The following is a 144,179-nucleotide window of genomic DNA, read 5'->3' on the forward strand; positions in this document are numbered from 1 at the left end:
ACTTCCCACCCGATCCATTCTGTGGTTCTGTGTCATTCTGGGTCTGGAAAGCACAAGTGACTGGCCTGAAGGAAAAAAACCACAATTACTGTGTTTTAGAAACACCCTTGTATGTAGAACAAGGGGAAATTATAACAAGAAAGAAGTGTGAAAGATGCAGGAAATCTCTCCATATGAAGACTTTTTGTCTTGGATATGGAAATCGCTCCTTCCCCTAAGCCTTAAACAAGTACAGAAAAATATTACATTTTGTATTCTTTTAAAGAAAAAAATAAAATAATTGAATATTATTTCATAGAATCATAGAATACGCTGTATTTTAAGGGACACACCTGGATCCTCAAGTCCACCTCATGGCCCTGTGCAGAACACCCCAAGGGTCACACCATGTACCTGAGAGCATTGTCCAAACACTCCTTGAACTCTGTCAGGCTTGGTTCCTTGGCCATTTTCCTGGGGAGCCCATTTCAGTATTCAACCATGCTCTGGGTGAAAAACTTTTTCCTGGTATCCACCCTAAATGTCCCCTGACACAACTTCAGGCCATTCCCTTGGGTCCTCTCACTGGACATGAGGGTGAAGAGGTTGTTACCTGTCCCTCCTCTTTCCTTCTTCTTTCCTCACTGAACTTCAGATTGCTGGTGATTGCCCAGGCCTCTAATTTATCTAGGTCTCTCTGAAGAGCCTCTCTGCCCTGAAGGAGTTGACAGCTCCTCCCAGTTTGCTGTTGACAGAAAATTTATTAGATAATGACAAATTAAGAAGACTTTCTTTTCAAAGAGAAAGAAGTGTAAACCAAAGTTAACAATATAATATTTCTTCTATTGATAGTGAATTTTTCTTCTCTTCTGAAACACCTCAATAATTTAATACAGTAAACCTGCAACATAAATATATCCATTGATGCCAGCATGCTTTGATCCCCTTAATACTGGCAGGCCTCTGTTGCCTCCCACTCTTGATTTTGTTAACAGTAATTTAAGCAGCAATCCTTTCAAGATAAAAGGATTACAACTATATGAAAATTTTCTCTTACAGAATTCAAACAGCCATTCATAAAGCTTGTCAGGCAGCTTTACTTGCCTTGTATTTCCGTAGCACAAGACCCTGAAATCCTTAGTCTATGCTGAGCAGTTTCCTCCTACAAGCTAGTAATCTTCAATTTTATTTTAATTTATGGTTCAAGTTGACAAAGTTTTCTTTACTGCTCCAAACACCTGAAAAACATTCATCTTAAATGAATGAGAAATGAAATTTTGGCTACTTGAATCACCATTCTGCTTTTGCGTCAGTTGGCATCTTACTTGGTGAATGTGCAGTGGCCGTTTAGGGGAAAGGATGTCAGCTGAAGTAATTGCAATCTATAATTGGAACACAAATATGGAGGAAATTTGGGACTTCTGAAAAAATCCTTCTGTTAATTTTCAAGAGAAACTAACAACCTTGAATGTGTTTAGCAAGGTCTATACACCATTGACAACAAATTGGAAAAACACTTCCTTCTTCCAAATTTGTTTTGACTAATTCCTAAATTTATAGTCGCAATAATGCCACTGAAGTATAAATTTACACACAACAGAAAAACTGATATTTGTGTTAGTTGCAACACAACTGCAGCAATGGCATCACTCATGGTAAATTTATATTATGTCTTTCTAGAATAAATAGCTCCAACTTCTAATAAAGTTAGTGACATTGAGCCATAGAGAATGTGTCTAAAATTAGCTTTGAATTATTTATATACAGGTATGAAAATCTTGTAAACACTGAACATTCAAAATAAAAGTGTTGAAAAACAATATTTAGTGCATTATTACACTTGTTAGTTCTGTACAATTAGTACCCCTAAATATTCAGATATCAAAGAAAATATTTAAGATATTAATAAGGGGTTTATCATTTACTTTGTTTTGCCTGTGATTAATTTCATAGCTGCTGGTAGGGACAGTTCTCCTTTACATGTTTAAATTAGTAGAACTCCCATTTGCAAGCCTTTTCCTTTCTTTGCTCTTAAGACTAGTGTACTAATAATGAACAAAATGTGACAATCAGTGCATTTCTTTTAGAAGATCTTGTGGTGTTTCTTCTCACAAGATTTGTGCCATGAGCAAGGAACTGAATGTGGTGCTTAGTGCCTTCTTTGAGAAGATCTTATGGTGTTTCTTCTCACAAGATTTGTGTCATGAGCATGAATTTTTTCCCTCAAGCAACCAAGTTATCTCATACTTGGAAATTTCAATTTTTCAATCTCTCGAAGATGTCCTAGCCATGTGTTTGCTGGAAACAGGAGCACAATCTCATGCAAATCATATAAATGGATATTTGTGTTTTAAGAGACAAAAACATCCAACTAAGACAAAGAAAACTAGCATAAGAAGTGCACATTTCACATGGAGTAATATTGTCATTAAAAGAAAAAAAGAAAAACAAAAAACTTTAACAGCAGCACGTTCAATTTCAGGTCAATTGTGTAATTTCTACCGTATTTTCTCAGTGGGATAGTAATGTTAGCTTATTTGTTGCCAATAGATGGCAGTGATCACTCAGTTTCCTGCAGGAATAAAAATTCTGTTACAAATTAAGCGTTGGGAGATGGGTAGGTATTCAGGCAGATCCTTCTATAAATCCTGAAGTTATTACTGTTGGGAGTTTAACCAGAACACTTCCTTACTTTCATGTCTTCCAACATCAGGTAGTCCTTGGATTGAGGAAACCTCTTTTGGTGCTTCCTTTGAAGCCAATTTCATGGCCTGGTGTCAGGCTGAGCTGAAGCCCTCCCAGTACACTGCTCCTCCCTCCTCAGGAGGCACCTGGGCAGGCGTTCTTCCTTTGCTAGCTCATACCCTATGGTTTTTAGGCACCTCTTCCCTGCAGTCTTCCCTTTCTGCTTTCTGACATGTCCTTCTTGCTTAATGGGCAGCTGCCAAGGGCAGCTCAGCAGCCACTGGCCACTCTCTTTGGAAAGGTACAGTCAAGAGCAGACTTGATGGACAGCAAGCTTTGGGGTTTGAGGATAGTGAATTGCCTGAATTGTTTGTGTCACTGGTGGTGCAAAGGATCTCCTCACCTGGCATATGAAATAGATTCAAAATTTCCCCTTTCACTCACTTCCTGTATGCAAAACAGAAATCAGCTGGGATTCCTATGACATCAGCATGCAAGCAAGAGAAGAGAACAGCAAATCCTCACCAATTCACTGGTGGGGTTTTTTCTGATCCAGATGGTACCTACTGTGCTTGAATCCTGTGTAGGTCTCAGCAGTATGGATGTGTTTTCTTTGTGTGACTCAGAGCACACAAATATTCACTCTTTTACAAAGTTCAGACAGCCTCCTGAAGGGTCTGAGTATGCAAATGGTGAAATATGCAGCACATTCAAAATTTTCTGTTTCAGCAGTTGCACAGCTTGCCAAGACACAAGGTGACTTCAGCTCAAATATTATCTCTGACAGATGCGTCTTCTCACAGCTTATTTCAGTCCACATCAAAACATCTCATAGCTTTGGTAAAGGCGTTAACTGCTTTCTTTGTTTTAACTACTTCCACTCTCAGCTGGTTTTTTTTCCACTGCGTTAGAGGAAAATGAACCCTTCCCAAACATTTCTTGAGACTTCAGGAGCCTTTGCATAGACTAATCACCACAGATCCATTAAGGGACTTAGACATTTTACTTCTCCTTTAAATACCTAAGTCAAATCTCTAGATCCTCAAAGTGCCACACTTATCTATCACCTAATCATGGTTCCATCTGTAGTCTGAAGCCACTTTTGGTTTTACAGAGTCTTTATATATTTGATGATCAGCCAGACATTTCCACTGCACCAGAGTTCCAGCAAAATTAACAAATTAAGAGCTTCACTTCCAAGTTGGATGAGGCTGTCCTCAGAACAGTATTTGTACACACATCAGCAAAACAGAAGCAACAATAAGCAGCATACTTTTGCTTATTAATACTGTGGTTAAAAATTTACTTGGAATGAAGAAAATCAAAGCTAGCTTCCTTTCCTGCTTGAAAATAAAAAGCTTTGAAATTTGACAGCTGCTCTAATCTGTACAGCTGCAAATTCACAGGAATTCACAGGAGGTGAGCACACTTTTCCTCCTTTCTAAAAATTACCCAAGCCATTCACTCATCATTTCAATACCCCTTTTCTCTTCCCTACCACCATTTGTACTGCATTACTGTTTTCGTAACTACAGGACAAACGTCATGGATATGAACATCATAAAAAGAAATACCTATTTTCCAGCCTTGAGATAAATGTCAGACTTCCTAGAGGAAGTAGTGGTGGCTGAATATCCATGTCCAAGACTTACAGAAATAAAAAAGGGATGTGTACCTATAGTACTGCAAGTACCAACTTGAGTTTCTGTTTAATTTCTAGTACACCTGACTGAATTTGGATCCAGCACACATTCCCTAGTCACAAAGGTCTCTTCTAATCAAAGAAATAGCTTCTCCAGGTCTCATCTGTAGTACTGATTAGCATGAACCAGTATGCACATGAGGAGAACTACTTACCACATTTGGTGTCTTAGAGTGGGAATATCTCGGGGATTTAAGATGGATCATGGTAGGGATGAACAGGCATTTCTCATCTACCAAGCTTCTAATACATTAATGCAAACACATATATGGTAATTTTCTCTCTGTGACTCAGTAATGACTCAGCTGATACAGTAGGTTTTTCATTTAGATCTGATATATCACCAAAACCAAACTATTTCAATATTTGCAGTCACATGCTCATCTGGTCTGCTAGAAACAGATGTGTTCCGATACTACTTCCCATGTAAAATAATCCAGTCTCAGTATGCCCAGGAAAACTAATAACTATCATGGTACAAGCAGCTCATGAAAGACAAAAGGAAAATAAAAAATAATCCACTGTATTTTCAGGATGTCTCCAACATAACAGGTTCAGCAGAATTGGACAAAATTGGAACCCAAACCACAGAACTTGTATCTAATGTCCTTTATAACATCTCATTCCTTTATTGCACCTGTTTCATAGTTGATACCAATAATATTCAGCATCATTCCCCTTTCAACACTATTCAAAAGAAGAGAATAGAAAAGAAGGGAGAGAATCTGAAACAGAAAACAAAGAAAATTAGTTGAATTTTCTCTGCCCTTCTGCCTTAGCTTTCAAAACTAATTAGCCATGAAGCTTTTAATGAGTGTACATATATTGCCTAATTTCTCTTCATATACATCTGCGTTTAATTTCTCAGTACACTTCTTCTCTGCATTGAGTCTGAAGAATCAGCCAGAATCATAGATCATAGTTTTGACATGTGTTTTACTGGACTTTATTCCAGTGTAAAATTTTAACTTATCTGTGGCCCAGACTTTCACAGCTGACTCAGTGTATGACATCCATAAATAATGTAATTTATGACACAGAGCTTAAACCATCAAGACAAGATGCCAGGAAGTTTTCTCAGTTCAGAATCCTTTTTTCTCATTTGAGCCTTGATTGGTGTCAACAATTTTTCTTTGACCTTTTTAGAAAGGAATTCAGACTTCTCACTCCTAAAGTCCAGCTAAAGATTGCCTTGATGATATTTTGAGTCTCCAGACTGTGCCAGAAGAGTTGCCAGAACAGCAGTACTTCTGTTTATTTATGAATTCCATTGGTTTCTCATTCACCTCTGAATAATTCCAGAGTCGCTATTGCATGCTTTAAATCCGCCTGAGGGTTTTTTGCTTTGTTTTGTTTAGGCAGAAACCTAAGGATCTACCTCATTTTTTGATCTGATACAGTAGCTCTGAAACATACATGTTCTTCATCTAATTGGCTTCAGAAGAACTGTTATGGTTTTACTGACTTCAAGATCCAAGTGCCAGATTTGTTGTTGTGATCTAAGATAAATCTGAATGGAAAAGAAGTCATTAAGAATCTGAAAAAACATTTTTAAAATTTTGAATTCTTGGAAAAGTAGGAACACATTATTAGATATTTAATTCTATATTGAGTTCTATAAAAATCATATATCATAATGCACTTAATATATTAGAACCTAACCATTCATAATAAAGATTAGTAAACTAAGATTGGTAATTGAGAACAGATGTCAAACAATCTGTTGCTCTAACCATACAGTCCTTGATTCAGTGAAGAGAGAACACAACAGCAGCCCAGCAATATATATATATGATCTATATTTGGGTGAGGAACAGCTCCTATTTGATGAGGTCCCATGCATAACACACAGGCTTTTAAAAGGGAAAATCAACCCAGAATAGTTAGTCACTGACAGAAATGTATTTTGGTCATTGGTTGGTATCTCTTTAGAAAAGCGAACCATTTCAAGGTTTTCAAAAATCAGAGCTCCTCTGTTCATCCCTGGTTTACAACAGAGGTTGTACTTGAATTGGAAAAATACTTAATTGTAACATTAGTCGAGTTAATATAGAAGAGTCTTTTACCAAATGCACCAGGACGGGAGGGAAGGCAAAGTGATACAACCTGGGACTGATGCTATCACAGCTTGACAGTCAGGATCACTTCCAGGTCACTCAGAGAAGTTCCAGTGGATGCTCACCCTGTTAACTGTAGGTGGTTTAGCTCCTTCAGTAGCTTTTTAAAGATTCCTTTCCTCTTGTGCGTTCTAAGTTAGAATAAAGTTTACAAAAGACTTGGGGCTAGGTTTAAATCTACTCATTTCAATGGAATGGCTATGTTAAAATAGAACATCAAATTCAACACACCATAAAACAAAAAATGCACTTTAATATTTCACCCAAAATTTGTAACTGTTATATTAAATCTGTTCTAGAACAATTATCTTGGTGATGATGACATAGATTTGTTTGATCATTACAGATATGTATGTTATTATTTCTCTCTTGGTTTCTGACCAACTTGCTATGGCTCTGATTATAAAAATCTCATTTGTGAACTGCAAACATTTCATATTAACCCATTAATATTAAAACACAACACAACATCTTCATAAACAGCAATTAAATCTTAGAATAAACACATTCTCATGCATATAAATAGAGGCTGAAATCTCACAATACCTTCTATTAAAACACTATGCACAGTTCTAACCTACAAAGTTTAGTAAGGGTAAATGCAATAAAGATCACACTACTAAAACAAAATTATCATCTGGGAAAAATAAGTAGTTGAAATCTCTAAATAAATTTTGAAAATATTAGATCTAGAGTTGACCAAGTTATTGAGAGTACAAGCGGCTGCAAATGGAAAAAAGGTAATCAAAACAGTAATATTACAGCCACAGACCGTAGGGATATACAACTGGATGACAAAAAAAAAAAAGGTTTACATGGCTTACATACCAACATTCACTTGAGAATCCAAATGCCCTAAATAGGACTCTGGGAGAAAAAGTAATTCCCTAGTAGGCAATACATCTATTGCCTTTGAGACAAAACCTCCCTGATCTACTTCCTTTTGAGCTCTGATCAAGTCTGCTCAAGAGGATGATCGAGTCAGATGGTCTTTATTTCAGAAAAGAGATGGTAGGAAGATAACTTTCACATCCATCCCCTCTGACTCACTTCTCTTGCCACTTTTCTTTCAAAGGGGCCTGTGACAGATCTTCTCTGCAGTCACCCATCATAGTTAGTAGAATTGTAAATTCAGGATCAGGAAAGGCTTCACAAACATTTAACTACTTGCTGTCCTGACTGTGAGGCACAGAGATAGCACAAGCAGCAGGTACTTAAAGAAACAAAGGTTCATTCATCTCATAAAGGAAGGGATCAGCAGTAACATCCAAGGGAAAAATGGGAATTGTGCCAATTGAACTTCAGACTGGGTTTGCAGAGTGAACTTTCCAGTAGGCTTCTTAGTTTTCAATTTCACCAAAATTTTAATGTAGCTCTAGTTTAAATTTGACATGTTTTACTGGAGTCCACCACAGGGAATGTAAACCCCAAGGCACTGATGGGATATACAAGGGGAAAAGCCTGGTTTTGAAATATTTTTGCACAAATTTAGTCTCTCAAAATTATAGCAACATCACTACCATCAGTAAAATGTACTTAAAATCATCCATTTTATTTAATTTTTGTTGTACCTCCATTGCTGTTTTAAACATGTTAAAAGAATCCTCCTAGTTTGGCATTATGTTTAGTCATAGAGACTCATGGAACTGTAAGGGTTGGAAAATACCTCTGAGATAATTGGGTTGAGCCTTTAACTCAGCACCACCATGATCATCACTAAACCATGTTCTCAATTGACACATCCACAAGTCTTTTAAAGACCTCTGGGGAGAAGACATTATTTCACTGTTCTGCATTTATTGAGGCTGGAATTAATCAACACATGTAAGGAAGGCTTAAACTTGAAGAAGTCTCAACAAATTTCTTTGAGGGTCCTCTGGGTATACACGCTGGTTCCTTCACCAACAGGGCTTCATTCAGGTAAAAACTGCAGAGCAAATTCCTGTGTTTTACCCAAGGCTGACAGGCAGTGAGCACCTGCCTGCTTTTGTGTGGTTTTGAGCTGTCACTCAGGCACTCCATGAGCCACTTCCTTTCTCTGTAAATTGGGGTGAAATTGCTTGAGTAGCACCCTGAGCTCCTGAGCAGAGACTTTGTGTAAATGTGGCTGTGCCGTGCTCGGCTGAGCCACAACTGCTGGGGGCCAGAAGCAGCAGCTGAGCTCTCAGAGCCTGGTGCCTGCAGGGATGGCACAGGAATTGTGTCAGTGCCTCCTCTGGAGACAGCCTGCAGCTGGCAAATGCTTCCTCTTCCATTAGCACAGATGAAAGCAGAGGGAGCTTAGTGCTTGCAGGCACAATAGAGAAATGGCACTGCCTTCCTCGTCCTCATCCTCATCCTTCCATTATGGATCATAATGCTGCTCTCCCACTTGCCTTACGTATGGGTTGATGGTCTAGCACTGGCACCATGGGAAGCACACTCTCCACTCTCCTCTTCTAGAAGAGTGTTACTCTTTCTACGTGCAGCTCTTGAGCTCCCGCTTCCCACAGCAAAGTAGGGCTGGAAGTGCTTATCACATTATATCTGGTCTCAGCCTTCTCCAAAACACAGCACTGGCATTTTTGATGGATTCTTGCACAGTCTACTCTGAAGAGCCTACTGTGCTGGGAGACTCTCTCATCTCTAAAAGCAAACTACTTCAATGTTGTAAGAAAGTTTTACTCTATATAATTTATTGTCACTTATTATCATTTTAATCTTTTATTACTATTCCCAATTAAAACAGGGTGAGTACTTACTCTTCTACATCTACCTTTAACAAAACTGAAGGCTATTATCAAATCTTCCTCGAGTCTTCTCTTCCCTTAAGTAACAGTCATCCTTGTGGAGGAAAAGTGACCGTGATTTTTTTTCTTTTTTCTGACATAATAAGAATCCAGGAAAATCTTTCTGCCTTTTTATTGTTTGGGGGTTTTTTATGCAAAAAAATTCCCATGAATATTGCTGCAGGCTTGGCTCTTGTTGTGGCTAGTAAAACAACAAAGTCTGCATCAACTCCCAAAATATAAAAATATTTTAGATTTTAAAGGCAAATATTACTGTCTAGAAATATTAAATCATATCACTAAGAATTACCTAACCCTTGAACCAGGTTTTAAACTGTGATTCACTGAAGACATCAATCAATGATAGAAATAAGCATTTTTCCAGGAAGGCAGAAACCCCTTAATAGAAGACTAAGGCAAATAAAAAAATATCTGTCTCTTAAATCATTGTCCACCTTACAGAAAAGCCAAGAATCTATAACATTGCTGTATTACTGAAATTGCCACTTAGAGTCCTTTGAGAATTTCCCTTAAGACTTGGAACATTGAGACTGAGAAAAGAACAGGAATAAAAGTGCTCTTGATTTTGGTCTTGCATTATTTAACTTGAAAGCAAATATAAAGCAAGGCAGAGAATTCAGCTGGAGGCATTATTTTTGGAAGATGTATTTACTTGGAATATTCTGACAGTAGCAGTTAGAAGAGAAAGGGAATTTAATGTAAAAGTATCAGCATTTTCACAGATCTGGGGCACTTGCTAGTGTTGCTTTGCCTCAGCTTAGCAAATATGACTCTAGCTGCACAAAGAGCCTTATTGAAAGGGTTCCTCCAAAACTTAGTTTCCTCAAAATCCCATTTTTTCTCCTTCGCTTTTCTGTCCAAGATGTATTAGATGTTTATCCAAAGCACGACTTTCATTACATGTCCATCTACAAACAGTGTACTTGAGTAGCAAACAGACATGGAGGAAAAGATCATTACTTAGTGGCCAAAACACTATTCTGCTTCATGGTATGTGACTGGTAAAAACAAACTAAAACACAGTGTTTGCTCTAGAAAGCTCCAAATGATGACTCCACCTGATAGAGATTTTCCCATAGCAATGCTATCCCCCTGTTCATTCAAGACAAAGTAAAATGAAAGATTGTCACCTCTGTGGAGATTATATACTACCCATGAAATATTGATTTTCTCTCTTTTACTTACTAAATACTCAGAAGTCCACCGAGAAAGGTGATATGATCACAATCATAAATTTTGTAGCTCTAGTGCTCTGATTTTCTGTCTAGGAATTGTAAATCACTTTTAAAATAGAAGCTTAGCACAGAAGAAAAGGCAGTCCCCATTGGTACCTCTCTGTGATCTGACAGACTATGAAATAGACTCACAGAACCAATGTGTAATCTGTCTAGAAAAGACATTTTGTAGCATGGTATAAATTTCTGCTGAAGAAACTGCAGGAAAGGCTAAAGCTACCTAATTCCTCAGAGAACTTCTTAAAGCCACTCAAGAAAAAGCACTGGGCAGGAACAAGAAAGATGCAGATTCCCTCCCCACCATCTTAAACTACTTATGAAACAGCCCAAACTTTTTCAAAAGAACACCTTGATCCACTGAGCTTTTTCGTCTTTTTCAGTTTTAATTTTCCTCTTATTAATCAGCTAAGAATTAGAAATATGTTTTTTTCTTACAAGCTTGTTTGTATCTCAGAGTACTAACAGGGAAAATCTGGAGACTACTTGAATAATAAAAAACAATGGTTGAACAGTTCTTTTCCTTCTAGTCTAACCTTTCCAAAACCTGATGCCAATACCTAAAGCCAAATTTTTCATGAATGGCTTTGTAAAAGTGGAAAACAAAATCTGTGTTTAAGTCCCTGAAATCAAGCAAAATATTAAAAAAATCTACAAAAAGGAAAATAATTTAAGTCAGTATTTACATAAGAAAGTTTAAAAATTTGAGGTTTTAAAAATTGCATCCAATGGTCAGAAAAAAGCTCCAATAACACACAGAACAGATTTTTGTTAAAATAAATGATGCATCTTCATTCATTAGAAGTTTTGTAACTTCTGATATTCAGTATTTGGCAAATAATACCCAACACATAAAAAATAAGGATAATATTTTATTTTTTTAATTAATAAGGCACCAACTATAAGAGTGAGAAAGAGGTATTGCAGGCATTTTATAGATACCTGTAATGTGTCATCCCCTTCCTTAAAAAGCTCAAGTGCTCCGTTTATACGACACAAATATATACAATTTATAATTCGCAATATAATTTCCCTCCCCAAAAAAGTGAAACCATTTTAATTCACATTAATAAAAAAGTTTAGTAGTGCAAGAATAAAAGTGTAAATACAACTAAAATCTATAAAGCAGGGTATATCTTCATAATATACATTAGTTTTGTACACCAGCTCCAATATATCAATAATCTCTGCACAAGCACGGCCTTGTTACAACTTTTTCAAAAGAACACTTCACTCTGAGCATCGAGGTTCCCTTTGTGTGGCAGGTTCTATTTTCTGTGAGTAACAGTTTAATTCAATCACAAAGACTCATTCAGCAGCACTAAATATTGTAACTCCAGTGGCAGTATGAGCTGTTAAGAAACACTTCAATTGTGACAGCCATAAGTTTTAAGCCCATCATCAAAAATTTAATTGCATAACATAGGGACAGGAGCTGGTTGCAGATGTAGCTCTCTCACTTGATGACTCACATTATTGACTCATTTTAATGATCTTAATGACTCATTGTGATGATTTCAGCAACATAAATTCAGTTTGTTTTGTCAGCAACATACAGATATCAGTGACACACTTCAGAAAGAACAACATAAGCAGCTGAAATTAAATAGAAAAAATGGAAAACCTTTTTTGAGTATTAGCATTGATGTCAAACACATAAACCCAGGGTTGTTTACAATACCCCTAATTTGCTTGTGGCATTCTTCCCAGAAGAAAGTGGCTGCTCACTTGTTGAAGGGCGTTTCTGTTGTCCTTGATTGATGAGGGCCATGCTCTGAAAGGTGTAGGCCACCACAGGTTAGCCTCTGTGACTCTAAGCATGTAATTAATTTGTGACAGCTGACATGTCCATATCTGTACATGTTTGCTCACTTGAATAGTGATAGGAAGAAGAAATCACCGCCCATCTCCTCCCTTGTCCCCATGGAAGCTGCCAGACTGACACCTGCTCTTCCTGAGCTGACTGAGCCTGCAGCACCCAGCTCCCCTAAGGGGTCAGTGAAACCCCAGAGCAGTCTGCATCACCATTTCCTCACGGAGCTGAGAACTGCAAGATGGGAATATCTCAGTCACTCCCCAGTTTTCTCTGGGTTACTGAGAGCCTGGGCAGGAGGACACCGACTTCATTCCCCGGGTCCTGGTGATCACAGACGTCCCCAGCAATGGGGGTGCCAGAGGAGAGGAGATTTCCACAGCTATGACAAAGAGAAGTGTTGCCTAAATCACACATGGGCTGCCAGGCATCTTGGGTATCTACACATAGATTCAGCCATAACTGCTAATAAGTTTAAAAACTGCGAAAAAAAGTTGTGAACCGAATTAAAACCATGAATTGTTTGGCTCAGCAGCAAACAAGGACTGGGGACAGAGTGCCCCCAGCTATGCCATAGGCCAGTCGTCTCTTAAATTTTCAGTACCCACATTCTCAATTAGGCTCATCTTTGAATTCACCTTTGAAGACATAGCCTAATATGTGTGTAAAGCATGCTCAGATACTTTACACAGTAAAGTATCTGAGGATACTTTACACTTTACACTACCAGAGATTAACTGTCATCCACTTCACTAAAATCACAAAAAGTGATACTTTTCTGATAACAAGTCTAATCTATTTTTTATCATTATAATCTTTATATGCAAAATCTTGATCGTAGCAAAGTAGCATTTTGTTTCCAGTGCTGATAAATAAAACGGAGATCTTTAAATACATCAACCTTTTTACACAGCTTTTAACAGTCCTAGAGTACCTATCTTGTTAAGGTAAAATACTTAAATTTTTCAAATTCTTCTTTTGTAACAATATAGCAAATTTTGTTGTGAGGAATACACTGATTACTGAGCTAACTATTCAAGTACTGATGCTTTGGTCTGATCTCTTTTAATTCACATGGAACCTTTTACATAGCAGTTTTACCCAGATCTGTGGATAACATGTCTGAATGGCATCCTCTGAGAAATGGTCTCATTCTTTCTGTGGCAGACACCTGCAAATGAACAGATAGAAAATCTCCTCAGAGTTCATCACACTGCAAACTTCCTTGCAAAATGCTCTGTTGGACAGAAAGTTATGGCAAAATAGCTCAAAATGTGTGATCTTTTCATTGTTGAAACCACATCACTTTGATTAAAAAATAATAGTTAGTCAGATTAGAAGCTACTGAAAATAAATGTAACAAAACACATGTGGCTCTGAAAGTTGTGGAAGAGGCATTTTTTTCCGGGTATGAATCTCATAAAATACCATGGAATCTTCACAGATTCAAAATTTATAGAAATTCTAGTTGTTTCTCATACCTAGGTTAAACTACCTTTTCCTTCTCTTCTTTACCTCCTTCTATTTCCATGTCAGATGAATGACAGTAAATGCTTCCTTTCATCAAGCAAATACACCAAATGGCCCAGCCCTATTACAGAAAGCATCCCAGCAGCTCCTCCTGACTCCACTGAGAGTGACGCTACGAAGAAATTCTCCAAAAAAAAGTGCACAGCCTGTCACAGTTAGAAGTCCCATCAGTTTCTTTAAGACTCTTCAGCTGGGCCCACTTTTCTCCTCTTCAGTGCAGGGCTCAGATCAACAGAAAATTTTCTTCAGAAATTCATCAGAAATTTTTCTAATGATAAGTAGAGAAGATAGCATCCTATTCTGTTCCAGTTTTTGCAACAATAAAAGCAAAATAAAGCATCAACATTTGTTCTTTCTGACCATGATTGGTCTTACAAATGGAGAGCTACTAATAGCTTCATTTGGGTTTTGTTTCTCTAATAGACTTTTTTTTTTTTCTAGAAAATAAGTTTTCTAAAGGATTTATCATTCCCTGTGGCCACAGCTCTCTTCACAGAGAGTAACAGGCACAAATTCTCCAAGGATTTTTCTGGGGAAAGCAGTGAGAACCTCAGAGAACAAGAGAAAACAATTCTTATCTCTATTCACTGCACCTGTTGTTTTGCACATGTGGAATGTGTTATGGAGATTGTTTACCCAAAGCAATTTGTTAATTTGTGAAGGTTGTTTTCATTCCTTGGCCAATTGGGTCAAAGCTGTGTCCTGGCCGTCTCAGACAGTCCCGGGTTTTTCTTTAGTAGCATTTTAGTATCTCTTTAATATAATACAGTATCAGTGTAACATAACATAGCTCAATAAAGCAATTGTTCAGCCTTCTGAATCATGGAGTCAGAGCACATTATTCCCTGGCTGGGGGCTCCCTGCATCGATAATTCCCCAGAAACTGACTTTGTTTACTTTTACCACAGTGTCAGTATGGAGTAAAAAGCCAATAAAAGATAGCTAAACTTTAAAAACAAAGCTTTCATTTACCTTGGAAGAGCAGTCTTTGTCAGTGAGCATCCAAATCACTACCCCTTATTAACTTTAACAATCATGTCCTTTGAAATAAAAGAATTTTTGTTTGTTCTGCAATGCTGTTTATTGAGTTAGTGTGAAAAAGATGAGTCCAGCAGCAACTGAATTCAGGAGGGAAGGACTTGCTCCCTTACAAAAATACAAAGCAGGACCAACTCAGGCCTGCCTGGTGAGTTGACAGCAACCCATTCTGGTCTAAGACAATTGGGGGACAAGGAATCAGCACAATCGAATAGAGGAGAGAAAACAGCTTTAGGAACCTTAAACTTCCTCTACCTCACTGGTCAAATGGAACTGTAAAATCTTTAAAGTCAGACATATTAATGTGCATTAGTGCCAGCAAATCACTCCAGCCTTCAAAGCACAAAATGCCCTGAAAATTCACAGTCCTGCTGCCTGTGCTGGAGCTACTCATGCTCTTTACAGTCACCAAAAGCTTTGGCTTAATGGAGGCCTTCAGGAACAAGGCACCAGTATAAATTTTAGAGCTTCTTTGAGAGGAAGTTTGAGCTTCAAACAAAAGTACCTCTAAAGGGGTGTCATCAGATAGAGTTTTGAAAAAGACTTTTGGAAATGGCATAATCAGTTCAAACCAGCATATGAGGCTGTATGGGTACAGACAGAGTTAATTAAATCCATATTTTTAATGGCCAAAACCCATAAAAGTGGGGGGAATTTGGTGATCAGTTAAATTTTCAAGTGATAAGGCAGAACAGTGACATAGTTTTTGCCCCACAGGATGGACTGTCTAAGAGGAAATGGAACCCCTGAATGCTTTGAGGCCAAGCACCGACTGCATCGCACAGGGCATGAGCCACCCTCTGAAGATAACCTGGAGGAAGTCTGCAAAACTCTTCCCTGTTATACCTGCTCCCTAAATAGACAGCAGCTTCCAGAAATCAGAAGTTCCTTTCTGTTATTTTTCCAGCAGGACTAATGTATGTCTTTACATTGGAAACGGGGAGCAGGGCGGGCTGCGGACTCTTTCCAGAACAGATTGGGTTGCCTTCAATAAACTGAAATTCAGACATTTGGCTACATCCCAATAGCAAAGAGAAAAAAAGGTCATCAGCCTGTAAACAGTTTCCTATAGAATTTAGAGCTCTCAGGGCAAGCAAAAAATTACCATTTTACCATATTTGTAATTAAGGCAGAATGTAACCTCCAAATACCTCTGATTTATATACTAAATACCTCAAATGGTAAACTTTGCAGTCCCTTAATTCCAAACTCACACTATCCAACATACTCATCCAAAAGGTGACAAAATGTTAAAATAAAAGTGGTGTGAATAAAATCTAATTTCCTGATGAAGATGCCAAAACAGAAGTTTCACCAAAATTTTTTGCTTGTCAAAGAATATTTGAATTTTTAATTGAATATGGTAGTTTTAGAATATGAGTACCCTTAGAGACAGTAAACAGATTTCTGTAGTACCAAGCCAAATAACACTATGGACAGCAAAGAAGAACGTTCCTGTTAATTTGTATGTGGAAAGTGACATTTTTTCCTATACTGAAAAGTACAGTGATTTCTATTTCTCTGTTCTTGCAATATTTTAAATGTCCTCAAAGAAACACAAATTTAAGAACATCCTTGCGATAAATCATTATGAAAAGACAGACTTATTTTCTACATGTCAATTTAGCCAGTTCAGTCATTAATTTTAAGTGTGTGATTGCTTCAGTTAACAGTCAGAGAACTCAGAAGCTTTTACCATAAGACCATGGCAGGAAATTACCTAGTTCATTATGATTTATAAGACACATAAAAGAATTTAATAGTGAAGGATTGCCTAGGAAAGGATGTCTTTTTAATGAAGTACAAGAGCACAAAGCTCAGCAGGAATCACTCCTACTAAATCTGCTTTAATCATTCACAATTTACTATTTTTTCTCTAAATTATAAGTTTCTGTTTGAATGTTTTTATAACTTGTACATAAAATACCCAATATTTTGAAGAATTTTGCTCCTCCCAATTTAATTATAGCAATTTCTGTTAAAAATATCAATGAATATTTGAATTGTCTTAGAACCGTTAAGAGGTGGTTAGAAGGAGGTAATTTCTACAGCAGCAAAATATCTATTGAAACTGGAAAAGTGATTTTTATTCAATTCAGATTAAGCAGCTGTGTTTTAACCTGTACTGCCTATTTCTATTACAGTTGAAAAACACTTCAAAGTTTTGAACTAGCAGAAGTTTAATTTTTACTTCTGTATAAAGTCTAAAGTCACCACTTAAGGTGAGCACCAAGCCCAGAAGCTTCTGAAACCCCAGCTGCAGTGCCCAGAAGGCAATATGTTTCTACTCCTTGTTTCACCACTCCATCCATAAACCTTAAGGCTTAAGAACTGGATCTAAACTGTATTTATTAGAATTAGATTTAGAACTGTGTGTAGGACTAGAATTGAGATTTAGAGCTTTAACAGCCCCACAGAAGATGCAGTATCACAGCAAGTAAACAGGAAATCAGCTAAGGAAGGATATTAAACACTTTATCAAACAGGCTGTATTTCAGATCTCACACAATTACAGTTACTTCCATTTGTGTTGATCTTTAAAAAAAGTTGGGCTCGCTCATGGGAACATTTTGCTCTGTGTTAAAGCCTGGAGGTGAAAAGACAGAGCTTGGTTTTATCAAGTTATCACAAAATTTGGGTTTATAATACTGGCAACACAGTATAAAAATGTGAGCATTCTTACAGATATTGCTAACTCCCTGAGATTTTAATAGTCTCTGGCACATATTGATTTCTCAATTTATTTTATTTGCATAAACTGGTCCATAATCTAGATAGAAATACACACATAGACCAAAGCTAGGAAAGCCTATTCAAATGCCTTTTCCTCGTGGGCCCCTTTTGGTCCAGAATTAAGTTCAGTAGAACCTGCAGAGAAACCAGAAGGTCACTAACACAGACCCATCTCCTAACAGGGCTGATGATGTTTTAGTCATCGCTTGTGTGACTGTCTTTCCTTAAAGATTTATGGAAAATGGTCACATGCAATGGGAACTTCAAGGATTCCTCAGGTGATGTCTGAGAACCTTTGACTTAGACTGGTTTCACCAGATAGACATAAACCCAGCCTATCTCATTGCCCCAGGAGTGACACTGAAGACAGAGCAAGACATTTGATAAGTATATGGATATAGTAATTTTCACACTGAGAATGATCTGAAAAAAGCTGTGAGAGCAATAAATCAGAGAAAAAACCCACAATGCTTCATTTTAATTTAGTGTTTTTAAAATTTCTCCTTTTTTCCTTTCTTTTTTTAAAAGTATACTGAAGTGAGAAAAAGTTTCCTCTTTAAAATACTTGTTACTGAGTTGCTTCCAGATAAAGCATGGCACCTCACCGGGTAACTAGAAAAAATACAAAATTTATGTAGGCACTTTTCACCTTTATTATTTGCAGGTGCTTTGACACTTTGAAAACACTGTTGGATCCTGAACTGTCAGGTGAGAAGCTGCTTCTCTGCCCATAGCATCACTACAATGCAAGTGAGAAGATATTTAATGTAAAGTTGCAACCCCAGGTTGGTTTGGAGGTACTTTGGGGAAGGGGATTAGTAGGTTGGTTTCTTTGGCTTCATTTAACTTACTTTACATGGAATCACAAGCATTTGTCTGGTGAAACACTTGTGGAAAAAACAAAGAAGCCAATAATAATTCTTAAATGATTGCATGTGAAACAATTAAACTCCTGCAAAGCTCATCAAGCTAAGCAACTAGGAGTGACCATAAGGTCCAGACAAAGGTCCTTAGCTCAGGTGCTTTGCCCCAGTTAGTTCTCATGATGGTCAGTAGCAAAAGAGAAGAGAAGGAATTTAAGTATGAGCACAGTCTGTGCCCAATTTCCAGCACCCCAAGGAGCAGTTGTGTTGACACCTTTATGTACAGACATATCTCACTGTATTAACCAACACAATTTTACTAGGCTTTATTTAAAAAAATCATACTTGCTTTCACTTTACATTTGCTGCCTACTAATTGCATTTGGTTACCCCACTTTTTTATCAAGAAACCCAGTGAATAATTGTTGCTTTAATGTAGCTTTATGGCAGCCTCACAGAAAGGTTTCTGCCACCCTCAGGTGTACCACGGCATCACAAGAGTGGCCAGCAAGGTCACCCACCTGGCTGGTTACAGTGGTTTGCAAAGCAAGGAGAATTGCAGTGACCCTCATGTGACAGGCCTGACAAGTATTTTGGGCACAGCACATGGACTGCTGAGAACTGCATTTTCCTACTGTGAAAGAGTAAAGAAATTATTCAAACAACTGTACATGGTCTGAAAACCAATTTCAGATACCCCAGGTGCCCACATGTGATTCTTTGAAAGAGGCTGAAATATTGTTACAGACAAAACCAGCCCTCAGCTGCAGCTACTATACAAAAAGTAGGCAACAGAGGTTTGACTGTGGTTGGAAATGGTTTCAGTCTTTACTGCTGTTTGTATTTTAATGCAAAGCCCTTTAGGCAATTTAGCATAGATAAGCTCAACAGGCCAAAAATACCCTAAAAACAAGAGGAAAATTTGGTGCCATTATAACAGCATACACAATGACTATCACAGAAATAACCAGTGCTCTAGAGCATGTAGTCAGGAAATTTCTCTGCTCCTTCACAGTTAAGACAGGACAAAGCAGACTTCCAAAACTGCTTTCACCCCAAGTGCAATTGGGGTATGGATGAAATGAAAAACTGTTGGGGTCAAGACATCAACAAAGTTTGAGGAGAGAGTGGTCATTTCTGCAGATGACAGGAACTTCCACAGCATCACTCATTACAACTGATTCAGGACAAGTGACATTAAACCACAGCCTTCAGGATTTAAGCAAATTTCAAATGATTACAACTCAGAATAAGCCTTCAAATGTCTGTGTATTAGCCAAGACCATGTAATCCCATTTTCTACTGACGTATATGACACTAATCATTGCTGGAGACATGGTATGGGATTAGGTGAGGTCTGGACCTAATGCAAGATGTATTTCCTCTATGCCAGCTCAATTCTACTTTTAGCTTTTCTGCCGAGCCCCTCCAGGGTGCCCAGAAGCAGAGAAACTATTGCCAGCATTTGTTTTAACTTGCAGCCTTGAGACTAAACTGCCTTGAAGACACACAAAGAACCAGTGCATCATGTAAGAGTCAGGAATCCTCACCCCAAGGAAAAAAATGTATCAAAATATCTCCCAGTTTTCATATTTTTAAGAACTGCAAAGGGAGAAGGAAATATTCAGGAAAAACAGAGAACAGATCAAAACTTTTAGAAGTTCAAATGTGCTGTCTGAACTATACTTACTGATTTAATATTTTTTTCTGAACTCTGAGTTTTTCATGCTGGATTTGGGTAGAAATGGCAAAGACCTCTAGCCAACTTTTGCACCACCAAGAAGGCTGTTTTGAAAGACATCTGGGTTTGAGAAGCCTGGGGAGATCCAAGACTGTCTTTTCCAAGCATTCCAGTACTATGGGTCAGCATCCCTTCATACACTTAAAAGCGTAATAATTTCTTCTCAATAATTAAATTTCAATCTACTAATCTGAAATTAAAAAACTTGGTCAAGCTAATTTTCCAGGTTTACAAATGCCCATAAAGCATTAAATTCCATTGTAAAAGGTTTTGGGATTTTTTTTTTAAGTCATCACAAAATGACAAGGGCTGGCAGTTCTCAGTTCTAATGACACTATAAACATTCAGCATACCTGCACTTTTTTCTTTTTTTCCTCTTCTCTGTCAAGCTGTGAAAAAAACAAAAAAACAGAGCAAAGTCCTGATAGCAAATAAAACTATCAAGCTACTATTTGATCTCCTGGAGCCAGACTTTCATCTCATGGACTGTTATAACATGGCCAAGAATTATACTTAGCTATTGTTCAACTAATCCAATATCCCCTTCATAGCAAACCCTTGAGATTCAGCACAAATCAGCAGCCAGAACTATGAAAGAATTCCTGGGAAACCTCTAAGTCATCAACTCTGTTAAAAACATCAAATGTGATTGAAGATAAAACATAAGCAAGGCCTCACAATGTTGTGCTTTTCTTCCTAGAACTTTCCTTTCTCATTCAAAATTAACCAATTCACACAGTATTTTTTTCTCTTCTTCATGCCTTGTTCATCTGCCCCGGTTTCTTTGCTGCTTCTGAAGCTGCTGAAGCCTTATCTTCACCTTTTTTGATACTTTCCAACTGCTAATATACTTCACACATCTGTTTTCCCGGAGTAACAGATGTTGTTGCTCAGCAAAGACAACAGTCTGTGTGTGTTTAGGCTATGAAGTGCAGAAAAAGCATTCAGAGCTAGTTTCTGCTTTTTCTCAGTAGATGCTTCAAAACTATAGATTCTGCAAAGAAAAGTGTACTTCCAGTGCATGTGCCCAGGGTTTACAAAGCCAACCAAACTGAAATGGATCTAGAAAATTGCTGCTCGAGAGGGCAAAGAGCAGCATCTTTCTCATATATATTTAAAAAAAAATCAATGTTTTAGGCCTCAAGTGGCCATTAATTGCATGCAATTAAATCCACTACAATTATTTTACTTTGAGCAAGATAATAATGTATGATGTATTAATGCATGCTAATTGTATTGATGTGATTCTGCTCTATTCCTTCACACTCTGGTTTTGGGTCTTGCTGCTCAACATTTAGCAACAAAATACTTCCAAACTGAGACAGAGAAAATAGTTTTCAACTGGTGTCCAGCAACCCAGCCAGCAGAGCCCAGAGATTGTCATTCTGCTCATGGTTGTTATTCCCCATCATGACTGTTATTTTCATGAATTTTTGGGAATCCTGTGCCAAAAGGCAGGAGAAATTGGTAGGGCGGATGTTCAGTGGGCATCAGGGGCAGGAGTGCCCAGGCACAGTGCAGTGCACAGAGTGCACATACCTGGGACCGTGGGCTCGCCTGTGACTCGGTGCAGGAGCTGCCCCCAAGTGTCCCCTCAGCACGGAGCAGCAGCAGGGGAGCCCAGAGACCCCCTGCTTTTTCTGGATGCACCACTCCTGATCCCACTCCAGATACATCCTGGCTGCTTCTGGGACCACACTCTCTGTGGAACAGAATAGTAACAGACTGTGTATCAACATGGTCTGCAGACACAGGCCAGCTGTCTCTTCAGTAGAGATGTTGAAATACAAACAATGGAAATGTAGCACAATGCTCTATAAGACTTCCTTAGAACTAAATGTCTGTGATCCTGTAACTTAATTATCTAATTTTCTTAGAATTTTGGTTTTTGCAGAGAGCTTACATGTATTTGGAAAAAAGTAAGTGTTTGCCCATTTGGGTTTGCTCAGCAGTTATAATAAGAACTTCCTCAATTTCTATACTCCTTCTGTGGAAAAGATGTCACAGCACTCAACTGAAAATAAAAATATTTCTAGGTGGTTGTGGATGTTTTCCCTTTACAGAAACTTGATATTTTCTCATCACATTTTGAAGGCTGCCAGCCTTTTCCCATAATACATTTTGTAAAACTGTTCTCCTCACCTGTGTCATCTCTAACTCATTCTGCTAAACATCCACTTTTAAGAATATTGTTCCAACTTTACCCTCGCCTTTCTCCTTCATTTACTATTAAGGCTGCTGTCACTTATGGGCTAGTTTCTGCAGATCAACTACAGCACTATTTATTACCCATATTTGGATAAATTCTTTCCAATTTTATTTGCCTATCCCTTCCAGTTTCAAGAGGAAGAGATAAAACATCTAGCGACAAAATATTTCCAAGAAATATTTTGAGAAAAATATTTCTGAGAAAAATACACAAGAATGATCAAAATAATACACAGGTATAGTTTTGGCAGAAGCTAACAGAGCACCAAATACTTGATAATGTTATTTCAAACCAGCTCAGTGCATAAACTGTTTCCACAAGGCTTCAAAGTCAGATAGTAATTAACTAATTCATATTTACTTATGAGAACTATCATTATTCTAGGAGAGAATTACTTTAAACTACTAAACCAGATCAATTATTTTTACGACAGCCAAAACCAAAATGTATGTATGTTGCACCTACATATTATATACTCTCTTACAATTGAATCTCTTACATTTATGAAAAAACCTAAATGTCAGACAATAAATGCATGAAATTTCATTATGCCTTCCTCTGAAAATATATCCTCACACTTGTAGCAGTGTAGAAGCAGCACCTTTCACAGGAAAATGGTAACAAAATGCAAACAAAATACTGCCCCCACCTACAAACTCTCATTGCTCTCAGTAGCACAGGAGCACAGCTCAGATTTCCAGTATAATAAAATGCTGTATTAGCCTAAGGTTTTCATAAATACAGGTCAAGGCTGTGCTATGAAGCACTTCACGGCTGAGATGCACTTGTCTCTAATGAGGTAAAACTATCAAAGCTGGAAGTTTCTTACAGACAGTTTACATTTTGTGATGACATTCCCTTGAATCACAAATGCAGCAGCCTTTCTTGTTTGTGGGCCTAGAGCTCTCCTCTGGGAATGGAAACATTAGCTACTGATGAAAATATTCATGAACTCTTTGTCATGCTGTTTTTATGGAAGGAAATTCCATCTATATCATGATCACAAACTGAGAAGTAAACTAATCTTTGCTCCTATGTATTAGTCATATTTTCCCTTATGCTCTTTGTAGAGCTAGTGGCACATGCGTATTTAATTTAATTCTGTATAAATATTCAACAGGGCCTTTATCTTATCACCTTGATAGCTCATTTGGCCTAATAGCAATTAGCCTTAGAGCCAGAAAAACAATCAATTTTTTACACTTAATACAACAACATGTGACGCTTATCAGCAGCCAGCCTTGCAGAAAGTGCACTGCTGATTTAAGAGTAACTAATCCTAACTCTGCACGTCTTAAGGAGCTGGCCAATGACAACCAGGATCTCTGCTTTTTTTGTTCACTTTCAGTCACAGTATTCATTGATTTATTTACTCATTATTGTGTTCAAGCATTATTCAACTAAGCATTCAAGCAATGATGATGCACTTGAATTCTGCAGATAGGAAATGAGGTGATTAAATAAATTTAAGGTGGCTAAATGGTTAATTGTGAAGAGTGTAGAGTCTGAATATATTCTGTGTATGGCATTGACTATCGTTTAATACTCAGAACAACTTTGTGACACAAGACAAATAAACAAAATCTATCTAACATGCCCTCAGAACAGTGCCTGCAGCTTTCTGGAGATTTGTGTTTCCAGCTCACCAAACACCTCTGAGAGTGCATAGAGAACTTCTCACTTTCATCTTCCCCAACAGGACACATTTCTGCACCACTGTGAACATTACATTTGCCATTTGCCATTTCAGGGCAGGCACTTTCACTACAGGCAGCTGCACAGTTTACTTAGGAAGTGTTGAAGAGAATCCTCCCACCTATTCTGCCTCTTCTTTGGAGGATACACCATGCACTGCTCTAGCCCTTCAAAATGCCACAGCTAACAGGGATGGAAGGGGAGAGAGCCACAACCTCCTGCTGCAGTGACTGTGCATGGGATGGGGCACAGGGAAGCAGCCTTGGAGCTCTGTGCACTACCTTGAAATCTCTGGCTCTGCTCCTGCTTGCCATTGCCAATGTTACATCACTGCACTAGGCCAGCCAGACCAGTTTTCAAGCTGCCATTGAACTAGAGGACAACTGAGTTCATCTTTCCCACCTGTGCTATTTATATGCAGGATGTTCAGGAAGTGTATGTTGCACACTGCTCTATTTCTGACCAAAACATATGCTTTCAAGGCAGCCTACAACCAGACACAGCTTAGAAATACAGTGTGATAGGGGGGAAAAAATTTCTTACATAAGCTCCAGCATCACCTCCTGTAATGCCAATTGAATTTGTCCTGAAAGCTAGTGACAGTGAGCTCAGAGGTACCAAAAGTGAGTTCAACAATCCAAGGAATGTGTCTGAGCAGTCTATTTCCATGATGACCCATTCTGGGGGAAGATGCTCTAACTGTTTAACTTCATCTCACTGGAATGTGTTTTGCAAATGTTTTAATAAGTTATGACCCTACTTGTCTATGCAATGCAGTTCCTCAAATACCTCAGCTGCTCCTTTCAGCTGTTTAAGCTGCAAATTCCATAATGCCTGTGATGTTTAGGAAAAAGGGAAGTTTATATCTTGCTAAATAGGGCTGTTGCTATCCCAGTGACAAATTCTCTGGATGGACTAATATCTGAGAAAACCTTTTTTCCTTTTCTTTTCTTTTTTAAAAGTGTACTTATTATCTTTCATGGCTTCTAAGAACCTTTCACACTGTACTGCATGTTTTCCACCTCCCACAGCATGAGTGTCACAGGAGATGCAGCCTGTTTGGAGATCTCAGCACATCTGGAATCTACAGCAGCAGCAACAAAGATGCTCACAGAGGAGGAGCACACTACCTCCCACTCAACTGCTCCTTCCCAGAACCGGCACTGTGTTCCTCAAAGACTCAAATCCCAAGGTGTAGGAACCTTTGCCATTCATTTGCTGTCAAGAAGCCCATCATCTCTATTTAAATGATTCCTGAATGTTACCTATACTATCACAATCATTAGGCAACCATTTTACTTAACAAAACCAATCAGAGAAATATCAAAAGGCTAAATATAGCTTCAAATATAGTTAAGGGGAGGGAAACCCAAACAATAAACCCAGCTTATCATGTTCATCATGTTTCAAGAAGGCCAGCATGAGGAGACTGAAACATTATTTTGCCACCACATCTAATGGGACTTGGGGGGGAATCATCTCTTGGGAGGTTTGTCGGTCATGTGAGCACTGACAGAGTCACTTTTTGTCAGTACACTCAACTTGCTCTCAACACATCAGTTATTGCTTTTGAATTTAACAGAGACTAATTGTAAACATATCCTAATTTCTAAAATTTCTAACTAAGTACTTCAGTATGATGGCTACACATTGAACATAATGAGAACACATCCAGCTATTTTCTCCCCTGGCAACAGAGCACTGAGCCAATGAAGATCTGCCCTAGAGATTGTTTGAAATCCACCATCAGAACTGGCAGTCAGCTCTGGGGCTTCTAGTGACAGAGCTGGAGACTGTACGAGCACTGAAGGAGCACGGGCAAAGACACACAGAGCAGACACAGGAACTGCACCACTTGTCCCTCCTGAGAGATGGGGCATCTCTGCCCTTGGAGGTGCATCTGGCTAGAGGAATAATCAGGCTGGTAGATTTTTGTGAATGGACCTTAGATTTCCAGACAGAAAAAAAAAAAAAACCAAACAAACACAAACCACCAACATCTTACATACTTCTAGAGATCAATCTATGCAAGCCAGTCAAAAAACAGGAATATGACACAAAGACCTTCTGGAAGAGAAGATGCTCTCCTGCTCTACATAGGCCAGCAGACACAGGCTCACTCAACCATTTTCTGAGCACAACACACCCTCCAGGCCCTCTCTGAAGTATCCTGGGCCAGCAACCAGCAAAACTAGAACATGAGCTGGAAAACAAGCCACATGCATTGGATTTAGAAGCCAGGCCCATTTTTTTTTTTTCCTTATTTTTAGAAGGTAAGATTAACCACTGTTACAAATACTTATGAATTAGTGGGAGCCTTGACATCAAGACCAAGTGTCCTTGTGGAAGACAGACTCATGTTTTAAGCTATTTTTATTTTGGCAAGTTGAGTTCAGTTCTGTCCTGAACTGAATAGAGAAAAAAATATAATGGCCTGTAGAGTGCCAAACTAAAGCCAAATTAAGTGATCTAATCAGTTTTCTGACTTACATGCTATAAAATTAAAAAAAAAAAAACATAATTAATTATGAAATAACTCATTAGAGCAGCAGCAAAAGAAGCTATCCCATTCTTTTCTGGCAGATGGAAGAATTCCTCATGCTAGCTGAAGACAGTTACTCTAAAACCTTTCTTTAACACCATAGAAATAGATCCATCTAAAGAAAAAACTATTATTAATGTTTTTCATTATTTACTTTTTAACACAAGGTCTTCTATTGAATTTCTAAAAATTGATTCGTATTTATCCATAATTGAGACACTTCATCACCCCAAAGATTAATCTAAGAACATAAATTCTAGCTAATGTTCACTGCTCAATGGCTGTTTTTGTCTCTGAAGGCACTTCATCTAATTATCTTGTAGTGGAAGACTGCTCTAAAGGGTCAGCTTCCAAAATAGTTATCTAGATGTTTAAGATCATCATAATGAATGCACATTTGTTTAGTCTCAGAACATAATGCCAAGATTTTTACATGACTGTTTTATTTTTCCCAAGATAAATTATCATCAGCTTTTTTCCCCTCTTCTGTTTTTTTTTTTTTTTTCCTCTTTCAATACCTTTCTTCAAGTATCAGATGTGCAGGATGATTTCTAAGAACGTATTTGGAGCAAATTTAAAATTCTTTTTCAGAGATGAGATTAGATTTTTTTCTTACTTTTGAAAACCCAAACATTAAATTAGGTAAAACAGATAGACAGCTTTAGTAGAATTCTGAAAGGCAGCCTTTCTTAACAAGAGTATTTTTATTTTGGTGCATCTATTTCATTGTAGAAGGTTGTTGATTTCCTCATTATTTTAAAGATGTTGGAGAAAGGTTGCTGCACCATTTTTCTGACCAAGCTTCATGATCTTGCAACATCTTCCATGGTGTGTTTAATATCCAGGAGTGCTTGAATTCGTGCAGAACACTCCATGGCAGTTAACAGACAACCTTGTCCATGGCATTACAGATGTTAGAGCAGTCAAAGGTTCATCTCAGCAAGACAGTAATAGAAACCATTCTTACTAAAGATAAGGCTTCTCATGAATTATGAAAAAAAGAAATCAAAGTCAATTTAATCAGTTGTCTCTTGGCTCATATTTCCTGTCACAGGCAACTTTTTCCTAATTTGGAAAACAGTATTTCAAAGGAACAGCAGTTTTTTATTAGTTTCCTAATGGGAAAATTCATGGGAATTTTCATGGGAATTTCCCACTATGGTGGTTGCAATATTCAGACCTATAAAGCAACAAAAAAACCTTGTTTTTCTCACAGATGTCCATCCAGTTGTGACTGCTTTCCCAAAGAACAATCTCTATCCCTTTCCTCCACTAATAAAGAAAGAGTTGTGCAAACTTACAAATTCCTACTATAGGCAAAGAAAAAAAAAAAAAGATAAATCCACGTCCCCTAAAAATTGACAAAAAACATTCCAAACTTAGGATTGTTAGGATCATTCTTCTAAATTCAGTTTATAGCTGATGTTTTGCTGTTGCCTGGATTTGTGGGTCTTTCTTTAAATAGTACTGCTCTGCCATCAGGAGACATTACATTAATTTCATTTGGCATCACTGGGCCTCAAAGCAAGAGAGATGCTTTCCTTCAGCAGGACAGAAAGATCTGGCATTTTTAATTCACTTTCTTGTGTGTCTTGAAGTAATTTAATTCTCTATTTGCCCTTCTCAGAAGATAATCTTGTAAGGAAATGAAGGTAACTTTTTTGTAAACATTGTTATCAGAAAGCACCACCTTTCTCTCTGCATCTCTCATGCTGCTGCCACAGTGTCAGCTCCTGGCATCCTAAATAACAAAGGATTGATTGATCCATTTTTTTTAATTTTTAAGCACTGCATGCTTTGACACTTCAGTGTGAGATGAATGGCAGATGGGTTTCTAACATTTTTACTCGGGGTTTCTCTTTTAAGAAATCAGAAAATGGCAAAAAAAAAAAAAAAAAACAACAACTCGAGGGTACAGATCCTAGATCTTTGAATGCTATGGAAATTTTCTTCCCTCCCATTGCTTTGGGATGAGGAATCCTAAAGGAATCATGTATCTAAGCCTGAACTTCTCTGCAAAGTCCTGCACTTCATGCTCAAACTGTGACTCATTGCAAACATTAGACTATCCTTCATCTGAATTCCTTGTGAGGTTTTTCTGTAGTAGGTACTCACTGCACCAAAGGCTAAACAAGGGTAATGGTGCAAGAACTCAAAGGTCAATGGTAAGGCAAGGGTCTATTTTTTCCCCACAAACCAGTCAGCATAACATTGATCTTTCCTTCTTTCCTAAGCCACCAGCCTGGGGTTTTCTTGCTTGTCTTGATCTTTATTTTTAACATGTGCAGCAGAACCTTGAGCATTTCTTCAGGATTTCTAGCCAAAGCTGTATTTGGAAAGGGCGCCTCAAACTCTGAAATGGTCAGTGACTTCCACATATTATTTTAATGTGTTTTTCTGTAACACGTGAGGAAATGTCACTCTGCTCTGGAAATACCACCCCATGCAGGATCAGATGTCTTTATGAACTACTCCATGTATTTGCATCTTAGGAACAGGGAGGATTATGGGAACCTTCTTCCATGCCAGAAAACCAGAGACACTGGGAAAATGAGGACCTGTTGAAATACTCAGTGAAGCACCTGGGAGCCTTCAGAAAAAATTTCCTTCCTCCTTCAAAGTGAAAGCTATTTCTGTCACAGAAATATCTAATCTGTGAAATTCCAGGACCATTCTAGAATCTGTATCACATTGCTAACGTTTACCTCAAACCTGAACAGCATCATTTCCATTTTGGTATTCCTTAAAAATACTGCAGCTTTTTCAAGTAGCTAATGCCACAAATAATCTATTTTCACTTTTACTCTGAAGAAAACAATTTTTTTCTTGCCTCTTCATAGCTTCAAAACCTTCCTGAAATGCAAGCAGGCCTTTTCTCTTTTAATTTGCCATCAAAGAGTCACTCAAAGTGTGTAGTCTTCAGATCAGAAGCAAACCATCAGCAAGATGACCTTAGCTGCCTGCCAGGGCACTGATTGTTTTTCTTCTTTCACAGTTCAGCACTTCAGGGTAGCAAGGGATACAATTCCTCAAGGTAAAAGAAAAAAAAATCAATATATATTCTCTCACAGAATCAAATAATAGTGATTAGAAATCACGAGATAAGGAAAAAAAATGAAGGCTAAGAAGGTGGGAAAAAATCTCAAACTGGAGAATAGGAAAAATATGCCAAGTTGTTCCAGACTTTTAAGGCCTGATTTATATGAGACAGGGACCTGGACAAACAACTTAATTGAGACCCTTATTTCCACCTACCAAAAAGTGATACAGAGGAGTGACTGAAATTATGAGTAACAGCTCTTAAGGAGTGAAACTACAGTATAGTAAATCAGTGTTACTTATCCTAAAGAAATTATCCTCTATATTAAAATATTGTTACTTATTCTTAGGAAAGTATTTTCTTGTGGCTAGTCAGCACATTACTTTATCCATTATCTGTAGTTCTCTCCTTGGGATTTGCTCCAAAATTCATATTTCTCAAAAAGCTGTGGGTTTTGTTTCTTACAAAGCACAAAGATTGTGTAAACCCATTCCTACCTTACAATTCATTTCATGTAACTTTTTAAGTAGAATATATTTTCACTTACGAGTCAAAATTAGAACTTGGTGGAAAGAGAGGAAACAGAGGCTAAACTAATTCCTTGCAGGAAATTACTCTTTTTTCATGTCCATCTCCAACACATGCAACTTTTAAAAGCAGGCCTAGAGGAAGTTGGTCTAATGAAAGGACTAATCTCAAGTCAGACAGAAACAGACAAAGGGAATTATCAGCGTTACATTAAGCACATTCAAAACATCACAGAGTCACACAGCTTTTCATCAGTATCACAGAGTAACAGCAATGCTGTTTCTATGCTACACAACCTATATAGAAATATATGTTGAAGTCACAGCTCAGGCATATTGCCTTAGTGAAAGGATGAAGCACAGAAGGAAGAAAGCAGGCAATTCCATTGAAGGGATTTTCACATTTATTCTCTACTTTTACTGATCACCAAAAACAACCAGAAATTGTCTCAAACCCACAAAATAACTCCTTAACTACCCTGCATACATAATTGGATGCAGTTCAATAAAAGAGAATTTTATTTTTTAATATGGTTTTAAAATAAGAAAGCACCTAATTCTATAAACTTAAACATTACTTATGTCAAAGAATTGCATGAGAATAATAGTGTGCTTTTATTTTTTTGCTTTTCATTGAAGTAACCCACAGATTTTGTGTTATATAAAGAATTCTGGATTCTTGGGACACATTTAAAATAGTAACTTACCACAATTCATTTTATGCATTCAAAAATTTAATAATAGACCATCCCTGAGTTGGAATTTCCTTTTTTTTTTTCCACATCTAGAAAGCCTTTCAAATGAAAATAATTACTAAATCAACCCCTTCCACTTTCATGTGGAAGCATAATCACATGCTTGTTTAAAAAGGAGTAACTAAGCATGCTACTATTGCTCTGTCATTTATCTAATAACTGTGCTCATAGACTTAAAAAAATATTCTCTCGGAAAGAACTCAACAGAGGTTATGCAACAGTGACAGACATCATCCTGTTGAAATTATCCATCTATTTCAGGAAGGTAAAAATGTGGAGACTGTACCTTCTGGAGGTGTGTTAAGGATGGAAATGCCACAACCACAAGTCACTGGAACTGAATATTTGTGATTGGGAAACGTCAGAGCTTGTAGAGCAGCCAACTGCATTTTTGAGGGGACCCATAAGTCTCTACCTCTTGCAGCATCACACTTTATAAAAGGGAGTGAGCTTTAAACAGTGTCCTGGGATTCCTTTCTTTCAGAACAACATGTGCAGAATTACTTTACCAGCGATCCTGCAGAGGACATGCTTCAGGGTTAAACTTCAAGAACAGTTTCAGAAATTACTTTTAGTTCCCCTGGTCAAGACTCTAAAACTTGTGCTAAAATGGCTTTTCTATGTTAGTACCAATTTCTGGGATTAATGTTAAGAGGAATCACAGGATGCCTCTGGCACAGCTCTTTCAACCCCCTCCTCTTCCTGATGTCATTTTCCTCACCCCTACACCCAGGGTCAGAACAGCCACAGAAGCTTGGATCAATGCAAGAAGAGACCTGCAGCAAATCAGCATCCTACAGAACCTGCCTGTGACCCTGTGCTGTATGACCACAGGCCACTGCCAGCATCAGAGCTCTGATCCCACTGGGGTCCACTGCTCCTGAGCACACATCCAACATCCACTCCCTCCCTTGTGCCACATTTCCTGAACGTGTGTCATACAGCAAAACAACATCCAGCCCATTGCAAAGAAACTCAAGTTTCTGCAGAAATCCCACAAGGGAAAAAGAGATTAAAATCCCACCAACCCAGGGAAACAATTCAACAAGTTAAACATAAACAAATTTGGAGCAACTAAAATCATGACGGGCAGGTGAGGAGTATTTATGGAAGATGATCTAAACTCTGTGCAAGGAGAAGGCAAAATGTCAACAGTGAAGATGGTTATCACAAACTCTTAAGGATATTCTTCTCTCAATGGTCAACGTGCAAAGTTCAGCAAATGAGAAATGCAGCCATCAGCACAACAGCAGCAGATTTATCATTTTTCTCACCTAAATCAAGTGTCCAAGAAATCTACTGGGTAATGACTAAACAACTCCCTCATTACATTTCCTTCTTATTTATATTAATTTATGCTTAGAAGTACAAGACATACTTTACATATTTATTTTCCTCACAATAAAAAAATAATTCCTAGTATAATTTTAGTTCTCTATATCAATATTGAGGATGCTTGAACAAAAAATTCTGTATTTAGGAAAAAATCAAATTATGCACTGAACACCTGAATAGGTTTATGACTTCATCTTCTATAGCTGTCATAGGAAGCAAGAAGGGAATAGACATTGCCATCTCTAAAATGTTGGTTTTTGTCTCAAAATTTGACTGCCAGTGAAATTACAGAATTATCTAAGCTAGGCTGAGAGTCTGTGGCATCCTAAGATGTTCCTGCAGAATAAACTGTTGTAGCCTGCTGTTTAAAACAAAAGATAAGTTAACAGATGTATTGATTTCAGTTGCTTGCGAAACACAAAACCAATAAATAAGTCACTGTGAGATGGATAAAGGAACACAACATAACAAAATAAGGAAAAAAGTATGAAAATACACTTATGGTAAAAAAGTTGAAAAAATTTAAAATACACTTATTTTTTTAATAGCTACAGAAAATAAAATCATTTTAATATCTACCCTTCTAATTGTTTCTTAATGTATCCATTAGAACACTTGATTATAAGACTGTTTTGTAGTCAGGAGACTGGTGCTACCAATGCATACTAAACAGCTATTCCTCTTTACAGAAAGCATTGCAGTTTTGATGCTTAGCTCTTGGAGTTAAAGAGGAAAAAAAACCAAAGAAACCCAACCAAACCCCAAACACCAAGCCTCCTTGGAGAAAGCTATTTGATCATTGGCCCAGCAGTTAGAAGTGAGGTGTCTTCCCTCAAGAGCCACATGGCCCCTTTCATGCCAGACCACACTGTGGCATCTCTACTCACAGCAGCTTCCATTTCCATCCATGGAACTTTTCAAGATCCTAAGAGTGCAGATTTTCCAAAAAAGATCTTTGTACTATACCCTAACCAATCAGCTCCAGCACATCAAAGTTTCTGCCCAACTTGGTTTTTTGTCACCAATGAGTAGGTTAAATTACCTGTGTGCAATGGAAAATGTGATTCATCTATTCAATGAGACAAACATTTGCTTCATTTAACCATATAGGGATATAGGGAATGGACTTGAGTTGCCAATGTTAAGTTCCTGATTCTGAGCTCACTGAAGAACTGGGAAGAGGACATGTGACACTAAAAAGGTTTAGGAAGAAACATTAAAATAGACAGTCCAAAGGCACCATGTAAGAATCACGGCTCATCCTGTTTCCTGTGCAGTACTGGGTCATAACTTAAACAAAATTTCTCAAGATGATTTCTAGGTGACTATATGAACAAAAAGTCTGAAAGTTCAAGATGACACTTGTAGCTTGGCAAAGAAATAATTTGGCAGATGGAGAAATGCCAAGATTGATTTTTTCTTCCTTTTTTGAATAAATTAAGGAAGTCTAATATAAAGCTGAAAAATCCAGAAGATCGCTAGACAGAAATTGAAACCTATAGAAGTCCACTAAAAATAAATTAACATTTTCAAGTAAAAAATTGTAAAAAATTGATTTTTTGCTGTATTAGGTCTCAAAGAAAAGCAATAAGTATGTGATTTAACACACACGCCACACTACAACAGTGCATCTTGCATTAATATGGAGAACTGGTTTACAGAGTAAGAACTGACCCACACAGATACCAACAGTTTCCAGAGGTGCCTGAGAATCACAAGTATCAGAGCACAGAACAAGGCTGTAAGTTTTACTTGAAGCGTCACATGCCTTTGAGCACACTGCTTTACCTACTTTCTTACATAATGGAGAGAACAAAATGGTGAGAGCACAGGATTTGAAGATATAAAACTGCTATGGTATGAAAGAGCAGCCCAAGTATCTGAAATTGGTCACCCTGGTTGTCAGGTACCAAAAATAAGTAAATTATCTGGAGAAACTCAGGTCTTACGTAAGAGATACATAGCAAGCATTCTGCTCAGAAATTGCCACCATAAAAAGGACAAGAATGTAATCATATGTTCAAGGCAAGGTTTTTATGCATAACTGGGAACAGATGTGGAAGCACAAGCACAGGAAAAGAGCACCTAATTAGCTAATTGAAAAGCGCATCCTCAGGCATATAAAATCCCAGTTTGACAAGCAGTCATAAGCTGACATTTCTCAATTTTTCAGTGCTTTAAAACTGCCAAAATAGAAGCATATGCCATCACAGTATATAAACACATTCTGTAATCATACACAGAATTGGGGAACATTCTGGATTGGCAGGGCTTTTCTAAAGAATGTCTAGTCCAACTCCCACTAATCTGAATGGACATCTTCAACTAGATCAAGTTGCTTAGAGCCCCATCCAGTCTGACACTGAATGTTTCCAGGGATTAAGCACACACCACCTCCCTGGGCAACCTATCCCAGTGTTCCACCACCCTCATAGTAAAGAATTGTTTTTATCTGGTTTGAATCTACCCTCTTTTCATTTAAAACCATTACCAATCGCCCTATCCTATACCTACGTTCAAAAGCTCTAGTGGAACTCTGGTGTTCCAGAGTAGCAACAACACTGAATATATGCTTACATTCTACTGGTAATATGGAAATATTTTTTCAAACTCTACAATGCCGTTAGAAGGTCAACAGAAGCATATTTAACTGCATGTATCATAGCTGCGGCAAATTATTTGAGCTTCCAAAAATATACTTATAAGTAAGAGCAACAAACATAAGGAATAGAAATATTATTAGTATTACATGGCCTAAAATTAAAATAAAAAATATTTTACTTCTTAGCTGTTTTGTTGATTTTAAAAAATACCTCTGAAAAATTACTTCAGCCTAATTTAAGAAATCTTAGTATATACCAAAAAAGGCTATTTCTATTTTACAGCCTTTTAAAAGCAGACAGTTGGTTTTAATCAGCTGATTTGAACTGAAAATAAATACCTGTTTTTTTTCTCTATAGTTACATAAAATAAATGTCTCTTCTGACGCTTAAAAAGCTATCAATTGTCTACAAAACTATCACTTGTTATTTGCAGTATTCTGCACTGTATTCAATATAAGTACAACCTTTTTCTACCATTTCAATCACTATTAAATCATTGCTAAAAATATACCCCACCATTCACAAGAGACATGGCAGACAATTAATGCTGACCAGCACCCCACAAGAAGCATAACTTAGCAGTCTCCTCGTGAGTATTTTGATTATATTAGACATTAAGAGCTGACATTTCAGCTGCTTAAATTAACTGGCTCAGAGATGGACTGGTACTTAAAACTGACTGCTACCCTTAAGGATCCAGCATCTTCAGGCCATTTTTTTGGTCCCTCCTTGATAACTGACATATAAACATTTTTATGTCCTTGATAATGACTATAAAATGTGTAAACTCATAACTGTAAAATTCCAACACAGAATATTTTGGTTATATGTAACTCATAGCTCTGTACCTAATCTTCATTAAAAAATAAAAATGAGACATTACTTATCAATCTTTTCTGCACCTTTAATGCAACCAACACAGGAGCTTGTGTTGTGTGCACAAGCATGCAGCCCTGTGTTCAGAACAGATAGAGCTCATGTAGAGATCTGGGGCAGAAACAGGACTTACTGTTCTGAGCATGGTTCTTCATTAACACCCTTTTGCAAACAGTACCAATTTTTGACTAGGAGGTAAGAAAATAGCTCTTCTCAGTGCAGAAAAAAAATCTGCTACTTACTAAATAATTTTGCCTAAAAAGTCAAATCCACAGTGAATTTAAGTCCAAAGAAGCAAAAGTCAAGAAAAGGAAAGCAAGGATGCCAGCGATGATTAATTTCAGAAAATTGAGCCAGAAATAAGGGAGAATTTAAAAATTACTCAAATTACAACAGCAGTTTCAATCCAGGCTTCAAAACAAAGGACTAAATTCAATGTTGAAAACATTCAATTGCCAAATCAGTTGCAAACTGAAGACCCTTACTAAAAACATTACAGGATTTCAGTCCCAGCAGAGAGTTGGGCAATACAACCTCAGGAGGTTCTTTACAACCTCAACTGTTCTCTAAATCTGATGCTGCTTGAGAGCACCAATACTGAACTCAATTCTTAGCCAGTATTTGGAGTCTGGGGACTAGACTTTCCCATGCTCCTCAGTATTTTATGTGGATGTTGTTAATATGAGTGATTGTTAAAAGAGCTAGTGCTAAAGGAAGTAACTGTTTACCCTTTCCCATTTATCATCACTGCTTCAGGACTGCAGAATGGCTGTAAAGTGAGATAAAGAAATCAGCGACCTTAAAATGCAGCACTGAGATAGATCACTGAAGTTTAAAAGGCTTGAGGAGGAAAAGGAGCTCTTATATGGAGAATGCTCTATTTCTGAATTATTAATTTGACACTAAGCAGTAATTGCCTGCACTTATTGATTTAAAAATTATTAATTAATAATAATTTATTATAATATTAACTATAATAATAAGCTATAATTAAAATAATAATTAAATGACAATTTATTAATTAAAAAATATAGAAACTATACAGCACTCCAAAGTACTAACCAATTTTTGCTGTACCTGCTCACAGCCAATCTGCCTTCTAGCTAAACTCCACAAAATAAGGCTGCAATGTAGGTCACAAAGAAAACTAGTGCTGCAAAAAGGCACAGAATAATTTTGCAGAGGGCAGATTTCCCAGTTCCACTATATAACATAAGTAACTTAGGGAAAAGTGTATACTTCAGTAAAAATGGTCCTACTCAGATCATCTTAAGATTCAAATGCAACACAGCTGAATTGTAAACAGCACAAGCTCCTGACAAGAAACTGACTGCAGAGCAGTGCAAAAACTAATATGCTTCTCATAGTATTCAAATGGATATAGCTTTCCAAGAACACTGGAAAAAATCCCTTTTAAATTATTACATCCCTTCTGTGTTAAGTCTGCAGGAGAGCATTTGCTTTCAATCAACTTTTTCTACCATTCATTTTCCCTTCTGCAGTTCAGAAAAATAAATTTCCTCTCTCTAAAGCCAGACTTTGGAATAAACATGTATTAGCAGTAGCACAAGAGGCTTTTATTTTTAGTATCTGTTATGTTTCCAACATGCTGCTCCAGAAAAGTATTAGAGAAATTTGAGATCATCAAATTTATCCTCCCACTTCTCTCCCATCTCTTCTGACCATGCTCCTCTTCCAAATCATATAGCTATATACAAATTTTTATTATGGTGCAAGACGAAGCACATAGGTGGTACATAACGAACATACTTTCAAGAACTAGTAGGGCTGTGACATACAAAAATATGTAAACTACATTTTTCTCAATGACTGTTCAGAATCATTACTGAATATGTTGGGAGTTTGTTTGACAGAATTTCCATTTTGAATATACATAAAGATTACAAAATGAAACACATGACAAATATTCCTAAAACCCAAAGGCACTGCTGTTTATTTATATTTTTAAAATATTATGTCATGTAACAATAACAGATACATCCTGGCATTCTATTAAGTGGCAGATATCAGCAGGGAAGAAGTTTTTCTTCCCTCATAGTTTGCATTACAGCACTTTATTTTAATCAATTTATTTAGGTGCTTCCCAAGTTCACTTTCATATATTGCTCATGTGTTTCTGAGTTATATAAACCTCCGTCATGCCTTTTTATCTTAAAGTAGAAATCAAGCCAACTTTCATAGTATCATAAATCATTGCTGCTACTGTCCATATATAAGCTTAAAAGTATGTATTTTTAATCTAAGCAACAGTAAAACAAGACTAAAAAGTTTAGATGTTTTTATAGACAAAAATAAGGAATTTCTGAGGTTTTTTGGATTTTTTGGTGAGGAAGTTAATTTTCAGCACGAGTTCTGTACTCACCTCACTTCAGCACTCAGGGCACCACCTCAGAGCCTACAACAAATGAACTTCACGGTATGTCATCAACACAAAGCAGAAAGACACACAAACCTTAGTGATTAATGATTCACAGTGTAAGAAAAATCTGTATTTTTGTATGCCCTAAAAGGAGGAGTGCCCCTTGTAGGTGCTCTGTCATGCAGGGCCATCATCAAATCAGCAATTTTATCCAACTTGGAAGGACTTGATTGACAACACATCCTTTCCTCCACTGAGAAATTTCTAGGCAACATTTTATTTACCTTTGAAGTAGATTATTCAATAACAAGAGTGGGGCCTTATGTTATAGTACTGGATTGCCCCTTGCCACACAGATTCACTGCTGCTACTCAAGGAATAACTGCCCTCCCAGAAATGGACGGAGATTCACTGCCTCTTAGCAAAGCCTGATGGCTTCCAACTAATCCCTGCAAGACTTACAATATTCACAGCAGTAGTATCTGAGGCTGGGAAAGTTTTGTCAATGGGTAAAAGACATCAAGGCTTCTAAACATTTGGCATAATTAAAGAAATGAGTTACACTATGTGTGCAACTTAAACCACTTGTGACTAAGTTGACTTAAGGAACAAGACTGCACTAAATTGCAGACAGAACTGAATTCCAATTTAGCTGAAGGTGAAAAATTCAATGATTAAAAAAATTGCATCATGGGTTGTTTCTCTGCATTAAACCTATCCTATAGATCTATGTTATTTACATATTTGACACTGGGCAGTACTCAACTATGGTAATACTATTCTTGACGAACAAGGCACATTAGAAAACTAATTTTAAAAAGTCAGTACGTCAACTAGTAAATTTAACAACCAGGTAAGAAGGCAACTTGACGAAATGACATTCTGTTTTCCACAGATCAATTGTCTTAGATTTATTTAATCAAAGATATGATACAGTTACAAGCCCATGCATTTAATAAAAATCTGAACTTAAAAATTTTATGGAATAAAATTTTAAATAAAGCATATACAGATGTTCCTGGGTATTCAACTGGACTGGTTAGTATAGAGAAATATTATTTGAAACATATGACCAGAAGCATTGAGATTTTCATGTGATCATTTCTTTACCTCTTCCTCTTCCACTCCACACCTGAAGATAAATCACAGCTGAATAACTCCATGGACTGAATCCTAGGCATGAGCTCATAGCTGAACTCATAAATTCCCTTCCCATTGGTTACATATTTATAGTATATCCCTTTTATACTGTTATTAAAAATAAAATAAATAAGACTACATTTAAAAAATGTAGGCAGTATAACTACTAAAAATGTCATTTATGCATTTAATATGCTGGCAAAATTAAAATTTCTGTCTACTTAAATTCATTTTTATGATTACAAGGTAATTCTTGTAATTCCCAAATGCTTTTGAAAATTACTACCTCTCAGAAAATTTGGGTATTTCTATGTAATGAAACTGCCGGAGAAACCACAGAGAAGATGCAACAGATTAACATGAAATAAATACTAGAGATAGTATTTAAAAGGCACACAAATACTTCAAACACATACAGTTTCAAATCTTTATTGTTTTAAAATTCTACATGTCTTTTACAATTACAATAATTTGTTACTTAAATGACTCTTGTATGGTTAATGTACAATGAGTTTTTTCCTGAAACTCAACCATGAAATACAATTTCATCAATATGATTTTTCTAAATAGATTAATACAAGACTTCTGTTTTGTTGGGAAGAACAAGTGCTTCACCTTGAATAAGCAGCACAGGTGTCTTCCCTTCAGAATCTGTGTGATCAATCCATCGAAAGTGCTTTTGAAGATTGCAGATCTAACTGTGACTGATTTTCAAAATCAGTGCATCAAATTACAAGGGTTTTTTAACATTAAAGAGCATTTTCATGTAATGAAACAAGCTGCAGTAGTTATTTTTATTCATCTACTGAGGCAAACTCATGTTGAAGAAAAATTATATGATTATCTGCATGCAATGAACACCCTCTTTAAATAGTTGATGAATTTTACACATATAAAGAATCTGTTAAAGAGTGCAAGTACTTTGATAATGATTTCACAAAAGGACATATGCTGGTAATAATGGTAACTAACATTTAACATCTAAATACAAGCTAATGTATATTTAACAGGCAATTAACATGGCAAACAAACCATGTTTCATGTGGTTGCCCTTAGAGAAAATGAACTCATTTGGTCCACACTCTTAAAGTTATCTGGGTAAAAAAATCGAAGCAGTTAGGGCCAGAGTTTTTGATGAATTTCTAAAATGCCACCTGTTAAAAAGTAAAAGCAGTACATCAATGACGTATCTTGTCACATGACCTCAGTATAAAAAGATGGCCTGGTATTTGGAGCGATGAACGAGCACTGAAGGACAAGTCAAAAAAGAATGGAGACAGAATGAACTAAAACTTTGTTGTGTTATACTTTCTTGTTCCATGGTACTGCTTTCACTCTGTAGAATTTTGTACCCAAAGGAACTTTGAATCTGTTTTGTGCCTACAAAAAAAGAATAAAAAAATTAAAATGTGGAATTATTCTACTGGTTTTTGTACTTGTAAGCTCAAACTGATTCCTACAACTCAGTATTCAGGAGACCCTTAGGAGTCTGGCAAGGCTCTGGACAGTGTGGATGCCAATATCCAACCCACTGCTCACTCAACTCTTCTGGTTCCCCTACTCTTGCTATTCACTGACTCAAAAGAAAAGCAGGAATAGCAGAACTTAGGACAATTTTCATCCAACTTCTTATGCAGAGAGAATCTGTCATAACTGTTAAAAATACTAAAATATACTTTTTTCTCTATTAATCACAGATGATTTCCCATTACTATTTTCTTACCTTTTTTGCCTGGCAATACTCCTTTTCCATCACTTTTCCTAGCACCCACGGTCTCCTAGATGCACCCGATGCTAAAGAGAAAATGTATGCAATATTTTGGATAAGCAACTACAGGTACCAGGATATTACATTATCTTTTCATTAAAAGCAGATTTTTTTAACAGTTTAAATAAATAAACAAACATTAAGTAAGATCAGATTTAAATGCAACATTTTGGTGGCCCTTAGAAGAATAACTTGCAGTACCTAGGCCAACACCAATTTTAACCTATCACAAGTGTTCTGATATTTCACTTGCCCACTTCCCTGATGCAGGAATAGAATCAAGACAGTTTCCTGAAGCAATGAGACAGAGACAAATGTGTCCCTCAGGCAGTTGTTAGGTCTTGATATTTGTTTTATCTGCAGTTTTCTTAGATTTGTGATTAACTCTATTCAGCAACTGGTAAGGACCAGAGCAAGCGAAGTCCATTTGAAAACAGGTCAGTGAATTAAGTACTCACAGTAACATACAAACTGACATGGCTTTTATCTTATGCATGTCAAAACCCAGTAAGAAAAGTCTACCATATTTCACACAGCTATATATGCACTACTAATGCCGTGGGTCAGAATGTCTGGAAGTAAGACAGGCATTTTCCCCTCAGGTTTCACAGATGACAGCAGACTCACAATCCAGTTAGCGCTTAGTGGTCTTCTGGACAATACACAGCTATTCAAGATCTATCATCTTTCATCATAACTGCAATCTACAGAGAGTCTGCTCAGGGAAATTATTTCACAGCTTGTGACATGCAATAACACAGAAACTTTCACTGGTAAGTTGGGATTAATACAAATTTTCTTTTGATGCATATTCTAAGATGTTTTTACAAAGCTGGGAGCACAGGTGGGTTTGCAAAAAAACATGACTGTTTAAAGACATTTCCATTAATTCATTGGAGCCCATGGTTTAGTGCAAAGCATTGTTATTTTTCCTCATTTAAAAAGATTTCAATTTTGCTAAGTTTAGATAGCTGACAAAAAAAAGCGAACAAAAATCCTTCAAAATTATGGGACAAAAAAAGTAAATGTGTCATCAACTTGAACATAAAGAAATACTTGAAGTCTTCTCTGAAAATATTATAATAAATACCACTTTAATTTGGTAATATGAGCAAAAATACTGATTGCAAACTCCCATGTACTGTTGCCTACATGTTTTTATTTATTATTTATGCTGAGTAGGTAAAGCAGCCTGATGGGAATGTTAACATACTCTGTGTGTGTACCAAATAGGCACATTCTCCCTGTTTTTTTTTTCCCACAGCTTACTTTGAAGATGCAGATATTTTTTCCCAATTTTCCAAGATATTAACATCTATACAAATTTTTAATTTAAAATGTTCTGCTTTGAAAAATACTTTGCACCAGAACAAGTAGCAAAAGCTATAAAGATAGCGGACAACTATTACATGCTTCTTGTATTTATCACATACATATAAAAATCACTTAGTGTTAGAAAGTTAAGACTGTTAGTTGTAAGAGGAGATAATAATTAGAAAAAAATCTGACACTTACCACACTCACCTGGTTTGAGATCCAGTGCAGCAAGGGACTCTGAGTGCAAGAAATACAAGGTTGGACTAACAGTAAACAACACGTAGTTGTCATGCCTTTCATCCAAGATAATGAGTACCAAATCGCCAACCTGAAAACTAGGGAAAAAAAGAAAATCACAGAAACTTAACTAAACAAACAGCACAGAAGCCTAAAGCTACATTTATTCCCCATGTATTGCATGAGACCAACTAGGTTGAAGAGCAGCAGACATTTCCACGTGCTATGCCAACTTATATACATTTCCTATTTTCTGAGGACAACAAAAGCAGGCTACCTTTAAAAAGTGTTTTTGAAACGTTCTACAGCCATCAGCTCAGATTCTTTTTCTCAAAATAACTTTCATTTTTTCTTTAAAACACAATCAGAAATACCTAACTAAATGCCAGTGTTTCAATTTTGTACTATTTTTTTCCACTGGTACTTAAGGTAATCATCACTGTAGTGGCGTTTACAAACATTTTTTTGTTGTTTTAAACTGAAAAAAATATGAACACAGAAAAATACAGCAAGAACATTTATGCAGCTTTCAATCTTAAAATTCTAAGCACACAAGACAAGTAAGGAATGAAGTGTTTACCTTTGATAAAATGATGAAAAACCAAAGAAACACTGTGACAACTGTACATAAAACATTTTAAAATTCCACTTTTCTGACACCAGGGAACACAAAAACCAAGTTCTCATGCAAAGTTTCAACTACAGAATTCAGAGAGCAACTTCTGTCTCCAAACTTCTTGTTCCACAGTGTAAAGTGTTGCGAGTAAATTATTTACCCATTAATGAAATGAAATCTAAATTAGCTACAAATTAAGCATTAGATCACAAGGGAGCTCTAAGAATAAATATTACTACTCCTCTGAGGATAAAGGAGGAAGTGCAAAGAAAGTGAAAAACCTCTCAATAGAAGGAGACTACAGATACAAAGACAATCAAATGAGTAAATCTAGAGAAATTTAGGTCATCATCTTTAAAGTTCATTTTTGGATTAAATAAACAATACTCCAAACTTTTCTGCCTAGACTTACTATGAAGACAAGCTATATTGACTTAAAAACGTCTCTACTGGACAGTTGAATTCTTCGGTCATACCATTTTCCTCCTCAAAATCTACCAAGACACTTGGGACAATTTTCAGATGCTACAGGGAAAAAAATTATTCTTCACATCCTGATCTTGTTACATCAAAAATGAAAACTGGTGTAATTCACAAAACATTAATAGAAAAATCTGTGCAGATTCTCTCTTTCTCCAAAGATTATTTTTATATTATTCAAGAAATATATAAGCCTAATATTAATTGAAAGTTGTCTGAAGCTTTCACATTTTACAAGAATACTTCTTTTTCCAGCAACAATTCTAAATGCAGCTGCTAACAGATTGATGCTATAGCATCATTATGTTTTAGCAAACAAAAAAGTAATCTAAAAAAAACCTCAGAGAATGCTAGAAATCCTACAGAGTATGGAATTCAAGAAAGTCACTGACAGAGAATTCAAAAAGGCCATTTCATTGTTTATAAAAAGGTTTTATAAAATTTGATTTATGCTCAACTGGGACTGTTCAATAGCTGATGGCTAAATTACAGTGATCTATGCATCCTTTCACCACAAAGCAAGAACAGTAGAAGTATAACATTAACTATACATTTATGTTATTGCAAGCATATCCATCTACGTATTTGAAAATTAACATGCACTTACTCTCTAATTGCTATTTTTTCAGAATGTCTTGAGGATACTGATGACATGCTTTGAGACATCTATAAAAAGAGAAAAGCTATTAAGTAAAAAGAGAATAGCTATTAAGCTATTAAGTACATACTTCCTATTAAGCAAGCTATGATGAAACGTACATTGCAGGTAAGAGCATGGCAAGATGATTTTTCATTGATTTCAAACACTGCCTAGTCTTGCAGATTTTATACTCACTCAGAAAACCCACCATACTTTTGTGATCCTGTTCTGTAGTGGGTTTGGTTACTTGTGGTTCGGTTTTGGTTTTTATTATTGTACTTTTTTTTAATGGCTACCTTTGATTATAATTGTTCCAGCATAACTAACTTCTTCCTCATTATTTAAAACTGGGAAGAACTTTTCATATCAGTGCCAGTGAAGATTTACTCCGGGCATACACAAGACTTATCATAAATGTGTTCATTCTAACAGAGAAGTCACTGGCACCAGAAAAGGCTGATGGCAGAACACCACAGATTAAGCATGTTTATTACAATTAAACTCTAGATGTTGAGCTTAAGATAGTCTCTCAGTTTTTCTACAGTCATAAAATCTCAAGTTTATTGTAATCAACAGGGCAGCACTCCCTGGAACAAAACTGGAGTCAGATTTACTAAGACCAAACCAAGGTTCAATTCTGTAAGGTTTTGGACATAAGAGTTATCTCCTACATGTATATTTTCTTTTAATTCTGTTTAAATTAATAAAATACTGGCACATGGAACAACTTCAATAGGACAAACTAGACCTAAAAATAAACGTAAGTGCACACAAAGTTTCTACGAGAACTGTGACAAGAAATGACAATGGGTAATTAATACTACTTCTATCTCCAAGGGAACACTTATCCCCTGGGCAGGCAAGTAGCTGGGGAAGCTGCTCAGACATAAATGTATCAGTTCCATTACCCTCTGGTAACCTCCTTACAACAGATAATTCATAATTATTCCACAGAAACTCTGACTAGAGGTAGGTCCTGCAGTTTTTCCACCCATTCCTACATCCTGGATCATTCATAAATGTTATTCAAATCTAGATTGCTCACACTTGAAGTTCAGCATGTGATTTTTCAGCTGTAACTCAGATATTGTTCCCTACAGCGAATTTCCTTCCTATTGTCAATCTTGCCCCCTGCCTTCCCCAGAGGCAGTACCAGCCTGTTTTCGTATGAGCCTGAAGCCTATCCACAGCTCATTTTCTTCATTTCTTCAAAGAATGGGTCCAAATTGAATGCAGTGCATCACAGAATGCTCCCAAATTCTGATGACACTTTCAGCAGTTTTATTTACAGGATCCAACTTCAGAATTTTGTTTTTAATTTTTATTTTTTTATTTTAAAAAAAGTTTTAGAGGCTACCTTTCTTTCTTGAAAAAGTCACAGCTAGCATGAAATTTGTCAAATTTGTTTAGATTGTTCACAGAAGAGTTTGAGAGTTCTCCTCAGATATATAGACCAGATATTTTCTTGCTGTTTTTTCAAACTGGAATAAGTGTTAAATGAAAACACAAAATAGCTTGATTTCTGTAGTTTTCCTTAACTTCTAACTTCAAGAAAAACAGAACAAACTAGAATGTTGAGAATAATTACATTAAAACCTAGTAAGGAATATTTTATTAATACAATTGTAATAGCCTGTACATAGAAAAAAATTGTTCCCTTTCTCAATAACTCATTTACTATAACAAAAATCCTGTAATAACATTCCATGTATTAAAAGGAGCTCCTTTTTGTTCCTTGTAGAAGTAACCTAAAAGTTCTTCTGCAAAAGCCCATGACCTATGAAGATTTTCTTTTTCACACATAATGCCTTCTGAGCTCCTTATCTGAAGTACCTCAATAGAAATAAATATAGATATTGAAGTGTTGATGCATATCTCAATTTTAGAAGTGCATTTAAAAGGAGGGGGAGAGAGAAAGAAGGATGAAGAGATAAATGATAAAAACTCACTATGTAAAAACTCACTTTATAAGTAAGGAATTAAAAAGCCATGAAGTTCCATTTAAAAATCAAATCTGAATTGCTTTAGAGACCAAAGAACCACCAATTTCTCCTACATGGCTTTCTATTAATCATAACAAGAATAATCCTCTAGTTGTCTCATACACAGTGTTTCTTCCATTTTATTTTACTCTAATATGACAAGATATCTACAGAGAGGTTTACAAAACTGTCTGGGTGTATTTAGCGTTTTTATTGTAAAAATTACACTTAAATAAATTCTGTGTATTTCACTGACATTCTGAATTAAAAATTATCCTTGAAAAATTATACTTTTAGATGTCTTGCAATCTTTCCCTACACCTGGCATGAAGTCTAACTTCCCACTATAGAGGTATCAGTTCCTACCAAACTTTTAGGTATCACCAGTCACTTAAAGAAAGTGTGATCTCCATGGCCAGTCCAACCAAAGGATGTGCCTGTTTCCTATACACACAGGAATTTTTTTAAGACTTAAAATTGAGACCTGCTAGCATGGACAAAGAGGGAATAAATAAAAGAAGAAGAATTTATACTACAGGAATCAAGGGCACTCTGTCACTAAATTATTTTTCCTTCCATAGGCATTTACTGTAGCATTTTATATGGTGCCTGCCTGCATTTCCAGCTACTAGGCAGAATTACAGTTTCACACCTTACTAAGGTGGCAGGTGCAGTTTTCCCAAAACAATCTGTAAGTTATTGTTAACACTCCCAATTATGCTTAAAGTGTAGGCATATTTATATTCATGTAAACTGGCCTTGAATCTACTGCTGCTGAAAGCTGAGTCATGGTGCCCTGGAAATTACCACCCCACTACCCCAACTCTGGATGGTCTGCGCTCTTTGGGAAGAAGTCACTTCTCAGTCCTGTGAATCTTTTTCCATGAGAAGACTAAGCTCATGTAATCTCTCGAAGGTTATCAGGTTCCCTATCCACCACTTGCCTTAACACTTTAAATATTTTTTAAATTAATAAAAAAAAGTTACATATTAACAAACTTAACATTTTTAAGCTTTTCTTACTTTTTCATGAGGCTTAAAAAATGGATTGCACAAATACTTACCAATCTTTGATTCAATCTCTTATTTTCCTCTTCTTTCAACTGCAAAGTCTAAAAGAAAAACTTAATCTGATTAACTGGATATTATACTTCATATAGTACAAACTTTTTTTTTAAAGTTCTAATATGACTAGAGACCAACTACTTGTACAATGCTACATCCTTCAGTTCTAAAACAATTATCAAAGCATCTTTTGAACAAAGACATGCAAAAAACCCCTTGAAGTCTAGGAATTATCCTAGTGCTACAAACCTTCATGCTATGATTGTACCTGCATAGTCATACTTCTCTTTCAGTTAGAAAAACATGTAAATGATAGAACAGCAAAAGAAATGTAATATATTATTATGTTATAGGTTCTACCCATGACAAATCCTTTGCAATCAAATGACAGAAAAAAGCATGTACATGCTCATAGTCAGAAACACCCAGGCAGTTGCTTCATACAGTGTCACAATCCATTAACAGAAAGCATTCCCATTCTTTATTTGGTTCCAGTTTTCAGTCCAAGTGATCCTAAAAAGTTGGAAACTAATGACACCTTTTTTTTTTTTAAAAAAAAAGGTCAACTTCAAAGACAACTGAGATGAAGTTAGATATGACTGGCCAGTTAAAAATTACTAGAATCTGAAATACTCCAGCATAACTACTAGAGGTTAATCTCACATTTTACCAAGAAGACAGCCTATGAGGAAAAATTACCCATTTTTATGAGAAACTGGCAAATCAATCTTAAATCCTGTCCAGCTGTTTTGTATTTCTTAATTAGGAAAAGGAGCTCTAACTTTTTTTCTCTATAAATTCTCTGTATCAATGATCTGTCATTCCTAAAAAGAGTGACAGATCAGTCACTTGTACCAAAACCCACATAAACATAACAAGGATAGGCCAAGAGCAATGTTTTAATAGTTATCTTGAATTATTTCAGTGAATTACAGTGATCCAAAAGTAAAATGAAAAAAGATTCCCTGAAATCATATTGATAATCTCTGCAGACAATATGATGCATCAGAGCATATAATGGACCACAGCACAACTTCACATGTACATACTTTTAAATACTTAGTCAGAAGTACTTAACCTCACAAACAAACAATCTACTCACTCTTTCTAGCAACATTATCCTCTGCTTTTCTTCAGACATATGAACATTTTCACTAAAAGAGAAAGAAAATGGACAGGTTAAAAACTAACCTTTTTTTAATAATCAAAAATTGTCTTTTCCACACTGACCTGTTATCTTCACTCAGTGGAGAGTGTTATATATTTGCTAGCACAGAAGAAACATCATAGAAAGACACTTAGGAATCAGCATTGATATTTCTGGATGGGGTTTTGGATTTTTTTTCTTCCTTCTCTTTAACCAAAGAGGTTCTTTGTCGCAACAAGCCAGTGAATTTTCAGCCACTGATTAGTTTATCAACCTACATCAGGGCATTTCTTCGTATTTTGCATTGTTTTCAAGACACCAGGATGAATGATACAGCCCCACATGCTTTGACAGTTAATCCCTGATATTGCAGTTCAGCTCTATCATGTCCCATCTTCCTGGTCTGCAACTAAAAAGCTACTGGGGAGTATTCTGAAGTGCCCTGGTACTCTCTGGTAGAGACACTAATGTGAACTTGCTACTTGTTGCCTTTCATCTGTGGGATAAACTGAGTACTGCAGCATGATAAAATAAATGCTAACAGCCCAAGTAATTGCTTAAGAACATCAACAGTAATTCCTAAAACAGTTATAATGTACTTTAAAAGCAGTTTAAATAGGGAAGAAACAATGATTTTCTAGCCCAAACCGATTTGGTTGAGAAAACAGACAAGTTTTGGGATGAAACATGCTATAAATCCAATCAAAATTATCAGAAAACTAACAGATTAGAAATAAACAAACCATACTAATCATTACTTCATTTCAGTTAAAAGGCTGTTTAGCTCTCATGCAATAGGAAGCAGTCAACAGAAACCTGTGAAAGTTTCTGTCTAATCATACATTGGGTCATAATTTTTTTGTTCACAAGCTCACCCTAAATTTTTTTCTGTACATCTGTTTTGAAAGTGCAGGGCTATAATGATTACTGTAAGAGCTCTTTTTTAAAATATGGGGTACTTCCTGGTTTTATTATCAGAGCAAGTTTAGCTTGGCAAGGACAAGTTTTCATTTTTACTTCTACAAAGCTGTTAAGTGCTCTGGGTATGTGACTCTGGGTTAGGCAGCATTGGTTGTGATGCACACTGACTAAAGTCAATGTAAGTACATCTAACTATTTTGCTCTTGTCCTCTGATAAAAACCTTGCTCCTCTTGTGTGGTTGCCAGTCAGGTTTCTTACTTCTGTGAAAGGTATGGAGGAGAAGCCTGGGGTTCTTTACAATGCTAGTGGCATGAAAGTGAGACATTGTTCAAAAGATATGTCAGTAAAATGCAGCCTCCCAGTGCATTCACCATTACAATTTTCCTTCTGTTTGACTTAAGTTTTGAATACTTAAGTATATTCTTTTACATCATGATTGTGAGGCCAAGTTCCACCTTGAAGCTGCATACTTGAAAGTCATCAAACCCACACATTCCTAATGATTGTGACACCACAACTGTATGTACATGTATGTTTAAAAGAATATTTTCAGGAAGAGCACCAAAGGCAGGAGAGTTAAACACGCTCATCTGTACTTAACACTGCCCAAGAGCACACATTTCCAGAATAAGAGCATGCTTTATTTCTGCTCTAATGCTCCATACTTACTGCACAGCCATCATACTGGTTTCCATCGTGGAATCCATTCTCCCCTCAGCCCCAAAGTCAGCAACCAATCTCTCTGTGTCTGTGGGCACATCAGCTGCACAGGCTCCACAAGCTTCTGATGCTGCTGCCAAGTAGGTTGATGGAGAAAAATTACTACTTCTCAGTTTATTAACTTCTTCTTCAAGTTTCTTCTTCTCCTCAAGTAAGCGAGCTCTATCTTCAGAAAGTGTTTCAATCAAATCTATGACATAAACAAACAGAATTTCTTTTAATTACAGCAACACCAAGGATCAAAGCCAATCTGCAAATGGAATGGAACAGTCCTATTAGAAAGGATGAAACTTCCTCAGAACTTTGCTTACCCTTATCTTTTTCTTGCTGTTGTGTAAGCACTTTTAATTTGTCACTAAGATCATTAATTATGTTTTCTTTTTTCATTTTCTCTCTTGCCAGAACAGTGTTAAAGTTGGTCTGAAAACAGAGAGGAAGTATTACTGAAATAAGGAACATACTATAAGAATGTAATGCAAGATAGTACAAAAAGACAGCATGCATTTCAGTTTTCTACAATAAAAGAAGAAATCAAAACTTTTTTACTTATTGCTTTGGTGAAGAAATAAAATGTCAGTACATTTTATTTTTATGTTTTTCTTTAAAATTTTTTAGTAATTAATTTTATTTTTAACTGTCTCATTCCCTCAAGCCTGATACATTCAAGCAGTACAGCAAAAAATAATTATTAAAAACCATAAGTTGTTGATTTTTCTTTAATACTTTTTATTCCAGTTAATGTAAATTACTTGAGCATTCTATATTTAAAACAGTTACTTGAAGGGTTCATATTATTAAGATAAAGCTGAACTGCATCCAGATATGTTGCATAAAATGAAAAAGAAAAAATACCCTTATGAAAACACTATAAATTGAAATAAAAATACATTTCAAGTCATGCATTAATTCTTCAGTGAACAATTAATTATTGCAAAAGATACACAGGAATCCTGGTTAATAGCTTGAATAGGTGAACATAAGAAGTGGCCAGCATAGCCTTCAGTACCAGTCTAACAAATCTTTCCAGTTCTTCAGTACTTCTACTGATCATTGTGCCCTTTAACTCTTAGGGTGCTGCTGAAGAGACAGACAAAACCTACTAAAAACCATCTACTAAAAGGATATTTCAAATTACTTTTAATTCTTCTGTGACTTTGAAGATTCTCTTGATATATGCCTATCAACTCTTAAAATGCAAACTATTTGGTGGGCTACACAACTTACATAGGGCACAGCAGCCTTTGTTAAATGTCTGCATAACATAACTCTGTTATATACATATATATAACATCTATGCATATATATAACTTTGTTATATGTCTACATAACAAAAGCATAAGTGACACCTCTGAGGAAACTTCCCAGAGGAAAAAGAAAAACAAAACCCAAAAAAGACAAAGGCAAGACTAAATAGACAAAGTATTCAGTAATGAGCAGAGGCAGCGAAGTAAACTGTCAGCACTGACTGATACACCCTTTTTCTGGGTTTGGAGTGTTTGTTTGCTTTGGTTGGGGTCTATTTTGGGGTTGTTCATTGTTTGTTGTTTTTTTTTAAAAAGATCCAGCTTTCCCTGGAATTTGCTGCCAATGCCTCAGAACCTTCCCTTCCACACTCTGTTCAAGAAATGAAGAATACTCTTAGATAATGAGGAAAATGGAATACTAAGGAATATTGGAAAAATAAATCAAATTATTACCAATCTAGGAAAAAATTTCCTATTAGATCTACTATGTAAGGCTAACTTCAGCATTAATGCCTGTAGCCCAATTGCAGTAAGACCCCTTTCTTTATAGTCATCTGCAATTTTGTGTTCCCTACTCCCTGTATCAAGTGATTAATTGCATTCATTCACCAAGCTGGCTGATCACCACCCTTGTCTCTATGTCCTTATGTGATCCTACCACAGCTACAGTAGGGAGAAGTGCTTAAAACAGAAAATCCTTTCTCAGTGTTTAAATGCAACAAAGCTGCAGATAATAGCTGTTACTAACAGATTTAATTTAAGAACTTGAGACTCCTCTACAGAAACTAAGAGCCCCAAGATATTTTGAAAGGAAAAAATGTGTGGATTCATATGTAAAATAATAATCCAGTGCAATGTGACTTTTATCAAGATAAGGACTACACAGTGGCTTTAAGTTTATTACGTAAAATGCAACATACATTGCTTGAACCTCAAAATACAATATGTTTATGCTTTGAACCTCAAAACACCACCTGTCCATGGTAATATACTTTAAAAGCTAGTGAAATACTAATTGATTCCAGATCAATTAGTATTTCAAATAATTAATTTTGTGTTGTCCACAAATTTTTTAATACCTGATCTCTTTCTGCAGTTAAAGAGATGAATGAATATAGATTCCAAGCACTTCAGCAAAAGAAGTCACAAAAACTGAATATGGATTGCCAGTTGTTTGGTAATTGGTTTTGCCTTCTGTTTTTTTTTTTTTTTTCTAGTGGAGTTTTTTTGTTTGTTTCTTTGTTGTATTTTTTTCCTTAATGCTTAAATGTTTGATTACATTAACACATCATATCCTGGCTTCAGAAAATCACACAAGTTTAGAATGTGCAAGTGTTACAGAGCAAAAGAGAAAACCGTACTCTAACTTCAAAGCAGCAAAAGAACACAATTGTCCCGGGAGCAAAAATAATTTTTAAAAAATTCAGCTTTACCTGCTGCTCTGCAGTGAGTGATGTTCTGATGTTCTGCATTTCTTCATTTTTTCTTTTCTCTTGTTCTTCAAGTTGCTCTAAGAATTTCATTTTTTCTTCCTGAAGCTTCTCCTGAAGTTCAGCAACTAAGTTTGATTCAGCAGATGATTCAGCAGGAGGACTTAAAAGAAAATGTTTAGGCTTTAAATGTGCAGCATATACCAAGCCCCACAATACATGAAATAAACATACACACAAAAAGTCAGATGTTCATTTTGAGACATTATTTCTGAAATATTTAATAAATACTACATTATAAATAAACCATTACTAACTTCAGTTCTACTTTTTAATCATGAGCATCTCACCAATTCTTACTCGAGTTTTCTCTGTTTTTAGCATAGCATGCTGGCTCTAATTTTGAAGTTTTGTGGTGGGGGAGGACTTTTGTTTATACTTTTAGTAATGTAACAAAGTCAGGAAAGTGGTAAAAAGAAACTATCAACTTCACAAAAATACTTAGTATGTCAAAATGCAAAGCCTTCAGAAATATCACATAAGGAAAATAATTCAGCGGAAATCTGATGCTAAGGCATCCAGATGTGAAACTCAAAACTCCGGATTGCAGAATCTGGAGGACAGCAGTGATGATCATAAAAGAAGGAAACCATCAACAGTCACAAAGGCAGGATAATGACCTTAAATGGCTTTTGACACAATGTTACATAAGCCAAGTTTTTCTCATCACTGAAGCAAAACTAACTACACTCTTCTGTGCTTTGGCTTGAGTTATCAAGAATGCCTCTGAAGAACTTTAGAATAGAGAAACCCTGTTGTTGGGCAACAATTGTGAAAAATTGTATTATTTTAAGTTTCTATTATTCATCTGCACCAGAATCATATTAAAACCATATTGACATTAAAACTTATAATATTTAAACCCAAAGCTCTTAGCTGAACTAAACCAAAGCAGAAATCATCTGCCTCTCAGATGGATTGCCTGCACTACTGCTTGCAAATGACAGCCAAGTAAAAGATATTGCTGCTCTGCAAAGGATGCTAGCACATTACCAGTTCTCATACCTCATCACTCTACCAGGCAGTAGGTTTAAATACTTACTCTGAAAAGGTCTTGTCAACTACAGCAACAGTGACAATGGCTAACTTTATTATTTTCAAGATACCAAAAGCACATATCTTCAGATATGTGGGGTTTCTTTGCAAGCAAACACTTGCATTGCTCTAAGATGAATGTACTTAACAACACTGTTACTTGTTTTACCACATGGGGATATACTGAATATACAAATTATTATGCAGCAGCTAAGCACTCAAAAAGCCCATAAGAAGCTCTAAATAAAAGAGCTCTAAAAGCCAACTGAAGTTCTCAAGAGTAGCTAAACAGCCTCTGACATTCTAGAAGTCAGAAGTAAAATAAGCAGAGAAAACAAAGTCATGAAACACTCAGGCAAATATTTTTTTTTGTGCCACCAAGTAAACATTTTCATGCTTGATTAAATTTCAATTTATTTCTAAGGGAAGCCTAGCTAGGAGAGAGAGGACATGCACTCTGTGAAGCTCCACTACATATGGTGGTGTGACAGAAGTGGCTGGGCAATACCAAGACTGCAACATACCAAAGCACTAATTCCATCTTTAAAGCAGTTGGGATTCCTATTCTACTTTTAACATTCTTTAGAGTATTATAGATATTTTAACTAACCAGAAAACTGCTTCAAAATGCTTAACAAGTCATTAAAGATATTGTGGTTTTCTCTACTGTTTTACACTACTACATAGTGCAGAAAGAGGAAATGAAACCACAAATGCCTTGCAGTTTTACTATCTTTCTTAATCAAAATGACTTGATTTTCAGACACACCAAACTATGTTAATTTTTATACTGTGGTAATGCATGGATAGCAAACATTCCTTTGTTGCCTCTTAATATTTTTGTTAATTTCCATGGAAAACCCTAAATTCCTGACACCAGTACAGTACCCAGGTAAAATTTAACAATCTGTCTCTTCATCTGTACCTTCTGAATGGCTTACGTAACATTACTCTTGCAGAAAACAACAAACATATAGTCACATGCCAAATAAAAGTTGTTGTCTACCATTACAACTGCTAAACAATGAGTGAGAATAACAAATCAACCTGAGTTATTGACATAGCTTGGGGTTTTAAGAATGCAAAAATCAAACAAGTAAATAGTGACTTTGAAATCTTAGGACAGATTTACTCGACATATAAGCACTCTGGAGATAAAAACATAGTATATATCTTGATTCCTAGAGAAAAAAAAATAACAGCAGAACAAAGGCATAAAAAGAAGCCTGAGGAGGCTAAATATATTTCAATGTCACACTAAAACTTAAATTACTTTACAGAACTTTGTAACAAACTAACAGCACTTCTTTGGATTGAAACAGATAATATTTCTTTGAAATACATTATCTGTTTTATCCAGTTTGGATAAGAATACACACAGCTGTAATCACAAGTTGAAAGTTAAGTGTAGGTGGATTTTTAAAAAAGTCTGATGACACAGCTACATCTTTTTCCTGTTGAGTCAAGTTCTTCAAATTTCTACAATGCATAAATACACAGAAAATGAAAAGAATGCAGAATTTATCTTTTTTTCTTCTCATCACACCATATTTCATTGAGAGAATATTTTCTTCAATTAAGAAGGGCTGTTCTTAGATTTCATTATCCCAAACTTAATTCAAAGAAGCAATATTATCTTGATGCATTTCTTTATACACTGACAAGCAAACACAGGCACTAACAAAACACCACATAATCATGCACTTGCTTGCACATGAAAATCCTGAGGTAGCAGACAATTCCAGTGAAGCAGATATTCTCATTTCCCTTGGACTATGACTATGCTGTTGGACTCTGCATGACCTCCCTTCTCCTATCTTTTTTTCTTTTAACAGTACCTTGATACTAAAAATTTAAAAGCTAACTTAAGTCTGTACTCATTTTTTGCAATATTCTTGCTTTTATGTCAATTTTGTCAATTTTATTGGTCTTTTCCCATTTCACATACTTGGTATAGCCTAATACCTGGGAAAAAATTTCTCTATTAAGATATTTTACAAACAAGATTGATCTGCTGCATTGATTCACACCACACGACCATAAATGATAAATGCTAGCATTTAAAAAAAATACTGTTGCTAAGCCTTAGTCACATGGAAAAATTCTACTATTTCCATTCTATAACAACATAATGTAGGCTGCTGGCAGGCATTACAAACTCCTAAGTATGTAAGATACAATAGAAAGAGTAATTCTACGCATTCTTGGCTAGGGAAAAGCATATTTTTAAAATGGAAAAATCTCTCCAGAACTTAACAAAGAAAAATGGTGATGTTAGGATGTTATTTAAGAGTATGTGGCACCTTTGTGTTTCATTATGAAACTCAAACTGAAGACACTGAAATAGGTAAGTGGGGCAGCAAGGTCATTGGAAGTGCATGTGGCCATGGGACAGCTCTCAGTCAATCCTGTATAAACTCCCACACAAGTTTTCATGCCCCATTATCACCAAGCTGGTGTACAGTTAGCCAATAAGGAAAGTTACCAGGCTACCCAAAAGCCAGCCACTGCATGCTCCCACAGTGCTAGCAGAGCAAGGATGGGAAAAGAGAGGGGCTGAGACCATCAAAATTGCAATTTGCTACTGTGAAAACACTCCTTCAACATGACTGAAATATAAAACCTTCGTTGCTGTCTTGAAATAATCCTGTGTAACATATTTTACAGTCCTTGAAATGAACTACAGAAATGAGAACACCACTACCTATAAATATTTTGAAATGTGAATATAGAAACCAATACAGATAAACACTATTACAAATACAACAATCTTAGTTACTGCACAGCATGTAATAAATATACCATATTGATTAAAATACTAGGAAAACACAGTAACTTAATTCTTACAGTACCTCTGATTCACTTGCATCTCAAGTTGTAGTATTTTTTCCAAAAGCCCTTTTTCAGCAGCTTCCCTCTGTAATTCCAACTCTTTACAAGCACTTTGTACTGCATCCTCTTTTTCACAATTGAGCTTCTGAATGAGCAACTGCCTGTCTTGTTCTTGGTTAGATATTAACAGTTCTTTCTCTTCCTTTAGCTTATGGATAATAGCTTCATATTTTTCCTGCTGCTCACAGAGAGACAATTTTTCTGTTTTTTCCTTCTCTAGGGCAGTCATTTCCAACTCTAACTTACTTTGCAGTTCTGTTATTTGCTCTGAAAGTCTTTTTTCTGCCTCAGCAGTTTTTTGATGAAGAAGCGTTACTTTATTTAACTCAGTTCTAAGCAAATTTGATTCTTCTTCATACCTATTTACTAGCTCAGAAATACACTGATCTTTCTCAATTGTCATCAGAGTCCTTAGTTCTGATAAGCCCACTTGATGTTCATCACTGCTGATTTGTATTTTATTGTTTAATTTATCTATCTCCTTTCTTAAGCTTTCAGTTTCCTTGTCAACCTGAGATCTTAAGGTCTCTTGTTGCTGATTTCTGCTTTCTTCCAAAAGAAGCTTCATTTCATCAGTTTCTGCCTCTTTCAGGGCAAGTTCAACTTCTAGTTTGCACCTCAAATCAGACAGATCTGAAACCTTCAGTTGTAACTCTTCTACTTGTTGTTGTTTCTCTTTCATAACTACCTCATGAGATTCCTGCATTTGTTCAAGTCTATGCTCGTTCTCTTTTTTTAACTTATCCAAACAGTCCTTGTGCTCAGCTAGGACCTTCTCAAATTCCTGTAAATGCCTGGCTTGTAGGTTGCTTTCCAGTTCTTTTAAATGGCTTTGCTCTAAACTCTCAAGTTCTGCCCTCAGGAGTTGTAGTTTCTCGTTGTTTTCAACATGAAGTTTTTTCAAGTCTTCAAGTACAATTTCACGTGACTGCCTCAGCTCCTTGATTTCAGAATTTTGTGTCTCCATTTGGCATTCCAATTCAAGTAATTTCTGGTCTTTTTCATTCTGAAGGCAAACCACAGCTTCTTTCTCATTCTTTACTATTGCAAATTCATCATTCTTATTCTGAAGAACTTCCTCAAGACCTAACAGGTCACCTTTTAACTTTTTGATTTTCTTTTTACTTTCTTCACCATCCTCCAGTAATTTGTTAATTTTAGATTCATACTCACTTCTCAAAGACTGTAATTCATTTTGATGTTTATCATTTAGCGTTTTTTCAAGTGAAAGCTTTACCTTTTCAATCGTATTTACTATTTCTAAGGAAGTACATTTTAAAGAATTAGAAAAGTCACACTGTTCTCTTTGTACAAGTGTTTTGAAATGGCAAAGATCTTCTTTTATACCTCTTAAATGTACCTTCGAGTCTTGTGCAATAACTCTACACTTCTCCACACAAACACTGAGAGAAGCATTTTCTACTGAAACATCCTTTACACAAGAACTTGTATCTTGCATACGCCTACTGTCTATTGCATTGATAACTGAAGAATAAAGAGATTCCACCATCATTTCTGGGCTTTGTGGGTCACTTACGACATTAGGAGACACTAGATTTTCTTCTATTACAAATTCATTTACTGCTGACATAAAGTCAGATTCTGGGCTCTCTGCCAATGAATCCAAGTCTAATGATCCTTGCTTAAGAGCTTGCTCCAAGTTTGGATGGGCAATAGTTTCAAAATCGAACGTGTGAGCATCAATGCTGTCTGGAGACAATTCTTCCAATGGAGCTGGGGGACACACAGGAGGACACAGGGGACCCTGAAGACTGAGTGATGGAGGAGTTCTTGAAGAGGTAGCAATTGCGGTTCCTGTAGCACTTTCCGTCCTTGGCGTGGTAGCAGATTGTGGCGAAGCTTGACTATTGGAGGCCTGCAAGTTATAAAACAAGAAATAAATATCAAATGATAACCAGAACTGTTAATATTAAAAATTAATTCAAAATCACAAGGCAAAACAAGAACTTTAAAAAATCAGCCTTATTATTTGTAACGATTCAAAATATATACTACTAAATCTTAAGCAAAAATTGCAGAAAATCAAGGAGATCTTCCATTAAGTTTCAGAAAAGCATCATTTGTAAACACATAAATACTAAATGTTCACCTACCCCAAAGTCCTATGTAGAGCATAGTCAACTGTATCTTACCAGTCAGAAACAGGCACTGGTTCTTTACAGCCTACGTATTTCAGTTTTCCTAATAATTTCATCAGTGAAATATTTTTATTCTATTATTGCCAATATTGTAATTAAAAACTCCTTTATGCTATTAACTATTATACACAACATGGAATATGGAAGCCCTAAAGCCAACGATACATCTATAGATTCTTAAGACAAAAATATAAAACTTAAGCTTCAGCAAGTGCAGAACACTTTCCATTGTAAGCCAAAAAGCAATGTACAGCCTCAGTATCCACCAAGGACACATTCCTGAAAAAGTCTGCAACAGGATGGATAGAGAAGCCATTTTTCCTAGGAAAATTATAGTGAAACACACACAGTCAAAATACATATGGCAAGTAGTGTGACACACAATTGAGGGGTATGCACAGGATCATCAGGATCACAAACTGGAAGAGATGCAAAGCTTTCTGAACATATCAGTATTCTGAAAGATCCCAGATGCATTCTCTGTAACACCATAGCTCAACTATTACCTCCTTGCTCTTCCATCCTTCATCACTAAGAACTTGCTTGATTTTATTCATTTAAGAAATGTAACAACCTTGAAAAGAAAGAGTTCCTGAAGAAAAACTCATGGGAATTTTTCTAGTAGAAAATTCCCATAAAATGTTCAGTCTCAAAGTGCTGGAAATCTGGGGGTGCTCTTCAACACTCCAACACTGCCTCCAGCTGATAATTCTGTGATCTTGCTCATGCCTCTTTCCCAAACCATCTACACTGCCTCAATGCAACTAGAATGCATGTCTGGTGTTATTTACTATGTTAGCTATTACTGAAAAACCTCTGCCATCCACTGAATTCAGCTACTTGACTGGCAACAGTTAGTGGAGCTCAGCAATGCATGTTCAGCAAGAGCAGAAATCCCAGAAAGTGACAGACATTGATCTGCTGTTGTATAAATAGCCATTTTTTGCTGTTTCCATCTTGTACAAATGATTGTTACTCAAAAAGGGACCTTACCCTCCTCTGCACAAAGGAAATATTCCTTAAAGGAGATATAGCATGTTTAACAATTCTCAGCTGTGATTTAAGAAGAATCCATTTCCAGTTTCAATGCTCATCTATTTAGCAGAGTTGCATTTGCACCTCAGCTCTCTTAGCTTTGCATCTTTATGAATCTAAATCATACAATGATTTTTTGAATACATTGTAAAAAATCCTTGTGATCATTGCATACAGAATACTGTATTTACAAAAAGTGAACAGGACATGAGACAAAAAAAAAAAATGAAAAGGAAATGCTCCTTTTTGAATTATTCTGTTAGCCCATGTTCAGGCATTTCCCTTGGACTTCATTTCAGCTTGTTGTTTATCTAAGAAAACTTACAATAATATATGTTGAAGGGTACTGTGTATGCTGATTAATGTCTAGGTTCAAAGCATACTTTAGGTGACAAATATCTACCATTAATATACCAGAAACAGTAACAAAAACTATCATCACAGGTATCAACCACACACTAAAAAAAGCAATTCAAAGACTTTGAATATGGGAAAGTCTTACAGAAACCCACATGCAAAGGAATGATAGTATCTACTTTTGGCAACCCTGCAGAATCATCCTAGAAGATAAAGAGTAAGGACTAAGCATAAAGAAGAAAAAAAATAGTCACTCTGTGGAGCAATAATGAACTCTGTTTCCTCATGACCTGGGTCTGTAGCACACTACATGCCTCAGCAGTGGCTTTGGTGAGTCGGGAGTCGAGTGAGAGCACCAGATTACTGCTTAGAGAAGAGTTAAACCTCACATTTGGAGTATCTGAAACTCTATGAAGACTTTATTTACTGAGGAGCCTGAGCCTGCCATCCAGTCTGTTTACAATCTACAGGCAGCAATGTATGCACATGTCATAGACTAATTTTTGTAATGACAAAGGAAGAGGAGTCAAGAGCAAACAACAAAAAAATAGAGATAGAAAACCAGAATTAATTTCCAAGTTCTCAGGCATTGCAAGACTACGTGCCTTGCTCTAATTATGTTACTACAAAAAAAAATAATCAGGGATGCTCCAATTCTCAGGAAGATTACAAGCAGTGTTTCAATTCCAAACTCAACTAGAAGAAATGGTACATTTATGATCTGATTTGAAAAGCCAGCTTCCCTTATAACAAAAACTTTTAATACCAAAGGATTGCATATGTTAATTACCTACTAATCACCGAGAAGACACCTTAATCACCTTACCCATGGGCACCTTAGCTTTTCCTGGACACCTTTAACCCAACTTCTGACCTGCTTAAACTTTGTATTATGGAAATAAGAGGGCACAGCAACATCTTTGAGGCTATTAAATTACAAAGAACAAGCAGAAGGTCTTAAAAATGAAAACAGATTTCAAAGTATTAACAAATTAACCAAATATCCACAAAAAATGTCATTTAACTACTCCAATGTAATACTAAAGTAAAAAATTATCATTAATGTTCTATGAACTTGAAAACTGAAATAATAAGAGCTATGGAGACACTTGAAAAGAAATACTCTCAACATCCCCAGTAAGTAATTCAATCTCCTCTGACTTGCTCTTTATTCCCTTGTCTGCAGCCACAACATTTCCCTCCTGCCTAAAGCAACTATCAAAGAACAGTTGCTGTGGCTGATGCAGTAGGATGAACTTCCACTTGATCCAGACAGAATTAAACTGCTGTACTACCAACAAGCCAGGGAAAGTATCCCAGTCAAATCTGAAGAACAAAGCTTCTGCTGCCACTAGTATGGAAAGGGAAATGCCAGTGTCTCTTTTGTAGAGTATGAGGATAATAATATGGGCAGCATTCAACACCTGCACAGCCAACTCTGCACCAAGCTGGGACAGTTCACCACCAGAAAAAGTGGATGCTTGAAGATGTAGGTATCTTCACGACAATTATCAAATGTTTATTTATTCTTCTAATTATTTATTGTGAATTCTCAGCAATATTGAAGATATAAAAAGGAGCATTTTAAAAATTACTTCAGTAATTCTACACAGGCAAAAGTAGTATAATTTAAAAAAACACTTCTATATTAGCTGCAGAGCAAACCAACACAGAGAAAGACCTTGTGTCTTTCATCAAGTAGCAAAAAAGAACATTTGAAAAGTAAAGAACATCTCTGACAAATCTGTTTGCTTCAATTCCAAAAAGAGTTCAAATGAATCACTGAAATGACACACAGAGATGGGCATTTTCAAGCTGACATCATGAATGGCCCAGCTCTGATTGTGCAATGCAATTTGTTCCAAGGAAAGAGACAATTATCCAAATCTGTCTAGGCACCTGAAATTTCTGTGTTACTGAAGAATCCAAATTAGTCAAACAAAAGCAAAATAAGAGAGTGTATTTTCCTGATTTGGCAAACACCTTTTTCAGCACAGTTAGATACTTAGAATTTTTTTTCAGATAAGTATGTCTGAAGAAAGAAGGGGAAATTATAAACTTCACTAATTCAGGCATATTTCCTGCTTATCTTTCTAATGTATTGGTGCATATTTTGAATTAAAACCTAAATTTCACATTCTTCTGACACTGCAAGTCTTTGTGAAAAAATTAATTTATTAGAACAACTGTTACTATCCTAATTTCTTATGAGATAAATTTCAGGATTTGGGACTCCATATTGGGAGTGAATGCCTATATTCTAGAGCAAGGTCTGTTGTAAGGGCATGTTCAGAAAACACCAAAATTTCACAGAATTTCACTTCCAGCAATTTCAATGTCTGTCACAGTGTTCAGGCCCTAATAGTCTTATTCTTAATGGCTGTTCATTTGAAAAACAATCTTCATAAAAAGAGAAAATAGCTGGGAAATAATACTTAATAATACACCTTTTCAATATTACAGACCAAAAAGCAGCCCAGATTTCATATTTTACATAAATAAAAGACTTGCAATAAATATCCTGTTCAAATCCCAGAGAACTTCATGCCACTTGGTTTAAGCAGGAAATTGTTATTCAAAATTAAACATGACCATAGCTTTATCTGTTATATAAGATGCTTCCCAGTCAGCCAAGTGCATACAAGAATTTACAATGCAGACAATAACACAGACCCTGGAAAAACCTACTGATCTTCTACAGCAAAAGAAACCCAGTTTGAAGCAGTTAACTTCACAAAAAAAATCTTAAGCATTGCTAAATTCACCCAGTGTTTCCCCGAGAAAGGCCACAGTCAGAAGCTAAAAGGAACCTATTGGGTGTACTATGGAATTTAGAGGCTGCATGCACAGAAGCAGAAGTGATTGGCAGAAACACAGTTTCTAGGGGAAGGAATCCGCTTGACAGGCAGAGTGAAACTAGGAAGGGATCTTTTTTCCCATCTGTTCCTTCTGCACTCAAAGAGAAAGACTGCACAACAGCCAACCAAAGTCCTAAAATCTCCTTAACTGCTTGTGCCAAAAGGGCCTAAGAAACAACGCAGAAATCCAGAGAAGTAACAAATTCACTGAATACAAACTAAAGCAATGCATTCTGCAGACAGAAGATTTGAAAGTGACAGAAAACAAAAATGTAAACAGAGCAACTCTACCCCTACAACTTCTGTGGAATACAAACATCTATAAAATATTCTCAGAATATTTACTACTTCATGATTAGGAAGAAAAACTTATGCAGTTAATCTTCACATCAAGAAAAAAAAAAAAGATGCATTCCAAAGTGTTTGATAAAACAATGTTATGAAAATATTCTACTGTTTTACATTTAATATTCTCTTTTTTATTGATAAAGAAAAGCAAAAATACCTTTTGCTCATTCAGCAGGTCTGTAATAGTTTGTGACATTTCATCCAAACTCTGTGCTGCCTTGACCAGGTTATGTAGAGCACGTACATGCTGGTGAAGAGGTTCAAAGTCACAAAGTATGGGAACCCTTAAAAACAGTACAGGATTACTTTTTTCCACACTGTTTGTTTAATATTCCAATCTACTAAATTATTATGTGTATATTTCAACAATACTAAGCTTGCCTCTCTATAAGGTCTGTATTTTCCTAATTTCATCTATTTTATATGAAAAAAAAAGTCTATGAAGACTCCCTGATATTTTTGTTTAAAATTTAAAACTTAGGCACTTTTAAGGAGTTCATAACAATAAACACAGTAATGACCAAGTAATTCCAGTCTTTCCTCCCAAGGAAAGCATTTGCCAGTAGTACCTAGAGTTCCAATGACAGTAACAGATGTGATTAGATATCTAATTGAAGCACTTGTGTTTGCAAATGACTATATTTTGTCTCTAGTTGGATGCTCTCCAATCCAGCTCTTCCTCTGAACAAGCAATTAATTCTCTACTGTTTTAGTTTCATGACAGGTAACCTAAAATTAAACAACTGATTAATGCATCCTGATCACATTTCAAGTGTGGCAAGATAAGCTGAAAACATGAAGCAACAGTTCATCTAGACTAACAATCTAGTAAAAGCAGATTACATTTCAATGCATTCTGCATTCTCTATTCAATATATAGGGCAAGTGGCATTAAGTGTATTTTTGCAGAATTAAGATTTCAATCATTGCTCAAACACAATTTCAGAAGACAGAAGCACTGAAAGTAAATTAAAACATTTTAATTATGCTGCTGAGACGTTCAGTGCTGATAGAAAAAGACTTTGCGCTGGGTCTCAGTTTTGCTTATTGCTTACTCTTTACATGTAAAATGAAAACACCAAATAAAGTACTGCTCTCAAGTTTCTTCTGAAGATCAGCATCGACCTAAGGTGTGCGACAGCTTTTACCCACATAAGTTTAAAGCTCAACACTATTCTCTATATTTTTCACCAAATGTAACCATGAGCCCAGAAACCAGGAGGAATGACATAATCCCACCTCTATTGCCATCAAGTGGAAAGCTATGTCACTACAATTCAAACAAAATGAAATGTCTTAAATCAGTGATTGGTTTTCTGACAATAGCAGGGCAAAATTCTTCCTGAACTCAGTATAAACTTCCAGGAAGATTGTAAAATTCTTGCAGATTAAAAAAATCAGGTAAACATTAGGAATAAGATCCTATATTTGCGCTTTTTTCCCCACAAAATTGATGAGGAGCAACCCAAGGAGCAGAGCACGATAAATTAAAAGGGTACATCAGCTATAAAATTACTTATGGCAAATCCACTATGATGGTGACTAAGCTCACTACATTCGCTAACTCCACCAACGCTACCCTAAAGATAGCCAGGAATTCTAAATCAAAAAGAATGCCAGTCCAAAGGACAGGTGAACAAAGGCAGTGAATCCAGCTCCTGCCTTATGCACCAATAACAGGTATTAGGTTGACACTGTTGGTGGACCTGACAAATGGCAGTGAAGCATCCTCCTCTTGCATCTACCCTTGTAAATGCAATCCCAGTTTTGTGGGACTGTGGCCTTGGGGCTAAAAAAAATCCAAAACAAACAAACAAAAAACCAAAAAAGAGGAATCACAGCAAATCTCAAATCTCTAACTGCAGATCTCTTTTAAGAAGAGGATGATGATCTGAATGTGGTCATACTGATAGCTCTCCTCCTAGGCAGGACCTTACACATAACTTGCTGTTACCCATTTCTGGCCCATTATCTTGGTTGGCATTTCTCCACCTTGACTGCTCTGAGTTTGGAAGCTCACACCAGCAGTCATCTTTTTCACTAAGATATCTCCAAGTTCTAGATAAGGAACTAATCCCATAAACTGCTTTTGAGACAAACCAGTAGCTTTCCTGTCTACATATGCATGTCTGCCTCACTGTTGGGAAGTAAGAAACATAGAAATAGAGCTTCAACTCAAAATGATGGATTTCCATTGACAGCAGAGGCACTTAAGAAAATACACTTTTTAGCAAATTTAGTCTAATAAAATTGGAGAAAAAGTAGTAATTGAATATAGGAGATCTCTATGATCTCATGCTGAGCTAAAGACATTTATTTTATTTCCTACAGAATACCACACAAAGAAAAAAGTATCAAATCTCATTCTGATCTGACAAAACACAGTTATGAGTTTATTTCAGTTTAAAACTGATAGCAATTGTTTTGGTCTTTAGCTCTAGGCAGATCAAAGGAACACCTAAAATCCTTTACATCTCAATACAGAATAGATATGTTCAAACCATCAGAACTTGAATACATATGTATCTGCATTAAGTCAGTGAAGATCATTGCTTAAGAATGATAGTAAGATCAGAAAATCCTTGCTTGTTTTTTATGGAAAATGACCTAAGGGGGTGGAAAACTGATGAGGATAGGACCCCCAGGAAACCTATTTCTGTAACACACAAAGTGTAAAGAGGTGCCTTACCTGAGTAATGGCTGTACTTCTGAAGGACAGAAAGACTGCAAAAACTGCAAGTCACTCAACGAGATATCTGGAAGCTCACTGTCAAATCTGCGAGGTTTTCGTGTCTGTAAAGAAGATATTAATTTACACACTGCTGTAAAGTATCAGATGACTAAAGAAGGATCAAGAAGAGCTTAATAAATAACACGGAAAAGTCAGCAGTAAACTGATCTCTTACTCTTAAAAATCTTAAAAAGATTTTAATTTTTAAGAAATCATGTCTGGTCCTTTGCACCTAAAAAACACTCCTTACACTTGTAATGATTAATTATGCATAGTTCTTGGGCAGCAGTAGAATAGAGTATTCCAGCTGGAAGGGAACTACAATGAGCATCTAGTCCAAATTCCTCCCTATTACCAAGCTTCATAAACATTATAGATGTGTTTAGAAGTTAAGGGATATGAAATGGCACTGAAGCTTTATTTATTGTGCTGCTACACATACAAATATTAATTCAGTTTGGTATTTGAGATACTGAAGTGAGTACAATTCTTATTTCCCAAGTATCCTTTAAATTACAAAAAAGGCTGAAAAGGAGAAGCTGAAAAGGTTAAAAAGGCAAAGTGAGATGGCAACATTAGAATCAAGGAGTTAGCTTACTTCAATTAACCAAGCTGTATGAAATCAAAGCTAACAGGCAATACTTAATTACAGTGCCCTCATGTTATCAGCTAATGAGGAGGCAAAAATGCTTTTCCACTCATCCACTGATTACATGGAAAACTTTTACTTGCTTTTACCATCCAATTAATTTTATTGCTCTATTATTCACAAGACAATTAGATGATCAAATTATTCCTCCTGGCTTCTTTTTTCTGATCATTACGATTAATTTTTTTTCAATACCACAGACTAAAAAAGGACTGCACTACTAAAAAGGAGAGCTGACATTTCCTCTCCCACTGCACTGCAAGTTACAAGCCAATGTTAATATAGGTCACTTGAAATGGCAGAGAACACTAGCTCCCAGTTTCTTCATGTGTCACAGCAATGCAAAGGGCATATAGCTTCAATGAAAAGCCCAGGTTTTTAATTTATAAAACTATTTAGAAATGAAATAAACCCAAAAATATGAATACATACACAAAAGGATGGAGGCCAGGAGTCAAGTCCTCTAAACAAACGATTCCTTAGAAAAGACTTCCCTGAAGAAAAAACCCAAACAAATAACTCATTTAAAGGAAGAAATGCAACATCTCAAGAGAAATCAACTGAAGTTATTGCAGTTTAGCAGCTGAACTACATTTGGAAGCATTACTACTTATATTGATGTCCACATAAAACCGCAAACGACCACACAACATCACACAAAACCCACCATTCAAGCAGAACTCCCTTCACAGAAGTCTCTTTTTGCTTAATGTACACATAGGCAAAAGTCTCAACTTATTTTTGAAATTTTCACTGTAATCTTCCTCATTTCCTTTCCAAAAAAAATTTATAAACTTTCATTAGATTTTCTTATTTTAGCTGTTTATTCAGAACACAAGTGGCAGACTTTGCAGAAAAAGTAATCAAAACTCTTTTTGTAGAATCTTTATTTTTAATTATGTTCCTAAAACTTCTGGTGAAGGTCATTAGACATGGGCCTTAGTTTTTGGATTTTCCTGGAGTAGTACAGAGAAAGTCATAGCAGTACCCAAATATTCAGTAATGGCTTTAGAAGTGTTATTTAAAAGAACAATAAGGCTCATAAAAGCTCACAAGGCATGTTTAAGCACAAACTGCATTTAAGTGTGATAATGAGAAACCATATCTTTTATAATAATTTTACAACTTTCACATTATTTTCGATTAATCTCTATGAACTAGTTAATTGATTTGATCAATGGAAAAATATTTTCTTTTAATAATATGACCAGCATGCACTTCCTATTTAAATAAATGTTCAAGTCTTGAAATAAGAATATGATGAAAATTATTTTAACTACAAAGACAAGAGACATACTTTAACACAATTCAACTTCACCGAAGAGAAAGTACTTACTGAAGAGTTTACCAAAAGATTCCCTTTTTGCCTTTTCAGCTTCATATAGATGTTTCCCATCTTTTATTAAAGCACCTGCCCACTGTGAAAGGGGAAAATACATAGTTACTTGTTAATTTATATGCTGATATAAAGGTTTGGTCTCAAAGTTTTATTCACTTACCTCCCTGTAGTGTTTTATGAACATTTTTCTCCTCACAACTTCAACAACAGCTAAACAGTACATCTGAGGAACAGTGCTGAGAGCCTCCACAACTTTGACCCTTTCTAGGAGCTCTGTTACAAGACGAAGCAGTGCTTGTAGTTTCTCTCCATCTTGGTCAGCATGAAGCATTACAAAACAACACCACCTACAAAAGTAGATTACACTTTAGAAGATCACATCTTGCCATTTTTTTTTTTCATTTAAATTAGATGAGCAACATGTCTGGATGAAATAAACAATGTCATCATTTCACATGGGACAACAACAGGCTAACAACAGTACCAAGCTGTACAGAATTCAGTAGTCACCTTGCAGTTTCCTATTAATTTCTCACACAGAATATCCAGACACCTAAAACATATATCTACCACCATTTGAGTTAAGTCATTGGTTTTGAATGTCTTGGTAAGACATTCAAGTTATTAGCATAAATAACTTCAGGAGTAGTACTAATGCAACTTTCTCCAGTAGAATTAAAAACCGCTGATACATCCTGGGCAAAAAAAAAGAGACTACTTCTTGTTTATAGATCTTAAAAATACTTACTGAAAAGCTTTAGCAAAAGGTATTAAAGATTAGAATGCTATCAAAGAAATAAGAACGTAACACTGTTTGGGAAGTCCACACAATGTACTCACGCACTACAAGCAACAGCCACTATAACAAATTCTCACATCTTGTAACCCCATCTTCAATTCCCTTAATCATATAATAAATACAAATATTTCAAGCACAGACATCAATATAACTAAACCACAGGATAACTATTGGGAAGGTGATAAACTGGTGTGCTTGAGGAGAAATATTACAGCAACTTTGCCACCAGAAAAGACTTAAGGTGGAAGTATATGCCACAAGTAACAAAAAACATAGAATTGCTTTTACTGACAGAACTGAAGCAAAAGTGAAACAACAAATACAAACAAGTCAACATCAAGCAATCGGGAATATATACTAACAGAAAACAATTAGGAATATATACTAACAGAGACACTACAAGATTTGCACTCTTGACCTTTTCATAGTAATGATTTCCTTCAGACACACATTCCTTAAACTGACTTGCTGCAAGTGGAAGTATTATAAAGTTGTGAAGTTTTAACTTACTTCAGTCTGACTTGCAGATTATTCGCAAGCTCCTGTTTGGCAGTGGTACATTTCTGTTTAATATCTAACAGTTTTCTGTGATTAGTTAACATAATCATCAGCTGATTTGCATGACTCAAACACAAATCAGGCAGCACAGAAGGATCTTTCAAGTTCTCAGCTCTCTTCTGATTAGCCAAAAATCCCTAGAGGAAGAGAGACATTGTTACACAAGCTTTGTGACAATCAAGAAGTGTGAAAGTGATACATCTTTGAGAACAAAGAATGCAAGAATTTTAACAAACTTACTGTAACCACTAAGAAGTATAACAGAATGATACATAGAGAAAGCAAGTGTCAGAGCTGCTTTATTTCAATTCTATAATCCAGTCCAATCAATTTTGTTCCGTATTTCCCTACCAAACAGCTACCAACACAACCCTAACAGAACTTCACATAACTAACCAACACCAGTGAAAGACCACAAAACTTAATCAGCAGAAACATAGCTACTAGGATGGAGGGGATCAACCATCATTCTAACTTCTGCTAACAACCTTCCTCCCACTTCTGGCATTTGAAAGATTAAACATCAACTTGGAGCATGTTCAATACTACCGTGGGCTAAAGAATTTCTATTTCTTGCATAAAGAAATTCCCACATGAAACTAATTCTTCTCAAGAGCCAAAATCAAGCGCAACACATCTTATCTGCATGCAAACTGTACACTTACATCATAAGTAAAGGAATAGACAATTTATAAAAGGAAATGTCAAGGAAGAAGGTTTGAAAGCTGAAGTTTCTGCCAAGTCTTGAAAAGGTACAAATTCTAAATTTACAGTAGCATTTAAACAAGGTGACAAAGTCTCTTTCCAGCTGACTGTAACGCTTCTTACTCCAAAGTGGGATTCAAACTTGAGGCAGGCTCTTCATCCAAGTGAAGAAGGAAAAAATAGCTAAAAGCACCACTCACAGTAAAGGGCAACCAAGCATAGGGACGGGAAGACTAGCTTAGCCATCATGCTAAATTCACTTGAGTTTAGTACTGGCCTACAATATAAAGTCCACAAGACTGAGATTCAGCATTTGCATCTAAACTTACTCATGGAATTTACTGGGAGAGAGGCTCCACTTTTAAACAATGCTGACAGAAGTACTGGTTGTATCCACCTTCATATACCAGACCAAAGAGGCAACAGGGAGCATGGTCCTACACAACTTTCAGCCCAGCACTGCCCTCCTCAAAAGGGGCCTCTAAGCTCCCTCAAAATAGAGAGGCAAGATTGTTCATTTATCCCTACCAATAATATATCAGTGTGTAAGCAGGAGTAAGAAACTCATGCCTTTTTTCAGAGTCAACTCCAAGGTCATGGTGAAAATCTGAACATCATCATGTATTGCCAAATAGACTTTTATTTACTTTCAGTAGCAAATGACATTAAAGAACAATCCTAATTATCAAAATAATAAGCTTTTTACAGAAACTCTATTTAATAAAATAACTTTCATATGATACTGAAGTGTTCATTAAAAATAGGAGCTACATATTTTATATTTAGTATTTAATTAAATTTCTTATCACTTAAAATGACACTGTCCAGTGAAGGCATACTACTTTTTCTTACTATAAAACTGATGATCAACCATTAGCCTATTCCCTGATCCTGTATGACTGAGTGATAAATTACCAAGGATTCAATATCTCCTTTCAAAATTAAAACTGATCTACTTAACACTTAACACCTATCTCTAACTGAAGTTCTGATTTTCTAGCTGTAGCTTTAGACCACACAAAAACATGGCAAGATGTAAAAATTGCTAATATTTAAATGTCATTATAATGAAATAGCACCATATTTACCCTGTGTGATATGTTGAAAACTATCTTGCAGAAAGACATGCAACTGGTTCATTGTAACTTTAACATCATACACGTATGAAAAGCCCACCATCTTTCCATGCTGCACACACAACTGTGTATTACCTGAGCAAGTTCCTTTTGTTCATTCACCAGTCTGCTGCAGCTTGCTATCATCTGGTCCAATGCATAGAGTCTATCCTCAAGACCTTTAATAGCCTTCATGTTCTGATTATCTAGTTTGGTGATAGTTTGGTGACATTCTGCCAGAAAGGGTTGGATGATCCTGGGATCAAGCTAAAAAAAGAAATTTATTAGTATTTGACACACTGAAAGGTGATTTAAGTTAGCCAAATGAGGTTTTTTAACCTCAAATATTTTCCTTTTTAATTTTTTAAATCTAATGTATGACTACATCTATCATCTGTTTCAGAATTCTGAGTAAATGAGTATGTGGATTCTATATCACAGCATGAATTTTTCTGAAGTATTCCAACCAGACCATCAGAGCAATGTGGATCCTTATAAAGACAAGGAACACTGGGACAAGGTGAGGTGCAGATGGAAGAGGCACTTTGTAGCTAATGGACAGTCTGACCTGTGACAGATTTTACACAGCTACAATCAAAACCCATCATGACTGTGGCTCAATGGAAAATGAAGAAGGGAGGGTAGTCAGAAAAAGCTGCAAGAACTGCAAATCTTTTCCCACTAAATGAGTGTTTTAATTGACTACTTAAAGCAGATAATTTCTAAGCAACTGGAAAAGACCTAATGGAAAAAGAGCATATTTGTCATACTTTTAGCTAGAGGTTTTTTTTCCGAACAGAAACATGTTTTTGAAGTTGTTTCATAATATCTGAGAAAAAAAAGAAGTATTGGAAACATTAAGAGTTTACCAATATCTACATATATTAAGGGTGACTCTTTACAATTCACTGTAAGAGTAGTGAATTAAAATAACAGTTCTAGAAACAACATAGGCAATTGCTGCTTCCTATGAAGGTCAGAGTTTAGTGTAAACCTGAAATACATTAGTTAAGAACATAGTTAAAACCATTAGGTGATAGCAGAAGATGAACAAATTTGCCCAAATTTATCCAAAATGGTTATGGTATGCCATCTCTTACATGTGAATCCAGTGAAAAGGATGCCATTTGTGAGGTCACACTGGCTGTTACAGCACTGGTTTCTTTCATCAACATGCAGGCTTTATGCCACTTACAGAGCATACAAATGAACCCCACCCTCAAAAAAAGCAATTATTTGACTCAGTAGCATAAGTAAAAGTGTATTTCCCCCTCAATCAACTATTTAACTAAAGTTTTCACACACAGCACTTCATCCTGGAAACAACCTTCTGGAGGGGCTAGAGAGAGCAATCTGGAGAGGAGAAACATTAAAAATTAAGGAGCGACTATAAAGAATAGGTCTTCCATTCACTTCAAACAAACAAAGAAACAAACACAAAACCAAAACAGCCAACCAAGAACTTCATGGGAAAGTACCAAAACCTAGTAATAGCCCAGAACTCCTTAGAATAAACACCAAGTGCTGTTATTAATGTGACAAAATACATGCAAGCTCTCTGAAATCAAAGGTTAATTTTTCATATGCAATGTCTTCTGAATCTTAGTCTTTTCTCAAGTCACTTGTCCATCTTCAAGAAACAGTAACAGAAGTATTTAACCAGATTGATTTTACAGGATCATCTTCACTGCCATCCTATTCAAGATTACTCCCCAAGACATCCTGAATTAGTCCACTGCAGAATCCAGAGAAGTTTCTTAAAAAACAAAATACTAAAGAACAATATAGTGGGGTTTTTTTTCTTTGTATGTTCTTAAACTTATGCTGTGTTATCTCTTTTTACAAAGAGTGGCTATTCCTCTCATTCTTTTCTTACCTATTTCTTCCATCCACTCTTTTTATCCCATCTTTACCCTAACTGCATCTGAAGCATCCATCTCTACTTTCACTGGCAGATAATACTGCTCTTTTCATCACTTTAAAGTAACTTCCATTTCTAGCCTCTTACTTAAGAGGCTATAACAGCACTTAACAAAAACATCTGGTTAGCTCCTACTTACCCAGTGCTTTTACTGCAGCCAAGAAGTAGAAGTGCCATTTCGTAGAAACATTTAGAGGCTAGAAGCATCAGAAACTTAGCAGCACTCTGTGCAACACACCAATTATGTCAAGACTACCTCTTACTCTTGTGCTTTAAGCTTTCAGGAAAATCTTACCTGAATTCAATTTTTGAAATAAGAATTGCAATTACAAACCATTTGTATGGCTCATATTTCTAAGAAGGAAAGAGCACGGGGAGAATGCAGGCAAAACAGCAAAACAATTTTAAAAAGCTAGTGCCATTTTATTCTATTATTCTATTTTTTTTATATTAATGTGTCACCACAAATGAATATTAAAAGAAAAATTATGTTGCAAGATATTTATTTAGGATTTTTTTTTCATTTTCAGCTGCAATCCACTTCTGTTTTCAACTAATTCTAAACCAATGGTAAGCAAAGATGCAATGCTTTGTCTGCTTTTGCTGCTATCCAAACAAAGTAAATCAATGTTTTCCTGTGGAGAATCGGGAACGCATTACTTCAAAGCTCTGGGAGTTTTTCATGAACCAAAATGAATTGGGACAATCAATCACAACTGCTCTGGTGATGGCCAGAATACTCAGACTGAAACACCTTCCCTACCTGCCAATTCTGCTTATGCCACAAATACAAAAAGAAACTGCATTTTTTGCAGGTTCAATCACAACTTTTTCCCATAAAAATTGACTGCAGTTAAAAAACAATTACAATAGTCAAAATAAAGGATTTCTGCCTAATCTTCAATAAGACAAGGACAAAAAAACCAAGTACAAGACAGAGCCTCTAAAACACATGATATGTGTCAGATAAGACTACAAGCTGATCAAAAAAGGTAGAGTATGTACTTAACCACAGTGTTCTTGGCGTTTTTGTTTCTTTTGGAATGCTATAATTTATTTGGAAGCAATTGTTTAATATCCATCTCATCAATACTGATTTTTAAAACTTTTAGAACACATCTGTGTTCTGTTAATATTATGTAGAAATGGAATTTATTGTCTCACAACCCATCTAGCGGGTTCTGTTACTCTTCCTTTATAATAGTAGAAAGCACCTTACAGCCTTACTGAACAAACAGCATGGAGAACTGTCTCAGGCTTCAGCCAACAGGAAGTCTTTAGCACACAAAATTAATTATTGTTTTTGTTGAAGAAAAAACCAAACTTATAATGGCCAATCTTTTCCTTAGCCTTTTCTGCACTACTAAAATCTTAGCCCTTAAAATTAAGCCAAATTCTCCAATTAATTTTAAGACAGAATCAAAATATCAATGCACAGAACTGACCATACCATGATGTTCCCTACAACAAATGAGTTTTAGAAATCACTGATTCAGTCTTCCAGTCCTACCTTACAGAGGAAATAAAGTGCCAAAGACAACAGAAAATGTTTTCTTTGTTCCAGCTATGTTGTGTTGTTATAGTATATTATACCTATGCAAACAAGGCTAGACAATGTAAGAAATATCAGCTACAGTGAAAGCAAAGAGAGAAGAAAAATTATAGGCAAAAGAAATTTAAAAGGTTATAATGCTCACTGATTAAAATATTAATTTTGAAAGTAAAGCAAGCACTGTTGTATAATTCCAGCAGCAGAAATACAAACTGGCTGACTGGGCCCTTCTGAGCAACTCTGTATCAGGTAATAAAGAAGTTCAAGATATAAATTATAAATTTATCACAATTAACCACATATTTTTTTATATGTTAATAAAGACTTGACTATTTTGAACTAAACATTAATTTGGTCCAGGAAAATCTTTTTATTATAAATGTAGCTTCTATAAAAAAGACAAAGAAATAATAGTAGTGTCACTTTGCTTATACACTACAAGAAGCTTTTGGCTTTCAAAAAGAAAGGGCTATTTGAAAAAGCAAGACAACAAGCATTCATAAAATTATACAGCTTCCTAAAGATCAAATTCTTAACATTCAAACTCATAAAACACCTTCCCCACACTTATCTCCCCCAGTCTCTGCTTTGGCTTTCATTCAGAAAGTTATCTGAGAAACAAGCCACAAAAGAGATGAGTCAGTCACTTCAAAAGCACCTGCATGTGGAAAAAAAAGTTGCAGCCTTCAATGCAATGCAATTTGATTTTTAAAAAAATCATTAACTTACCCTGCTCATGGAATCAAAACATTTTCTGACCAGGGATTCAACATCATTAGGTCTATCTTGAACATTTATCCAGTCTAACAAGGACACATTGAAGGAAGGCTGATCATCATCTTTCAATTCTACTGACATTTCATTGTCCTGGACAGTAGCATTTTGACCAGATTCTTTATCATCTTTTACATTTTCAGGATCTGTGCCTTCCAAAGCTGAATGTTCAACTGACTTGCAAAATGATGCTAACATTGATTTACTGTTCACTTTAGATATATCAGGATAAAGCACCAATTCAGGAGATTTCCCATCCTCAGTTTCTTCACTTTCTGCTCCTCCATGTTCAGGTGAAGACTCCAGCCTTCCTAAACACTCTCTGTAACTATGTCTTGTTAGGCACTCCAGCAGTGGTATCTTGGCCATGATAGAAACAGCAGAACCCAAGCTTTTTTAAAAAAGTGAAAAGAAAAAAAACATCAGTATCTAGAAACCAATATAATATGAAATCTTAGTTAAAAATCACCCACAATATGAATTGTTATTCATTTTAAAATTGAAGCAGATTTCATAATTATTTTGCTACTACCCTTGAAAACTTCTGTTCTGAATATCAACATCATGGAAGGACAGTTAAAGAAGTCAAAGTTTTGCTTATACTGAATGAAAAAAAGTGATAAACAGAGACACCCACTTCTTTTTTTAAATGCACAACTGGGACTTATGTGTCCCATATGCATGGATATCAACACTTCTTATCAGAGCTTTGAGTGTCCTCTGTCTGACTACTTCTGCAGAGTTTGAATAGTTTCTATTTGGTAAAAGCTATGAAGCTGAACTTTTGTTTTTAAGACAAAACATATTTAAAAACATTTTTTTAAGGATCCAATATCCATTTATATTCTGTTAAGCAAAGCACTCATAGAAATACCACAATACTACAGTGGATACAAATACATAAAAGATTTTCTTTGAAGTAACACCTGGAGTTTGCAGGACACAAGTACAGACACACACACAAACAACAGATATATATCTACATACATGACCCCCATCTCTTTCAAAAGTGTACAAATCAACTCAAAGTTTATGCTATGACTTCATACTTTCAACACAGATTGTAAGTCTAAATATCAGTTCAAGCTGTTAAAAACCAATTAATTCAAAAGTGTAAATAGTTATTTAAAGATGCTGATGTCTAAATTTGTTATCCAGCTTTTTGTTATGGACATTTGGAATGACTCCAGCTCTTAAGCAGCTGTTCATTAACAAGCTTATCTTCCACATAATTCAATACAGGTTTCTTTGTGCTGACAAATACAGGGGAAAATGTCAGTTAAAAAAAGTCACTAGCATAGAACAAAAAGAATGTTCTCCAATGACACATAATCAAAGAAAGACATTCTTGATTAATCAGAATAAGCACCAGACATAAAACACTTGAACAAACTAAGTTTAAAATTGAGTAAGTTTGGAAACTGAGAATGAATTTAACAGCAAACCTACTGTGTAAGTTTCAATTTGATATCATCTATGGACTGCAAATAGCTTGAATACACATTTTCAAACTTGCAAAGCAGCTTTTGGTAAGAGTTTGTACAATCCTCCAAATTGGCCATTATAGCAGCCCAGCCTTGATGCTGTAGATGTTCATCATGTACAAGACCTTCACAAAAGGAACAAAGCTTCTTGGCAACCTCATACATTTCCTGAAAAAACAATCAACAAAACACTAATCAGGCTGTTGTTGTAGCTTTATTTAAGATATTAACATAAAAGCATGAAATTCAGACAGCTAGGAAGTTGTACGCCTTAAAACTTCATAAAAATAACACTTTTTAAAGAATTAAGAATAAAGGAAGTTAATTAGATGATAAAAAAGTATGTACTATTTACTGAGAACTCTTTAAAACAGAAAGATGAAAACTGTAGCTCCAAAACCACCTTACAAAATGAATCAAATGCTGATAATATGAAATATTCAGGGTACACACACATGAATAATAACCCTCATATTAATAATATGGTAGAAAAAAATGGCAATCAAGGTCCAATGAGGATCATTTTTGATGAGCCAAGCAGAAGCTCCGAACAAGACAATAAAAAGCATAATCAGCCAGCAAAAAGCACAGGTGGATCAGGTGCAAGAACAGATGCATGAGGAAACGGGCAAATAATTTAAGTCTTTCATTGATTAATAAACCAAATGCAACATGATAAGAAGCAGTACAGTGTTCACAAAGCTCTAAAACATATCCTGAAACTTGGCATCTGCAAACCAATGTGGAAGCTAAGTTTTCTGTTAAAGCACTGGGTGACAGAGAGGCATTTTGCTGCCATAATAGGGTGACAATTTACTGCCCCACTTGGCAAAGTTAAAACAGAGATCTACATATGGCAATTATCAGATCTTAATAAAAGTGTACTAACAGCAATGACCGTTATAATCAATTCCAAAGTTTCAACTAGTAGGAAGAGAAACTACTTTAAATTTGGCAATTTAAGAAAAAGGCTATTCCCCTCAAAGAGCCTATCAAGACATCAAAAAGTAATAAAAAGGTATAGAATAAATCCTTCAGCTCAGAACATTACCAGTTACAGACTCCTTGGAAAATACTTTCCTGCACACACCTGTACTTTAGGTTTTAGTATCTATCTAACCTACAAGAAAAAGGTCTTTTCACTTTTTGCAGGTTGAGCATGCTGTTAAATCAGGACTGAACACAACTCCCCTGTGCCACCATACATGTGAGAAAACCATGCATGGAAAAACAAGTTATACAAAATACAGTGAGAAAGCAGTGTTAAAAACCTAACACATCCGTGTATTTCAGAATGCATTTGCTGCTGAACACATGGTTAGCAGCACATATGCACACTCAAAAAAATTTAGGGACAAACAACACTTACATTCTGAAATAAACCACAAAACTGCATGGCATTTTAAACAAACATTCCACAATCATACTGAAAGTTATGATCATCCTCCCTGTTTCAGAAGTCCAAGCCTCGTTTCAAGCAACATGACAAAATTCTACTGTCCTTCAAATCACTGATACCTGAGCTATCAGCAGATGAATGATGAATATTCAAAAAAGCCATATATGCAACTCCAAGAAAATCCTAGGTTGTCAATACAAATTCCTATCACTTTGTAGTAAAGGTGGTATTTCTCTTCTTGTTTTCTGAATTTTGGCAGCTTCCTGTGCATGTGAGAATGATGATTTCCAGTTTGAAAAGAATGGTTATTTTAATTGCTACAGGAACTCTTGCTTCCTAAGTCAAAAATCAACCAACAACACAACTGGGATGGTATCCAGACAATGCTGAAATCTGCAAGTCATCTTCTCCAACTATCCCATGTTTGGTTGTACAATTTAAATGTACATAAGCTGACTAATGTAATATTGACTTGAACATTTGAACATTTTTTTACTGTCTTAAATTGACTTTGTATACAAGTACAAAGGCAAATTGCAAAGCATATTAAAAAAGCTGAATTACTGCTTCCTCAGTTATCATGTTAAGAACCAAAAGAACAGGCTGTTTTACCCTAAGATATACAAAAAAATTATACCAATAATATGAAGGTGAAAAGGTAACTGAATGCCTCTGCTGCATTCTAATGTACATCCTGAATATGTACACAAACATTTTACTTTCAACTCACAAAAATTATTCTCTCTCAAAGTCAACCTTCTGCCAAATGAGGAGCCATACCTCTCCAAACCACTATGAGCCACAGTTCCAGAAGTGAGAGAATATACAAAAACACACATTAGTTTTAAACAGTTTAAATCAATATAAGCCACCTACAAAATCAAAACTAATCATGAAGTCTTTTTATGCAGTTCCTCCAAATGAGCATCAAGCAAAGTAAAGACTGGGCTCAGCTGCTTCTTTAAATGCCCTGTGTAGTCGTTTTTGCCAGTTCTATTTTCCTTTGGACAAGCTCACTTAGCACAGCACAGCTCATGTGTTTAACACGTTAAAGTATGCACCAGGCTTCATATGACCCCACTTTCCACCTTGGGACATATTCTTAACTAGTGGGCAATGCTTGATTTTTCAGCTAGATCAATTTATTGTGTTCACAATAGAAGTCAAAAGTTACAAGTCAGAGCTGCTCTATGAAGCTTTATTATATGTCATTTTTGATAGTCGTTTCAGAACCTAAGTGTTGCAAATTTAATATTTTCATTTTAACAAGCTTGTTTCCCCAGCAAAACACTTTCAAACACAAAACGGAAGTTACAAGTAGAAAAAAAATCCTCACAATTGAGACCACTTGGTACACAACTGAAAACCAGCACTGACACTTTGTATCTAAAAGTCTACCCTGTGGCAATTTAAAAGTTAACCCAAACAGGAGCTCCTATCCCAGCAGTCTGGTTCCTAGAAAAGCAAGGGTGAACAGTATTTCCCAGAGTAGCAAATTAATACTTGTTAATTTTTCAGAAACGTTGTAACAGGAGGACTTCTACTAAGTGTCAGAATCTCTCAAAGAAACAGACACAAGCCCAAAGGAACAATAATATAAAAATACTCCAAGGCCATCTAAGCATGCAACCAGGAATTCATTGTCAGATGAGCTGCAGCTTCTTAATGTACACACAGGAGACGTGGACATTAAAATTAAAATTCTCTTATGAAAGCCATCATTAATATTGCTCATAAATCATTTCAATCATAAGCATTGAGACATACTAAGTCTCTCACAGGCAAAAGATTTTTTTCCTGAGCTAACTCTGAGATCAAAATTCATTGGAAAAGTTTCTTTCAAGTAACATGTATTCAAAGTTATCCATATGCTAATAGACTGCAAATCAGATTGTACAAATGAACAGACATGTTCCAGGGCACACATGCAAGGTATTACAACAGCACCCCGTATTATCATCCCCTCAAAGTTATTTTTACATGTGCCAAAAAAATTCTGTCTAGGTGGTAGGAGGCAAACAGGAGAATTATGTCAGCATGGCATGCAATTAGAGTCCACAGAAACACAGCAGTGCCTTCAGTGCTTTTGATGTTGGTTTCTTAAGCTATATCATGAAACAAGCTCATTACATTAAATAGTAAAGAATATTACTCTGAATTCAGGAGGGTCCAAACAGATGGCTCTAATGAAGGTCCAACCACATGGAGTAACTATTTGTGCACATGCCAGAACTGTTTCAGACTTAGACTATACTAAGCAGATACTAGTGCATACGAGAAGAACACTATGTTAAACCAATATTTCATTTGTTTTGTTTTAGTTATCCTGCTTTCAAAATGTGAAAGCACACAGCAAGAAAACACAGCAGAGAAGTTGTTTTGCATCATTTGGAGTATCTATGCAATTTAGCTATTTTCCTTGAAGTTATGAAATTAAAAGCTACACAAATGTACCTTTCTTAACTTGCCATCACTTCTGAAATAAACCTTCAGGTGATGTGGCTTGTTCTTCCTACATGCTGTCTACTTCCATAGACAACATTTTTGTGAGAGATCTCAAGCTACTTTAAAAGGCACTAGACCAATTTATTTTATATAACTGTATAGCTCTATACAAGCAAGAATTAAGCAGCTCTCTGCTAAATGAAGTCTAAAAACTGAATTATATCAAGCACAGAAATAAAGGCCTGCAATCCAACATATGTTTTAATGCTTCTCAGTAAGGTTGCCAGCTGCAGCACAGAAAAGGAAGCCTGCCTAACAACAGGCTTGCTTTTGTCATTGACTATTCACAGACACACTCAAGTCTTACTGGCAGACACCCAATGCTTCACAGAGCACAAAAGTTAACTTCAGTTGCCTTGTAGGGCTACAATCATCCTACAGAGAGAGGTACAGCAGCATGTCTAGAACAGCAATTGCCTCACTGCACCACTGGAATGAGAACCTAAAAGAGCACTACTAGCAGAACATGAATACCAAGACCCAGACTAATCCCTACGTGCTGTTATGTGAAGAGTAAATAATGACATCTTCGTGACCAAATTTTTCAAGAAATCCACAGGGCCACCAGAATGCATTTAATCTTTGGCTAGGTGTTGTAACAGAGAGTGTAGCTGAACTATTTCCTTTGAGAATCACAAATTAAATGTAGGTGATTCTTCTGACGAAGAATCTTCTTATAATGAATTCTTTTTCCTAGGTTTCAACCAAAAATCAGTAGAATCAACAAAGTATGTTTTATTTAAAGCAGAAATTAACTGGTGAAGTGTTTAGTATTTCAAGACTGTCTCTGCATCCTGCTGTCATAAATCTGCTCATCTGAATGAGCAAAATCTGACAACGGTCTGTTTTGTCTTAAGTGGTCTTTGGACTTACCTCTAAAGAACAAAAGTTCTCAGGAAATGCAGGGTTCTTTCCATTTTCTAAAACCCTGTAGTAGAAGGAAATAAGTAAAAGTCCTCTATTGCCATGTGTCTGAATCCTGTAAAAGGGACTCCTTACAGGTTTCAATCAACCTCAGACCAATAGAAATGATCCTTGAAAGTAAAATTCCACAGACTTACTGCAACAGCAGATAAATGCTTTCACAAGGAATTGTTACCTTGTTTACCAAAATTAGTAACCATTATCTCTAATACATACACAGCTGTAACATGAAACTACTAAATTAAGGTACACTTCAACATTCAAGTTGCAAAAAAAACCCTGTAATTGGAGCAGTTAACTTCACTGTGAGGGAGACTGATATTTCATGGTAACTTCTTTCCATAGACAGCTGTTTATTCCATTCTCCTTTAATAATGGTTATTTTTGATGACTGTGTCCTTTGGACATTTGTCCACACAGTTCATAACTTATTTCCTACTCAGAAAGTACTTATTTCACCAGCGTAGCACAGTAGAAGTCATTTTCTAAGTGACAGATTAATTCCTTTCTTCAGTAATGCTTTCACTAGTTCTCTCTGATATTATAAGCAGATTTGGAGAAGTCAAGTGACAGAACTTCCCATCAAAAAACAGAGAAATTATATAAACCACCACATCAGGGAGTCAAACCATGGTATAAGGTAAGTGTTGGTTTCCACTAGCTTGATTCCAAGTCACTCAACTTTTTTCGTTCTGATCAATTTTTTTAAAGCTTGATCTAAAATTTTGGTTACAAAGGTAAAAAAAAATTCTATAGTAGCATTTAGAAAGATCTACCTTGGAGTAAATCTTTCATTATACCTTGGGATAAACTAAAGCCCATTTTACCATACCCTGCTCAATTACTTTAAAAGATTGAGACTGATCTGAGTTACAGAGAAATCTGGGCTTCTTAGGAGGAGCCAGAAGTGTGCCTGACTATTAGACAAATATTTTAGCCAAAATTAATTTGGCCACACAATTATTTCAAACACTACACACCATGAAGAACATTAATATTTTAAAATAATTCTTTCCAGTGAGTCTCAAAGCAACTTTCTAGTAGAAAAGAGCATTTCTCTAAATAGTAGATCCACAATTTTCAGGAAGCATGACTATACTTCTTGGCTTAAATATCTGAAGTGTTTGAAACTAAACTGAGAATGATCTATGACTATGTACTATGACTACAGTCGCGGTTTTACACAACCAAATGAAATGACCACACAGTTTCTCATCCTCATTTCCACTTCTCAAAAAAGAACTGACAGGAATTGATAGTTTGATTATGACAGCAGCAGCATCCCATGAAGTGTGAAAGATACCCACTCCCAAAAAGTTCAATATCCCTCCCAGAAAAATGAACTTCAGTTGGATCACTTGGAAAAAAAAAATCCTTTCCTAAAGGCTAAGCTACCAGAAATTATTTTAAGTAGTGGTGTTAAAAGACCGTGAGATTGACACAACACAACCTATTGCACAATACTCTGTGTAGAGAACAGCTTGTTTTCTCAGCTGGTGTGCATGTAACTTTTTGCAAACACTGTGTGCACCTCACTGTCCACATACCGCAGCTCACTGCAAGAACTGCTCAACTGTAAGAAAGGTGGGAGACCAGGCTAGCTGCAAAAAAGGCAACCTGGAGCCCTTCAGGCAGAAACATCTCAAATGTAAGTTTTTAGCCCAGAAGAAACCAGAATGCCAAGACATAAAATGAAAACAGGCTTAGAGAGTTGACTTTACTGAGATTTTTAAAAAAACATATGAACAAAGACATCATATTGCAAATGAAAAAATCTGTGACTAAAATTTCAGCTTAAATAGTAAAGGAATGAGTTAAGGGAACAGATGTATCTTCTTTAAAGCTACCTAATCTTTATGCTTTGAATTCTACATAACGAGATCATAGGTGGTGAACAGGAACTTAAGAAAATCCATAATAAATGTTAAAATCATGAAAACAAAGAAAGAGAAAATGGATGTCTGACCCACACAGTACCATGGAAAACCAAATGCAAGATACATTCTGCACAGGAATAATTTTTGGTTAGGAGTTATGAAACATAAAAAAAGATTGTAACTTTTTTGATGCAGCTTTTGTTACTTTTTATGTAACTCAAAGAAATTAGTGTTAATTATTGGGGGGGGGGGGGATGGAATGGCTGGTTTTACATATACTTATATCCTACAAATAAATATATGCAACAGGCCATAAGAATGCCAAGACTTCCACTATGAACTAAAATATGACTTCCATACCTGAGTAGTAACAACAGATTACAGGAAAAAAAAGGCAGAAAGCAAAAAAATAACTTAATTCAATAACAGACAGAAAAATAACAGACAGACAGAAAAATAACAGACATAGAAAAAATGATGGAGAGGCCACAATGCATGGATTCATAAAAATACTTGTTAAAGGAGACCCTAGAACTACTTTTACTGAGAGGAAAAAAAATTAGAGGCCATATATCACTCTATATTTTCAACTTCCTATCAAGTCTGATTTTAAAGATCATATACTATAGTCTCTGGGCAGAGCAGATACCAGATTAAATAGAAACAAATATTCTTCCTTTCTTTTAATATTTATACATCACTGCTTCTTGTTGTTGACAAAAACAGGTAAGACTTTTTCATAAGCAATAATTTAGAATGTAACCTTTATTTTCCTACTACATTATCATATAATAGCACATGTATTAGTAGTAAATATTATTTAGTCAAATTTAATTAATTAAAATGCTCTAATTACAACAGGCAAAAACCTCTCCATCATCAAGTACTGCCATTCTGTTTTTCTGGTAAAGCAGGTTACTATTTCTCTAGAATTAATAAAAAGACAAAGCTTGGATTATTTTGTAGGAACTCTCCCATACAGTACTCTCAGTGTGACTTTGGGTGCATCAATCACACAACCACAGAGGTTCAGAGCCTTTTTAGCTCTCCCCAGATCTTAATCAATTTTGAGAAGGATTAATATCCCATGTTCCTTCTTCCTCCCAGGCAAGAGGCTTATGGTGAACCTTGGAGAAGATTAATGATCTAACCACATTCCCAGTCCTCCCTCAGTTTCTTCTGAATTATTGTTCAATATTCTTCAAGCAGGCATCATGAAAAACTACTTTAGTACAACACTGCAATACTTCTTTACACAGGTTTCACACCTTGGTACATTTAAAAATCACAACAGACTATTTACTAATCTTCTATTACACATGATGCATTTATCAGTCTCCTGATATTCCAGAGAAGTACTCAATTCATTTTCACAGCCTAACACAGAGCCTGTGGCTTTAGAACATTTAAAATCTTGGATAAAATAAAATGTCAATGTAAAGGTGAGTCAGATTTAAGAATATTACTACCTATTTACATAAATTTCCAAGTTTTTCATAAGAAAACAAATACAATCACTATAACCATTTTATAAGGAGGGAAGAACTCTCAAAAGTGGGGAACAAATAATAATCTTCCTGAAAATAAATCTGCAAGCTAAAAATAACACCTGAATTCTACCTGGACCCTTGTTTAAAGACAATTCCTGCCCCTGCTTCCTCCAGTCCTGCAATACTACTAATAGGTGACACTGAGTATGGAAAGATTTATTTTCTCCTTGCAAATCAACTCATGATCACTCTTGTATAGTTTCCAGTCTGTAGCTAAATATTAATAGTATTATAGACCTGCACCCAGAATGTAGAAACAACTATAAATATGTTATTTAGATCTTTAGAAAGATCTTCTAAGTAACATATTTAAAAGGCATAAATACTGAAATGAACTTGCATGCACTGTGTATTAATACAGTCTTCAGACTCAAAGGGGGAATATTAGGCAGCATCAACAGTTCTTTTCAAGTCTAAATAGGAGTATTTTTAATAAAACCTTGGAATATAAAAAAAGCTTACTCCAGAGGGACTAAATATGTTCCACTGTTATATAGTAATTTTACCAAACTGAAAGCCAAATTAAGAATCTAAGAGCTAAAAACAGGGTACAGAACAGAGAAACCAGATAAAACAACAATGAGAAACATGAAACTGAGTATCATCACCCTTCACTTCCATTATCCTCAACAAAACACAAAGACTGTAGCAATTACTACAGCCCCACTTTCACATCAAATCAATGTGAAGTATTTAGAAGCTATCAGTCTTCCTTACTTTTATAACCTCCTCTTAATACTTCACAAAGAATGGTTTTAAAGCACTTTCAGTTTCAGCTGGTAAAACCAGAGCACAACTGAAAACCTCCTACTCCTTAGCTGAACTCACATTGGTATCTACTCTTGCCTATGACAGTCATATGACTCACAGACACCTAATAACTCAAGGTCCTATTTACAAAGTCAGCTCTAACTGTCAACAGGTGGGGGAGAGAGCAAGAGAGAGTCTATGGGACTCAATCCTTGCCTTAAATCAGACAGTATGTCAAGGTCACATTATTTCACATTATTCAGGAGAACCCTCCCCCTCCTGACAGGCCAGGATGCCAAAATCCCTGTTCTCTATACAACAGTTAACAAGCTTCTCTAAATTCTGCTTTGTAGTATTAAATCCCAGCCACTTCAAGTGCTACATGTTCTTCTTAGCTGCATTAGAGTTGTCACTAAAACTAAGAAACTTTTTACCAAGACAAAAAAGATATCACTATTCATTTTGTGTGAGGCGCTCCACATAACCATTCTCCTGCTGCCACTAACTGGAATAATCTTTAGAGATATGAAAAATGCTTAATAAATTTAAATGCAAAATTTGTAAAGAAAAGGAGATCAGTTTTTAATAAAGAAACAATCTGTAAAAATAAAACATAACTACTGAAGGCATTGTGTCAGTGTCTTGAACATGCAGCTGGTTTTTACTGCATGCACATGAGTATTTAACTGAACATGTTGCAGTGAGCCACTTTTCCCTATCAAAACAACACAGAAATAATCCAATTGCACTTCTGACCGACTTGCAAGTAAATATATGCAATATGCAAGTAAGAGGCAGTACTCAATAATAAGCAACCTGAACTGTGGGAAAAAGATTTGTTTTATTAATTCCTCACCAGTTTAGACATAAAATATGAGCATAAAACAGAAGAGTGGCAACATGCTTTTAAAAATCATAGTGTTAATTTTCTACTTGAGTTAACATCGCTTCCAAAGTTACTTTTCTCATTTCAGGCTCAGGCGGACTAAAAGTTGTTGGAAAATAAGGCAGTGCATTAAGGTATGGTCCAAGCAATCTGATCATTTTTGTTTTGTAAATACTTTTGCAAATGTACACATTCAAAAGGTGCCTCACACTACAGTTCTGAAAGAAGCTCTGAACATGCTGAAGAAGCAAGCATATCTCTCAAAACTTACCTTGAAACTCTGAGACAAAGACTCTGAAGAGTACATCACCACTAATACAGCATTTTTACTGCCTTTTGAAGAAACTATTTCATGTTTTACATCAAGCTTTCCCTCTGACATATTTTCCTTTGGTGTGCAAATCCAGTAACAATCTACTTACCACAGCAAGCTGTGTTCGTGATGCTACTGTATGAAACACTGCAGGCATCATAAGAGATTCTTCTACTTTCAATTCCATCTCATTCTCTGCTGAAAATGTGGTTTTGGGGATAGCTGGTGGACGTTCACACAAGATCATTTCTTTGTTGAATAAAAAAATTGGGTTGGTGTCCTACACTCAAAAAGGAAACAAAACCAAACACTGAGTAAAGGTAACTTGCTGTTTAATTATCAATTATTTCCTCATGTGAGTAATGTGTCTTGAGAACAAGTTAAAATCTACACTTAGAAGCTGAATACATAAACACCTGTTTCTCAAATGAAAGAAATCCGGCAAACTATGGAAGAAAAATTAAGGCATGGTCCTTAATTATTCTTTTTCTTCCCCTATAAATGAAAGTTTAGGCTAAGAATGCAGCATGAACTTACTGTTCCAGCACTGTAACTACACACTCTTCTGTCTGGTGCCATACACTCTCCTCCACTGACAACCAGTACTTGGTGCTGAATGGCAATCTTATACTTTGTTTGAATTGCATATTTCAGATCAGCCACACTGAAAAAAAAATGGGAAGAGAAGTTGATACTATCAGATTACTCATGTCTCAAATTTTACGTATTTCTGTAAGAGACACAGGTGACTTATCTGTGTCTAAGCAGAACATTTTTAAAAGAAGTATTTTTATTCTGCACAATTACATATTTCTAAATTTTATAAGTGCTATGATGTGTTGCATTCTGGATATCCAATCAATACGCTATCAGCTAAAAGAAAACAGCCTCTGCATTGCTGATATATCACCAGCAATATTTTTCCCAGATCTGCTGGCATGCTGAAATTCTGGATTAAGTCACACCAAGCATTTAGGATAGCAACTGTAAAAGTCATATTGTGTTCCTTGAATTTATACTGTACAACCAAACAGCTGACTTGCTAAGGCCCTAAAAGTCAAGACTATCAACACTTCATTATTCACAGCACAACTACAATTCCACCTAATAAACTCTGACTGATTTACTGTACATAAAGCACTTAACAATAACAGGAAATTCAACAACCAATATGTATATAACAAATTAACATAAATATCACAGATTTTAACAGAGAAACAGTGTAGCAATAGACCATTTCTGGTCTTCCTTCACCAGCCTTACACATTTAAATCTAGCTGACAACATCTTAACATTACTGCATATTTTAGACAGTTCTAGACTGTCATTAAGACACTTGTAAACAGCAAAGTAAACAAGATTTCACTAATCTGATACAGTCACTGACCCCAGCTAACATAACACACTGTGGTAGCATCTGTGCAAAGGTATAAAAAAGCTTCAGAATACGAAGTGAATAATATAAGCATCAACAGTTTTGATGTAACTAGTAGGAAGAATAACAGTGTTACTGTTACTTGAAAAAGATCATAAAGATCTGTTATTTAAAACAACCATGATTCAGTATGACATCACAAATGCATTACAAACCTCTCGTGAGTGCAAGCTTGTACTTGCTAGCTGTGTTACAGCAGCCATTCACCTAGCACTTCCCTGGGCTTTAGGAAGATAACTTGGCCAGTCCACGTACAAGGAGACAGGCGAAGAACCCAATAAAGTCAGTCTTACTAGAAAATGCAACTTTATACATGCAGATATACAGAATAAGCAGTTATACTGTTCAACTGAAGAGTCTGATTTTGCATGGTCCAGTTGTTGGAAAGCTTTCTCAAAGAGCAAAAAGTGGGCCCACAGCAAACTATTAAGAGTCTGGCATGGCAGCTTAGATGCTGCACCTCACTTATCATGATTTAAAAATGTAATGTCTAACTGTATCAGACAGCTTACAGGGGGGTGGGCACACCTGTAAATGACCTAGCAGAAACAGAATGGCTGAAACACTATTTTATGTTCAGTAATAGCCTGACTGTCAGCTGGCTTTAGAGAAGAGCACACAGAAATAGTCTGGACAGTCTTTTTTCAGTCATGAAAATTACAAACAGGGATCCAAGAGAAAGGAAACAATGAATTATTAAAAAAAAAATCCATGGTAGAAAACTTTCTTACCCTATTACTTGCAACACATCCATAACCAACAAACTATGAAGACAGCAGGTGAGCTTGGCCCTTGCTACCCCCAAGGTCTTGCACGTGAGAACAATGAAAAAGGATACAATACAAACCTCTCTAAAAAGTATCTATACATTTACAAGATGCTTTTAGCATGCAGTGAAAAAAAAAAAAAATAGAAACAGTAAATTTGTTGGGACTTAACCATGATCCTCTAATACTGATCATGCTCCAGGCAGATGGGCATTCAGAAGTTCATGGTTTACATATAAAACCATGTAAAATAGTCTGGAGCCTTACAACTTGGCAAAAAAACAACTTTTACTCATCTAGCCATGAGACAAAAACTGTCATGCCAATTCTTTAGCATCCAGAAACATTCCAGTGCACACATTTTCTTCAGGATGAATGTACTGACAAGAGAAAGGACAATGTCCAGAACTCCCTCTATGATGTCAGACAGTAAAAAAGAAGCCTTTACTAGAGAAATTCCACATAAAAATACTATTCAAAAAAAAAAAAAAAAAGGGAACAAATCATCAGAAGTCATTCAGACAGTTTTTTCAAAAATCACCAAACACACCACACTCAGTGAGGAGCAGGTCAGCCTCTGCCACTATCCCAGAAAGTAACTTCTCTACTCTCACACACACAATCATCTGGCAAGGCAATGAAAATGCTAATCATAAAAAAAAAAAAAAATTAAGGAAAAAACACACCAAAATTCACTCAAATACCAGAAAATCTAGAGGAAAACTACAATGACATATTAAAAAAACCCCTAATCTTCATCTGTCAAATACTTACTATATAAAAGTATACACACTTCTTAATTTAAAACAAGCAATACACAATTAATTTACTCTCTTACTTTTGTACAGCAAGTTCAGTATCAAATGTAAGGGTAGTTCCAGTGTTGACCAAAAATACATATAGCTTCATGATGATTTCTTTAGGTCTCTGAAGTTTGTAACTTCCACTGCTAAAATCATTTAGAAACTGAAACAAAAATGTCAAGTGTTAGTTTCACAGGAGTTATGAAAAAGACAGACATATGTTTTCAAAAACACTCTTTCAGATATATAGGGTGTGAATACATCAGTGCTCACATTCCACAGCTCCTTATTCATTACCAAAGACAGAGATGTTGCTCCTCTTGCCAGAAACATAGGCAAGGTAACATATACACATACATATGCATATACAGACAGTTAGGAGAATACATGAGAATATACACTGAGAAGAATAAAAGAAACTAAATTAGAAAAATACAAGAAAATATTACTTCCAAATGCAGAAGCCATCATCCCAGATCATTACCTGGATTTTCTCAATTATGAAATACCTTTTAAATCCCAGATAGTAATTTCCAGACATCTTTTTTTAGATTTTACAAACAGCAACACAATCTAGTAACTCCTCAACTTACAGCTACTAAGTCTATCTGCTAACTGCTATCCCTATCCATACTTTTTCCCTCAGAAATTGAAGCATTGCAAAAAAAGAAAAAAAAAAAAAAAAAGGAAAGAAAAAGAAAAAAGGCAAAATCCCTTTTTGTATATCTCTACAATAAGTAACAGCTTTAAAAATCTTCTATTATCAGCATTAGCTAAATCTGTAGCTTCTTTTTTTGTTACTGATAGCAAACATGAAGTATTCAAGCAAGAAGGTCAAGACATATTTTCAGTCCTGTGCCCTACAAGAACTTGGATGAGTAACTCTATGCATGTGTTTTGCCAGAGTATGTGACAGATGAAAAACTTTAACCTGCCTCATAAAGCACTGAGCTTTAATTTGAGATTCTATTACTAAAGTACTTCACTCTCCTGAGCCCTTTTCTCTTCTCCTTAGGAGCTAGGAAGCTTATGAGTAATTTCCACCACACTACCAAAGCTGCTGCTGCAGAAATACAAGCACTGCAGTCACTAATGACCTGAGATCTTTATGTGGAAGGAATTACAGAAAGTTAAGCTGTAAGTTTTAGCCACTAAGCAATATTTTTATATAATTCTAAAAATGACTTTTTGGATTAAATTACTACACAGGTAATATAAGTCATTCCTTTTTCCTTGAAATATTAATAGGACACACAGCTATCCATGCAGCCAATCATATCACTTGAAAATTAGTCTAAATACACATTTATCTCTTTGTCTAGACAAAGAAAAATTGACAAACCACAGAGAAAAATAACAAACATGCCATTAATATGTGCAGGGGGGAGAGGTTTTATGAGACTATTCCAGAAAGTCATGAGTTTGCTTACAAGAGAGCAGCTATCCTCATGCTTTTCAAGCCTTAACTACAGACATAGTTAAAATATGTATTTTTACAAAAAGGTTTCAGAAACAGAAGCACATCAAATAAAAAAAGACCAGTTAAATAATTTGATCTGAAGAGAGTTTTGTTGCCCTTACACCTGAACTCTACTGTACTCAGTGGCACCAACTTAATTTTGAATCAGAAAAAGAACATACTCTATAAACTAAGCTATTAGACAGGTAAAAACTGCTGAACACCAAGAACAAAGTAAAAGTTTTTTATTTTATTAATAAATTCTTTGGACTATGTTTCAGAATTATCAGTCTCATGCACACTTTTCTTTTCCCAAAGGGTACTCGTGACTGTGATCCAGGTAGAATTAGAAACAAGGATTAAATAATACAATGTTCCAAGCACAGACCACATGACAAAAAAAAAAAAAAAAAAAAAAAGAAATTCTTTCCCATCTAAGCATAGTAAAAGGCAAAGGCTTGTATAGTACCTAGTTTTCATATGAACATTGCTACCCAAGCTAAAGCAATATTCAAGAGAGAATGTGTCCAAGACACACACAAAGCAGAATTTTAATCAAGCATTTACCCATCCATACCACAACACTAAACCTAACTAAAACACAGAAAGAAGAAACATTATTAAGACCAACACTATTTATGACAGCATCTGCCACACATCAGGAGTCTCTAACTTTTTAACTTCTGACAAAGAAAGAATTACCTTCAGGCATTATACAGAGCTACCGCCTTCAAATTCAAGCACACACTCACTTTCCTTGATTTTTGGCAACAGAGTAGCATGGCTGTTCAAAGCCAGAGAAGAAGATCTGTAAAGAAAAGATTCAGAATGCAATTATTACTAAAATGTCAGGATTTTATGATCCTAATTGCATTTAATATAGAAATCAGTGTATGTTAATGCCAGAAGAATAATTATGCAGTAGTTGTTTGGGGTTTTGTTAATTAACAATACTCTCCAGTCACAAGTCTGCCCAGATCTGCTATATGTCTGAATACTTCTGCTCATCACTTTTGTTTAAAATAATTGTTAATCAAAATTTTGAGTGTTTACAAAGAGAGAAATTTAGTTCACTATAAAGAACTGTTTGCTTTTTCATTAACTGAAATTATTTTCAGCACTCACGCAGAATGCTGGTATACTGATGCTGAGAGCAATAGAGAAAGTCTTAACAATGCAATTTATCTAAGAAAATCCAGCACTATAAGGTATACATGCTACTGTTGTTGAATGAACAGTCTTACCCAGCAGCTGCCTCCCCCAGATTCCTTCAGGAATCAGTATCACCTTCCTTACCTGACATGTTACCTGTTTTGCTAAGCCACTCACCTACTTTCAAAGCATGTGTTAGATTTATTGATTCTATTTTTTTAAATACACTGAAGATGTTACCACTCCCAAACTGTCACTAAATCTTGGTCAGGGGCTTCCTCTCCCAGAACTGCTTCTTAAACTACAAAATGAGCCAGATCAGCAAAGGTGACCTTTCCTAAGCTACCCTAGTTCATTTTAACTGTGTTCAGTTAAGTAGCAGCACCAAAGGAGAAGGAGCCTTGGCAAAGAACATGTGGGTGACCTGTTGGGCTCAGGGCAGTGAAGCAAGTGCACAAATTCCAGACTGCAAACAAACATTATTTCTATCATGTTAATGCCCTAGCAAGCTTTCTGAGAAGATGATCAGGCACTATAAAGGGTGATAATCCATTACTAAAAATAGGCTTGCTGAAGCCTGAAAACCATTAGAACATGTAAACGATTTTACTCAACCTGTGCTACTACAGATAAATCAAAACCACTCCACCCTACATTCTAAAACCTTAATAAATGAAAAAATTATCTTATTGTCATGGAATAGAAGAATTATCTTCCTCCCTTTTGTCCACTCCCTCATCAAACCCATGCAAAATGCACACATGACATTTTATCAGAAGCAAAGGTACAATAAAAGGGAAATAACCAGTGCGCTTAAGTGCTACCATTAAAAAAAACTATAATTGAACTGTCCTCCTCCTGTTTAGCTATCAGCAGTCAGTAGCTGTACTTGAGCAAAATGAATTTCTGAATACTTGCCTAAGGTTAAAGTAATGCACATTAACACAAAACTGCTGAAATACTTCTGCCACAAACCAGGAATACGACCCAACAATCTCTTGCCTTGTAATTGCTTTGCAACCACTAAGACAGAAAAAACAGGTGCTGTTTCTTCACCCAACATCTCATCAAATCATGCCGGGGGAAAAGAACTACACTAACACAGGTAGGACAAATTTGTATTAAACTTCTCTTTAAGAAAAAAAAAAAAAGAAGATAGAATTCACAAAATTCCACTAAATTTACCTACTCTCAAGGCTGTTACAAATTTCAGTGAACACTTCAGGGAAGAGGGGAATGATGTAAAGCAAAGTTCCAGAGAATACATGCCTTAAGCAGCTACCTTTTCTGCAGATTCACTGATGTCCAACAAACACATGCTGCAGCATGTCCTTCCTCCCTTCAGCAGGAACTATGTTAACTGCCTCTCTCCAGCTGCCTGTCTTCACAGCTTTGGAACAAAACTAATTTTGAGAGCTCTCCCTAGTCTTGCATCTCTGGACAACATCTCTTTGTGTTCAAAGTTACAGGGGGTATACATGAAAACCTATCACAGTTGCCTAAGTTTCTTTTCTTTCAAAGGCCAGGTTATTGCTGATTGTTACAGGCAAGGTCAGCTACATATCACAAATTAGCCTTTAAGTTTGTTCCCAATATTCCAGAATCATCCAGCAGCAATACAAGTTCTTAACATAATCAAGGAGTGAAAGTCACACCATCAAGTTACAACAGAATATATCCACACACATTTTGTTCTTCTTCTGTTTATATTACCACAACAGGCCATTAGGAGAGTATCAGGCTTTATTTATTCATTTTTAGCTTTAAACTCTTAGGTAGTGTTAAAAGTTTCACAGCTTTTATAATGTTACATAGCTGAAATTATTTTCATTTGTTTTAATAGAGGTTCAACAACTACACAATTTGACAGCTAATGAAGACAGAGCTGCTATCTGTGTAATCAAACAAAACCACAAACAATAATCAACTCACACTATTTGTTTAAACTGTGTGACTTGCAGCATTAAATTCCTGCTATCATATAAACTAGATCCTTCACACTATGGTATAGAAGTCTGTATGACCAACTGTCATGAATTATCAGTAATACCAAAAAAAAAAAAAATAGCTGAACATTTGAAATTTTCTTTAACAGCTGCCAGATCAGACAGAATATGGTAGGCATTAATAAAAGAAAATCAATGAGATTACAAGAATGGAAGAATAGCACAAAGTATAAAAAGTTTCCACAATTAACTGAAAATATGTATAGTGTCATATTAGGTAATAAAACTGCAAAACCAGCCATGAATACATTGTGCTGGCTCCAATGTATTTCACTGCTCTACACTCTACATTGCAATGCAATTACTGCAATCTTTTCTTGTATAATATAAACTCTTCAACAACCAACTGCTTTTGAAGTCAGTGTTGATCAATACTTTCAACACGTGCTGTTTAAAAGCATTCAGATATATTTTGGTTCAGAACTTGCTCATTGTTACATCTCTAAAAGAAATTAATGTCTGCTTACAGACTCTTATTGTAATTACAGCAGAGGCATCACAGGTTTCACACCACCCTACATATAATCCTCTGGCTACATTAACCATCCATTTCTGCCCTTAAATGCAGAATCCCTACTTCTAATTACCTAATGTTGACTGTTCCATTGTTTCATGGTACAATTCTTTCCAACTTCACAAACTCAAACACTGAATCATGGCATTCAGAGTGGGACAAAGACAGAAATCAACACTTACGCTGTTTGGGTTTAAAGGGACATTAATCAACTTCACTTTGGTCATTAAATTCCCTGTATTATCTTAATTGCTCACGTTCATGCTTCTGACATCTCACTTTCCATACTTCCTTTATAATCTGGATTACAAATTAAACTTGAGCAAACAGAGATACTGATAAATTTTCTTTAACACCATAAAATTTAAACTGAACTCTGCCAAAGGAATGGTTTTCCTTTAAACCCAGTGGTGTGAAATTCCATCCACAACAGCAACACACAAGCAGTACATGGTATCTTGCTTTTTGTTGCCAGGGAAGAGCAGGGAAATGTGGCTCCACATCTGTATGCTAAGTGTTGTACCCATCAATGCTTCATCTGCCAGGTCAGACAGAACCAAGAGGCCCAAATTCTCTTCCCCTTGTGGGTATCTCCAGGTCAAAACGGGCTCAAGTCTGAAAGCAGACAGAACTAGCTGAATTACCTGATCAAGGCAAGACTGTTCACTCAGTGCCTGCATTTCCACACTGCTACTAGACATTGACATATTTCTGTGTGATCACCATCTGTGTGCGGCTGATAAAGAAGTTTCACTTCCCTTACTGCAGAAGCGCTGAGGCTACACCACAGGTAACAGTGTCTCCTATATGAGTCATAAATGTTACCCCCAGTTACCAGGGTCAGGAGTCTCACAGGACACCACCACAGAATTCCTGACTGTTGAAAGGGCAATCCATCTGAGGCAAAGGCTGACAAGTCTGTGACATGCTTAAAAAGACTCAAGTGCTATTCATCATTCAGTAAATATCTTATCTGGGTAACATCTCACCTCAAGGCAAATATACCTTTATTACCTCTCAAGATTGAGTCAACTTTGGAGCACATTATCATGTTATTAAATTGTGCTTCATTTCCATACCACAATTCTTAAGGTTTGCCTCTCAGATGCTACAGTTTCTGTGATTTCACCTTTCAGAGCAGGATTTCCTGCTTCACCTCGACTTAATACACTCTATAATAGACAAAGATACAAGACCAGTGCAGAATATCCCTTACAATTCATTTTGTTTTCTTCTATAAACCTGCATTCAACCTCCACTTTCCTTGTTTTTTCCAAGGGCCCTTCTCAAAAAATGCTCTCTTGCTTCAACTTGCAGACCCCAGAAGCACAATATTTTATAGCTCATAAATCAAATGAAAATGAAAATAGAAATTGAAGCTAAATTTAATCCAACTAACAGCTTTCTTAATGTCAGTTGTAAGATCCTCTCTAAAAGTAGGCTTTAAGGACCTTTCTTCAATACTGCAAACAACCTAATGCATTTAACCAGAAATACCTTAATTTTGCGGAACATTACTACTACCACAAAGAAGAAATAGAAAGAATAGAAAGTATGACCTCATTGTGAGGGCATACATTCTTTAGTAATGCTTTATGCAACAGAAATGGCTATGTTTCTAAAATACAGCGCAAATGCATATAATTTTCTGGATAGCCAACTGTTGAAAGGAAATATACTTTAAAAGGCACTAAAAGAACTTAAAAGAAAAATTAACAAATAAAAAACACCCCTAAGCCATGTGATTAATAAGTAGTAGGGCTCCTCCTGACCCAGGTACAGAGAATAATTTAATTCTCCTACTCCTTCAAAATAAATTTAATGAGAAGACCACATTTAATCATAAGATACATATTACTGAAGGTGGAGATCCTATCTTGTATCAAAGCCTATAAACCTCATGTTCAAGCCACACTGCAGTCTCAAAGAAAGGCTGTCAGTCCCTGACATCTGTAAGGTTGCAGCCATCTGGAGCTCTATTTATATGTTGAGATGTGCATCAGGCACAGAGGCGGTCACTTAATTACAGCATCTCCAACAGTCACTGTGTTCTTAGCAGCTCTCACTCTGCTGCTGGGCAGCACAGGGAGCCTTTTCCACTCAACCCAAGAGCCAGGCTGCAATCCTGCAGAGCAGCCAAGACACATTCCTGAACCCCTACTTCCCAATGCACTAAAGAGGAATTTCAAAAGTCAGTAATTCAGTATTTCATAGTCTAAGACGCTTCTTCCTTCCTTCCTTCCCCTCCTTTAAGATGAATCATTTTATATATTACTACCCTAATACTTCAGTTACATATGGGCCATCATATTCAGAGTTGCTCCTACAACTCTGAATTACATGGAAGCTCCTCATTCAGCCAAGTAGGTGCTGCAATGCCTTCAGAAGTCCTCAGCAACATCAAGGGTGAAAGAGCAGATCAAAAGCAAATCTGGGCAGGTAAGAAAACACTGTGCATTAAAGAGTGCTTTGAAATCAGTGTGGGCCAAAACAATGCAGCTTCTCACAAGTTCAGACAAAACTTACACTGAATTTTAGGAATGCGATAGTTTCAAACATGTTCATAAGACAACAAGCACATGATCAGGCACTGGGTCATGACTACATATGGATGAGATTGTAAAGCTTCAAATCTGATGGTTAGCATCTATTCACACTGCTGTTTTCGCTGATTTGAGGAGCTGCCAAAAACACAGTCCATATAAAAGACCAGATAAAAGCTCTCCTCTTCCAATAGTAAATACAATTTTACCCCATTTTTCAAAACCTTGCATCTCTTACATGATAAAAAGTGAAACTTATGTGCCTCAGTTAACAGGTACAAGCCAGAAAACAAACCTAGGATTTCTGACAATCTTATTGCTAGGAAACAGCCCACAGCCTACAGAAGTATCCCTTCTCTTTCTTTATTTTTAATTGATGGAAACAAGTCTTTCCACAGCTGTCTGCACCTTACTTTTGACAAAGTTAACTGAAGGTTTTGTCAGATTTTCTTTTTTTAAATGTATAACTTTGCCATTTCAGAGCATTTGTGGAGTGCAAGCCTCCCATGAATTACAGAGATTAATACATTGTCTTTGCAAAGATTGGTACTCTCAGGTACATGGAGCTTCAGGTGGTTTTATTCAAGTTACTGACTGACTCCATAGTGGTGCGAAGGTTCTTCCTGTAGGTACATACTCTTTAAAATAATTAGCATGTAAAATCTTCCAGTGTTTGCAAACAATACTGCAAGAAACAAACAACAAAAAATTCATTCTTTCTTATACCCAACTCAGACAAGTCACCAACACTTCTTCCACTAACATTCTCTCTGATCAACCAAGAACACCAACTCTGGAACACAAACAAAAGGTGCACCAGACTTCTTCCCCTTCTTCAGCCAGTTGTTCTTCTGCTCCTTTCCCTGCATCAACTTTCAGTGGTGCAACTACCTGGATATCTGTGCAATAAACTGGATGACTTTGCTGTAGTAAGTTAGAAACACCATTCTCCAGGATACTGATAGCTCAAATTGGTTCCATGATCTGGTTCATCACATAGACTCCACAAACTACACTCAACTAAGGCTGGAGAAAAGCCAATGAATACAGCAGTTACTCAACATCAGAACCATCACTCAAGAAGACAAGTGAAAATTTTCAGAAGGCATCATTCATGTTTCTAACTGCCCTTGCCATCCTCAGTTACTAACAGACCACTTCTTAGAAACCTAGTAAAAAAGCAAAAACCAGTACCCTCTTAAAAAGCAGGCTAAGATAACTTAAAAATTTGCAATTACTATAGATGCAACCAAAGACAGAGTTTCTCAAAATTTAGTCCAAGAGGCCATTTCCCCTGTTCTTCCCTCTTCAGATACAACATCCTGATGCTACAACAATTTTTTTTTATTTCTTGTTTTCTTTTATATGGAAAAGAGAAAAATCTAGGCCAGAACTTTTTAAAATATGAAAATACAGAACACAGGACTGATTAAATGGCAATTACTTCACAGGAATGAAAACACTACAGATGGAAAAGAAAGTCAAAGTCTGACAATAATGAAATGTAAGGCAAGTAAAGATTCTTGTGATTTAGTCTGACTGCCTACATAAGAGTCACAGGTTCTTCCTTAATTGCTATTCATAAGCAATCAGATTTTAAAAGAACCATTAAAGTTTTCTAGCAATAAGGAAATCCTCTACCATCTTGGTAAACTGCTTAATTGCTTTGCAACTTTACAACTTGTTTCAAACTTTTCTTATCCTACATTAATTATAAAATCATTATTTGAACTTTCAAGATCTAAAGATAGAATTTATCAAATTTCTCTTTAAGTTACTTATAACTCATACATCACCTACCAACTTCCTCATACATATTCATCCACCTTCTTTTATTTTAAGTGGTATCTGAAAGTAAATGACCATCAGCAAGATGCAGAGCTGATATAAACCCCAGTCTCCCTAGGTATACATATTCAGAAATGTCTAGATTCTTCTCAGATCGATTTATTAACTCTTTTTGGATATCATACATTTACAAATCGCCTTCATATCTCTACTGGCAACAGTGTGAAAGAAGATAACAGCAATGTGCTGAGAAATGAGAAAAACTGCAGGATAGTTTGCGGAATATTAAATTGCCTCTAATCTCAAGAAGGTGTTTTCTAATCTTCATCTGCCCTTCTTTACCTTCCTGGAATATAAATCATTAGTAGCTTATAACAGCGAACAACATGCACCAATAAATTCTTTTATGTAGTTTTACCAATATAAGAACTATACAATCACCAAAGAAACTCCAGAGAAAACCACAACTTACAATGACTGAGACATTACAACTATATTCCTGCCTTATTGAACCCTGGTTGTGCTGTTTAGAGCCATACATGCATGTGAAAATGTTGTCACAATACATTTGCTTTTTGAAATGTACAGGTATTTTACCACCAAGCCTTTCATTTAAAAAGGAAAGTTTACACACTACCCCTCCCCCGCTTCATTCAGAAAGAACTGAGAATTTTGAGTCATTTTTTCAAACCATTCACTGGGTGAGAATCAAGTTTCTTTTAATCAGCAGACTACACAAGTACTTGTGAAGAATATTTTTAAATAGAGAAGTCATCTTGAATTTACTAGTAGAACACTTACAACACAGCATAAGCAGAGTGTATTAGAAGACAGCTTCTAGTCCTGTTACACAATATATTCTTATGTAAGAATCTTCCCTTCCTCTGAATTTAATAAAAATACACACTCTGGAGGATGGAAGAATAACTGTATAAACAAAAGCACCATTTTGTCAGTATGACCTGTTTATCCTAAGCCAACTACAATAAACAAGGGTCAAATTTTCACACTTTGGATGTACTAGCACAGCTACTTGGCCTCAACAAACTTGAAATAAAGTTCAAGACAAACCACTGACATTGAAAATCCCTGCAATATCAGGAAAAAAAGCCCACTATTCAAATGATATAGAGCAAAAAGTACTGCAGCTATAACTACAACACAAAAGGAGCATAACATGTTCAATCATAGAACTAAATCAAAATAGAAAATGGGAACTTAAAAACAGCTACCTCAAACATTCAAAAATCAGACCTCAGCAAAGTGCAACTTCTACAGGATTTATATTTTTGCTTTGCTAAGGGTGGTATAATTTTTTTGAATCTATGATGTAAGTAAAACTCTCCCTATAATTAGTTCTCCAATGCTGTACTCTACCTCTAAAATGCATACAGTTTTCAATCTGTTCAAAATGAAAACAGCATACTGGCCTGTCAAATACTTCTTAAAAAAAATAATGAAGATTGATGTATCATACAGATACTAATTCCACCTAATCCCTCCAAATAAAAGCAACAAGCAATCAAAACACTGATCACACTATTTCACTATTGCCATCAGAGCTTTCCTACTCTCCTGAAAAGGCAAAAATTCTGTTTCAAAAGAAAGTCTTAAGAGGTAAGAAAACATGAGTTACTTCATAAAAAGAAAATACATCCACGCTCTGAAGTCAGTTAAAAAATCCTTAGAACATGACTTAGGCAGAGCTGCTCTCAAATATTCACTCACCACTCTTGTCATTGATCCTATAGCATTACACAGCAAGACAGACGCAGGACACTTGGAACCCAGCTAGCCAACAAAGCAGTTTCACATTTTACTTTCCATCAACAAGTAATTTACACAGGTCAGAAAGAAATTCATACAGCACTCAGACAAGCCTTTTTTTTTTTTACTTATTTGTACTAACTCATAGCAAACAGTCCACCACGTTCTACCACAGTTTATTTTCTAGATGCACAAACTACCAGAGCTTTATATATAGCACACCGTAAGCGTTTCACCTGGATGCGATAAAGACAGCAGGTCCAGCTGCAAAATCTCTTTCCAAAAGAAACTGTCAACATCTTGGATGGACATAAAAAGCTACACTAAGCTGTTGCTTGAGCTCAGAACCCTCCTGAACCATGGACAGCAAACCTGAAGAACTAAAGGAAAATATACACTTGGAGACGGACACAAGAGTAGCAAGAACTGCCCTGACAGCCCTGGTGCTTCTCCTGACCAGCCCTGCCTCAATCTATGAGCATAAATGTGGTAACAATAAATTTGTTTAGATACTTCTATTGACAACTTCCAATAACTAGTATTGAAAAATTATGCATGTATTATTAACAAGATGAATCCTATTAGAAAATACAAAGCATATCTACTTCCAACCCTGCTCACAAATAGAAAAAATTTTAGAGCTGGTATGTGGCCATGATGTCTTCCAACTTGTCTTTCAACTGAACTACATTAAAAGTAATAAAAGTTAAATTAAAACGAAATAAAGAGTGGATCTGCACGATGAATTAACTCATAAATAAACAAGTGACCATCTCAGTAACCACAGAATGTTAATTAGGTCACAAAAATAATTGCTAGCAATTTCTTTATCACTATTAATTGTGCTATAGGCTTTTACAACACGCAATTCATGTGAAGATCTTTCAACTCGTACACCAAAAACATTAGTCTGGCAAATCAGCTAGAAAACAGGCACTCTGTAATTCTTGCAATTGGATTAGTAATTTACATATTAATGATTTTTTTGTGTGTGTGTTTGGTATCACTGCATTCAATCACATCCTGCAGTATAATACAATATTATTATGTAAGCTGGCATCTTGTAATCAAGTGTTTGCTACTCAGTAATACTGATTAGCAACTTTGCACCAGAATGCTACCTATTAATAGGCTCCTTAAAAGTAGTAAGGTATTAATTGTTTTTTCCCCTCCTCATCTTCAGAAACCGTTCATATAATGTCACTGAGATGTGGACCACAAATCAGGAGCACAACTTTCTTGAGCAATATTGCAAATGCAGAAGGAGACACATGACTGCTTGGGCACTGTCCAAATGACTGAAGTAGCTCGTGTAACAACTGGGTACACACACTATAGTTTTTCATTTGAACTTGTTTCCCCTTTACCTCAACATGCTAATGAACCCATCCTGTGCAATTTAAGTCTCAAGACTCTCACACCACTTTTTCACAGAAAGTAACTGCTAGTTTAAAAGCAAATAAAGACTTAAGGACACACTGATAACATAAAGAAAAATTCTTTCCAGTGATTCCACTGTTACTGCCACTCTTACCAAAAATAAATCAACTTGTGCTACTCCCTTATCCCCAACATACACTCAGTTCCCTATTTAAACAAAATAACTGAATTTCAGTTTAGAAATTGTTTTCTGCCTTAGTTTCTGCAAGGCCATGTAACAGCTGTGTTCAGACAACATGCAGGGACACACCGTTTTTTAAACAGACACCACAAAAGACCTCAAAATAACCCTTGCCCTCTCCTCCAGTCAGAGCACAAGTCTGCTGCATACACTTCTAATTATAAATATAGTAACCTGACATGGGGAGAGAGACAGCCCCTTGGACACGATCTCAGAAACTACTAACCCAAATCTGTGCTGAGCACAAGCCTAGAGCAACACAATTTGTGGCTGAGATAGATTGCTATTTTACAATCTACAAAAGATACAGCTACTTGTACAGAGTGGACAACAATAATGGACTTCCAAAGCACAATTAGGTCTATCTTACAATAATCCACTATCCCAATAGATCCTGCTTGCATTTCCTGCTCTAAAACTGGCATACTACATGTTCTTCAGCAAGTAATTTTCTTTACTACTTTCAGCATAATAAAATAAAGCCATTTTAAGTTCCAGGCTGTATTTGTACTTTAGAGTAAGTACAAATACATCCTCTGCATACTTTAATCTAAACTTAATGATGCTAGAATATCTAAATCCTTTCTTGTTAATATTTGCTTCTTGGCACAAAAGTCTGTCTTAGACCACAAGATAAGAGTAAAGTAATTTCTTTATGTGCTTCATCTTTTAAAAATTTCCCAAGGTACCACATACTAAATATTCTTAAAATTCACAGTTGAAATATATCATAATAGTGCACGTTTTCATTATCACAATTATTATGTAGTACTTCCATGATGTATGGAGATGAACTTTTTAGAAGGGTATGTATAGAAGTCAAGGAGCAATAGCTTTAAACTGAAAGAGTATCATTTTAGATTGGATATAAGGAAGAAATTCTTTACTGTGAAGATGGTGAGACACTAGAACAGGTTGTCCAGAGAAGCTGTGCATGTCCCATGCGTGGAAGTCTTCAGGGACAGGTTGGATGGGGTTTTGAGCAACCAGGTCTAGTGGAGGGTGTCCCTGCCCATGGCAGACAGGTTGGAACTAGATGATCTTTAAGGTGCCTTCCAACCCAGGCCATTCTATAATTCTGATTCTATTTATAGTGTTATTCCTCACAATACTTCTCGGCTGTATGAAATTCAACTGCCTGAAACATGTTTTTCCATCCTTGCCATTTCTCCAGCATTGCTGAGGCACCTTTTACCATACAGTAAAACACCTCCAGAAGTGTAAGTCCTCCCATAAACCCAACAGCACACACAACTTCTGACACACATATATGTGAATACAAGGAAAAAGAACCAAACCTCAACCTCCTCATTCTTCCCCACAAAGAATTAAAGGTGAAAGCTTAAAATATGAACCACAAGAAATGGCTCATGGCCAGGACATACCATGTAATTCCTTCAGACAAAAACATACGACACAAGAGAAAAAAAAGCTATGGTCATATGAGGTCTAAACTAACATTTCTGTGTTTCTCGGGAGCAGACATGACTTTTTGTTTCATGTCTAGGTGATGTTAAGTAAGAAACACGAACATTACAAAGGTCAGCTTATTTAATTCTCACAGCATTTATATTAGTCTATCTACCTCTTGATCACTGGCAGCCAGTACTTTTGAGGGTCAGTGAGAAAGAAAAGCGAGCACTGATCCAAAGAACATCCTGCAAGCCTACTACAGAGCCGTAAGAAAAAACCGAAGGGACAATTCATTACAGGACACATGCTTCCTCGGGAGCAGGACCAAGTAAACAACTGAGGGAGAGGCAGAACAACGTTTGTAAACACTCAACGCTTCTGCACGGAGCTCGCCCGACCGCCGCCGACGGCGGGCACGGCGGCGCTGCCAGGCTGAGTCATTCCTTGTAGTAACTTCACCGCGAATCGCTCGCCCTGGCAGCGGAGCCCTGGGCAGGCAGGGGCACCCCGGCCCGCCCGGCGCTGCTCCCCCTGACGCCGGGCAGCCACCGCCCCCCCACCCCCCCACCCACCAGCAGCAGCTGGGCTCACTCCGCCGCCCCGGGACCGGCTCCGGCCGCGGGATCCCGGTCCTCCCCGACCCCCGCTCCGCCGCCTCCCAGCTCTTTGTCGCCCGCCCCACGGGTGCAGCCCAGCGCCGGGACCGCCGCCCCTCGCCAGGCCGCCCTCCCGGTACCGGAGTCCCCGCCTTCCCCGCGGCTGGGAGGGGCTGAACGGGGCGGCGGGGGGAGCCCACACGTCCCCGGCAGCGCTCGGCACTCACCCCCGGGTCCCGCGCGGGCAGCGCCGCTCATCCTGCGCCGGTGGCGGCGCGTCCCCCCCCGCGCCGCGCGGCCGGGCCCGGCGGCTCCGCGGGGGCGCGCAGCGCCTCGGCGGGGCCTGCGGCCGAGCGGGGAGAGGCGGCGAGCGGGGAGAGGCGGCTCGGCGGGGCGGGCTGGGGGCCGCGGGGAGCGGGGGAGCCCTGCCTGGGGCGGCCGCCGCCGCCGCCGGTGTTTGTTGTTGTCGTCAGCCGCTTCCGGCGCGAGGGCTGCCGGGAGGGGGCGGCGCGCGGGAGGGACCGCGCGGCGGAAGCGGCGGCGGCGCGCGGGCCCGGGCGGGTGCAACCGGGAGGGGTTGGGGGGGCCCTGGAGGGCTCCGGTTCCAGCCCCTCTGCCCACGGCAGTCTGGGGGTGAAAGGGCCCTGGAGGGCTCCGGTTCCAGCCGCTCTGCCCACGGCAGTCTGGGGGTGAAAGGGCCCTGGAGGGCTCCGGTTCCAGCCCCTCTGCCCACGGCAGTCTGGGGGTGAAAGGGCCCTGGAGGGCTCCGGTTCCAGCCGCTCTGCTCACGGCAGTCTGGGGGTGAAAGGGCCCTGGAGGGCTCCGGTTCCAGCCCCTCTGCTCACGGCAGTCTGGGGGTGAAAGGGCCCTGGAGGGCTCCGGTTCCAGCCCCTCTGCCCACGGCAGTCCGGGGGTGGCCGGAGGTGGAAGGGCCCTGGAGGGCTCCGGTTCTAGCCGCCTCTGCCCACGGCAGGAACACCGTCTCCGCTATACCAGGTTGCACAGAGCTCGATCCACCCCGGCCCTCAATACTTCCAGGGATGTGTTCAAGATCTTTTCACCTTACCTCTGGGCAGCCAGTTCCATTTCTTCCTCAGCGTCACACTAAAGAATTTCCTCCTAGTGACTGATGTAAACCTACCCTTTTTCAATTTAAACACATTCACTCTGTCCCTGCATGCCCTTGTAAAGAGTCCCGACCCGTGTTTCCTCCCTCCTTCCTTCCCTTAAGATCCTGGGAGGCCACAATCAGGTCACCATGAAGCCTTCTCTTTTCCAGGCTGAACAATCCCAATTCTTTCAGCTTTTCTTCACAGGAGCAGTGCTCCATCCCTGTGATGAATTTGACGGCCTCCTCTGGACTCCCAACCAGGTCTATGTCCTTCCCTTGGTGGGACCCCGGAGCTGGAGGCAGCACTGCAGGTGGGGTCTCACCAGAGCAGTGGGGCAGAATCCCCTCCCTTGCCCTGCTGGCTGCACTGCTTTTGATCCAACACAGGACATGATTGGCATTTGGAAGTCAGGCCCATGGCCTTATCCGAGTGGGGGGCTTATTCAATTTCATTTTAATCTGGGATGATAAACAGTCAAAAGTTTAGGAAATCTACAGAGAGGTTTAAATATATGTCCTGTGTGTTTTGAGTTTTATTGTGAAGAGATATACTGAAATAACTCACACGCTTCACTGACATTTGGAATTATAAAAACAAACCTTAAAAAGAGATGGTTTTAGATGACACTTTCATAATGTTGTGGCCAGGGTATATTCAGATATAGGATATACTCTGCGCATAAGAGGAGAATTGCAAAAAAGAATTGCGTGTCATGGTCCCAAGCACAGGAAGGACATCAACATACTGGAAAGAGTCCAGAGGAGGCCACCAGGTTGAGTAGAGGGATGGAGGATCTCTCCTGTGAGGAAAAGCTGTGGGAATTTCCTTTGTTCATCCTGGAAAATAAAAGGCTTTGGGATGACCTGATTGTGGCCTTCCATACCTTAAGGTACTGCTCACAAGCTGGACCAAGCTTATGGTTTTCACAGTAAACTTGTAGTGGCCACCTCTGCTATGTTGGAGAGCTTCCTGCCTGTTTGACACATTAAAGACTATGTTGAATAGTCACAGCCTGTCCAGGCAGGAATTTCTTGGCCTTTTAGAACAAGCCCCCAGTTGCCACCTTGTGGCATCCCATAAACAAGTACTCCCCAACTCTGCAGCTTGTTGGGAGATGCATACAAATTCTGAAAGACACCTGTGGCACTTCAGACTACAACAATAAATTGGGCAGGAAAGACAGCAGTACTCAAATAGATGTAGTGTAATGGGAAGTATAATACAGACCAAGTGGCATGCACGCTATTGTCAGAAGTCAAGAAAAAAATCCCAAAATTTTGAGGTTTGGTAAGCCTGAAGCACAAATAAGTATCATTAAAATTCTCTTGCGGAGAAACTACTGAGGGTGACCTCCTGAAGTTTGAGAAGCTGAGACATTGGCAAGAGAAGCAGCAGCACCTCTTCAAACACTGAAGCAGCAGTGCCAACAGGGTTTGTAGTTTTCTGGCAAAGCACCTCTGCCAGTCAGGCTCTCAACAATTGCATAAAGTGAGGCTTCAGGCACTTGAGCATGGTTCTGGTTTTTACAGCACGTGTTGGACAACTGTTGATTGATTTGAGAGGCAGCTCAGGCAGGACTGAAGCAGGAACTTCAGTTCTGGGGAGTAAGCAAAGTGCTGCTAGCAGAGCAGGTTGTTCTGGCTTGTTCTTGTAACATTTCATTATGTTGCTTCCTCTCAAAGTGTTCCAGAGCCACTTCGTGCCAAACAACTAATTACAGGGTTTTTTCATGAGCCTGTCTGAACAAAACCTAAAATGTAGCATTATATTCTATCCTAAAAAAAAAGCATCATTTTATGAAGTTTTTGCTCTAGGATATACAAAAAGAAAGCATTGAATCAGGGTTACTGAGAATTCTTCACTTTTTCAAGGTGCTGTACAAAAAGTAGGTTATTATTCTTTCAAGATACTGTTTAGGATCCACCTATATTTTTTTTCACATTCTATAAAATAAGCAAGAAGGTTGAAGGGGTTTTTCACTGTGCACTTTTAATTTTGGGTGCTAAATTTGGCATACCAAATAACGTGTCTCTTAAACTACATATTTATGCAGCTGCAGTCAGAGAGCAAAAAGAGCAGGCTGCTCTTTAAGGGAAAGCAAACTGGGAGCCAAGGCTGGCAGCAAGGGGCACTGTCATGGACAAGGGGCACAATCCCACAGTATCAGTGAGTTCTGGTGATTGTTTTTCTGTACAAGTGTTATCTGCATGCTGGTAAGGGACCGATACTGTCCGTTTTTATTTAGTTCCAAATGTACTTCAAAACCCACATCTTCCTATTTGCTTTAGCTCTGCTTGCCAGAAATTTGCCCTGTGTACTTCTGCTTCCCGTACTGCTGTGTCTTGGTTTAACCCCAGCCAGCCACCAAGTACCACAAAGCTGCTTGCTCACACAGTTCCCCTCTGTGGTGAGATGTGGAGGAGAAGCAGGAAATAATTGTAAAACACGTGAGTTGAGATATAAACAGTTTAATAATTCAAATAAATATAATAATAATTATAGAGACAACAAAAAGAGAGATGAATAAAACCTGAAAGAGACAAGCAATGCCTAAATCAGTTGCTCACCACCCACTGACAGAGGCCCAGCCCTGCCATGATCTGTGATCAGTCCCTCCCAGCCTCAACTCCCCCCAGTTTATATTCAGGTCAGCTGTCCCAGCCATTCTCCCTACTGGCTTCTTGTGCACCTGCTCACTGCCAGAGCATGGGAAATTGGAAAGTCCTTGACTTGGGATAAGCCCTGCTTAGCAACAACTAAACCATCAGTGTGTTATCAACATTATTCTCACACTAAATTAAAAAACCACAGCACTGTACCAGATACTAAGAGGAAAATTAACTCTGCCCCAGTCAAAACCAAACACATTGCTATCTTCATCAATGTCCCTTGATTTTTGTTTTGTTGGGGGTTTTTTTGTTTGTTTGTTTTTTCTTTTTCCCCCTTTTCAAATACTGAAAACAGCTATATTCATTCCTCTGCTAGGTCAGGCTGATGCTTTAAACCCAAGTTCCTTCCTTCTCTGTTGACGCTTTGTGGCATCTTGCAAAGTGATTTTCAACAAGTATTTGTTTTCAATTTAAGTCTTCCTCCAACTAAACAACCACTTCAGAAAACAATATTTTTAAAGGACAAAGTACTGTTCTGACCTGGAATATGCAAAGTGAACAGCAGTATCCAACAACACCAGTGCTCCTGCGTGTTTTGACAGAGACTTCAAGAACTTCTGTTATCCTTTCACGTAGCCTGGCAGTCCATGGCAAACACCAAGTCCTATCTCATCTCTTGCTTCTTTTTGAGAGCACTGACTGGTCCATAAACAATCACTAATTTGTTTTTGAATGGTCAGTGACTCAAGAACAGCTGATGCCATTTTGAAAGCATGCCACTCCCTCTGACCTCGTTATGGATCATTCCTAACCAGTGATTTTAACATCGTGTGGCTTCCCAATGTTTCAGTAGTTCTGACTCCACAAGTTTTGAATTCACAAGTGATTTTTCTTGTTTTCTGTGAGAGCTTCTTGCAGGAAGAGAATAGTTAGGTTCAATTTAACATCTAGGTCACGAGATCAGTCCTTGGTCCTGTGCAGAAATATGCAAAGGGCATTTAAATCTCAGATTTAAAAGTCAGAGTGGACATACCCTCAGAAGTGGTTATGGACAAAAGCTCTCAAGGGGAAACATGCAGCCTGAATAATCCTGTAAAAATCCCTTGTTGTGCATTTTCATTTAAGAGGCTCCATTTGTGTAAGGGACCTTCCAATACCACCACTTCTCCTCAGCACTCAGATGATAATGGGTACAACAAGGTCAAACAAGCATTACAGCACAGACTACGTAGAACAGTAATATTGTTAGTAATATTTATAGAAACTTATAGCTTTGTAAGCATTAGTGAATATTTAGTGTTACTGAGAATAGAATTCCCATTCTTTACTCTCTGTCAGCTTTGGTTTTTTATATTAAAGCACTGCAGTAATGTTCATATAATCTTAGAATGGTTTGGATTGGAAGGAACCTTAAAGAGCATCTACTTCCAACCCTCCTGTTGTGTGTAGGGACACCTTCAACCTGACCAGGTTGCTGAGAGCTCCATTCAACCTGACCTTGAATGTTTCCAGGCATGGGGTATCCACCACCTCTCAGGAAGGCTATTCCATTATTTTAAAACCTTTGTTGTAAAAAACTTCTTTCTTAAATCTTAGAGCTTTAATAAGGACTGGAGTTGGGGAGACATTAGCAAGAAAATTGGTATTAGTCACAGGCCTGTAGTCCATTTTTCCTGTTTTGAAGGGATTTGCTCCCTCTTTCCCAGTTAATGGGAACTTCACTGGACTGCCATGACTTCTCAAATATGATGGAAAGTAGCTCAGCTGCTCTCTGTGCTAGTTCCCTCAAGACTCATGGATGCAACTTATCAGGTCCCATGGACTTGTGTACCTTCAGGTTCCTTAGATGGTCTCAAACCTCTTCTGCTGCAGCTGGCAGTTCATTCTTCCAGTCCCTGCCTTTACCTTCTGCAACTCAGGTGGTGTGCCTGGAGCACTTGCCAGTGAAGACTGAAGCAAAAAAATTCATTGAGTACCTCAACCTTCTCCATATCCTGGGTAACCAGCTCCCCCATTCCCTTCTGGAGAGGATGCACATTTTCCCTAGTCTTCCTTTTACTACTTATGTACCTAGAGAAGCTTTTACTGTTAAATTCTTTCAGGGCTTTACTTGTCCTAACCTTATCTCTGGTTGCTGGGACAATTTGCTAGCATTCTCAGGTTCCTCACTTCCACCCTCTGTCAGCTTCCCCTTTCTGCTTTTGTCCAGGAGCAACTTGTTAATCCATGCAGGTCTCCTTGTTCACATATAAAATCATGTTTTTAAAATTTAAGTTTAATTCCTGCTAACAAACAATTATGACGTATGCAGATATTTCAGTTGAAGAAGGTATACCAGGAATTTGTTTGGCCTGTACTGCTAGAAACTTGATGTATTTTTTTCTTTTTACAGTCATGAAAAAAATATACTGTTCCCATTTACAAAATAGCATTCTAATGATTTTCTGTTCACAGATGACATACTCTGATCCTTTCATCATTCACATCACTCCCTCTCCTGGTTTGGTAACCATAAAGGCAGAATCTGTAAAGCAAGGGATAGAAGCTTCAGCTTCTCCCTTAGCCCTGCATGCCAGTGGACTTGTCTCTCCCTATAACCTGTGGAACAGTATGGGAATCCAGATCCAAATGGCCGTGCTGGGCCAGGAGCAGGGATTTTAGGCATCTCCAGCTGAAACCACAGGCCACAAGCCAGCCAGCATCACAGCAGCTGGCCTGGAAATGTACCTCACCGGGCACTCCAGAGAGTTAAACTCAAATGCTTCTAGACTATGTCCACTCCTTCTATATTTAGCTCTTAATGTGCAGCCTATTTTTAGAGGCTAGAAAAGTATGGTTATATTTAATCTGAGTCACTAATTTAGACATTTGGGGTTTTTTTACATTTTTTTAATAAGTACTAATTGCCTTTTTAAAATGAGCATCTAAATTCCCCTCTCCTTCCCAGCCTTTCTAGTAATGCAAACTAGAAATTCATGATACCAAAACTCTTTGTTTAATATGTTTTATTAACATATTTTAAAAAACTAGAAAGAGCCTAAAACCAAATAAATAAAACCCACTGTGTACTTACATAAAGATGAATTGCTAACTGAAAATATAATCTGTTAACATATTGAATACTATTTGTCCTTTGTTCTGCTTACTTATACTATTCAATCCTTTTTCTTTCACTTTTATTTCTGAATGGAATAGAAACAAAACCATCTTCATTTTATTTTTTTTTTTGCAGCTCCCAGGGTCTCAATTTAAAGCATTAGTCACTGGCCTCAATTTACAGAGTAAACTGAAATGATGATCTAAGTCCACTGAAATGGTGATTCTTTGCATTTCCAGAAGAGAATATACCTTTCAAATATTCCTAAATACCTAGCTACATTATTTTAAAAGATACTGTAGGAGTAGACTAATTTAAACTAGGTTTTAAATCATTAAAAAAAAAAAAAAAGAAAAAAAGAAATCTGACTATCCTAAGTGCACTTGCATTCATTACTCATTCTTGTTAGCTTTTTTATATTCATTGATGAGCTCAGGCGTGGGTGCTGGTGGAGTCCTCTTTCAGAGCTTTGCAGCTTTGGAATCTGCTCTTCACTTGAGCTTTCCAACACAGCAGCTCAGATGGCTTCTGCTTTGATTGCATCATTTATGTTTCCCATGCATTTTAAAAGCATGTATAAATTGCTCAAATCTGTGTAGACAGGGAATTCTTTGGATAGATGGAGATTGTGGTAGGCTCTTTTGCAGTTAGAAATACCAAGGCTCTTAAATTAATGTCTTTCTAAAATAAATTTCTAAAATTATCTCATTTAGTACATTTTTATGCCAGTGTATGAAGGACAACCAAATAGAAACTGACACATGCAAATCTCTAGTAATTACAAATTACTGTCTTTTACTGAAATAAGCAAGTTAGAGGTAATAGAGATCAATACTTGCCTAATTATTTGAGCACAGGAAAGAAAGAAAGAATAATTGTGTCAAAACTGTAGAGCCAAGTCTGGCTGACTGGAGGGCCTGGTGATGTACATTTCCAGGCTGACTGCTGCAATATTGGCTGGCTTGTGGCTTGAGGTTTCAGCTAGAGATGCCCAAAATCCCTGCTCCTGGCACAATATTCCTGCTTCCTTGAAGACTGGTTTGGAGTTTTGATTTTCTTTTTTTTCTTAAGCACTCTAGGTACAAAATTGGATTTGTACATAAAGCTTAGCATTGTTTCTCATTTAACAAGGAAGAAATTAACTTCAGTGAGCAGTATGTGCTCTACTCAAATACGTAATTACAGTCAATTAAAATTTACTGGTTGGAGTCCATTTTCACAAAACCTTTCTGAGCAACACTGTTCTTAATCCTTTTATCTGTAGTAACTGAATTGCACCATTGGCAGCATAAAGGAAAAGTGGGTTGTAGACATCAGACTATAAATTAAGCAGTTTTATCTATATGCCCTTTTTGAACATTTCCCTAATACTAATACTTGCAGTTTTCTGAAGTTTCCTTGATTTTCACATTTTAATTAATACTAGCATTAGGAGACCACAGTGTAAAACCCCAAGTTAGATCAACTTCCTTAAATTCCAACTCTGTCCAGTCACTTTCTTAATTAGCAGCAGATAATTTTCATGTCATTAATACTTTCAGCCATTTTTTTTAAGCTCAATGTTTAGTTCTAGGACTCTAGGGAAAAAAAGAGCAACTGACCCCTGCCTTGACTGGCTATGGACCATGTTTCATAGCTTCGAGTTCACATTACTCCTATCAGTTTCTCATTTCCTCTGTTTTCCTCTATATTTTGTTACATAATACTGATTAAATTTGTTACTGCTGTTGTTTAATTTCGAACTGTATTTTTATATAGGTGATGAATCTGGAAAAGCTCGTAGCAGTAGCTCTCTCTAGATTGCAAAATTTGGGGGTTTTATCTGCTTATTAAATCCTTTTTAAGATACTCAATTTTTGTCTGTGTTTTAATTTGTATGTGTGCTCTCAATTAATTGTTCTCAGTACTTTGATCTCTGGAAACTTAGTCAAAAGTAATTGCTAAGTTTACACGTGTCCCTAAATCTTAACAAAATATATCTGTTTTGAATGTAACATAAATCCTGTTGGTGGTCACTGAATAGTCACAAAGACTGAGTTAATCTGGATTTATCTAAAGAAGAAATTGTTGGTGTTTTTCTTTCCAGCTTAGTTATGAGGCTATTTTTTAAAGACAGTGCTGGAGAAACTGTCATAAAAATTTTTTTATTATTATTTCTCTTCATGCTAACTCAATTTATGAGTTTTCTTAGGATGCAGAGGAGGAAAAACCTTGGTCTGTCCCAAATATTTCTTATAATCTGAACCTGCCTAAATTTGGGGTTGCATTATGCTCTCCAATGCCACATAGATATTCAAGAATTCTGCGCAATTATCTATAATTCAGAAATTCTCCAGACTACCATCTCAAAAAGCCTTTTTTTTCCCCCACACGGCCTTAAGGTCCTTGTGTTTACTAAATTTTTTGTGATGCATATTCTAACATGAAGGGGGGTGTTTTGTGATTTTACTGCAGGCAGCTAGTCTAAGGATGAGCACACACTGCTAATGCTCTATATGGGATTTCAGACCATCAAAGCAGAGGGGAACTTGCTCCCCACAAGTGTAGGAAACATTGTGTGGCTCAGACAAGGCTGAGTGAGTGAAGGAGAAATCCACAAAGGGCCAGCCCAGCCTGAGCTCCGTGTTCTTGCAGCTATGGCACCACGGTGCTGCTATCAGTTTACAGCTAGCAGAGTCAAACCTGTGGCAGGAGGTTCGATGGTGTCTAACTACAGGATTACATTTCTGAAAGTCTGTGATAAAAATAATCTCAAATCGCAGATAAAGATTGGCTAGAGTATTGAACAGGTGTACTCTGAAAAAAAACAACAAATCCACGTTGATGTAGAAATTAGCAGTAAAATGGAGGCATTTAGACAAAACCAAAGTGATAAAAAGAGCACATGAAAACTTTTACTGTAAGGAACAACTCAGCAGTGTGTTTAACATTGTTGTTAGAGAGAAAAAAAAAAGGAAATATTAAGAAGGACAAAAATGAGGCACAGGTGAGAGTAAGAAAGATCCAAAAGTGGAATTAAATGCAGAAACATTACTGTCTTCAGAGCTTGGTGACGAGAGGAAGCCCTGAAAAACCTTGGAAGATCACTTTGTAATTTCAGTTCATCTGTGTTTGGGATGTATCCCCCAATCATCAGGTAACCCACACGGATTTCTCAGCAAATTTCATATGATCTTTTTAACTATTCTGCTGTGGCAATTTGTCCCTAAAGACAATTTTTCATATTTCACTGAAGCTGTGGAGTTTTTTGTTCAACATGTAGTAGAGAAAAAAGAAAAGGTCCTGCTTCTTAAATAGGAGAAAAAAAAATCTAAAAGCAATGTCTGAGCTGTAAGAGTAAGGCCAATAATTCTGTGGTATTACCAAAGACAAGTGGTGCATTTCCTCTCAAGCCTCAGTGGGCAATTGGTTTAAGTCCCAGTACTGTCATTTGTCATTTTATAACAACATTTTTGTATCAAGGCTTTTTCTGTTTACTCTCACAGCTAATAAAACCAATATACAACAGCATGGACATTTGCTTGTGGAGGGGACAGTAATGGCATGAAGGTCATCTAAGAAAGCAATACTGACTGCTTTGTCTATTCTCTGCAAATGGTCTAAAATATGTGTGTCCAGCAATAGTATTAAATATAATGCCTTCTTTTTTACTCCTCCTCTTGAAATTTCATTCACTATCCCCTGCTCCCCTTGTCCTACTTGCCCTGGGCTTATAATTACTAGCCAGAGTGACATTTCACCTGATACATAATCCTTGCTCTTGAAACAGGTGCAAAGAGTAGTACAGAAAGTTACCCATTATATCATCAGATGCAAAAACTTTCAACTCAAACTGTAAACTACATTTTTAAACTGGAGAAATAGTGAAGTATTTCTGCTGCTGTTAGCTTTAGGTAACAGACAAAACATTTTCTATTTTTTAAAGGAGCTTTTTGTGTGCTGCACTAGTAACTGAAAAATGCAGTCTAAAATTCCCTGGATGCTCCATGGATGCTGTGGTTTATTGCTAGCAGGAGTATTTTGCAGTACTGAAACCACAACACTAGAGGTCATTGCTAGTCTTTACATTTTTAATCTCTCTGAACGCAAGTGTTGGGAGCTCTCAGTTTGGTGACAGGAAGTACTTTTTAAAATTTTCTAAACATGCATGGTGTGGAGTATGTCTGGTATCAATATCCATTCTTGATGTATGATTTCATAAGTTTTCACACTTCCTTTTAGAGTTTTTGGGAAATATTTTTTAAATAGTTCCTATATTTATTTATTTTTTTATTATTATTTTTAGGAGTAAGACAGCCATCCCAGAAGAGATAAGAAAATTTATACATTAAAAAGCATAATGGTCTTAGCAACCTGCATGCCAGTCTTGTGCAATTTATTTATTTCTCTCTAATTTGTTCTTAAGTATTTTTCTAAACTCTCATTTAGCAAGGATGCATTTAGTTTTTGATATTTTTCATAATAGGACAATATTAGGAATATCTACTGAATTCCAATTCAAAATATCATATGTAGAATCCCTTGTGAGGCCAGGAGAGTTTTCAGAAAGTTATTTTAACTTTATTCTATTTCTTTTATGGTCAAACGATTGCAAAGTTGTCTGATTTTTTTTTTTTACTATTTATAAAAGTTATATCCATGAATATTTCTAATGCACTAAAAAACAGCAAGCAGAAATTTAGAAGTCCAATGCAGTGTGACATCAAATGTTCAAGTATTAATACAGAGATATTTTTCTAGATACATGTACTTAATTTCACAAAGGATTGAAGTTGATTGAACTGCTTAATGGATTTCAAGTTATGTTCCAGTTAAAAATTACCATGTTCATAATTCAAAGATAACCATAGCCCAAAAAAAATGCAAGGAAAAAACACTTCAAATTTGAAGAAATTGTTTTCTTTACAGAAAATGAGTTTAAATACTTTCAGAACCTTGAGCTAATGAAATTTTGTTAGTTACTAAGTAGAGAGATAGGAACAGTGTTTTCTTGCTCACTGAAAACTGATCTATGCCACTGATTATTTCTAGATATAGTAAATACAAGAAAAAATTAATTAAGAAAAGTAATATTAAGTAGACTCAAAATTTTATCTTCCTTACCCTTTTAAGTTCAATATCTACCTTAATCAAGAATGTTCAGTTTACTTTACTCTTCCACTAACTGCAAATATTATTATTTTAAAATGAAATTTTGTGAGAACTTTTTTTTTTTATCTTAAATTGTATGGGCACCAATTCAGATTCCTACAGCTGAACCTGCAATAATATTTCTGCCACTTTGCAAGGATGAGAAGATGAATATGAATCCATTATTGTACAACTTTAAATCAGTACAACTTTAATCTGTTCTTCAATTATCATTATTATTACTCAAAGAATAATTGGTGGGGTTTTGTTGTTTTGTGGGGTTTTGGGTTGAGATTTTTGTTGCAAAGGCAATTTCTTTAGATATTATTTTTAAAAATCAACCTGTTATTAATGTTTTTTATGTTAATAAATTGCCCTTATGTAATTTTGGGTTACTTCGCTTCACTATACTGCCTTTGGCACCAACCTTACGCTTAAGAACAGATATTAATGCTCTGCATTAAGTTTGTCATTTTAAGTATCTGGTGCCATGGCTCCTTGAGGCCAATTTTACCAGGACTGAATAGATTAACATCATCTCAAGTTACACCTTTATTTTTTAATCCTATTTCCTTTTGGATGTGTGAATATAGTCCTGACTTTACTCAGAATAACTTGTGCAGTCTTTGAATGTTGTGAAGTGAAAACTGAATTTGATCATGTGGCTGTGGCAAGAGCATGTATGTAGAAGCAATAGTTACATATGATCTTTCATTTTGAAAATTTGTAAGTATTTCCTTGAAAAGGTGATCAGATACTTTCAGTGCAATATTGCTAATTAAAATTATAAACATGGGTGTTTGTGAAGGGTAAGGCTCAAACATACAAGCTATGAGCATGGCTCTGTTCTTCACTGTGCAAACAGAAACACTCCTCACTGAAATATCTCACAAATGCCCTAGGAGAGCTTGACTCAAACCTCCCATGTTTGCTTTTTTGCTATTTTATGTAAAAAGATGAACAATTCATGGGAACATATGAAATATATTTAATGCTTGTTTGGGCAATAAATTTTTAGTTGTTGGTGTGGAGGAGCTTGGGGGTTTTATTTAGCAGTATATTCTAATGGTTTTCTTCACTAGGTACTTATTTCTTCTGTTCAAATTGACAGACAAATTTTGACTATACTTTCCTGTAGCCCTTAGAGCCCTGATACAACTGAGACTGAAATCCCTGCTCCTCTATGTTCTGTAATGGTATTGGTCTTTAAAGCTCTGTATTTTCCTCTCCATTTCATATTTCCTTGCTGGCCATGCGTGTTCAGCAATATAGACTTTTCAAGACTGAGTAACTAGATGGACAGAAGTAAACCTTAGGAATTACTTTCTGTTTAAAAGTTTTTAAATTAAGTTGGGAAAATTAGTGTTTCTTCTGTGCATTCTTGCATTCTTCTTCTTCACCAAGCACTTGCAGAAAATATTTTTGTACACTAGATGACAGTGAAAGATAGTAATTGCAAACAAGATTTTGATAACTGATAACTGGAAACACATTCTGTAAGGTTTTCTACTATGATCACTGATCATATTTATGCTGTTAGATATTTTGCATATAAAAAGGAATATTATCGATGTTGTCAATTTTGCTTAAATATGTTTTTGTTTCAGTATTTTGAATTTTGTTTCTTTTCTTAGAAAGTTGTGGCATGTTTAATTCAAAGATAAATGGGATTACTGGTCCTGTGACACAGCTAAGAGCTGAATTAGTACAACAGAATGACAGGACCCATATTGCACTTTCATTTCATATTAGACTTGAAAGAAGAGGTTGATAATAGAAGAAAAATATAAAAGTAATTGCATGGACAATAAAGAAACATTATTTTTATTTCTAATTAACATATCTTGATAAGGCCAAAGATCTTTTTTGTTTTAGCCCGTGACTATTTCTGAAAATCACAGCTTCTGGGTGAAGTGAGCTTGTGCTTTGGCTCACAGTCATTTTAAAACTCAGTGTCCACCTCTGAAATTAATCCAGTATCTGAAATCTTAGATGTTGAGTGTCTACATCAACTCTTGTTAAGGTACCATTCCATCATTTCTAATTTCCTTTTTCCTGCATCCAGCTCACAGCCAGAGTTAAGAGAACCAGATAAATGTAAAGTATACTCTGGTAAAAGATCTGTTTCTGAATTCTTTATTCAGGCAAAAAAAATGTTCCGTTGTGTATGAAAGGAAAACAAAATTTTGCATCACTGGCAGTCTCATCATTAAGGGCTTGGAAAACTAGATTAAAACAAGTACTTTATCTATGAATTCAAATGCAAGACAACTCTGCAGTCTGAAAAAGCATTCATTCAATTTTTTCTTGCTATTCCTGCTATCAATAATAAATCCAGTGTAATAATAGATGAATAAAAGCACACTTTTCAATAAGCATCTTTGGAAGGAGCAAATTAAAAACAGTCAGAATAGTTAAACATGTGGCAAAGCCAAGAAACAGTCAACATTTTTCTGTTTCAGAGGAAAACAAGAAAAAATAATAGGGCCGACATAAATATGCTGTTTACAATAGAAATGAAAAAGTTATATAAATCTGTGAGAATGGGACACTGCATATTAGATGGATGAGAAAGACTACCAGAACTTAATTTTAAAAATCCTAATGCCTTTTGGCAAATGGAGACAGTATGTTTTGGAAAATTAAATTGAAAATACTAGTTAACAATCTTTTTTTCAAACATATAGCTGTCACTTAAAAAGGAAGCCTTCTCCAGAGGTTGTATCAGAACCCCTTCTCCAGGTCTCAGAAAACTTTGGAGTGTTTTGATATGAGAGGCAGATGGAGAGGCAGATCTAGACTGTAGAAGGGAAACTAGAAAATACTATTTCCAGTCTTATTAAAAAGTGACAAATTTACCCCCAAGATGTCTTTCAAGAATATTGAGGTTTTTATGAAACATGGTCTAGAGCAAATGACAAACAGAAGTACCTTAGATTTCTTCCGTGAGTCTAAATCAACATGTGAGTGAAAGTATGTCTTTTTTTTTTTTAACATGCCACATGATTTAATTGGTTTCAGGATAGTGGAGTAGTATATTGAGTACAACAGAGCAGTATGGGTTCTCTTAATAGTACAAAGAGCTCCTCATATCCAGCAAGCAGTTCTTACTGTAGCACAACAAATAATGCAAAAGTGATGGGTGAATTGTTTCATTACTGTCACACTCATGTAAGGTTAATGGTAAATGCTGATAAAAATTATGATTTCAAAAGGCAGCTAAAAAACTGAAGAGAGGACTGGCTATTTTCAGTCAAGGAAACTTTAAGGCAGAATGAAATATGCTAAACCAGTGTTGCCCCATATTTTTCTCTCTGAAAAGTGAGTGAAACTAAACACAGAGATATCTTTCCAAGCCACATACTATTTTGCAAGTCAGTGAGGAGTCCTTACAGAAGTCCTCTTAAGGAATGTCAAAAAGTCTTTCTGTGTTCAGAGGTAACCTGAAAATGGTGAAATGATGTTGCTCCAGGGCTACAGACAGACACAGTCACTGTCTGGATAGCGAATAATATGTGTCAGGGATTTTTGCCTGGGAATAATTTTTTTTTAACGTTTTGCTCAAGTTTTATTTCACAGACTTTAAAAAGATAAAACTGTTAAACAGAGTCAGGAAGTATTCCTGGGAAATGGAAATACAGTCCAGCTGGTTTGTGTCATCATTTGGAAAAGATTCAAATTGAAGGCATTCCTGACATAATGCTGTTGTAGGTGTAGAAGCAAGTTAGACACAAAAAGAAATGGTTCATAGATAATGCATAAAATAATGCTAAACTCAAAAAATTGTATGCAACCTTTTAAAAGCATGAAGTATATTTTGACAGAACAGGAAACTTATTATGTGTGGACATACAACTTTTAATTTCTATACATTTGAGGTTAATAATTAAGCACAGTCTCATGTGGCATTTTTATGACATATTCTCAGAGAGACATTCTGAATCTGATTTATAAAACTGCTGCAGCTACTACTGTTGAATAAATGACTGGGAAGAGTATTACTCATTCCTTATTTCAAGTGCTGGAAATAATTGTGGGTGTTTCTCTCCAGACTCTTCCCCATACACCATTTCCATGAAGAAGTGTGCATTCCTTACTGCAATTAGTGGGGATTAACCACTCGTTTCAATAAGGTCAAGATTACATTATTATGAAGACCTAAATTCATAAATATCAGTGTAATGCAGTACAGTAGTGCCTTTTTCATAGTTGTAAAAAGATAGAAGATGCACAAAACCTTTCATCTCTGAGGCAGACTAATTGTAAGCCTAGAACATGGAGCGTCAATGAGATGATAGAGATGTTCAGGGAAGTTACACTAAAAGAAATTTCACCTCTGCAATTGATACATTTATCTGAGAAATCATCACTGCCAGACTGTGTCACTAGACAATGAGCTGCAAAGAGTAGACAGATTGTGATAGCTCTAATGTTGGGTTAGCTGAAGGCAGTGTTTAATCCATTTTCAGCAGTTCTAGGGAGGCATTTATTGCTTTCGCTGACCTTATCAGAGTGATTAAATGTAGCCATTTATTACTGTCCTGGGAAAGAGCTGATATCCTCTCTGTTTAACTTGACCTTAGAATCACAGAATATTTTAGTCCAGAAGGGATTTCTTGCCTTGTCCAGTCACCTTTTACATATCTGCAAGGACGGAGAAATCACATCTTTGGTTAACATATTCCAATGCTTAACCACTCTCATTTTTATTTTTGTTTTCCCTTGTACCTGTCAGAATTTCCCCTGCTACTACCTGAGGGTACTGCCTGTCATTCTATGCACTGTGGAGAAGCTGGAATCAGAGTCTTCTATAGCCTGCATTTATGTAGCTGAAGACTAGTTACATTTTAGTCTTCTCCAGCCTGAAACAAGCCATCCTCTTCAGTGTCTCCTCGTGTTAAACTACAGCACCCCAGCCATGTTAGAATCTTTCTGCTGGAGTTTTTCTGGTGCCTCAGACTGTCTTTTGTGCTGAGAAGGAGGAGGATGCTTGCAAATAGCGACTAGAAAGGAATAATCACTTTCCTTGACTTCTTGATGCATTCTTGCTAATGCAGCCACACCACCACTACAGGGGAACACTGCAACCTCACCTAAATTCTTGTCTTCCATCCTCCCAGGCCATTTTTTGCAGGGCTAATCCTCAGTCAGCCAGAGCCAAACCTCTACTCCTGACTTATTTGGGACTGCACATCCTTTATAACATGGAGGTAATAAAGCACACTAGTTAATTAAGAAATAAGATAATAAAAAAATTTATGTTTGTTTAAGTAAGTCAGCTCTAATTGAGATTCTGAAATATTACCTCATTCTTGTACTGAGACTTTATCAAATAATTTCCTGGGTGATAAAAGAGCAGAGAATTTTACAAGAGCAAATCAGATTTTTCTCCAGATTATAGATATAAAAATTCTCTAATTTTAATTTCAGTGTCTTGACAGATCATGAAGATCAATGACAGTAGGAAGTTTTGTTACAGAACAGTTATATTTTGTTAACTAGATTTCATAAATACAGCTTATTTTTCCTGAGAATAGAAATTGAATTATTAAAATGAAAACTTCGAGTTTTAGTTCAGCAAATGTATTAAGGCAGATTTCAGGGGCTGTAGATTGTCTTGTAAAACATTTATTGGAACAAAGCCATGTGTTTGTGGTTTAGCTTGTAAAACCTCAATTTGTATCAAGCCAGCTGCTCAGCAACAAGGCTGTGCATCAGTTGGGTTGGTATAGCAACAAGTGTTTGGGAACCTGAATAATCTTCCTTCAAACAGCAGCACCTTGGAACTGTGTCAGTGAGAAAAAGCTGATTTTCTGCAGGAGATGAGTCTGGGGTAATGAAAAACCAAGTAATGTAATGTGCATTTATGAAGGAAAGACACTTCCACTGATTAGATCCATAGTTTTGACTTAGCAAAATATGTGAAAGTTGAAAAATTTGCTTGAGTTACTGAAACAGCTAAAATTTTGACAAGGAACAGCAACAGTTTTGGTGCTAGAGCAAATTCACTAGAAATTCTTCCTAGTGGTATCAGGCTAATAAATTCACTCAAGCCCATAGCTAATTCTTTCCAAATTGATGCCTAAAGCTAACCTGCAGGTTCAAAAGCAGCCATGTCATGAGAAATGAAAAAGTTGTACTGTAACTGTGATAACTTGTTTTCTTCATTTTTCCATCCCTGAGTACAAAATCTATTTAAAAGTATGTTTTTCCTCCCCTCCAGAAATTCACTCTGCTGCTAGTAAAGGTGAATGAAGTTCAACTCAGTGAAAAATAACTTAGTATGGAAAGTCATGCTCAAGTTGATTTAGAGATGTCAAAATAAGGGATATGTGAGAAATAGTTGTCTAAAAAAATTTTGTCTTCCCATGTATATAATGTGAATCAGATGGGATACAGACAAAAAAGTTGAAGGGAGAAAATTAATTTTTTAAAAACCTCTCTTTGATTATTCTAACTAAAAGATAAAATATTTGCGCAGCTTCTTCTTCCAAATTTCTTAAGGGATTTATTAGGAGATTTACTTAGAGATATTTATTTAAATATCTCTAGTTATTAAAGATAAATGACTGAAAACTAATTATACTCAATGAAATTCCAGGCTCAAAGAAATGCTCTGAAAAAGTACTTTCAAATCCATTCTTTAAAAGCAAACACTTAAATTGAAGTTAATTTTTGAGCAATAAGGGCAATATACTGTAGCAACATAGACTTTGCACAAAGGAGCACAAATAGGAATGACAAATGTGGAAGAAGCAACACTACTCTGTACAGCTGTGGCTGAAATATAAACTGAGCATGCACCACTTTCACAAGTCATCACTAAATACAGATGTATGGTCACATACATTTTGTATGAGCAAAGTAGGCCTCTTTCCCTCTAAACTAATTAGTAAATCAAAACCAACTCAAAATCTGTGGTCCTACTCCTGCATGCATTTGATCTAAAAGAGTTTAAAACCTGACCATTTAACTAAGTTTAAATTTTACAACAAAAAGTCAGTTGTATGACTTTTTGAGTTACAAAAGACTGCTGCAAAGCAAACTTTATTTTATCCATTTACAAGTAGAACTAATTTTTACAGTGGAAGTAGTTAAGGATTCCTTTAGGTAATAGCATTTACATTATTTAATAAGAAATATGTCTTCGTAAGAGAAAAATATGCTATATGATTTTAGAGAGTTATTCACATGCTTTCTCAGTGTCTGATGAATATGTTCAGTGAATGTTTCATTACTGGCTTGAGAAGACCTTAGTGCTGCATGTTAATGAGAGCAGAAAGAAACCATCTTAGATTGTTTGTCTGTCTTGTACATGGGGTGCCAGGAGATTGCTGCTATTTTGAGATAAATTGTCTTCAAGACAATTCAATAATCACATCACACAGCAGGAAAAATGAAACATGCAGAAAAGTTGAGGAGATTAAGAAAAGAATAACTTTAAGCAAGAGAGAAGAATGCAGTTAGGAGTTAGCTAGTTCTGAAAAGATGGCACAATATCTACTCAGTATTAATCTTTGCACAAAAATATGCTCAGGGGAGAAGACAGCATGAACCAATATTAATATCCATTTCACTATATATGTGTATTTAGGAAAGTCATAGTTCCAGTTGTTCAATAACAGATGCATCCATAAAGTCTGGAAAGAAATTGAGTGAGGGAACAGGAACCTAAGAATTTCTTGGTAATTTTGCTGAGCGTTTTATGTACATTTGAGTTCCAAATATTTGAAATGGAAATGCAGAATCAGGAGAGGATCCCATTAAATGGCTGCTTCTGCTAGGATGAGCTGTGACAAAGCAATGTGCAGGATGAACCTTAACATTTTTAAATTTCAGAGTTAGTATTTCATTAAAATTAGTTCACAGTTCACAGCTCTCAAAAGATAATTTTTTAAGGGGAAAGACTCACAAGCACTCACACCCAGCTCATCATGATGAAGGAAAATTAGGAATTTATATTTATTTTTCTTTGAACAGTCATGTCAGCAATTGCTCCCGTTCATTGCTTCATTTGCATCACTTTGTTTGTGGAGCTTTTTGATAGGCAAGGAGCAGGGACAAGTTAAAAATAGCCTGCTTTCACTACTGGTTTAATTTTCAGCCATGAATTTCCCCTTCCAGTTGATCACAATATATTAACAAGACAGTGGGACAGAAACAGGGTTCAGGATTGGAAGCAGCCCATTCTTTTATTGTAAGAAATTACTTAATATTACTTAACTCTACTTGGAGTTACTTGGAGTTTGGCACAATTTGGCATCTGGAATGGACAAGACATGGAAATTACTGTTTGAATTCAGCTTCAATCCTTCTGCTTGGGAACCTGGTTAAAATGTTTTCAGGTTGCTAATTTTCTCCACTAGTATTTTTCATCCTTTGAGATCTGTCTGTGCAACTTGATCACATTATTTACCCTCTCATAACATGATCAGGGAGAATTATGGAGGAGACAATTACTGGGTTTAAAACAGAAATCCCATCCTGCAGAAAATTCCAAAATTAATTACTTTTACTTTCATTCCACATCAAATCCTCCTCTAGCTCACCCAGAGGAAAGAGGTCATGGTACACTGAGAAGCTGTGTTAAATACTTAGCAAGATAAGTTGATCTCTTGAAGACTGAAAGTGTGAATGAACAATAATTTTCATGAAATACAACAGCAAGTGACCTAGATACATTGAGTAATATTGATAAAATACAAAATTCAGACTACATTTTGGGTCAGTACAATGCAACACTTGTGTCATTTCTTAAGAGAAATGACTCTGAAATACTTCTCCCATTATTTTTTTCCCCTATTAAATACTATTGCTATTAATAATGAACAGGAGAGAGTATTAAGTAAAGAAATTTCCCAAGATTTTACAGAAGAGAAGTGGAATTGTCTCTCTTCTTTTTAGATGATCAGTATAGAGCAATAAATTAGGGGGTTTTTGATGCCTTTCCAAATGCCTAAATAAAATGTTCACACACAGGCTCTTCCATGTGCTTTAGCTATCTAAAGCATCCCTAAGGTGTTTTTGAGTTTGAACTATTTTTCTTATAAATCTTTCAGAATTCTTCAGGAAGAACTGAAACCCTCCAAAGGAGAGCTTGAATTTTTACCTATCCCGATTTTATGTCTATAAACCACATGCAAGGCTTAGTTACTTCACATGGTGCAGCTGAACAGGATGTGCTTTACCAGATCCAAGTAAGTGATGGATAATGTCTTAACTGGGGAAAAGTTCTTCTGCATATCCAAGCAGCACCTCTCTTGTTTCATGTTGTACCTGTGCTCTCTCATACTCCCCCTGTGCCATTATGAAGAGCCAGTCTCTGTCTTCTTGGGATGGTATGTTGGGTATTATGTGTGAAAGTAAAGAACTTTTTTTTTCTGTGTGGTTAGTATGAAGATATACTTTAAACACATTTCATGCAGTCACATTTCCTGTGATTTTTGATGCAATCTTTGAGGACTAGGAATACATAGCAAATAGTAATTCTATTATTTCCAGAAGACCAAAATAGACTTTCCTGCTATTAGATATACAGTGATGAGTTATTTGTTAATAACGACTTCAGACTAAGCTCGCTTAAGTGAATTTTATTTTCAGGAAGAGATGCTATTGTATCTTTTCTACTTCATCTTTGATGGGAAGTGATCCAGGAAAATACAAGAGGTCTAACAAGAATGCTTCTACTGAACAAGTGAACATTAAGATTAGATGTTTTATTGAGGTACCATTCCTAAAAATTACCAAAAAAATAAACATCAAATGTTTCACAATTTACAGTTGAGAATTAAACTACACCTCCATGCTGGAGAAAGTACAGCAAGGCAAGAATCCCAGAATCTCACAATCATCAAGGTTGAAAGAGACCTTCAAGATCATCTAATCCAGCTGTCAACCCAGAATCACCATAATTACCCCAAGACCATATCCCCAAGTGCCACACACAGATGCCTGCAGAGATGTTGACTCCACCACTGCCCTGGGCAATTTATTCCAATACCTGATGACTCTTTCAATGATTTTTTTTTTTTTTAATATGTAATCTGAACCTCCCCTGGGACAATTTGATGCCATTTCCTGTCATCCCTTCACTTGAGACAAGGCAGAGTAGAATCACCCCCACCTCACTGCAATCTCCTTTCTGGTGATTGTAGAGAGAAATGGGGTCACTCCTGAGCCTTTTCTTCTCCAGACTAAAGAACCCCAGTTCCCTGAGCTGTTGCTCAGAAGAGTTGTTTTCTAAACCCTAAAGAAACTGTTGTGATTTCAACCTTAGCCTTACCAGTGGTCAATCCATAAGTTTCCAAAGATTAATAATAATAGACATGTTTTTCCAAATACTGCAGCTGTGATTTCATTCTGCAGATTGAAACTTACAAGAAAGGTAATGTTGACATTAACCCAAGCTTCTTGGAGCTCTGATCAGGTGATACAATTCAGCCAGTTTGTCTGTGTTCATGAGATGAGTTGAGCACATATCAGTGTGTGGAAGTGTTTAACCAGGCACACCCTCTGTGTGAACCAAGCTGTAATGCCCCTGAGATTGGCAAGAGACTCTCCACTGCAGTACTGAATAAAATGTTCCTGTTAGTTCAACTTAGCTAGAATAGTATAAACTGTAAAATTGTATAAACCCCATTAACTTCAGTGGTGAGTGTCTTTGTGCTGGAACAAGGAAATTAGATGAGCCACATACCACATTGTTTAATTGAGTGTGGATAGACAGATAAATATATGCACTAAACCAAGTTAGAATTGTTGTAAGTTTTGCTTCCCTGTAATTTTTTGTCTGTCACTGAAAATTGTGGGGATCAAAATGCTGATGATTTTCATTTTTTGAGCAAGCAGCAAATTAACAATTTTATTAACAGCTGTAAACAGGTGGGTTAATCCTTTAGTTTTCCCTCTGATTTATATTTATATATAATTTCTAAAAAATTATTTACATTGTCCTGAATATTTTCATGACAAAATTATGACCACTTGCTGTTAGTCCAATACCCAAATGTTGACATTGTGCTGCTGGGTCTGGAAGCTGAAAACTCATTTCTAATATGGTCAGTAATAAGTGAAAAGATGGTTAATTTTTAATGTAGAAAGATAAGACACAAATAATGGTAATTTTTTTAAAATTTACCATGGAAGTTAATATATACAAGACTGAAGAGGAGAAAAAGTAAAATTTTATAAATGTGACTAAAAAAAGGGAAATTATTTTAAAATATTTTAGCATGTTCCAGAGAAGGAAAGCCCTTTTAATTAAAACTAGGTACTTGTCGAGTTTGAAAGACAACTGTGAGAAAACAAAAGTCCAATATACAGCACACAGGAAATAGAGGCAAGAAATTCAAACTTATAACAATGACATACAAATAAATTTGATGGTTACAAAGAGGAATACATGAAAATTATGCCCAGGAAGGTTAAGAACATGGCATTTTTAAAATATTTTAAAAACACTAGAGTCCAACTCTACTGAACAACAGGTTCAATAGAGCTGGCATCATCACAACTACATTTGCAGAAAGCAGGAGCTTTACATAGAGTGGTTGGAATAGCTCTTTGTCCTGGTTCCAGCCAAGACAGGGTTAATTTTCAAATAAAACTGTTGTGGTTTAGGAATGGTACTCCCCAATTTAGTGCTTCTACTGAGACTCTCCAAACCATGTGCCACTCACTTCCCCCTCTCTCTCTCCCTGAAACGGGCTGGAGAGGGCAATTGGAGGCACAAAGCTCAGGGGTTGAGATAAGAACAATTTACTGGAACCAACAATGAGAAAAGAAAACAGAACAGTAACAGCAATACTAATGACACAGGATACAAGAAACAGGGAAATGATTCTCACAGAAACATCCATAATATCCAACCACCCCTTCCACCACAATACAAGACCCAGAAGGGAGCCCTTCCCTCATCCTGGAAAATAACATGAAGTGGTACAGAGTAAACTTTGTGTCCCAGACATGTCCTCTCCTGGCTGCTCCAAAAATTAATTCTGTCATGGCTGAAATCAGGACACACTTAAATGTATTTCAGTCATAGTGCCCTGCTCCCAAGTCCCATCATTAAGACACGTTTGATGCCTTGTGAGTTTCTCCAAAAGGAAAAAGACAATAAAATGTTATCAAAGGATTTGTTGTAGGGGGGCTTTTTATTTTCATTAAAATGTAAAATCCTTGTTTAGCAAGGACTGAGTAGGCTCAGTTTCATTTCAAACCTTTGTAAAATGCTTCTCAGGAGAACTGACCTTCCAGTCAGAGCTTCAGATGGTCTGAAATCGTCCTGGAGGGGAACACCACATACCACAGCAAATGTGCACTCTTGGCTTCCTCTCAGTCCCTTCTGACACCCAAAAAGGGACAAGATTCTCAGTCTAGAGGTGGAGATTGTCCAGATGTGTCCAGCTACCTCAGTGAAGGACTGTGACAAAAGCCTGCCAGGTCCAAGCCTTTTTCCCTGTGCTTCTCCCAAAGGGAGCACATTAGAGGTAACAAATCTAGACTTCAAGGTCAGGTTGGACAGGTTGTGAGCAGCCTGATTGATGTCCTCACTCATTGCAGGGGGGTTGGACTAGATTATATCTAAATGTCCTTTCCAACCCAGACCATTCTATGGTTCTACGATTCTGTAAATCTTCCAAAAGGCTTCGTGTTTTATTAATTGCTGTGGTGTGGCTACTTTCTGTAGCTACTAACCCTTTCTATATATTCTTTTGCAAGACTTTGCTGCTTCTTGCAAACATGCTGCTGTTGAAACAGAAACAAATCAAAACCAAGAGAAACCCATTTGTGTTTACCTCCAGCCTCCTTACTAAAAGCTTCTTCTTGCATACGTAGTTGTTTCCTCAGGCAGATCTTCTCCGCGGTCACAGCTCTTTCAGGCTCAGCTGCCTTGTTCCACAAGAAGCTGAACTGTATTTTCACACAGACAGAGACCATGGCAGAGGCAGCCTGTGGCAGTGGCTGCTTTCCCTGCAGCTCTGCCCACATCTTCGCTGTACCAAACACATCACATCTGGGCTGGCTGGAGCAGACAATCAGTCAAATTTCTCTTTAGAAGATGCTGCTTCCTGTGAAGCAGACAGCAAAAATGTCTGAAACTGCACATACCTGGTCAGCTCTTCACTAGTGCATAAAATTTCTTTGATGAAGGAGTTAACGATTTTGTTTTCCCTCTGAAGAATAAAATGTGGACCAAGGAAGACTTTCATAGGCACAAATCTGAATTTAAAGGCAACACAAGTGCTAGGTTTCACAGAGTTTTGTACAACTTATCTTTTTAAGAGTATTGTTAAGAGGAATTAATAAAATTAAGTACTCATTTGAATTTCTTAAATGCATCAGTGATACTATAAGCCGCAAGTTTAAATAAAAGGTTAATAACAAAAGAATTTGCATTTGAATAGTTTCTTACAATTCAGTGGAGGAAATGTATTGACTTGTGGATTTTGGATAATTTTTTATGAACTTCCTTCTGAATTTTTTTAAATTTTCAGGCATGAATTGCTAATTATGGCTAAATAATTAATTTATTAGAGATCTGATTATTTTTTCCCATACAAAAGTAGGAGCAATTTACTAGGTGCAGGAAATTTAGGCTTATTTAGAGACTAAAAGGGTGGGAAAAAAAGAAGATATAAAACCAGCCCATCTGTTTTCGTCCATCTGGTTAAGTACTATTATATCTGTGAAAAAGTGTAGTGCTATCACCATGAGCGTGAGGAGAGAATCAGCCTCAAAAAACAAGGAATGGCAAGTCGGCTTTTCTGATCTACACAAAAAATAATAAAGGAAACTGAATGTAAATGCATTTGTATTTTCATTAATTAAAATCAAATGAAGATATAATTTCAAAATTAAATTGTGCTTCAATGTAACTGAATTTTTTGTAAAATTACTTTTCTGTAGGCATGGAAATGCAATAGAAGAGTACTGTGACAATCACCTTTGTGTGACTGTTGCCTTCTTTAATGATCCTTGTCCATTAGCAATTTCCAAGACAATGCCACTGCTTTTTATTGTTTGAGTTAGGCATGGATCCAGTGCACCTAAGCACATGCAGTGTTTCAGGACTGAATCTTGCAAAGGCTTTGTGAACTAAATCCCTCTAGAGGGAGCAAATTAGGGATGCACATCAAGTTAGTTGTCAAAGGCAGTATAGATACACAAACTGTGCCTGTATGTGAGGTAGTTATAAAACCACATACAGAGAGTTTTCAAAAACACCCAAAGAAAGCTAAATAAGCCTGAAATGCCAAGGTGAGAGTCCTTAGCCAGTGCATGAAACCAGAAGCACCAAATCTACATTTCACAGCAGAAACAGTAATTTTCACAGAGTAAGCAAATGTCCTGTATGCTGTCATTACCTGTCACAAATGGTAGTGAAGACAAAAGCTTAATAAAATTCAAAATAAACTAAGAGATACTGAAAAAATATCAGTGTTACAATGGTAAGAAATGGAGTGAAAAATGCCAAAGATGTCTGAGGGGTCCATCCTTCTGTGCATGGGAGTGTCCTACCATCTGCCACAAGGAATGGTCCCACCGGGTCTGAATAAATATTACTGAAGTAGTGTTACTCTATCCTACTGTTCCTATGAAAATGTTGAAAATGCCCCAGCATTCACTTCTCACAGACCAGTTTTAATTCTGAGCCTTAAAAAGGATATTTATTACTCATCTGCTTCACTCAGATGCCACCTTTAGGCAGCTTGGTGGGTAATTTGCAGAAAGCACTTAGGAACAGCACTTTGTGTGTTCCCTGCCAATGAGAATGTCACAGCCACCACTTAAATACACATTTATAGACCTTAATTTTAAAATTAAGGGTCATTATATGAGGAGTCTCATAACTAACCCTTCTTTAGCACCTACTGAAGTCAAAGAAAATGTCAGTAGTTCTGACTTATCTTCAGGTAACTCTGATGTTTTGGATGTTGTTTAAGCTTAACAATCCTGCTGTGCTTAGCACTGCCTACCACATTTTTAAAGGTTTGTTACCATATGATGCACACTATTGGAAATATATTAAATGCATAAATGCAACTTTTTAAATCTGATTTAAACCTACATATCTCAAATCACCTATTAAGTTTTTATTTAGTGTCCTGAAAGCAAAAAAAAAACAAGCCTCTTGATCCTGAGCAACAAAATCTAAGGAAAACAGAAGGAAACAGATATTGCAGGAATTTAATTATTTAGTTTGAACATTTTTTCCCCAGAAAGATCCATAAAAAACAGATATAAGATTTGTCAGGTTTGTCAGAACCCAAGAAATTCCTCTGACTGCCCTGGAGGACTTGAGTCCCTGGCAGGGGGCTCAGAGACCTTGGCACAGAGTCAAAAACACCTGTGCCTTTGATTTTAGCCCCTAGAAACAATTACCAACTTTGTGTGAGGAGTTACAAGCCACAAGAGTTTGAGTAGAATGTTATTGAATTTATCACCAAGTGAAAATGTAGAATTTTGGGGTCTTTAGAATAGGAGGTCTAGAAGCAAGATAGAAGAATCTGAGCATGTTGTCTTTCTCCTCCTTCTTGTCCTCCATCTTCTGCTGCAATGGTGGAGGACAAGAAGGATTAGTTTAGAGACAAACTGTCTAACATAAGTGATAGGTATTGGAAAATTATTTTAAATAATGTATATTTAGTTTTTAGTATAAAAAGATAACACTGCCCCAAAGCAGTCTGTGTGCATGAACCAACATGCTAGACAGAGCTCAGCAGGTCAAAGAAAGAATGTTATGGATAAAAGAAAATAAACCAACTTGAGAATGAGAGCCAAAGAATTCTGCCTTCTTCTTCAGACTCAGAGCTGAAAAAAAGAGACTTTCTAACACCTCAGGGTTATCTCAACACCAGAGACCTTGCCAAGGTTTTGTATTATTTTCCTTTTTTAGCTGTGATGTCTCTGAAAACCATGTGGCACAGCATCCCATCTCCACTTTTCTGTGTTAGTCTGTTAGTCACTGGTGGATCAGCCTCAAAACAGTTTTAAAAGCATTTCTACAAACACCAGAGACCTAATAATCTTCAAAAAGTTTTAAAAGTATTTTATGTTACACCTCTTTTGGTGATCATCAATTCCAAAAAGAAATATTTTTCATTCTACTTTTGGAAGTTTTGTTTTTCTCAATCCAGTTGAATCACTTGGGGGAAAAAAAAAATCAAACCATTTCATTGAATTCTGTAGGATTTAAAGCTTTCTAATTACATTTTGTCAGTGATTTGGCTGTTTCTATAAAAGGCTCTTTTTTCTTTTTTATTTTTCTTTCTTTAAAATATCAGTCCCCACATGAAGCTAAGCCCTTGGCCAGCTGTCCTACTTTTCATCATGGTAGGCAATGTGTCTTGGAAAGTGCTCTTACTCCAAGTTCACTCCACAGATGCAAGTCAAAAGGTTTGTTTTACAGATTGTTTTTTTCTGTCAGTATCACTGCCACTCCTCAGAATCCTTCTCTGTTTCTGCTCCAACTGATTTCTTGTTCTTCCACTTGAACAACTCTTGGATATCTTCTTATTCCATTAAAATATATTGTTTTGTGTCATACCGATCTGCAGTGCAATTTGCAACTGAGGAGCTAATATAGTGAAACACCAAATTAAATACCTGAGAAAAAATTAGTACAATAAAATTTATGGTTTTACATAGATTTTCACCTGTAAAGAAAAAGGAAATTAGCTAAGCAAGCAAAGAACAGTTACAGATTACTGCAGTAATGAAGTACTTTGGTTTTCTTAATGCCCATTTGATTTAAACACCTCATTGTATACAGCCTAGATATTAACACTTTCACATTTTAGTGAATATTATGTATCAATACTGGATTAAAAGTTTCACCAAAAAATTGATAAATGCTAATAGATGCTTCAGGCTCTCTTCTATTTGGAAAAGTGTTCAGATGGGGTAATTTTCCTTCTGGCAACTTTGTTGTAAATACTCAGGAAAGATTTATGGTGTATGCAGCTTTCAGGCTTCAGATTAGTACAGGTTTTGTAATGAATTAAAAAGACTTTTAATAGCTCCATTTTGGCACAGTACAAATTTAATCCACAAAATCTATGCCCTTGCACTGAAAAACCCAACTGGGATATGACTCAAAGTCCATGGATATTTTGGTGTATAACAGCAAGTTTTACTAACCTCTGTTTATTTAATGGACATTCTATATATCACAGCAATTACCTTGCTTAAAGTCCGTGGATCAATTCAATATATCAATGTAATCAATACAAAATTACACACGCAGAGACAAGAAGGAAAATTTTAAAAGTTTATTCCAAGAATTTCTGAAGCAGAATTAAGTAAATGACAAATATGGAAATTGTCTTTAAATATGATCTAGTCCTAACCATTTGACCAGAGTTTGAAGAATCTTCTTGTGGCATGAAAAAAGTTACTCTGAGCACTACCTGAATTTACCAGCAATAGGCTAAAAAGATTAAGCAAAGTCATTGATGTGAATTGAAAGTGCAGACAGTATTTTAGAGACTGTGGTTCTAACTTCCCCAATAGGTTAGAAATTATGGTTTATTTCTTTCTCGTTTTCAGAAATTTAATGCTTCCTGGTGAGGTATTTGATGCTTTGTTTACAGAATTTTTCCCTTCTCAAGAAATCCTGCTGTTTTGTTCTAGTATTTTCATTAAAAACCAATAGCACATAAGGCATAATACAATTAATTTAATTTTCACTAATGATAGCCTTTCATATTAACCAGTACCCATCCCTTTTATTTTATGCAGTCCTGCTGTGGTCTGAAATATGTTATGTATGTGTGTAAGAAATAGACCAATAAAACAGGAAATTTAGTTTCCATAAATATCTGGTATAATCAGGATTTCCAATAAAACTTATGCCATATTACAGTGGCACTTCTTTGATGGATGTATGAGAAATTGAAAAAAAAATCAAATTTCTAAAAAGTCTTTTTATGGAAGTCTATAATTTAAATAATAACAGCAGTGAAAGAAGATGTTTCCTCTGGTTCAGAATGCAGTATTTGAGAGCAAGAGAGGCTTGGGATCTTAACCAGAGTCTAAATAGCAGGCTTTTGGCTGCTTTTGAATAAAGTTTATTCTTGATTTTACTCTTCTTCTTGTGGAAGAAAACCAAGAGTTGGAATATCACTTTTTCATTAAACCAGAATTCTGCTTTTCTGAAAAGGCTATTTGTAAGTGGGTTTGGAAGTTGTTATCCAGGTTGAAAAATCTTTTCAAAACTCAATTTCAAATTATCAATTTAAAAGGACATAAAATTCTTTCAAATATACATAAACCAAACCAAAATTTATCCAAAATCAATGATTTTCTTTCCCTTCCTCCCTCCCCCCAAATTGTGTTGAAACTTCTTTTCAGCCTGAATCAAAATGTTTCATAAAATCGTGGTAATGAATGGTTTGGGTTGGAAGGGACTTGAACGGGATCATCCTGTTCCACCTCCCCTGCTATGGGCAGTAATGCCACTAGACCGGGTTGCTTAAAACCCCATCCAAACTGGCCTTGACCACTTCCAGGGCTGGGGCAGCCACAGCTTCCCTGAGCATCCCCTGCCAGTGTTTCACCACCCTCACAGTAAAGAATTTCTTCCTAACATCTAATTAAATCTCTCCTCTATAGTAGGAGTCCCGGTAAAATATCTGTATTGCATTTGAATATCTGTATATAGGCCTTGCCCTGATAAACCCCAGTTGTTCTTGATGGGCTGCAGCTGTGATGTCCTTAACTGGGCGGCAGCTGTGGCTCGTGAAGATAACTGAGATAAAAGGGGCTGGGCTTGGCCAGTCAGGGAGAGCCTGGAAGGAGCTCTGATTAAGAAGCAGCAACAAGCAGAAGAAGTCAGAGCTGTGAAGAACTGCCCCCAAGAAATATCGCTAAGAAGGTGTGAGACTAGAAATATGATTGCAACAGTATGGGACTTTAGAAATATGAAATATAACAATGCTCCTCTTTGCAGTTAAAACCATTCCATACTTGTGCCATTTCCATACTTTCTATTTGACTGTTGCTCTACAGTTTCCATTCTTTTCATCCTATAACAGTGGCAAAATAGAAAAAGTTATATATTCCATTTATATTACCTAGCCTTCTACTTTGAGTAAAGAGGAATATTTTATGTATTTCCTCCCACACACACTGAGATTTTATCTTACCTCACTTCCGGCCTGTTGCCTGATAGGACCGTGCATAACAAAAGGCACCACTCACTGTTACCGAGTTACCACAGCCACCCTGGGGTTTGAACAAATGTAACCCTGATCCTTCACTCACTTTGACCTTGGTGTGATTGTCACGGATCACTTTGGTCTGCAGGGGTCTGCAGGCCATCACATCCTCTTCCCTAACAAAGTCTCCTAACCCTGTCTAGAAAACAGCAGGAAAGGACTCAAATTTCTGAATCTTTCTGTTTCCGACCTGATACACTAACAGGAAGACTCCATTCCTTTCTTCAGTACTTCAGTCCCTTTACTTCTAAGAGAGACAGATGCAACTTTTACTAGTTGATTCTTGTTCTTATTCTGCACACATATATGTGATTCAAGATATCCTTCAGCAACTCAGAAATGACAATAATTCTCTGTCTCACCCCTGAGGAAATAGCCTTGTAGCGAGACAAGAAGTGGAAACATATGCTTCTACCTTGCTTCCCTGATCATGGCTCAGCAGCTTCAATTCATTCACCTTCACCAGTGGCCAATCCAACTGAGCAGGTATTTAAAAGGTGCAGTGAGATGTGGGATCACAAATCACTCAGGCAACCTGCAGTTCACCCGGGCAGGGAGGTCAGCTGGGTGCTCAGCCACACATCCCCCAGGGCCCTTAGAAAATGTCAGAAGATTGTCTCTGAGAAAATCAATCAGCTGGAGTGGCAAGTTGCACTGGAGCAATTAACAGCTCATTCTAATTACTTATGAATTCAGTTTATCTGCTATTGTCAATGTCCTTATAAAGGGCAAAAAAGAACAACTTTACAGATTATTATATTGCCATCTACCTAACTGTGTTTCAGCAACCAGCTCAAATTAAAAATGCACTGAAAGTGAAAGGGAGTGATTTAACTTTCTCCCTGGATCCAAAATAACCCCAGAAACCTCCATCCAGCTGCTCTCTCATCCTGGGGAATCAACGATTCCATAAAACCCAGCAGGAAGTGGGGGAGGGGGGTTTGCCTCCTAATTTCACCAAATACCGCTCTGCTATATGTGCAGAATTACCCACCAATAACATTGCTGAATAAGTAATTAGTATATTTAAACAAGTTCAAGAGCCACAAGGGAATCTCTTCTCTCCCAGAAGGGTTCTGTCTAGAATAGCCTGCCTCAAGCTGTAACATATTTGTTGGAACACTAATCCAAAATATTTCCACTTACCTCCTCTGCTTGATTACTGGTACACCTCCTGGATTCCCAGCACTCACATAAACAAAGTGGTTACATGATATGTTGTTTCTCTAAAAACACATCACTACTCTTTCTCCAGCTCTGAATCTTTGAAGAAAGAAATTGAACATTCTTTATAACCTCTGGATTTAGGGATCCACCTGTAGCACTGAGCATCCTACCCTGGCTGGCCTGGTTTGAACTGAGGGCTGGACTGTTGTTTCCAGAACTGCTTTCCAACCTCAGCCATCTGGGCCTTGCAAAATAGAGAAGACCAAGATTCATGCTTCTGGTTTGAAGATTATCTCCCTGTTTTGCAGTAGGAAGATATTGTTTTAACTTCTACATCAAGACCCACCTGCCATGCCATGGTATCAGAAATCATAAGGAGGCTTGTTCATAAATATACCTCCAGATCACCAAACATTTAGGGTCAACGTAAAGTGAATCAAAATTTTTCTTTTTTGTAGCAATCTCACCTGTCTTGTCTTCATAGGGTTAGCATGAAAATAGGTACCTTTAATTTAACCATTTGTGTTTGGCTCTCTAAGTGACTTCCTGCTACTAGGTCTACAATCAAGGTATTACATGAATTTTATTTCAGACACATCCACTTTCTCAAGATGCTGACTGATTAGTTTAAAATTAATTTGCAACACCATGCAGATGATAAATTTATTGTGGGCTACACTAGGCTATATATTCATGACTCATTTTCCACCAAAGTGGGTCTCAGTGTGAATGGAAGATTTTCTCCTGTGTATCCCTTTACAAGGACACAGTTAGCATTAACTTGTGCTTTTGGGTTGCCTCTCCTGTGCAGGGCAGAAAGACAAAGGGGGAACAAGGAGAGTTTTCTAACCCTTTTTCTGAAGATGACAACCAAAAATAAAGGCAGTATTTCAGCATATTCATTAAAACGTATTTTTCTAACACAAGGGCTAGCATAATGATACTGATGAAATACAATTCAATTATTTCCTTACTATGTCCACGAGCCTTGGCATTTTGGTACATATATTTTTCTTCGTTATTGCCATTTTCTTTCTATTTCCTCCTTTACTCCTTGCTGTTGCATTTCCAATGTCATGTCTTCTCTTTGTGTACATGTGTACGCATAGTGGGAAGTAAAAAACTTTCCAAAGGATTTTGAACTTTTCCATTTTCCCTGACAGATATCACAAGTAAAAAGGAAATCTTGAGGTCAGCAATTCAGTTTCCCACATCCCTCATGTTTTCTTATGCTGTCGAAACAAAAGAGAAATGTTGTTCTCTGTTGGTCAATTCCCTCATACAATAAAGATTTCTTCAGAGTTAGTGACCTTCCTCCTCCACCTTCTGGTCACCTCAAGAAAGATTCTGTAGTTCAACAAAGAAAGAATTGCTGATATATTTTATTAATTTCATTCTATTCTTACTATTTATTAATAATCTATTTTAGTCTGCTAAACCTATTTTTTTCCTAGAATTGGTCTCAAAGAAAAAATACCTTTAGAAACAAAAAAGGCAGTCCTCTAAAAGTTGTTGAGGTGTGGCAAATTCTTACAATATACAGCATATTTTCTTAAGACAAAACAAAGTTTTTTTTTTTTTACAGCTTTTAACTAAATTAATTACCTCTTTAAGATATGTACCTCTAAATGTGGACTAACATTAAACATATTCTAATTTTATTGTTTAACCTGGTTTAAAGTTTGAGAAATGTTCATCCCTATGTCCAATTTCATTCTGTAATGGATTTTTTTTAACCTGTATCATGGTAAGGGAATATTGTCTCAAATGATCAATATGGGCAGTATTTCCACGTACTCCTACACCTGCCCTTTAATGAGGTAAAATTTATCTCCTATTTATTTAGACTCTCAATATTTATGGATAGACTTCTTTCTTATTGAGTCATTTATATTCATGATGGTGCAGTTTCTTCTTTCTAGGATGTACTACCTTGATGCATTTATTGATTTCTCCTAGATGATTTGATTAGTAAATCACTTATTTCCTTCATCCTTTCTTAATTTTCTGTCTCCCCCTGATAAGTGTTTAATTATAGTTAATATTTCCATTTCCTTGCAATCCATTAAATTGTGGTCTTCATTTCCTCTTTCTTATTCTGCGTTCATTTGCTCCCCTAATTTAAATTTTTGACCCCTCTAAGCTGTGATATCTATTTCAGTCTTTGAACTTCCCACCTCTCCCTCCAGAAAAAAACTTCACCTTCTGAATACCTGTTGTGCCTTCTAACTTTTTTCACCGTTATTCTTCCCCTAATTTTGAATGTGTGTTACGTGTTCAGCATAGAAACCTTTTGCTAGAACATAAAAGTTAGTGCCAGGATCTACTAATGTAAACCAGGATGCTTTCAGTACCTCTTCTAGGTGTCTCCAGTCTAGAGGAGCAGGAAGATATCTACAAACGTACTGTAAACCCTTGGATTTCTGGTGGCTTCTCCCATCAGCAGGGAGTCACTGTAGGGTCTTTTCACATGGAAGTATTCCCAACACAGAGAAGCTGTATTACAAATACAGGATATTTTAACTCCTCTAGGCAAGAACCCGCCCCTGTTCTCCTTTAGGATCCCTAGAAGTTTTATTAAGTATTTATCTACATGCTTTAGTGTTTGAAAAGCACATAGAATAAGTAAATATTAGTAATTCATTTCCACGTCTAGAATTAGACAATAAAGTTACAAAGGTTTAATGAATAGGTTCAGAGAAATAAAACAAGCTGCAGGCTTTCATCAGTATCAGTGTCAGATCTCTCCTTTCTTGTCACTTAGCAGTTATCTCCCTTGTCATCTAACCACAAGCTCAGCTGTGTGTCTGCTCTTACATAAACCTTAGGACTGACACACTAGAAGAGTTCTGCAATCTGAGAACACAGGTAAATTCTAAACCTAAATCTCTCCTTGGATTTTGTTTTAGACATGTCCCTTTTCATAGCATAAGGATTTCTGAGAGCAGAAATCAGTCAAGACTTTGAATTCAGCTTTTTCCTCAGGAAAACTTCTTCACATACTCATAAGTTAGGAAAACATTATTGTCTAAGTGAATATAAGCAGTTCATGAGTTTTCTGAGAGCAAAATGTTCTTTCCTTCCTGGCAGAAAGAGACTGAGATCTTAAGACAAAGGCAGGAGATTATCCGCCAACCAATTTATAAATTGGAAGTCTATGTTAGATGCATATAGACACATATATATATATATATATATATATATATATATATGAGATTGTGTGTACTTTTTAATTGAGCTATAGACAATAGTAATGAAGCACATTTTTTGATTACTGAATTCCGGACCCTGGTTTTAAGCCTACTATGGCAGACACCTCACATTTTCTCACAAATCAGTTTGTAAGAAGTTTCACTTTATTGTCTATGACCAGAGAGGCAACACTTATTATCCTCTCATTGGACAATGGGGTGCTGCAGAAGGAGGATTTCTCTAACCATATTCCTTGCTAGTTAAATCACAGAATATTTGAGATGGAAATGATCTGCAAGGATCATCATGTCCTATTCTTAAATGATGGACCCATAAAGGGATGAAGCCCATGATCCTGGGGTTATTTCTGTGCTCTAACCAACTGAGTTAGTCTCATGGTGTATTTATTCATACCTGCCGGTTTCTGTCTATTTCCAGGGCCCAAAACATCTGTTGTCTACTTGGAAATCTGCCTTCTTTCTGGTACCAAATACAAGTGATTCTTAAGCAGTGAGGAAGGACAATATTTCTCAGTTTTCTCTGAGAGAATCAGCCACTGTAAATATTGGTGATGCCATGAAATCCTGCCAACTAGAGATGAGAAAAAAGATTTATATGTAAAGTAACTAGTTGCTATAGCCCATGACTACAGGAGAATTTTCTGCTACTCCAGCTGTCATACCAAATGGGAATTTCATTTATTACCTGTCTTATTTATTTCGTAACTTTCTAATTGTAATAAGAAAACTAAAAGTAGTTACAAGCAATTAACATTTACTTTATTCTAAAAGTTTGTTCATACTTGCCAGTTTAATCTGCATATAAACTGATGGCCTGGCAAAATTGCCCTTTGCAAAAAAACATATGCTAGAGTTAATCACTGTGAAATCATCAGAACTTTGCAAATCATTGGAAAGGCATCCAAGCAAGCTGTTCAGCACCATTAAATCTTAGCAGTTATATGCTAGGTACCATGTTCCAATATTTTATATCACCTAAAGATAAAAATCATCTGTCACTGATATTGGAAAAAAGTTACTCTGTATTGATCTGTGTTTGAATTACTGCTAAGTCCTTTTATTTGTTATGAATAATAAATCAGCTTCTATGGAATTGTTTCTGCATATTTGTTCACCAATAAGTGTGAATCTATATATATAAAGTGCTTGCTATGAAATTATTGCTCACTGAATTTCTCTGGGTATTTCTGTGGTGATTAATTTTTCTCTTGATAACTATGTAAAGATAAAGTATGTATGTAAGGCCTCTTGCACACAAACATGTCTATGTAGATGTAAAAACTTAAGACAAGCTGTTGCCAGGTCTATACTAATTACAGTGTCATGTGAAACCTTCTTCTAAGGTGCATTTTCTTAGGGTAGTGGCAGATTTCTTATCCCAACCTCTTGCTCTTTTTATCACCATCTAAGAAAGGGATGTTGGGTGCTTCCAACTTAAGTATTAATCATAAAAGCAGAAGGTACAGGTATTACCAGTCTATTTTTTAAGGTGGGGTGAAGTGTATTTTGTAGCTTCTTAAGGACTGAACATCACATGGTTGAACAATTCAGACTCCAGGGCTACAAATTCAGCTTTTTCAGAATCCTTCTCAAGCTTCAATGCATCACCTCACAGAGATGATATGAAATCCATGCACAATTTACATTTTCACAAATCAGGTTATTAATTACAGTTTGAAAGCACAGCTACAGAGTTACTTCTCTTTTTAAGTAGAGTTCTCTGCTGGAAAGCGGAATTGGACTTAAATAAAGGGGGAAAAAATGATGCAGGTCAGTTTTGGCAATTTTAGTAAACAGCATCCAATAGCCAAGAAGTTACTTAGGCTAGTAACCAGGTCATTTGCTTTCTTAGTGGTGGGTCTAGAGGCAATGGACACAAACTGAAACTGAGGAGGTTCCTTCTGAGCAACAAAAAATACTTTTTGACTGTGAGGATGACCAAGGAGTTTTGATCAGGGAGGTTTTGTAGAGCCTATCCCTGGAGAGAATCAAGAGCTGACTGGACCCAATCCTAGTTCTAGGTCACCCTGCTTGAGTCAAAGGTTAAACCAGGTGCTTTCTAGAGGTCCGTTCCAACCTCAACCATTCAGTGATTGTGGGAACCATTAAAGAATTAAATACAATTTTGTCTAGCCTGTGGTCATTCTCCCATTTCTCAATTCTGCACAAAACATTTCTCCTCAAAGTCCTGAAAATCTCTTTTTTTTGTTTTCTAAAGGCAAATGGGAAATTTGTACCTGTCACACAACCAGAATTATATTTTGAAAGTTACATGTTTCCCTATACCTGCAACTCAGAATACAAAACCTTTAAGCAGAAAGGAAGCTCCTGATCAAACCTACAGACTGGCTAACAAGATTTTTAGAGAAAATAATTATTCACATATTCTGAAAAGTCACTATTCAGCTCACTATGTCAGAAAATTTTCCTAGAATACATTTCAGTTCTTTGTCCAGTTCTGTGTAATAACTGAAAAGTGCTTCCATTAGTCAGTGAACTTTTATGCAGTTTGATGGACCTTAACATTAAGTGTTTTTTCTAGCATTCAGCCCAGATTTCCCTTTGCTCAAGTAATTTCCATCAGTTTTAATTATAAGCATTTATGGCCACCAACTGTTTTTCTTCCTTCCTGGTGCACGCAGTCATTTAATAACTGTATAATGATTTGGGGTCATTTGCATAATGCTCAGTAAGTTTTTGCTCCGTCAGAAATCCCACTGACTTCAACAGTCTGTAATTATTGAACCAAATCTTCTATCATGACATTCACTCTTAATACCAAAATGTTCAGGAACTGCATTTAAATCATGGGTATTAATTCAGAGTGGCTCATTTTGGAATCAAGTCTGCAGGAGTTTTATCTTGTAGTTGAATGAAGGTGAACCAAGCAGGGAAGATGAGGAGAATAAGGTGGACACCATCCAGAAGAGAGAGCTGAAGAGACACATTTATCAGTTTCTAAGTAAACAGCATGAGGTTTGGAAGTCCCTGATGAACCGCTGCTCCTTACAGAAGCTTTCCACCTTGGAGTTCCTGTAGCAGATTTAAGTTTTGTGTCAAATGCTGCTACTGATACTCTATTAGCCTGGTCTGGAAATGATGGTTGCTGTCCAACAGTTAGGCTTTATGACTTTAACACTCTCCATAGCTGGGGAAAAAATGTTTTAAGCAATGTAATCAGTGTAATTTAATTGACATTCCAAATGCTTAAAATCTTAATAATTGAAGATTCAACAGCAGTTTAATCAGGCCTCAGACCTGCCTTGTGCATGTCTATAATTCTATTCTGAATTTAATGGAT

At 36.6% G+C, this 144,179-nt stretch overlaps 1 protein-coding gene across 2 annotated transcripts; it reads right to left on the reverse strand.

The window, feature by feature from the left end:
- Window positions 1-39,737: 39,737 nt before the first annotated feature.
- On the reverse strand, window positions 39,738-105,639 carry RB1CC1 (RB1 inducible coiled-coil 1). 2 transcript variants are annotated; one of them, XM_063168702.1, is made up of 24 exons: window positions 105,559-105,639; window positions 92,634-92,739; window positions 90,508-90,635; window positions 88,005-88,131; window positions 87,577-87,747; window positions 77,229-77,431; window positions 75,735-76,170; window positions 71,629-71,799; window positions 69,665-69,849; window positions 68,516-68,702; window positions 68,353-68,434; window positions 67,449-67,510; window positions 66,326-66,429; window positions 63,794-63,920; window positions 56,840-58,755; window positions 52,896-53,055; window positions 50,530-50,638; window positions 50,168-50,408; window positions 48,532-48,583; window positions 47,429-47,476; window positions 44,350-44,408; window positions 42,617-42,744; window positions 41,048-41,118; window positions 39,738-40,704 (listed from the first exon to the last, which is right to left on the reverse strand). In XM_063168702.1, the coding sequence occupies exons 3-24, from the start codon at window positions 90,576-90,578 to the stop codon at window positions 40,627-40,629; spliced, it is 4,788 nt and encodes a 1,595-aa protein (XP_063024772.1). In that variant the 5' UTR covers window positions 90,579-90,635; window positions 92,634-92,739; window positions 105,559-105,639; the 3' UTR covers window positions 39,738-40,626. The 2 variants fall into 2 exon arrangements, with proteins under 2 accessions (XP_063024772.1, XP_063024764.1); XM_063168694.1 differs by having other exon boundaries at window positions 42,608-42,744.
- Between the last annotated feature and the right edge of the window lie 38,540 nt (window positions 105,640-144,179).

The sequence above is a fragment of the Melospiza melodia genome, chromosome 1, assembly GCF_035770615.1.
Source record: "Melospiza melodia melodia isolate bMelMel2 chromosome 1, bMelMel2.pri, whole genome shotgun sequence".
Classification (NCBI taxonomy): Eukaryota; Metazoa; Chordata; class Aves; order Passeriformes; family Passerellidae; genus Melospiza; species Melospiza melodia.

What these genes read in the sequence shown, in the direction of transcription:
- RB1CC1 (XM_063168694.1), bottom strand. Translation starts at nt 90,578, where the DNA reads ATGAAGCTATATGTATTTTTGGTCAACACTGGAACTACCCTTACATTT. An exon ending in GTAGTTACAGTGCTGGAACA is followed by an intron (nt 87,748 to 88,004) that starts GTAAGTTCATGC and finishes TTTTGAGTGTAG; the next exon opens with GACACCAACCCAATTTTTTT. An exon ending in AGAGATTGAATCAAAGATTG is followed by an intron (nt 44,409 to 47,428) that starts GTAAGTATTTGT and finishes CTCTTTTTATAG; the next exon opens with ATGTCTCAAAGCATGTCATC.